Source organism: Peromyscus eremicus, chromosome 4 (genome assembly GCF_949786415.1).
Source record: "Peromyscus eremicus chromosome 4, PerEre_H2_v1, whole genome shotgun sequence".
NCBI lineage: Eukaryota > Metazoa > Chordata > Mammalia > Rodentia > Cricetidae > Peromyscus > Peromyscus eremicus.
In genome coordinates this window covers 56,522,244-56,666,422 of record NC_081419.1, presented here as the reverse complement: position 1 = coordinate 56,666,422, position 144,179 = coordinate 56,522,244, and positions in this window count along the sequence as shown.

Genomic DNA, 144,179 nt, shown 5'->3' with positions numbered 1-144,179 from the left:
GCTTCACCTTGCTTGCTGATACTTTCTGAATTCCTATATGTAAGAATTTCTCTCTCTTACACCACTTCTCTTACCTATCTTTTGGGTGATAATGCATGCTCTACTAAGTTCAATTTCGCTCAGTTTGCTTCCTATCCCTAATCAATTTGTTTAACTTTCTCACCTGCTGTGGACTCATTCTGTGTTCATTTTTATTCCTATGTGTTTACACATCTTGAGTGAAAGGTTTGGAGCTGAAAAAGATATGAAAACATTTTTTTTCACCATGTTAAACCATGGGCTTATCTTCATATCACTGAACTTTATTTATTGCCATTGGATTGTATACTAATGCAGCTTTTTAGTATATTTAATACATATTGGTAAATACTTATTGTATTTACCACTGCCAGAGCTACATGATTTAGGAGCTCTGAATAAAATAGACGCCATCCTGTTTTTCATACATTTATGGTTTTTTTAATTCATGATTTTAAGATTAGATTTTATTGTGAAGTTCAGGCTGGCTTCAAACTCATGCTTCTCTTTCCTCAGCCCCCACAACTGCTAGAACTACACGCAGGTTACACGATCAAATTACAAAATGTACCTTAGGCAAATAATCTTGCAATGAAAAAAAAAAGAAAGAAAAAGGAAAAAGAAGGCTAAAACAAAAATGAACTGGTAGCTATAGCTCACTTAAATAAAATCTGAAACATGAAAATAAATAAGTCAGCAGATAGATAGGAATTGTCCTATTTATAGACAATAAATGTGTAATAGAAAGCAGTCAGTTCAGGGAGAAGCAAATGCCACCAGTACGGCTTACAGGAGGGATGACAGCACACTGAGAACTGAAAGAATGCCTTTACCATTTTAACATCAAGTTACCAATCTGGAGATGCAGTACTTGCCCAGCATGTGTGAGACACTGATACCCAGGCCCCAGGGGAAAACCTTCCACTGCTATTCTGCTAAATGACCATAGTATTAAACTGACACCTAATGACATTGTTAAACCCCTAGATTATTGCATCTCTCATGGGAGGCTTTTTCTGCAGTAGATAGCCTTTAGCACAGAGACCCCCAACTGGTCAAAATACAGAGCAAAGTGACTATTGTGTGCTCAGCCTGAAATGCAGCAACTGTATCACAACCCGTCTTCTGAGTCTCAAGGCTCAGTTCGGATAAGAGGCTGGGGTGGTGGATAACTATAAGGAAACAGGGTCTGCAAGGCCCCAAAGGACAGAGGCACACACGAACTCACACCAGCTGTAACAGTATGCACAGGACCCAATATAATCCCACCACAGAGAGAGGTGGACATGGAGTTCCACCCATAGCTCGCGAGTTTTTGGCAACTGATAGTTGCTGGGAGAAAAGTTTCTTTAAGAGTGTGGCTCCTGATAGTTGCTGGGAGAGAAAGTTTCTTTAAGAGTGTGGCTCCTGATAGGTTGACCTCCATGAAAAGACCACACATCCAAGAGTACATGGTCAGCACAAATTGGAATTGATGGGTTAAAGAAGAATTGAGACCCAAAGATGGGTGGGTAGGGAAGGGGGAATTGATCGGGAAGGAGCTGGAGGAGGGAATGAATATAATCAAAAGACCATTAATGAACCTCTCAAAGGGCCAATAAACATGAGGAAAAGTAAAGTTGGATAATTAGGGATAAGATCGTGAAAGATCTTAGACACCTGTTAGAAATGTGGTTTGATGGGTTGTGGAAGATTTTAAGCAAACTTACAAAAACAATTCCACGTACAATGTAGAGACTGGATTATAAAAGGGCAAGCTACAGAGCAGGGAAAGAAGGCACCTCAGGTGTCCAGGTAGAAGAAAATAGTAACAAGGGTCAGCTCAACTGAGTAAACAAGAAAGCTAAAAGAAAAAAAAAAGCTTAGATTATTTGAAGTGATTGCTGCATTGGTTATGGCTGCCTCAGAGGCAGGCGGTGAGGGCTTCCTTAGGCTTCAGATTTGCATAAGCTCATCGATACTAGGGCTCTTTAGATAATTATATTTGGCACATGAGATATCAGATCTGTAATTGAATATTGTCTGAAATTCTGAAAAGAGTTCTGGGTTAGAGATTTGCATTCCCAGGCTGTATGGATGCTAAAAAGCCAGAGGCATGGATTCAGTCACCTTCAAAGAAAAGGAGAGAAAATGCCTTTATATTTACAGGAAGTAAAGGACTCATCTGCAAAATATTTATAATTCAATAGATAAATTATCTCATAGAGATGAAGCCATCTTTAAGCTCACACTTAAGATTGGTGTATATAAATGCATCATATATATGTATATGTATATTATTGAATTGAATCACATAGCTCATTCTGAAACTCTTTAAATTTTCTGTATTTTTTTAATCTAAAGAATAATTGTTACCAACATTCTTCATCAAAATTTATAACTGCACACTGATGTATTTTCATAAGTCTCCTAATATATCATTTGTAAGAAAGGATAATTTTTCTTGATGCTGTAGTATTTTATTACTATCTCTGTTATGATAACCCTGTCTTCTTTTTATTTTTCATAATTTTTATTCAGATATTATTTCTCCTAAACTTAAGTTTCTTGGCATTAAGAACTAAATATTTGTTTAAATATACCTTGAATTCCACACAATATCTTCCTAGGAAAATGATTGATATGTAGTAGGTAGTCAATGCATCTTTACTTTAAAAATGCATGAATGCACTGTCATGCTCAGACATCATATCCTCTAACCTATGTGTGAACCCTCAGGTCCTTGGCATATTATCCTAGAAGCAGCCGCACACTGACTTTGAGAAACATCACACATGAGAATCTAGGTGGTCACTCTGCATTACCTTTACAATGTTTACCCAGAAGGAAGCAGACATGTGTGCTTGTAGTTCTACAAACTAATAAGACACAAGCCAACAGCATAGTTTTAATTTCCCTAAGTTATCAAAAAAATCAGAAAGGGAAGAAACACTTAGGTCCATTATTTATGTTTGCAGTCTCCAGACAGACTGGGTTTATGTATTTATTATTATTATTTTAAAGACTGTTTTTGAGGATGTTAGGAGAGGAGGGTTTCATAGTTTCCTAGAGAGATTATATAATGCAAGCTATCTTTACAATCTGCATATTCTTTATGATGAAACTGGTATTTTTGTATAACCATCACAAAATCCATAGTGAATATTCAAAACCACTCGTCAGCACCTTCTAGACAGCACTCAATTATTTGAAAATGATTACTTTGCTGTTCCTAATTAATGTATGTGGAGATGACATAACTGAATCTTCTATTTATTTGCACCTTGTTTTCCACCTCAATATTTAGTAAGTCCACTATTGACCACTTCCAGTTTTTATGTATTCTTCTCAATTTGCATTAGCAGTATTTTATTACATTATATTAAATAACTAACTCCAGTATTGTTTCAGAGCTTTTTTTCCCCCCCCGCACTTTCTAAGAGCATTAAATAAGTAGTGTAATTAATATGCAAGCTTAACTAAATTTTTCTTTTGCTAAAATGACTTTTGATTTTTTTCTTGCCTCTCTATCTTAAACCAAAGCATTAGCTTGAAGAAGATTGAAATATTTGTACTGAATAGAAATTCAAATTAAAATAATCCTCAAACAGTAATCCATAATGGAGGTTAATTAAAACTGTATGATTTTCCCTTAGCTATCAACAACTAGTTTTGGCATAGATTATTGGATTTATAATTAAATGTAATTTGGCTTAATTAGTTGGCTATAGCTCTTAATTATGGCATACCTTTTCCCATTATGGCCACTGTAACAGTAGCTTAGGATAAATATCCATGATCCCTTCACTAGTGGGACTGACTCCCTCCCTTGGGTTATTTGTGTGATAATGAGGATGAGATCTGAAGAGCGTGACAGACAGGCTAGGCATGAAATACTGGGTTGGCACAGTCCTCCTCACAGCTCTTTAAAAATGGCAGCTAATTCCACCCCAAAAGGAAGTTTTATAGGGATTATTATTGTCTTAGTGTGGTTTGCTATTGGGAGAAGCAAAAGGAAGACATAGTGAATATTTGAAGAACCAAGAAGCCAAGTGTTTCCATGGAATTTCTCCCATATTAATATAAGGATTTTGTGAATTTGCTTTACCAAATAAATTAAGTCACACGTGTAGTTTGAATCCCTTTGAAAATTCCACAGTGCTGGTTTAGGCCTAACCTCAAAATCTATTCTTGAAAGGATTATTATGTAATAATGTCATACATCTTGAAGCTAAAAGAAAGCAATTTATGCAATGTTTCCTATGAATAAAGTTGAAGCAAAGCCAATTTTCAAACAAAAAAATGTCAAATAAGCTTGATAAAAATGGTTCTTTGTAACTGAATATCAGCACATGTTGGATCAAATTGGGAAAAATATAGATTCCATATGTTAAAAAAATGTTTGGTAGAGAAAATAAAAATGCACACATAGATTGTATTATAGAAACTTGGTATTACTTCTTAGTCCATATTATCCTGGTCCATTTCTTAATAGCCAATTACAGGTTACTCAAGGGACATAGATCATGCAAATCAGCTCATATTTCACCAAGTGACCATTCCTCATATGTTTAGAGGTATTATCTTCATCACAGTATGGCACATGAATCAAACTCATCTCCATTGTAATTGCTATAAATCAAGTATCCATTTGCCATTATTTATTACCAACTATAAAGAGTTTTAACAATATTTAGAGGGCAGTGCAATAAAGGCAATTATTTATTGAGTCTGCTTACAGGTCACTCAAGGTTTTTAACAAAGCCAATCTCATTTCTTAATCTTTTAATATTCATAAGATAACATTACTTTCAAATGGTGCAATATGATTGATAAATATTTTCTTGCCAAGAATGTAAAAGCATTGTAATGATTTTTTTTGTAAAAACAATGGTCACATTCTGTGGGGACAAATAGCAAAGTAAGGTCCTGAAACCCTGTGTTCTGGAGCTAATCTTGTTTCTCACTGTTTTCAGGTTCTTGATCACACCACTTAAAACTCAGCCCTAAGCTGGAAATTACCAAGGACTGACCAGAGACCTTCAGCAAGGGAAGATGGGCATCACTATTTGAATACAAGGCTATTTTTGTTTCTTCACCCACAGTAACAATGACATCATGAGGTTTGCAGGCAAATGGATAGATCTAGAAAAAAATCATCCTGAGTGAGGTAACCCAGACTCAGAAAGACAAACATGGTATGTACTCACTCATAGGAGGATACTAGATGTAAAACAAAGGATGACTAGACTGCTACTCACAACTCCAGGGAGGCTATCTAGAAAACAGGACCCTAAGAAAGACACAGGTATTACCCAATGACAGAGAAATGGATGAGATCTACATGAGCAAACTGGACGTGAGGCGGGGGGCTGGGGGGTAATGAAGGGCAATGATCGAGGAAAAGAGAGCTTAGTGGGGGCGGGAGATTCCAGCTGGATCAAGAACAGAGAGGGAGAACAAGGAAAAAGAGACCATGATAAATGAAGACCCCATGGGAATAGGAAGAAGCAAAGTGCTAGAGAGGTTCCTAGAAATCCACAAAGATACCTCCACAATAGACTACTGGCAATGGTCGAGAGAAAACCCGAACTGACCTACTCTGGTGATAGGATGGCCAAACACCCTAACTGTCGTGCTAGAAATCTCATCCAATGACTGATGGAAGTAGATGCAGAGATCCACAGCCAGGTCCCAGGTGGAGCTCCAGGAATCCAATCGGCGAGAAAGAGGAGGGATTGTATGAGCGAGAATTGTTGAGACCAAGATTGGAAAAAGCACAGGTACAAATAGCCAAACTACTGGAAACACATGAACTATGAACGAATAGCTGAGGAGCCCCCAACTGGATCAGGCCCTCTGGATAATTGAGACAGCTGATTAACTTGAACTGTTTGGGAGGCACCCAGGCAGTGGGATCAGGACCTGTCCTTAGTGCATGAGCTGGCTATTCAGAACCTGGGGCCTATGCAGGGACACTTTGCTCAGCCTAGGTGAAGGGAGGAGGGGACTGGACCTGCCTGGACAGAATCTACTAGGTTGAGCTGAATCCCCAGGGGAGTCCTTGCCCTGGAGGAGATGGAAATGGGGGGTGAACTGGGGGGTGGAGGGGGGGCAGGAGGAAGGAGGACAGGGGAATCCGTCACTGATATATAAAATTAAATCAAATTATAAAATTAAAAAAAAAAGAAATGGCGTGGAGCTTCAGGGCACACACTTCAAACAAAAAAATACCAAATCTGGAGGTTACATTCTGTTTTCAGCAATTTACTAGAAGGGTGAGCTCTGGTTAATGAGGCAATTTCGGAAAGTATCCATTTTTGGTTTTTTTTGTTGTTGTTGTTTTTTCCCACATGAGACTAGGCAAAGCTTTCTCTACTTATTCAAAGAGGCTACAAGGATGTGTGAAAACCACTTGTAAGATTTAAGGTCTTCGAATTCTAGCTGGAAATGAACCTTCCTGGGAAAAAGGTGGAAATTATTTGTTTTTATAACACTCTTTATAAAATTATTCTTTACAAGTACCAAAGAAATGCATTACTTTACACCATCTAGAAGAATAATAGAAAATCAGATCTCGGATTCTTATATCAACAGTACGTATTGTTAAATTTTCTCTATCACGTTCCCAGACTTTTCGTGGGAACTTCCAGCAATGGGCAACTCACTACTCCTGAGAGCCCATATTAAATCACACTCCATTTCAGTGCTGGAATATGTTTTATTGGTGCCAATGACATCTGAAGACATGCCCAACTTCTCTGTAAATCCTTCCTCTTTCTCAGGAAATAGTTCTAATTCTCTCAGCAATTCTTTACAAAGTAGGGTTTCAAGTTATTGGTATTTCTGAGTCAAGATTATATAAACATAATTTCAGCTTGTTTAAACTGAATTCTGAATATGTGTTGCACACCAGAGACACGGGAGGTACCAGAGGCACCAATGGAAGGGAAGGGCTCTCGAGCAACCTTTTGGACAGCTAAGTCAGCTTTATATTCATGGCTGGTCTCAGCATAATGCCGACAGCTAAGATGCACACTCCATGCCAAGTCCTGGCTAGGAGCTGGGAGTTCAGCAATGAGCCAGGCAGGAATGACTTCTTTTCTTTTCATGGTGCGTGTGTATGTGTGTTTGTGTGTGTGTGTGTGTATGTGTTTGTGTGTGTGTGTGTGTGTGTGTGTGTGTGCACACGCATGCACACACTAATAGTCATTCATAAAGATGTTTGTGAGGTATGTCTACAGTCTAAATTTTTGTGTCTACCCAAAATCTATATACTGCAACCTACCAGACTGATAGTGTTAAGAGATTAGGCACTTGGAAGGTGACGGTGAGGGCCAAGTGTCACGAGCCAGGTTGGTGGCTTTGTAGTTTGGATCTGGAACGTCTCCCATGGGACCTGATGGTAAAGGCTTGGTCCGTAGCTTGGTCCTATTTGGAGGGAGAGAAACTCTAAGCGGTGGGGCCGATTGTAACTATAGACCAGCAAGAGCATGTCAGGAAGGGGACCAGCTCTATTGCTCCTCTTTTCTACTTTGTGGCTGAGCAAGGAGGAGTCTTGTTATACTCTGTGCTCCCAGCCATGGTGTCATACTTTACCACAGGCCTAAAAGCAGTCGGGACACCCACTCATCAACTGGAACCTCCAACACTGTGAGCCAAAACAAGCCTTTTCTCTTTGTAATTTGATTATTTCAGGTATTTTATTGTGATCACTAATGAGAAATGTTCATTTTTAGGTTTTCTTTCTTTTTAATCTCTGAAGGAAGACAAGACCTAATACATAAACACATTCCTCTATCATCAATTTATCATATGTAAATACATATAAGAATTCCTAATTGAGAGGCTGAGGAGATGACTCAGTGGGCAGAGCGTTTGCTGAGCATCTATCATAAAGGCCTCAGATCTTCAGCACCTATGTCAAAACCAAGTGTAGTGAGTGCTACATGCCTGTGACTACAAGGCTAGGGACCAGAGACACAAGGGTCACTGGGACTTGCTGGGTAGCTAGTTCTGAACAGCAAGCTTCAGGTTCTGTGAGAAATAATAAGACAGAGAAATAACTAAAGAAACTGTCTTGATGTCAGCCTCTGTGTGTTCCTTCATGGGTGAATGCACCTGTACACACACACACACACATACACACACACCACACACCATACATACCACACACACATATATACACCACATACATCCTACACACCACACACCATACACACACACACACACACACACACCACACCATACACACCACACACACATACACACACACACCATACACACCACACACACACACATACACACACACACCACATACACCCTACACACCACACACACATACACACCACACACACACCACGCACACACCACACATGCATACACACACCACACACATGCACACCACAAACACACACATACACCACACACACACCACACCACAAGGATTCTTAATTGCTTCTGGCACTGTCACAAAGAAAGAATTTTGCAAAATCTCATTTTTCACTTTCTGTTTTTACCAAATGTGAGTTGTCCTTCCAAGTGTGTGACTATTGACTGTCTCAACTGTTATGCATAAGAAAGACATTTCTTCTTGGCTTAAAATAAAACAAATGTTGATTAACCAATATGCCAATGTACTAATTCTGTTGACCAGCATTGGAGTCTTGACCTGCTCTGTTTCCACCCTGGGCTAGTTCACCTCTCCTCCGGCAACCTCTCCTGGGAGCTCATCATGTGGATGCCTGATGGAGTGCAGAGACCCGAATGGCACAGCACACTGTGTACATCCCAGAACTCCTGGACTGAGGGGATCCTCCTGCCTCAGCCTCCTGAGCAACTGGACTACAGTGCTCCAGCACACCTGATCAACGGGCTATTTCTAAAACAGAGCTGTACACATTAAAGATATTCAGGAGATACAATCTTTACCAAAAATAGAGAAATATATATGATTTGATAACCTATAGCACCACTCAAGTTTCCAGTGAAATATAATTGAAATTATTCACAGATCCACTAGCTGCACATTTATAAATATGTGATAAATACCATCACCAAAGACAGTTGATACCTAATTACTTGGCTATAAAAATATGACATTCTTGTGTATAATACAACAGTCACACAATATTAATAAAATATTATTGTTGGTCTATAACAACATTTTCTCAGGCATTATAAATGATTATAAAGATTTACAGTTACTGATATTAGAGACCATTTTTTAAATGGGATGCAAGAAAGTGTACAAAACAGGTGTTAAAATTTATAAAATACATGTTAGATATACCTACATGATATATCACATAGAAAATGATAAGTGTCGACATCAAAAGGTTAACTTTTTATGTGAAGGTATCATGAGAGATTAACTTTTTCATTCCATTTTTTTGCTATCACAAAGATCATACTATAAAGAGAACTAAGGCACATCTTATAAAGGATTTTTAATGCCACGTGAAGGAACTAAGGTTTTATCCCTAGAGGTAATGGGAAAATAATATAGGTTCTTAAAATAAGAAAGCAAAATAATTGAATACATAGTTAGAAGATGCTGTCTTGGAAGTTGACACCAAAGTTCCTCTTACGTAACAATTTTTTCTTTTTGTATAATTGAAGATTTTGATTATTTGTTTATTTGGGTTTTTCAAGATAGGGTTTCTCTGTGTAATAGGCCTGGCTGTCTTGGAATTCCCTCTGTAGACCAGGCTGGTCTCAAACTCACAGAAATCCGCCTGTGTCTGGGATTAAAAGTGAGTGCCACTACTACCTGGCTTTAAAGTGGTCTTGAGGATAAGAAAAGAAGGACTAAGAAAAACAGAAGCAAAACCACTTTGTATATGAAATTATCCAAAGTGCAAAGGCAAAGGAGATGTTAAATGAAGGACACAAAGTAACATGGGCAGGGGTGGGTAGGGGCGTGGGTAGTGGTGGGACTGGGGACCATGGCAGAAGATGAGAACTGCATACCCAATTGTGGTGGTATTTTACTTGTACTGAAATGTAATTTTAATTGTATGTTAATAAATAAAGTTGCCCAGAGGTCAGAGCTATTAGAGCCATAGCAAGAGCGTGGCGGTGGTGGCGCACGCCTTTAATCCCAGCACTTGGTAGACAGAGCTAGGTAGATCTCTGTGTGTAAAAGGATACAGCCAGCATTGGAGACACACGCCTTTAATCTCAATCCCAACCATAGAAGACCTGGAAGTCTCTAGACAGGCAGTGTCGAGGCAGTCATGTGTTTGGGTTTACAACCAATGAGAAGGCAGAACAGAAAGACTATAAAGACAAACACACAGGAAGTAGCTCCTTTTCGGAGAGTTCTCTTGGCTGAAGCAGGAAGGGTAAGGCTCTTAGTTCTGACCTCTTGGCTTTCTTCTCTGAATTGGCTCTGTGTTTCTTATTTAATAAGACGGTTGGTTACATCTACACCCAATGCCTGGGGAAAGCTCCCAGGGTGGGGTGACTATGTGATATTAAGTACTGAGTGTGTCTGTTGCAGTCTGTGAACCCACAGAGCTGTAACACACACCTGACCCTCATCCTATACCTTCACAACCTGCCCCCACTCCCCGGTCATTCCAGTCAGTCTGGGGTCTCTAAAGAATTAGATTTTGGAACTGTAAATGGAGGTAGATCTGACTCAGACAGACCAAACCATTGGTCTGTTTATCTTTACTTATATAGGATTACATCAAATTACTTAGTACAATTTTCTGCATTAACTCTTAATAGTTTTTAGCAACTATCCCCAATTATTTACTCACTGGTAATGATATGCCAGGAAGAACTCCAATGGTTTTATATGTGTTTATTTAATCCCTGTGATGACCTATGAATCTTCAAAGCATTTTGTCCACAAGTTCAGTGCTTCTGGTGAGGATACTAAGGTACATCAAGGGCTGGATAACTTGCTTGATGTCATGTATCTTGAAATTGAGGGATCTGGGACTTGAACCAGGCATTCCAGATCCAGATTATGTGCCCCGCCTGCCCTTTGTGCCATTTTGCTCAGGAGTGACAAGGTTGGGAGAACTGAACAAGATGGACACCAGGGGGACACCCATCCAGCTTCAATTCTTTGTCTCTTATTTCCTTTGAGTTCTATTTTTATAAAGCTTGTCCATAAAGTGACCAAAAGCTATCCTGTCAAAGATCGTAAGGACAGATAACAGTATTCATATTTTCTGCTCTTGACCTAGCATTAAAAGCATGACATAAAATAAGGAAATGAGGTTAGATGTATCTCACTGTTAGGAGGAAATTCTACTTTTTTTTTTTTTTTTTAAAAAAAACTATGAGACCATGATTGGAAAAGACACAGGGACAAATAGTCAAACTAGTGGAAATACATGAACTATGAACCAATAGCTGAGGAGCCCCCATGGAACTGGATCAGGCCCTATGGATAAGTGAGACAGTTGATTAGCTTGAACTATTTAGGAGGCCCCCAGGCAGTGGGACCGGGACCTGTCCTTAGTGCATAAGCTGGCTTTTTGGAACCTAGGGCCTTTGCTGAGATATTTTGCTCAGCCTTGGTGTAGGGAGGAGGGGACTGGACCTGCCTCAACTGAATCTACTAGGCTGAGCTGAATCCCCAGAGGAGATCTTGCCTTCGAGGAGGTGGGAATGGGGTATGGATTGTGGGGGAAGGTTAGGGATGGGAGGAGGAAGGACAGGGGAATCCGTGGCTGATATGTAAAATTAAATTAATTATAAAATAAAATAATAAAAACTATGTCAGGAGTTTGCTAACAATGAAGACCAAGCTCATTAAGTTTTAATTTGTACATTTGTCAAAAATAGAATAACATACCTTATTTCATTTGTTATTTATAGGCAAAGTAGCCAAAGAAATAATCTTGTGAATGAGGAAACTGATTCCTGAATAAATCAATGCCTTGATTAAGATCATGTGTCTAAAGAAGCAAGGGCTGGCTAAAAGCCAAGACACTTGTCTGTAGTCAGATCATAAGCATTGAGGTTAACATTTAAAAAATACTTTTCATGGTTTGATGGTTATACATATAGAGAAACAAAGACAAAATAAGCATTCAAATAATGTTTTGCTATAGATAAGTAGTGCATGTGTGTACGAAGATCATCAGGTGGGCACATTTTCTAAATATTCTTCCATTGTAATATACAGCAAAGTTAAATATTTTTAGATTGTTTCATCTGAGTATGTCAATGCCACTCATGCAGAAGTCAGAGGACAACTTGGGAGTTGGTTCTCTCCTCCCGTGTGGATCCTGGTGGTTGAACTCAGGTTGTCAAGCTTGGTGGCAAGTGCCCTCACTGAGTCACCTCACTGTCTCACCCCAACATTATTTCCATATGTAAAAGTAATAAATCTTAAATCAGAAGGCAAACTAAAACAATGGGATTGAAAAACCAAAGGCCTTGGCAACTCGTAATTATACATTTTACTGATGGTAATCTTATGCCCGACCCTCAGCTCTTCAGTTCAGCTGGAATCTGAAAATATTTAAAATACTTAAGTATGGTTAAAGCCACACACAAATTGCTGAAGCAAATAGACTTTCCACATCTGCAGGATTGCTTAATAGCTGACAAATAGTTCTATTAGGCCCTATCTTAATTGGTACTTGAACTTTTTGCCTTGAGCTGATTTGGCTCCTATAATCCTTCCTGTCTTATCAGCTGCCATGGCTGACTCCTTTAAAACGGACTACACTATACAGCAGACATGTTTCACATGCTTATATTTCACCTTCTTGGACACTTCCCCTCCAAATGATTGAGGGTTCAAACTGCATCATTTGTTATGGATCCTTTTCTCTGAAACCTCCACGTAGGGAAATGCTCAATTTCTTCAGTCCTAAAGTCCATTTAATTTTATAAAGCCCTACCCTTGTGTTGTACAACCATCCATACACCCAGAGTGTGATAATGAGATGTGAAGTCATATGTAAAGTTGTTATCAGAGTCTATTTGGGCAGTTATTTAGAGAGAAGTCTTTCCTGTGCTCTCAGAAAGTAAACATTCATTTGTCTAGGTTGCAAGACAGCTGGTGTAAAAGAAAGAGAAAAGTAAGAGATTTCTGTCCCCTTGACTTCTCAATCATTTTCAGCTTCGTAAAGGGCTTAAATTTATGAACAGCAGTGCTACAGAGCAGCTGGCCTTTAACTACCCCAGGATCATTCCATCCCAGCACATCTTCTGGCAGCTGGAAACCCCACTGCTCAGGGCCACTGGCCATGCTTTTCCTTCCTCTGATTTTCTTCATCTTGGTCCTTGTTATCTGTTATACACTATGTACTTAGCTGACTCCACGGCCATTCAAAAGGCTCTTGATCCTCAACCTCAAGCTGGGGGAAGTGATAAAAAGACCCTGCACTTGTCTCCATTTGCTGTAAAGAAATCTTCTTTGGTGACGGACGATAGCTACACTTATCTGTGAGTATAAGGATAAGATTTAAAATGTAGTAAGGAGTTATGCTGATCTAATAAAGTGGAGGTAGCAGATTCCATTCTAAGGTCTGCGACATCACTAGCAATGGGAAGCTGGCTAAGTTTCTGGTTTCAGGCATGATTTCCCTCCTATTGCGTGGGTCTTACGTCCAATTAGAGAGCTGAAAACCACAAATGGTCATGATGTATAAATCAAAGGATGGTGGGGAGCACAGCCCCAATGGATATGTACATATCAAAACCGTGGCATGTATGGCTCAGGGAACAGAGGAGGGGACAAAAACATCTAGGAGTCGGAACAACAGGAAGTCCACTGTGACGCAGTTTCTCCAAGGAATGGCTTCATAAACAACATTGAAGCAATGCCAATATCAGTGGACATGCTAACATGACGGAGGGAAGTTTCTCATGGTCCCACAAGAACTATGGTAAACTAATGAGTGTGGGTAGAGGGAGAATTAACCTCTTTCAGAGATGAATTCCCCATATTGGTTATCCAATACACAGTGGTCAGCCCTGAAACCATAAACAAACAAACAACAAAAAATGGAGTCAGCAGGTTGTATTTCTATATTTGTGCATATAGACACACATATATACATACACACATATATGTATTTATTTTGTGTGTATATATATATGTATACATAGAGAGAGACACATACATATTTGTGTGTGTATGTGTGTGTGCGTGTGTGTGTGTGTGTGTGTGTGTGTGTGTGTGTGTGTAACAATAACAGAGAAACAGAGGTTATCAGCTTGAGAATTGGGGGACATGGAAGGGATGGAAGGAGGAAAGGGAAGGGGGAAAGTGATGTGACGTCATATTATTTTAACTTAAAGTGTATTAAAAACAAAAGTTTAAAAAAAAGGCTCCAATCTTAAGCTGGATGCCCAAGAAACACTAGGTTTCTGGGTGGTGACTTTGGGAATCACTCCCTTTCCCAGGGAGCAGAAGTCCCGGCTGGAGAGAGGATGCTGAGAGAGAAACACTGTGCACCACCTTTCAGTTTTCAAGTTGTTGAAACTAAAATTTCCCCGTGAGTCCCATGCTGGGTTGGAGAAAACCCAACGCCTGCTGCCAGCTAGACAACCTTGCCTCATTTGCTTATCTCAGGTCAATTTACATATGCATATTTATTGGGTTTTGTTTAATCTTTTACAAGACTGTCATAGGAAAAGCCAAGAGAAATCAAGTCTTTCCTTGGATTGAACAATGTCTGAGTAAATCCACTTTTTTTTAAACTAATATCTGTTTTCTAGTTTCTTATTTTTCAGTTGATTTTCAAATTTTATTTTTAAATGGGATGTGTGTGTGTGTGTGTGTGTGCGTGTGTGTGTGTGTGTGTGTGTGTGTGTGTGTGCACGCGCATGTATGTGTACAGGAATTAACCTGACATATCCTTCCTTCAAATATTCACCTTATTTTTTGAGACTTTCACTGAACCTGGAGTAGGTTGGGTAGTGTAGTTAGCTAGTCAGTGGGTCCCAAGGATCCACTTGTTTCTGCCAAGCCTGTACTGGGTTACAGTGTTTGGCTTTTACATAGATATGGGCACGGAACTCAGTCCGTCATGCTTGTGTGACAACATTTTCCTAAATGAAACACCTCCCTAGCCTATGTTTCCTAACTCCTTTTAAAACACGGGGAAACCAGGAAGTGACTTGGCAGGTCTCGGTGCCCAGGAGCAAGCCTGGAAGGGAAAAAAAATGAGCTACTAATATTCTTGTTAAACCTAATAAATTAATACCATTCTGAATTTGGAGAAATAATATTTATTTCAATTTATTAAAATCCCCAATTGAAAATGCACAAATCGCATACATGCGCACATACACATATTTATGCAAATGTATTTGTATATGTAGTATATTCCTACATATAGTTTATGGAATTCCTTTGGTTCTTAAAATAGTTTTCCTGTTACCTTAATTATGCTATTATTAAATTACATTTAAATTATGAAAACCTAATTATTCCCTTCGTCTAACTTCAAGTTCAAGAACAAAACCTAAAGTCGGATAAGCCTTACTTCTTAAATGTTCAAGATAGTAGCATGTCTCACTTTAATACTTTAATATTTAATATTTCAAGTCAAGTCAGTTGGATTTTCCCAAATAAAAGCTCCAATGCTTTATGCATTTTTATTTTTCAATTAGTAAATTCAGTACCATAAAAAGAAATGGAATGGGCTTTCATGGAATTGCAGCCCATCAAACAGCAAGACATTTGAATGAGCTAAGCAATACTGTGAAGCCTATGGCAAGGCTCCTGTATGAAGTGTATTTCTTTTTCTCAGGTCCGTTTCAGATTCTGTGCTCACTAACACTGGTAATACATGAGTTCCCCATGCAACAGTAATTTAATGGTACCTTATTCTTTGCTTGAAAAGGAAAAGAAATATTATCAGGCAGTTTCATAATAAGCTAAACCAATTACCTTCTAAATGATTTTAATGCAGGCAAAATACAAGAGTCATCATTTTAACACAGTGAGATTTATTAAGAGCACAATTCAAAGCAGTAAGCCAGGCTTATATACGACATCACTTCCCGTTGAGTTTCAATTAATGTTTTGAAAGTTTTTACTTTATATTGTAAAATTTCAAAATGTCAGAGCCTAGCAGATTTTGTGTAAGGAAACTAATAATATCTCATAAGCCATTTGGTTTAGCTGTCACATACACACATACATTCACATTCAAGGCACACCTCAAAAACGCCCTTACTGCAAGAAGCCGGCCTCCAAATGGTTTTAAAAATTGCTCCCATGTCCATGACTTAGGAAAGATGAAGAAAAGTTAGATAAATGTGAATCCACACCTGTAGATAAATCCAGAATCTCAAGTCATTATTACAGTATGCAAAACCTTGCCAGCTTGAGGCAACAGTGGCTATCCTTTTAAAAAGACAGTGGGGAATGTGAGTGAAGTACTTGCTCCCTCTGGAGTAGATCCTGCACTGCACACAGAGACCTGCAATAGAAAGCCTCCTTTGTCCCTCCTGGGCTGTGTGCTTTCGAGAACACAGTAGAGGTAGAACACAGGTTTCTTTTTCAGCCACCCTTTGCTCCTGCAGTTGAGATAGCCCTTTTTCTATCTTACTATTATTTTGGTAATAAATATTGCTTTGTCTGGACAATTTCAAACAACCAGAGAAAAATATTTTTTAAAGCAAATAAACTCTTTTTAAATTTCTTTTTTTTTCTTTCTTTCTATGCACATGTTTGCTGAATGGGGCTCCCCAAGTACTATAGACAAAATACAACATAATAGACTAGTTAAATTGTGTTAAAGAAACACACAGTGTGCTCTATATGGAGTAAGTTATGGCTGTATTGGCTCAACAGTCACTCCATAATAAGACAACAGGAAACATGGGCCTCCTTGCACTGAGGCAGAGGCAAAAGGGTCACTATTAGGGAGTTCCAGACCAATATGCAGCATGGTAAGAAGGTGGGGACTGCGGAGAAGAAAAGGGAGGTGAATGAGGAGGCGGGGAGAAGAATGAGAAGGAAAGGAAAGAATAGACAACTGCTTTTTTATGTTTGAGATTATAATTTAATTACATTTTCCCTTTCCTTTTCTCCCTCCAAACCCTGCCATACACCCCTCCCTGCTCTCCTTCAAATTCTTGGCCTCTTTTTAGCTAACTGTTACACATATTCATATATGTTCCTAAATATAACCTTTTCAGTCTTTATAATGCTACCCATATTGAAAACTGGGAATGGGAGAGGGACCTCCCCCAGGGGAGAATGTGCCAGTGGCTGTCCAGTGCCAAATGGTCATCCCTGAAAGAATTACAATTTAACACTTGAGAATGGTTGATTTGGGGTTTCAAAATCATAAGATCCTTAGAAAAAATACTCTTTTTTTTTTTGTTTTGCCTGCTGCACATGCCTACGGATGAGCATGAGTGTCATTTTTGAAATTTTCACAGTTATTAACAGATAGCTTTACACTAGTTGCAAATTACTGTTCTTAGGAAAAATTATGTATCCACAAACAGAAGCGCAGAAGCCAAGATATCCATCTTAACTGGGATATGAATTAAACACACACACGCCCACTCATTGTATGCATTTTCTCTGTACCGTCTCACTTATTCTCAAAATTATTATTATGATTATCAATAAAATCCACCTTATTCCAGAGAACTTGCAAAACCCAGTTTTTACTTATGTGAATTCCTATGTCCAGGATCCAAAATCACTGTCACCAGCTTCATTTTGCCCATGCCTCCTTCTCACTCTACTTGGAAAGGAAATTGGGACATGCACTTGTCAGATCAAAGCCGCAATGGTAAAGCTCACAGGCGAAGGACTTAGGCCTGGATTCATACCCCACTTCTGTATTTGCATAATCAGTAGGCAGAAGGTACCCTCACCTTGCCTCAGGCAAAGCCTCAACTCACGAGATTAATGAGAAAGCATTGCAAAGTACTTAGAAATAACATCCCATCACATAGAATGTCCTCAATAAATTAAGTTATTACACACATTCATTCTTTAATCATTTATTAACCTCTCACTATGAGTGACAACCTGTGTTCCCAAAAAATTTCAGAATCTAGAAGAGAAACTTGCCCATCACTGCATACCGCCAATATTGAAGGCAGAAGAGTTGCTAAGGCATCTAAAAGAAGGACCAGAGGATGCTTGATGGCTGAATGAAGGGCACTTATACAAAGCCTGGAAGAGCAGATAGATTTGGAAAGGTAAAGGCCAAATGGCTGGAAATATTTCATTTCAGTAGATGAGACCATAGGACAATCATAACATCACTGTAGAAAGCTTACGGAGTCTTCCTATTTTCTAAAGTGGAAAGAATATAATTTAAAGCAGTAAACTGGGCTTCTCTGAACAAACACAGAGAATTTTTTTTTTTAATATACAAAAGCCTAGACAACAAAAGAATACTTTCTTTTGTAAAGAGAAAAATGAGGTCGGGCATTTCAATGTACACAGTTTATCCATTGAACTTGTTACCAAGTAGTGTAGCTATGATTTCACTGCTTGAATAATGGAAGGAAGACAACCAATCGCTATTGTCTGAGAGTGGCCTGGAGGGACTGTATTAGAAGTCTGGTCTTCTGAGGAGGGGGCAGCCTGAGCTTTACCGGTCTTTGTGTCCTTCCTCTAACGATCCATCTATCTTTCTAGACTCTTCTTTGACTGGAACATGTCTTTCCATTTAGCACATTAGAGAATGACAAGGGGTGTGATGGACTTTGTTGATCCAGAAACACCTTCCTTTCAACCCAGATTCTCACTCACCAACCTGTATTTCATTCTTTCCAGATTAGAAACTGTGTGATCTTACACGTTGCCCACTCGCTTTGCTCACAGTGTGGGACTTGAGACTCAAATTTCAAAATGTCACAAGGACTATTGGATGCAACCCACTATACTGCCCCTGGACCTACTTACCTTGCAAGTTGTCTTCATGTTCCTTGTACACTTCCCTTCCAATGCATCCTAAGTGCTTAGCAAGTCAAAACTTCCAGAGAGTAAGTAGGGCTCCATATGGTCAAAGCACATGATATACTCATCTCATATAAAAGTGTAGCAATATGCCATCTTTTTGTTCAATGAGCAAATAGTAGCCATTTGGTGAAGAGAGGCAGGGAATGTAGCTAAATAAATAAATTCCTTGCCAGGGTATTTACAACCCATTTTCACAACAATAAGAACCACAAGAATTAACCAAGTGCAGTGGTAGGCACTTGTAATCTCAGCACTGTAGAGGTAGACAGGTCATCTCTGAGGCTCACTGGCCATTTAGACAAGTTCCAGGTCAGTGGGAGACCCTTTCTCAGACATTCCGAGGAAAAACACTGGGAGTTAATCTCTGTCCTCCACACCCGTACCTACCTACATCAGACACACAAACATGTGAACACACATATGCACATGAACATATACAAATACACACTGAGAGAGAGCAAGCATTCTTTAAAAGACAGACTTTCTAAAATAGAAAAAAAGAAGCATTTTCTCTGCTGTGGATTTTTTAGATAATCCCATTTTCCAGAGAATAAAGTTTATTAAATTCAGCTTGCCTTTCAAAGCTTTCTTGTATTGGGTCACTGCATTCTGCCTCTCGGCCTTGCCCTCTTACTGGCCCCTTTTTGTTGAGACTTCAACTTAAAAACAGAATACAGTGATCTCCCTTGAGCAGGTCACCTGTTTTTATGGCCAGACCCTTAAAGATTTTCCTTTAGGAATTCTCCACATTGTTGAAAACTCGCCTCAGTCCAAGTCTGTCTAGGAATTCCTTCGTTCTCTGAACTGCCACACCATTTTGGACATACCTTCAGGCAGGTGTAGCACACTCTTACTTGCATTATAATCATGTTGATAACATTCTCAAGGCCCAACATTTTTACAAAGGCACCTGCAAGTCCAGCTTTCTCTGTTCTCGCTCAACGTCTAGTACACTCTTTAAAGCAAGTGAATGAATAAATAATTAATCTGTGGAGAGTGAAAACATGACAGTGAGTGAGAGAAATGGCAACTGCCAGTAAGCCTCAATGACATTTCCAAGTAGCTTCACGTTCTTAGTGCAGACTTGAATTCTCAATTCTCTGATGATTACATGCAAAGGCAGCTGTACTGTAAAATAGAAGTTGATTAAGCAGGCAAGCTTGGGTTAAAACAGGAAATCCTGCAATGACCATTTTCAAATTAGAGAATAAGTCTTTGAATGTCTTTGAAATATAATTAAATTTTATAGCAAAAAACTAATATTTCCACGGTAAGTATTTCTAAATTTATAATGTGAAATACATCGGTTGTATGCAGTGAAGGACACGTTTTTTTAAAACAAGATGTGTAAGGACCTTTAAAAATTTTTGCAGCTTATAATGAATGCTTCTCAGCTACCCATGGAGAGATACCTGTAAATGTGTGTAGCAATTATTTAAGGCTTATTGTTAGAATTGAAAGGTTTTGTGACTTGAGTGTTGCCAGGTCCTTCAGCGATGGAAATTTCAGAGTCCTTCTAGATCCTGAATGTGCTTTAGAATTTGGAAGAAAAATCATCTAGAAAGTACCATTTATGTACTGACAGATATTCATTCTTGGTATGAGCCTATAACACACACCTACTGTTTCTAAAGTTGTTGAGGAGAAGGGACGGAAGATTTGGAATAGCTAATTTCATTCTGTTTTAACTATTTTGAGAGCTATAATAATCAGTTGAAATCAAAATAAAAGCCACCTGTAATGAATTTACCAACTCTGAATGAAAATACATCTTCTCACCCAATTTTCAAGGCTGATTTGCATGCATGCTCTCTGCAAAGATGAAATTCTATTGGCTCACATACTGAATGAACACTGTTCTGTCTTGAACTCCTCTTCTGGGCTCACATTCATTGCAGGTCTCCTCTGAGCTGTACTGCACCTACAAGTCATAGATGCTACTAAAATAGGAATAAAGGGATTGAAAAGATGAATCAGTTGTTAAACAGAAGGACCTGAGTCAAAGCCATAGAGCATAGATGTAATGGTTAATTTAAATGTCAACCTGACACTATTTACAATCACCTGGGAAGAAAGTGACAGTGAGGGGCTGTCTAGATAAGGTTAGCCTATGGACACGTTTGTGAGGGATTATCTTGATTGTGCTAAACGGTGTGGGATAATGTAGCCCTTTTTGGGTCACACCCTTCCACGGGTTTAGTTCCCTGGACCGTATACAGAGAGTGTAACAAGTGAGATGAGCACTAGCACAGGGCCATGCCTGCATTCATGCCACACTGCTCTAGAGTATGGATGTGAGTAGCTTCCTCGAGTTCCCGCCTTAATTCCCCCAAAGATGAGCTGTATCCTGGAATTATAAGCCAAACAAAACCTTTCCCCCCGTAAGTTGTTTTTGTCAGGGTAATTTTTACCAGAGCTACCAAAGTGAATCTGGAATAAAACTCTGGGCATCACTCTAATTCCAGGGAGGGTGAGGTGGGAGGAAGAGATAGGCAGATCACTGAGGTTCGTTGGCCAATTGGCCCAGGCTGCTTGGTGAAGTTCCAGGACAGCAAGAGGCTCTGTCTCAGACAATAAAGGGGAGGTTTTAGAGGAGGACACCACAGATTGTCCATTGACCTCTGATTCATACTCATACATGTGCATGCATCTGCCCAAACATATATATGCATATATACTCTCACAAAAGGAAATGTGAATTAAGCTATACTGTGTTAAATGTACACTTGTGTTTTGAAATTTAGTATATGAACAAAATTACCCCATTAATGATTTTCATATGGACTGCATGTTAAAGTGATAATAATTTATTTTAAATAAAAATAAAACAAAAATGAATTTTAGATATTTCTTTTAACATTTTACAATGTGGATTCCAGAAAATATAAAGCATATATATATATATATATATATATGCTTTATATATATATATATATATATATATATATATATATATATATGGTTGATATTTGTGGCTCATGTTATGTCTCTAATGGACAGTAGTGCTGTGTGTTAACTCACATGCAGCCTTAGGGAGCCCCATTGGCAGAAAGCATTTGTTTATTTACTTTCTCCATACACTTTATTCATTGCTAGACCTACACCACTGGAAAACTGCTGTGGGATGGTCTTTCTGTATGCTGTGAATATGTGTTGTTACCATTGGTTAATAAAGAAGCTGTTATGGCCCATGCAAGAAAAAATAGAGCTAGGTGAAGAATCCAAGCAGAGAGACGAGGAGAAGGCAGAGTCAGAGAGATGCTGAGTGCTGCCGGGGGAGCAAGATGTAATGGAACACAGTTAATGCTGCGAAGCCACATGGCAATAAATAGATAAATAGAAATGGGTTGAATTAAGTTGTAAGACCTAGTTAATGATAAACCTGAGCCATAGACCAAACAGTTTGTAATTAATATAAGCCTTGATGTGTTTGTTTGGGACTGAACGGCTGCAGGACCAGGCAGGACACAGGAAAACTTCCAGTTACAGAAAGCATGAAATAAACTTTGATGGAATATATCCATGCCGCTTTCAGATTCTGAACTCTGGAATTGAGCTGCTTAGATTTCTGTCCCGGTTCTGTTATTTATTAGCCTCAGAGCTATGACAATGTGCTGATTACCTCACAGAAGAGTTGCGAAGATTAAATTAACTCTTTAAAAAATCTATTCATTTTATTTGTATGAGTATTTTGCCTCCAGGCATGTCTGCACACCATATGCATGTAGTGACTGTGAGGCCAAAAGAGGGCATTGGAGCCTCTAGAATTGGAGTTACAGATGGTTGTGCCTTCTAGGTGCTGGGAATTGAATGTGGGTCCTTTGACAGAGCAGTCAGTGATCTCAGTCACTAAGCCATCTTCCAGTCCTCTAAATGAATTCTTGTGACTAATATGGTTAAAGCCATCCATGACACTTAGTAAGTGCTCAATAAATAATTGCCATGGATAAGTATTGTGATTCCAGTCTATAGAAAAGAAAGCAAGGCACAAGAAGGCTAATCATCTGATTACTGAGACATTAAAATAATGGAACTGTGGTTCAGCTCTTGAACTCTTGAGGCCCCATTTTCTGTCATCTCACACTAAAATAAATCAAAACCTAATGTCAATAAAAACCTGAATTTCAAGTAACTTTGATGATATTAAAAGTAGATATGTGAATTACAGCTAGCACCCCGAATTGTATCAGAATTTGGGTCTAAACTGGATAATAAAATAATACACAAATAATTAAAACTATATTGCAATACAAAAACATCTATTCTTAATATTTATTTTGTCTGTTAGCAAGAAACAATTCCGTTTCATATCTTAATGTATTTAATTCTTAGACCAATTCTAATATTAGACATTATCTAATATGGTCTTGTTTCCCACATGAAGCAGTGGAGTGGGGTCAGAGGCATGTAGCTAAGTGAGGAGAGAGCTAGAATTCCCACTCAGCTAGTGTGGCCTCAGGCCACATTCTCCAGCTTTCTGTGGACCACCTCCTCCCTTCTCATTTCATGCCTCTGAGACAGTAAGAGATGGCTGAGCACTCAGTCTTATAGTTGGTATGATTAACTCAAGGCTAGGAACTGACTTCTGATATTTATCAGTAACAATTTTTCAAGAAAAATTTTTTTTTTTTCTGGCACAAAAAGTGGAATAGACCATCTCAAAGTAAATTTTCCTTCCAGGAGACCTCTTACTAATCCATATGAACTCTGCATAGGCCATTAAACCCTCTGCTGTCTTGGGGATTGTGTCCCCTTAATTGGACTTAATGTAAGAATAAATTACCCTGTGTGTCATACCACATCAGGCCCAGTTGAGCTCAGTATGTGACTATTAGCTTGTCTTTTCAGAAGCCAGCACAATAGATCCTCTGCCGATGACACTTCCAACGTTTAAATAAAACCAGACCGAGTGTGTGATTGAAGAAGCCATCATCTTTCATTAGAATGACAGAATAAATTTTCAGCACCAGGCTACTAACATGTTTGAATGGTTCAATTCATTTTCTAACAGGTCACAGCCAATATCCACTACAGAGCAATCTTGTTGGAAACATCCTCTTAAACAATGTACTTCGTCTCCATGATAAAGAGATATGTTTTCCCCTGACAAGAAATAAAGGGAGGGAGAAAAGAGAAAACATATCCTACACCTATTAAATGTTTACATTGTAGGAGTTGGCCTGTGACAGTCTTCCCTTGTTGGTGAGAAGGGGAAGTCAGGGATAAGAAAGCACAGATCATTACTAGGAAGCGCGGGCTGCAGGTGGCAGAAGCCATTGAAACTGGGATCCACCAGCAGCCACACACGTCCTGCCATAGAGAAAGACATCAAGTCAAAGCCTGGAAAACCGTCTGTTCTAGCTCTGTCACTGCCTCTGCATTTGTGCATCTCACAGTCCTGTGCCTGAGACTGGCCAGAGGATGAGAAAAGTCAAATAGATAAGCAGATCAATTTGAACCTGCACAAAGGCATCTTAAATCGCTACACCAGACAGAGAATCAGAGGAACTGAAACATCTAGAATCATATTAGAGCATGGAAGCCTCAAGGAGATACCTTCCTAGAACTTGGATGTAAGGCATGTGACACTAACTGATAAAGGGGTGAACTCTGTGCATGGTTACAGCTGCTTAACAGGGGTACTTCACTGAGACATCGCATGTGACTTTTTGACCAAAAGGCTTGGGTACACTTGGAAGTGTGGAATATGGAAATGGTAGAGAGATGCATAAAGTATTTCAAGATCTAGATGAATGTTCTGATTTATTTGAGGGAAATATGGTTATAATGAGACTGCATAGTCAGCCTGGAAAATAGTGGGGAAAAAGAGGATCTGATAGATCTGTGTTGTTTCTGACTCTGCATCTGGCAGGGTGGGAACAAGCACATTGTCAATGAAGACAGACTGATATATCCCAGGGCTTGAAGTGCTTGAGTAAGCACTGAGTGTTATAGGGATATACCGTTCATTTGCCTTCTAATACACTGAGTAGACAACCCATGGTCCCCAGGAAGAGAACACCATGAGATGCACAGGATGCTGGACATCTACCCTTGGTTTGCCTATGGTTACAGGTCTTTGTTGGTGGTGGTAGAAATAAGTAAATCTGCTTTCTGATGGGAGTCCCATTAAAAAACAAACAATCAAACAAACAAACAAAACAAAACAAAAAAACGGGCCTCAGGAAGTCTGTGCATCTATTGACCAATTCAAGTATTCCAGGCCACCTCATAATTGCATTTCTCATCCTAAGTTAATTAATATATACTGTGATTGAACTGTAGCCATTGCAGAGGGCTTTATTAATGTGAATCCCTGGGAAATGGGTCTTTATGAAGGGACAGGCGAGATGTGATTTAAAAACTAAATCCCGTCAAGGATTACGGGCTTTGGATTCATTCTTCCTGTTAAAATGGGAACAGTGGTCCAAGTTTCATCTGCTTTAATAGCAGTAGACCCTCATTAACCCCTCTAAGTTTTTCTTCTTAGGTCCCATGGTTTAGAATTACATTTTTAGGGCAAGAGAGACAACTCAGCCATTAAGAGTGCATACACACTCTTTTTCCAGACCTGAGTTCAGGTTCCAGTATCTCCATCCAATGGCTCACAACCACCTGTAACTCTAGTTCCAACAGTATCTTCTGGCCCCTTCAGCACCTGCACACGTGTGGCTGGCACTCAGCCATACATACATACATACATACATACATACATACATACATACACACAAATGAATAACAATTTTAAAAATAAATAACTGTGAAAGAGACATACGTAATCTATTTGGAATTTCTGATGGAACTTAAATTTCAAGACAATATTACTAAGTGAGATCGTTTAGGAAGCAATTAAATACCAAGCCCAGGCTATCTTGAATGTGATTGGTGGCTTCTAAAAAGAGGTCTTGCTAGGCTCTTATGCACCTTTCCTTCCCTTCAATCATGTCCTTCCCACTGGAGCACAAAGGTGCTATTTTGGAAGCCAAGAGAAACCCTTGCTAAACAATGAAGTTGCTGGTAGCTGGATCGTGTACTTCCTCACCACTAGAACTCTATGGAAATTAATTTCTGCTCTTTATAAATCATGTAGCTCTGGTATACAGTTATAGCAGTGGGGACGAGGCTATGACATTTAGAACTAAGACATAGTTATATATCCTGAAAACCCATCCTGTTGTCACTTACCACTCAAGCTAGTGACTTTTGCTCCCAGCAGTAGATTTCTTTAGGTTCCTATCTGATTTTTAACCAGCACTTGCAGGTTTCTGCACAGGTTTTCCTATATCAAACTAGCAAAGATTTGAGGCCAGATCCACTTTATTGAAGAATGGGATTATAAGAAACAATAACCCCAATAAAATAGGGGAAAAATAAACACACTTTAGAAACTGGACCAAGGTTTCTGTTATGTTTGTTGAAGTCCTAACTCTCAGGACCTCAGAATGTAGCCTTTTGGAAACAGGATTTCTATAAATGCAGCCAGACTTAGGACAGACCTCAAATCTATTCAGAGAGAAATTGTTATGAAAATCAGAAATTTGAATAGAAGCAAATGTAGGATGATTGTCATATGCAGTTCCTTAGAACCACACTGTCCTAGAGAACCATGAGAATTCAGGGGAGACCCTGAACATATCCAGCTCTTGTGCTGTAAATGGGAACATGACCTGCTTGTACTCTGGCCTTAGTCTTCTGGCCCCAGAGCTGGGAAACAATGCATTTCTTCTAATTAAATCAGCATTTTCAAGGACCCTTTAACAGCAAGCCTAACAAGCAATAAAAGTCTCATGGCTCCTTCAGTCTTCAGAGTTGAAGGAGATATAGCCTAACATGGAAAATGAGCCTTCAGATCCCCACTTGGATGCCTGGGGTCTTGACGCAAAGAACTTCAGAAAAAATAATCAGTGTAATGCAGAGTTGGGATTTATTAGGAGAAAGATAAAGTGCAGGTAGAAGAGAGATGAGGCATGCCTAAGTATCCTAGGGATAGTTAAGTACATATGACTTTGTGACTTTTATATAGTTGAAATTATATAATGTATAACCCAGTTCAAATCTTAAGCAAAATTTTAAAATTAAGTAGAATTTAGAAGATAAAATATGGGCCAGGCACAGTGGCACACTTCTTTAATGTCAGCATTTGAGAGACAGAGACAGATGGCTCGCTGTGAGTTTGAGGCCAGCCTGGTCTACAGAGTGTGACCCTGTATCAAAACAGTGACAACAAGAACAAAATAGAGCCACCTCAGTTACTTATCTTATGTTAACAAATTTCCCCTTGTAAGTAAAATTTTAAGGTAGGTTATGAGGGATCTTCTTCAAGTTCACAATAAGAGTGAAATGCTAATAAAATTAAATTCAAATCTTTCAGCATTGCTTAGGAGCTGTGTCAAACTTATGCTTGAGATATCTCTAGGAAACAGGATTGCCTTCAAGAAAGCAATCTTCATATTGGTTTCTGTCACTTGTGTCAGAATTCTTGACTCTCAGCCAGCAAGAAATGCAAACCAAATCCCAGGGGATAAGGAATGTCTCTGTAATCATTGCTTCCTTTTTAACCTGTCTCAATATCATGGGGTCTGTTCATTCAACCTTAGCATCCGGCACACTTACACATGAAAGATGAGACCAACTGTACAGAAACATGCAACTTATCCTACTGGAAAGATAGTCTAGGTCCTATGACAAACCTCCTTGAATAATCAATATCAGATTAAAAGAATTAAAATAGTCTTATGTTTTAGCAATTTAAGATCTGTTTCACAGTAAAGATCAAAATGAGTTTTGCTGGAATACAAGTCTGATCACAATAAGAAAAGTCATTTCAAATGTCTTATGTATGCATCTTCTTTAAATGTTGAACTCTGCTGTCATTTCAGAAAAGAATTTTAAATAGTAGTTTACATTCTGTCTATAATTTAGATTTTAAGACTATTATTTTAAGGTGCCTTAAATCTTATGTTGGGAGCTGCGCAGCCTAATCTCAGATCAGCATATGACTATCTGTCCAACGAATTTCTGTGGGACCAGGCACCTGTGGAAATGGACTCTCACTTGGCAAGGACCAGTAGTCTATGGGACAGCAAAGGAATTTGCAAAATTTGTGCAGCTTGCAGGCTCTTTTCTCTCTCATTATATTGGTAATTCTTTGGGCGGTTTTTAGTTTTACTTTGTCATTCACACATGCAACAGATGTAATTTCCCCTAGAAATTCTGTTTCTTTCACAATATTTTCCTCTAAGATTCAACAGGGGGCTAATATTTTCAAATTTCTTATTTGGAATTACTAACTACAACTCCTAATCTTGGGATCTTTTTTGACTCAATAGAGATAGTTAGGTACATATAAGAAAACAACACTTGGAACATCTATCATGTCTCACAGTTCTGGAAAAGAGAGTAGGGCATGTATACACATAGGCATCAGGAATACACATAGTGCCAACTGTTGAGAGTAAGTTCCCTGGGCACCAATTATATAGCATAAATGATAAGATCTAGTATATTCTGATGGAAATAATGCAATGTAAAATATGGGATGGATAGATTCATTTTTACCATACATAGAAGCTTATATTGGTGAAAGAAGTATGGTATAGTGAGATGGGAAAAGAGTGCTTTGTCAAAGTCTGCTTTTCCCAGAGAGATTGAGACATGGATTCCTCTTGTAGAAAAGGGAATTATATAAAAATATATCTTGAAGACATGAAAGAATTGTCTGAATTTGAATATTGTTGTCCTTAAAGCACTGTGCCCATGTTTATTACTTTTTAACTTTGTAACCTCAAGTAGCTGCCAGCTGACATAAATGCTGTGAGAGCAGGATGTGTCTAACTCGATATTTAGTTCAGCCTGCAAAAATGCTGAACTCTATGTCTAGAATAAGATTATGCAGGGGTGGGAAGATGTATTTGGGGAAGCATAAAGAGGAACAATGCAGGTTTTCATAATGATCACGACGTAATCCTTAAGTTGTGATGTATTTCTTAAAGTCAAAAATAGAAGCCAATAATAAAGCTTTTTCATATAACCCTGGTAAGAAAAACTCTGTTTAAGGATAAATAAAGACAGCTTGAACTATAAAGGGACATTTGAGTGCAATCCACTTGGTGGTCAGAAATTTTCCTTGTGCCAACCCCACTTCCCATCTCAGGACCTGAACTCAAACTGAGGCTGGACCCCAGCAGTCTTACTTAGAAACTATGATATTAATGATTTCAGTATGGACAAGGCATGGATTCTTAGGTAAATATCACTTTTTGAGGGCCTTTTGCTGTCATTTTCCACAGGTCATTTTCATACATGTGAATGGCTTTATATAGTAAGGTTTGCCTGAGATTACCTCCCTGTGGTTGGAATACTTGGTGCATGTACAAGAAACGCTAGAATGAAGACAGTCTGAAAATCTCCCCCTACAATGCAAAAATAGACGTGTTGTAAGAGTTGGTGAAGATTGGTGCTGTGACTTGAGTTACACACCCCCTAAAGGCAGGCCGAAGCCCTAACTCTTGGTTATTGAAGTACGCACTAGGTCAAAATTCTCATTTTGAGGGAGGCCCAATGGACTAGGCTCAGCCATCCATCCCAACAAAACCAATCACAGACATAAGTAGCAGAGGAGATAGTAAAGGAGCTTTATTAACTGTGATCACACTGGAAAGGACAGAGGTCTAATGACCTCAACTGTGTCTTGAAATGGTTTACAGCAGTCTCAGTAGTATATAGGAAAAAGAAATAAAGGGAAGGATTGGACATTTCCATGGTAACAGCCCAGGTAGTCTTGGCCTGGCTGGGCCCTTGTCTCAGAATCTTCTTTGCTTCGTTGATGCCGAGAAAATTTTTGTTGTTTAGGAAGTAGTTTGGGTTCTTTGTCTTAAGATGCTGCACTGGGATTCAAAGTAACCGTAGTGGAGAGGTATAGAATTTACAAGGAGAAACAAGAGCAGAATAGACCTGAAACAAGATGGAGTTTGTCAAGCCAGTCATTTGTCTGTCTTTCACTATTCATAAATGTGGCTTTCTTTGGAAATGGCTCTTTGCAGCTATAAACACTTTAAGAAAAGGTCACGCTGGGGTGGGATGAATTCTTCCAAATGACTGATGCCTTCAGAAGAAACTTGCAGTTAGGTAGACCCAGAGGAGGGCATCCTTATGAAGCCCAGTTTGGGGTCCTACCATGCCAGGAGCTGTAGAGCTGGGAAAGCCTCCTTCTCTAGAGGCTGTATGCCACAAAGTCCTGCCAGCACTGGAGTTCACCCTCCAGACTATGAGACAGTATTTGTCCCTCGTTTAGAACTCTCCAGTTTGTGACACTTTATTACAACATCTCTAGGAAACCAGAGCTTTCTGTGGTAGATTGGCCACGCAGATGTACCAGACAGTTAATCTATACTAATTCAGGTGTTGCCGACGTATAAATATGGTAAACTCTAAGTAAAGGAGAGGAGATTACTTTCAGTGATAGATGTGAGGAACCTCAACCAACAGTCCGTTGCCTTAAGAACAAAAACCAAAGTTTCCTGGAGAACTTCAAAGTCAAATTCAACATCACCTCTGGCCCAAGCTTGCAGACTGCCAACTTATCTTAGAGATTTAAACTCAGCAGAGAGGCATGAGACAATTCTTTTATGTTCTCCATCTCTCTTGCTTTCCACATATATCATGTTCCATATATATATATATATATATATATATGGAATTTTTTTTTACTGTTTTTCTGGAGATCCATGATTGATACAACATTCTTTTTTGTTCCTTGAATGTGACAACTTTGACAGTGTTTTACTATTTTGGTATGCTTGGCACTATTTTCCATAAAGTCAGGGAAGAACTGATGCCCACAACATCTTACTCCTTTCCCTTTGAGGCTAGCAAACAAACTTTAAGATGGCCCCATGATTATTGCCTCCTGCAATTCTTGTCCTTATGTAACTCTCTCCTCCTGAGTGTGGGCAAGACCTGACACTTGTAACCCACACATGATGGAATGGGCACCACTATATGAGCATACAAGCACATAAAATTGGAACACCAGTCTTACTGAGAGAAGTATTTTCTTGCTGGCTTTCAGGAAACAAATGGCCATGTTGGGAAGACCCATCAGCCAATGAGTAAAGGACAGCATTTGACTGACAGCCACAAAAACTGGTTTCTTCCAGCTGATAGTCCTCAAAGAACTGAATCCTGCTGACGACCACATTAGCATGGAAGTGGAAAAATCTCTCGCAGTCAACCCCAAGGTGAAGCAACAGTTCCCGTACATTTTGACAGCACCCTTTCAGAATTAGACTCACATTGTTTAGGCTACTCTCCATTCTCTTTAGAACCTTAGCAACTCAATGTGCTTCAATAAGTTATTGTTCCCATTATCCTGAGAGCTCTCATTTGATGCTTCCCATGCTGACGTGCTAAATGGGAAAAATTAAACCAGGGGTCATCCAAGTCCTGGCCAAAGGGACTCTTTGTTCTGTTTTTTTGTATTTCTCTGGTCTCACAAAAACTGTGTACAAACTTGTCAAGAGAGTTTAGCCAGCCTTGATACAAGAGTGAGCATGTGAGTGGGGATGTGAACAGGTATACATCTGTCTTCTGTACCTTGTGACACCCTGATCATATACACCAGCCCTTCCATTCACCAGCAAATATTCCTCTGTCCTGTTCAGAGCAATGTGGCAGTCACAGGCATCAGAAGCAATAATTTCATACAAGGAAATAGAGGGTTATTAAGCTATTAGCACTCAAGAAAATTTGCCCTCTCAGCCTCCAGCTTCCTGACTGACATTGATTTGATTGGGAAACTGCAGTGATGTGGCTATTTCTCCTCCATTTAAAATAATTAGAATTAGTGAAGGAACGTCTTATTGCCATCCCTATGGCTAGTTCTTATAATTATCATAACTTCTGGGAAGGGATAGAGAGGAAGCCCAGGTTGACCTTTATGGGCTGGAGGAGAGTTGCAATCAACCACAGGAGAACAGAATATCCCTTTCAGTAAGTTTTTCTCATTTATTTTCCCATAAATTGTGATCTTATTCATTGGCTTGGCATTGATCGCTAATTACAGTGTTGAGAAAATGTGAGGTTCTAAAGCTAGGAGCCTGATCAGGAGCAATCACAGCAGCACTACCCAGCAACTGAACTACTCAGCCCTGATCTCGGGAACAGCCTGAAAGCTGGGTGTGCTAACCATGCAACTGAAATTTCAATTCTACCAGATGCAGTACACAGTAGCAGTGGATTTCAACAAGGTTCCAGAGGAAATGGGGGAATCCACCCTCTGTCTGTGACCACCTGTGGCCCTTCTGAAGCACAGGATACTAGAAAAAAAATCTCTAGTACAAGAAAATCATTCTCAAATTAGGAACGAAAATGATATACAAAGTTAAATTGTGATAATATTTGAAAACAAAATGTGGGCATAAATAGTTTTAGCAAACACTGATTAAAACTAAAATGAATATATGAAACACAATCAGGCTTCATGTCAATGTTAGGTCAGGTGATTTCAGAGCATCTCTGAGGTGTGAGGGTAAGAAAAAAAAACATTGATTATAGTGACATTTGTGTTCTGTGTCTGAGTGTAGAGATGATGTATAGTTTCTAGTCTTCTTTCAGATATGTTTATTTCAAAACTTTTAAAATTAACAAGTATTCCTAGAGTAATATTAAAGTTATTGAAAAGTCAACTTTAAAACAATATGGAGAGAGGGTCCCCATTTCCTTTGGTTATCTACATATAATATGTAATATATCACATTATATTACATATATTATATTGTATTATATATTTTTTATATTATACGTGTTACATATGTGTCAACTCAATTGTGGTTAATACCTTTCAGAGGTAAGATTATGATTATTTTGCTTCTAAGTATTTTTAAACTTTATGATGAAATAATAATAATTGCATTTTAAGTGTTCACATACTTGAAAATGCCAGGACTCGTAGTCTAACCTTTTGTTCCTCAACATTCTCTCTCTTAAAAGTCACATTTATAGTGACCTTCCAGGGGCACTGTGATATGTTATCACTGAAGACTAAACAGGGCCTTTGAACCTCCAAGTATAGTCGGAGTACTTTGACGTTAAACCCAACTTTGGTCTGAGGGAAGCATGGGCCGAAACTTTGGTCCTGGAGACCTTCACAGGCATTCTTCTTTAAAACATTTCTGGAACAGGGAACGAGGAATCTTCCTGGAGTCTAGCGAAGCAGGTGAGAACACAGGTTCTGCTTTGAACATTTAGTTCCAGATTTTACTAAACGCTAGTCTCAAATGACTGACAAAATTCCCTTCTTCCCAGGGGGATGGGAAAATTACAGCCCTTAACTCAGGCTGTTATGAGGAAAATCCAGTTGCTGAATACGTGAGGTGCTTAAAAAAGTATTTGGTGAGCATTACACATGATATTAATGATTATTTTTAGCAAGCAGCTCCAATGCTTTTTAATAGCTTATGTTTTGGAACTCCATTCTAAACTGTTCCAAGGAGAGCCATGAAAACTCTAGAACAAAGAGAATCCAGCTTCTGCCACAATCGCTCATGTCTTTTGTTTCTGTGTCCTCGGATGTAAAATAAGATTGTGATAATTTGCTCAGAGATAAATGTGTATAGGAAACAAATGTGAAAGTTTTACATTTTGTGTAAAGCTGCACTACAGTGTACACATGAGAGTATCAGATTGATGTTCTAATGGAATTGAGATGTTGGGGGCTGGGGTTTGGAGGGTCTGGCTGTCACCAAAGCATCACAGGGGGAAATGCAAAAGGAAGGATCAGAGTCACATATGCAGGAGGGAGGAGTGGGCCCCTCTGTGAGTGCAATTCACAAATAGTTGTGCTCATAACACATAAAGACACTCCCTGGGACCTTGGTGCATGCCGGGCTATAAAGCCTTCCATTTCTTAAATCACATACACCTGCCAATTGGGACAGGCTCATTTTCCCTGTCAGCAAACTGGAGTGAAAGCTTTGTTGATCACCATCCTGGCAGCTAGAAAATGGATCTCACCATCAATTTATTCTGGAAGCAAGAAGCTCTTTGCCTCTGGGAGAGATTATAAGATGGAGTCATTTTACTCCTGACACCTTCAGAATCAGTTACGCCTTGTGGGATGAGTCAAGAGCCACACTCTGTGCCTTTGGCAAGAAAATGTTTTCTACAAGCTACTGGCTAACACCTCACAGAGGAGTTTTATTTAAGGTCCCTGTGGGACTAGAAACCAAAACCCAATAAATTGACACTTTCTAGAGAACACAAAATATCTCAAGGCTGAAGCTGGCAGGCTCCTTTTCTTTTCCTACATGTTATAAATCACTATTGTTTTAAATGGATGATTGAATTCTGACGATAATGCATGGTAAGTTTGACATTTTTCTCCCCTCTCAATTTCTGAAAGAGATATGTAAACTAATTCATCTTTCACTTTACTTAGATGGCACACTGTTCTCTATTCTATTAGAAAAACCACGTGGGCTGCCTTTCTATGATAATTTTTAAGAGTCATCTGTGCCTAACATTTAAGGAATTTTATATGAAGTATAACTGAGCTTGCTTCAGAAGAGCAGAGGTCAATCCAATTGCACAAAATTACTGTTTCCAGAAACCAGTTTACATTCAAGCTTCCCTTGGGCATATGTCTAGGGAGCTGTAGAAGCTGTACTGGGGGACTAGAGAGCTCTGCTAAGTTCTGACATCAAGCCACAGAAGGCACTGATGCTTTGGGAAGACCCTTATGTCTACCTTATCATAAAGTCCCCCATTCTCAGAAGACAGCCAGAAGCCTTTCTGCTGGCTTCCTCTTCCCAAGCCTTGTGGCTCTGTGAAAGTAAATTTACCAGTCTGGCTAGAGAGAGGAGGGTCAGTGGATTACTTAGGAAGTCCAGATGAAAAGCTTCAGGGAATGACATGTTATCAGACACATGTGAGATCACACAGAGCCAGCTACCAAATATGTTGCTGTTTATCTTTGTTTTATACCATATAGAAGTTGAGTCTTTGAAATTTGTTTTCCTAAAAAAAATTCAGTTAACTCTCATGATATGACATTGTTCAATTGTAACTAAAGAAACTTATTGAGAGACAGCTCTCAATTTTCCTCCTGCCTCCCCACACCTTCATATTTCCAAAGTAACTCATCCCCTATGCCCTAGAAAAGATAATACCAGCACTTAAAAGCAAAGCAAATGAATATGCAGCTTTCATTGGCCATAGGCAGCATGAAGGGCCCTTAAGAAAATTTCAGTGGCCAGGTGTAATGGTGGCACATATCTTTAATACCAGCACTTGGGAGGCAAAGGCAGGCAGATCTCTGTAAACTTGAGTCCAGCTTGTCTACTCAGTGAGTTTCATGCCAGTCAGAGCTACATAGTGAGACCTTGTCAGGAAACAAAAACAAAACCTCAGTGGCAATATCTTTTATGTATAAACAATATTATACACACTTTAAACTGTTGAATATTATGTCTACCCATAGATACCCAGAAAAAAAAATGAATTTGAGCAAAAATAGTACATGTGGTGGTTTGAAAGAAAAGAGCCCCCAAAGGGACTGGCACTATTTGGAGGTGTGGCTTTGTTGAAGTAGGTGTGACCTTGTTGGAGGAAGTATGTCACTGTAGAGGCAGGCTTTCAGATCTCTTTTCCTCAAGCTTCGCTCAGTGTAATATACAGACTACTTCTTGTTGCATGCAAGATGTAGGACTCTCAGCTACTTCTCCAGCATCATGTCTGCCTGCATGCTGCCGTGTCCCACCATAATGATAATTGACTGAATCTCTGAACTGTAAGTGAGTCACCCCAATTAGATGTTTTCCTTTGTAAGAGTTGCTATGGTCATGGTGTCTCTTCACAGCAATAGAAATGCTAACTAAAACACATCTTGGATATCTTGGATGGACTCAACTTTTTAATTTATCTGTTTAAATTTGTAGTGTGGCTACAAGAAGTTACCTTATCAATGCTTCATTTTTCTCATCTGTGAAATGAGACTGATAAACATACCTATTTCTTGTATGTTTTGTGAGGATTCAGTGATATAAAAACACTTAGTACTAACCTAGATTGGAGATAGCATTCCACTGAAATTATTATCATGATGAAAACAATTTCAAAACAAATGCCAATGGGATTCAACAAAACTGAATTATCCTGTTGGCATCTTCCAGTGTTTCACCTAGATGTCCTGGAGGTAAAACAAAGGGGATTTGAAGAAAAAAGATCCAAGGCATTTAGAGAAGTGCTGTAGAATGAAGCAGATGTGGCTGGGACAATGTTCCATGAGTATAAGGAAATGATGAGAAGGGTTTTGCCTTGATTCTATTAAAAGTTTTCCAGCTACATCATGGCCCAAGGCATAGATCAGCATTGTTCACCCAGGGCCGCTAAACCACAGGCAACACAGAAGACTGATGTATTTGGAAGAGACAACAAAAGGACCTGATGATTATGGCAAACCCCGTGGCATTTCCAAATCCATCCCAAGCATTATCTAACTCTCCATCGAGGGTCAGAGTGACCTGGTGAGAAGAGAATGTATAAGTCAAGTCTAGGTGTAGCCTGGTGATCCTCTCTGCTAAGAATCATCATCCTTCAACATTGTGGTCCACCTTCAACCCCTAGAAGGAGTGGAGCCATAACCTTGGCCTCATATTTCCAAAAAGCAAAGTTGATTGAATATCTGAAGAGTATCAGTTTCATACACAAGGGCAGCAATACAGACTATAAATGCAAATGATCCCTCTAGAAGAAATACTCTTAATAAATATAAAATTCTCAAAGGTTTAAGATAAGATAATTGGAATAGGATTCAGGAGCAAACATTTGCAAATATGAACACATGGGCATACTTGGTCTCAAATATTCATCCTTTGAAATAAATTATAAGTGTGTTGTATAAGTAAATATAAGGGCTCTCGAGAATGGAACAACATTGCACTGGAAATAAAGAGCAGATCCCCCAAAGTATGCTTGGGAAGAAGAAAAGAAAGAGTGAAAAGGAGATATTTGGAGCAACAGAAATTTATAAATATCTTTAAAAGAAAGCATGCTTGTAAAACAACTCATATTAAAAAAGAGACTCAGAAATATATCCAAAAAATTTTACAGTTAAAAAATACTATTTTTTGTCTTTTAAATGTGCTGGTTAACCCTTTTCCATTCAAATATATGTAAATTTGTCCAAATGTAATAATTTTCCTCTTTCTTTAATGATTTTATGAAGTCTTTATATTTTTATTTAAGTGCCAAGGGAGAGAAGCAATCAATAGTCCCACCCAACTGTAAAGCCTATGACTCACAATGGTGACTAGCCTGGCAAGATGTCTCCAAGGGTACAACAGTGACACTTTTCCCTTGGGAATAAATAAAACCTGTTGAATTGGACCAAAGTCATGCTCAACAAGAGGGAAATCCTGCCTGGCATTGTAAACCTAGTCAATCACCTATGGCTAGTGACGTTATAGATCTCAGAAGAAACCTACTACTGACACTTTCCTAAATCAGTATAATCCACAACTGCATTCTAAATAGTGATCTTTAGTCCCACAGGTAAGTGTAGCATTCACCCCTCATCAAAGACACTTTTTGACACAGGGAGACTTACAGAAATCCAAAACTGGTCAAAATGCAAATGTAGAGAAAAAATGACCATGGGTTACTTAGTCCCAGTTGATATATCTACAATGCAAGCCCCATAGCTATGGGCTCAGGGAACATCATGGAAGAAGGGATAGAAAGAACATGAAAGCTAGAGATCCAGGGTGCTTGCTACTGTATAGTGTCTTCTAGACATGAGAGAAAAGCTGCACCCATGAAATCTCAACAATGTAGTTGCCTAAGCAATGACTGACTAATGACAACACCAGTTAACATGCCAAAGTAGGAGGGGGAAATTTCAAGGTCTCACCTCAGAATTAAGAGCTATAGGCAACCAATGTGCGTGGGGCCTACCCATTTCTCTGTGGGAGGCCCTCTCCCACTTCTTCCCCAGGGTACTCTTGAGGAAATAGAAGTGAGAAATATTTAAATAAAAGGATAGAGGGGACAGAGACAGATAGAAACACAGGGTATCCTCGGGAGGGCCTGGATCATTATCCACCAGCCCCTTCTGTCTCTTTTAAAGGGCTTTTTACAGGAATGCCAAGGGGTGGAGCAAAAGACCTCCCTCCACCAAAGCCAAGTGCAGACCCTTTCCAATCACCTGGTAACCATACATGTGGTGAAGCAATCCTCTAATGAAGCCCTGCTGGGTAAAGCAAGCTCAGATCTCACTAGGAAATCTTTGTGGGCCTCCACAATTCCCCCTTCTTAATATACTAAAGGCCCCCCCCCCAGGCCCTTCAGATAGACTATGCCTATCTTATGTCATCCTTCTTGGTTAATTTTACATACATACATACATACATACATACATACATACATACATTCAGGAAGCTATCAAGAAGAAAGTTGCCTGTCTTCGGCTACCAGCCTCTGGCAAGAGTGGGTACAGAGCCTAACTCAGCTCTGACTCATGTCCCTATGAAGAGCTTGCAAACTCCCACAAGTGATCTCCATCACTGCCACACTTCTCAGTAAAGGAGTGAGGATAATAAAGATTGAATACCCTTTTTGGAATGGGTCTAAGGTGACTATAGCAGTCTTAGCTGCACCAAGCTTTTTCTGAATCAAAACTCTCTCCTAACAGATGTTCAATAAAATTTTCAAGAGGCTATTTTGATTCCCAGAAAACAGTCATTTCAAAACACTTCAAAGTATCCACTCAAGTAAACAAAAATCCATTCTAATTATAAAGACAATTTTAGCTGTTTAAGTAGCTCATATATACACGTGTTCCTACCACAGCAGTAGAATTTTTGCACGAACTAACTTGATTGTTGGAGGCCTACCCCTTTGTGGGAGGCCTATTCCTTTCTAAACAGAAACAAAAGGAGTGGAAACTTCTAGGAAGAAGACAGAAAAGGTTCCCTAATTATGACATCATTGCTTAAGGTTTCCAGGAGCTACTGAAACCATAAAATTATATTTTAAGCCATCATAAAAAGTGTTCAAATATATCTGAAGGCAAAAGAGTAATAAAAACTTCAAGATGCTTCTAATGTGATTGATTTGGTTTATCCTGTAAAAATTAATGTTACCTAATTTGTCCAGACTAGATAGATATTGATGGAGTAATAAAAACATTTCTAGTACATATTTATACTTTTTACAAACTTATATTCAACATTTACACTTTTTACATATTTACAAATAGCATGAATATCACTATACATATTTATACTTTTACAAACTTATATTCAAAAGGAAACTCCATCAAACTATTTTACAAACTTTAGCACACATCTAGTAAAGATCTCTTAACATCACTATACATATTTACAACTAACATGAATATCACTATACTTATTTATACTTTTTACAAACTTATATTCAGAAGGAAACTCTATAGAACTATTTTACAAACTTATCTAGGAGAGCCTTTTAAAAGAAGTAACTTACATTCAAAAGCAAACACTATAAGACTATTTTACAAACTTTAGCAAACCTCTAGAAGAAATCTCTTAACTGAACTATAATATTTTCTTTCAACAAGACAGAGGGTTTGCAAATCATTTCTAAAGCTCAGAGTTCATAGTCAGTTTTGACATCATTCTGAAAGTTTTCTTGAAAGTTTCAAGTTAGAGCCTAATTCATCGGTGTCTCTAAGCTTTATTTGGTGACTGAGGGTAAAATTCCCTCTTCTTAATTTTTTAAAGTTGCTTTTCAGGGTTACCATGAACATTTGAAAGGGGCTTATGGACAAATGGTATTAGCATTTTAATTTCCTCCTGACAGGCAAGCTATTCACCAGTTTCTAGTTCTCAGGAGGTAAGGCTAAGCTTTCTAACATCCCTTGGGGGAGAAAGCAGTTTTTGGGGGGCAGTGCAGTACTGGCAGAATTTCTCTTGGGCATTTTTCTGCTCTGTTATAGGGAACATTTGAAAGTTTTTGTCCCAGTCTGTCTGCCTTTTCTCAAGGCCTGCTTGCCTATGCCACCTTGCTTTTATGAACTACATTTCCCAAGCTGCCTTTGGGGTCCAGGAGAAAAGTCAGCTGCAACCAATGCTAGCCACACACTCCTGGTTCCATTTACATGGTCTGTGTTTGTACTGAAATCAAAATTTTGCCTTTTTTGCCATGGGAGATTTCTGTTCTCCCTGAGCTGGCATTGACAAGTATATTTCCTTTTTATTTTTCCTGCCTCTCAGAGCTTAAATCTAAGTTATCCACAGGCCAAAATCTTCCACAGGAGTCTTTTTCTGGCCATTTTCCTCAAGGTGTTTTTTCACAACTTCCATTCTTCCCCAGGAGTTTGCATTCATAGTCCCATAATTGGAATATCAAGGACATAGTTCCTCTGTTTTGTTGCTTATCTTATCCTAACCTTTTTCTATAGTATATTCCACCTTATATTTTTTCTTTAATTTTTATAGATAGAAATTAAGAGAGAGAAAAAGAAAGAAACCTAGATAGAGAGATACTCACTGCCACCTAATTTTTCACTTCAGCATTTCTTTCAGCCACCTTACTTTATACTCCTGAAAATAGAATACCTTGGTCTTCATTATACTACAGAACAGGACATGCCCAATTGCTTCCTATGAGGCCTCAACCCCCCCTTTCACCAAGTCCCTGTTCCCTGTTCCTGGTGCCATCTGTGGGGAGGCCTACACATTTCTATGTGGTTGGCCCTCTCCAGTTTTTTCTCCAGGGTACTCTTGAGAAGGGAGGAATAGTAGAAGGATAGAGGGGATAGAAATACAGGATAGCCTCGGAAGGGAGGGCCTAGATCATTATCCACTGACTCCTTCTATCTCTTCTAAAGAGATTTTTATAGAAACACCAAGGGGTGGAGCAGAAGACCTCCCCCTAGCACAGCCAAGTGCAGACCCTTTCCAATCACCTGGTAACCATACATGTGGTGAAGCAATTCTCTAATGCAGCCTTGCCGGGTAAGGCAAGCTCAGATCTCACTAGGAAACCTTTGTGGGCCTCCATATCAATGACCAATGAGAGAGGGAGAATCTGTTTTCTCTAGAGATGAACTCTTGATAGGTTATTCAACCTCAACTAGTCATCCCTAAATATATGTATAAATGAGCAGTACTAAATGGATTCAGATTCTAACACATCTGGTTTATAACACATATATATGTTATAAACCAAGGTTAAATATACAAGGCTATATGCCTCCTATGCCTGGCACTGAGGTTTTGTCAGGTAGTCTACATGATCTAAGTCCATTTAAAGCACATGATTCCCTATGGCTTTTCCAGATATCTTTAGTATCAATGTGGGGTATGTGTGTGTGTGTGTGTGTGTGTGTGTGTGTGTGTACAATAATAACTAAAGAAAAAGAGGCCTGAGTTTGAAAGTGAGTATAGGAGACACATAGGAGGAGTTAGAGAGGAGAGAGGGAGGGTTTGTGATGTGGGATATCTTTCTGTATGCTGTGAATATCTGTTGCTCCCTCTGGTTAACAAATAAAGCTGTTTTGGCCTATGGCAAGGCAGGTTAAGGGCCAGACAGGAATTCCAAGCAGAGATACAGGGAGATAAGGGTGGAGTGAGGCGCAGATGCCATCTAGCTGCCCAAGGAACAAGATGTCAGCAGACTGATAATGCCATGTCAACGTGGCAAAATATAAATTAATAGAAATGGGTTAATTTACATTGTAAGAACTAGTTAGTAAAAAGCCTGAGCCATTGGCCAAACATTTATAATTAATATTAAGTCTCTGAATGGTTATTCGAGAACTGGCAAGCAGCAGAGAAACTTCCAATTACAGGGTTGCAATGGTGTAAATACAGTACTCAAACATGAAGTTTTCAAAAAGTTAAATTAAATTAAAAAAGATAAAGGTACAGAAAAAGTTGAAAATACAAGTAATATTTAGTGATGTTGATGTAAATAATATTGTTCTTGATGCCTTGAAGTAATATACCTCTTTGTTTTGTAAGTGCTGAAAGAACTATGTGTGTAGTTCACAAAGTGCTTGATATGCACATTACATTGTGAAAATTTTTCATATGTTATTCATTGGCTCAATGCCATGAGAACTGGAAGAGATCCTATCTCATTGTCAGTATTAAAAAAATTTATGGCCACCTCCTCTTAATCAAAAGGAAAGGTGGGTCCTTAGAACTAGACCAATGACAGAATTTATATACTATATGAGACTACAATGGATGTTAGAAATGAAGGGACTAAATTAATTCAGGGTGGAAATAGTTTTAGTTTGTGTTTTAGTGGCAAATGTTTTTGTTGCTCCCACATGCTTCCTATACAGTAGCTATCTACCTTGAATGTTCACTACCAATACCAATTCTGTGTCCTCTTCCAGGCCAAGCCTAATTTTTTGGTGACTTCAAGTTTATACTCCATTTATGTGACTGGTCTGAAGTAGTGTTATAGAAGATTGGTAATTAAATTATCCCTTCTGGAGACCCTTTATTCATTAATCCTCCATCTATAGCTTAAATACATTTTAACATATGAATTTGTACATTTTCTATTCTTCATCCTATTGCTAGAAGAACTAGAGTTCAAAAAACATCTATGTCATGGCACCTTTAATAAAGTAACACAGATCTATAAAAAAAAAAAACAATCACATGTCTTCACTGCTGAAAACTGGCCCCTTTAGTGATGTTCTGAGATCTCTCTCCTCTGCTTAAAATGAGTTCAATATTGTGATTTCAGTGCCCTGAGTAGCCACAGAGACACACAATTGGAGCCTTTTGTACAATTATGAAAAGCAAACACTATTCTTTGGTTGATTCAGTTGACCTTTTCATGAACAACCATCAATAATGTATGAACTGAATGAGTCATAATTTATACTTTTCTTTTAAAAGAAAATCCCTCCAAGACAATCTTAAAATAAATAACATGAACACTTATTTTACTATTTTAACAAAAGATTCGGTCATATCAGAAAATTTCCATGAGTTTAGAATGTTCTACACCTACTCAAACTAGAATTAGGAGAGGAATCCATAGCAGTCTGATAACTGGGCTACAGATGATCCAATGGTAAGGCTAAATAAAAGAGCCATAGAGTTTATGCAATAGTTGATATTGTTGAAGGAGGGTTCTTTTTTTCATTAGACAAAAATATACAAGATAATCTTAACAGTAAATGAGAAGTTGGTGTCCTGGATACTCAAGAGAATATTGAAAAATTCTTCCCTAGGGGAAGATAATAGAATGCTCTTAATATACTCTGATCAACAAATATAATCTTTCTATTCTCAGGCAATTCATCTAGTTCTGAAAAATGTAAGCCATTACTAATCTATCATCTGCTGTCCTGTGGATTTTGCTGAATAATAAAACATATGATGTCACAGGCCACAGATGTTTAGATTGACTTTTATTAAAGCTTAAATATATTTGTTGCATTTCTTCTCATTTTTCTCTACCACTTTCATAATTAACAATTTTCACCAGCCTCAGGCTGGGTTTCACTTGATTCGCCATTAAAAGATTAAATGCTTAATTTGAACTGTATAAATCTCTAAGCAAAGAAGTCACCAGAGAGAGAGAGAGAGATAGCATTAGAGAAAGTGTTCAGTATCACACTACTTCATCCCTGCAGGGATGCTTGTTTTCCATCAGAAATACTATTCATGAGTCTGTAATAATACAGAGAGACAGACAGACAGACAGACTAACAGAGACACAGAGACAGACTGAGAGATATAAAGTGAGACACAAAGAGATAGAGAGAAACAGAGACAGAGGAGAGTGGGATTAAATGAACTTACTTATAATGGGGTAACAGTGCCACTACTAGACACAGCAAGCTAACAAGTAAAAAGGATAACCCAATGCCAGGAATGGGTTCCTTCTTTTGAAGTTGTTGGCCAGCAAGGTCCCATAGAACCTGAAACATTACAGGATATTGACATGGCTCTTGGTTACACTCAAGTACTTGATGATATGACCCTTTTGCTGAAGACACCACATATTTTGGTGATTAGACATGGAGAAATAGGAATGTACTCACCAAACTTATAAATTATATAATTACATTGTAATCTCAAAAAAACTTCCAAGGAAATTTCTCACAGTAATTGAAAAATGAGTCATATTAATATGGAAACACAAAATACCTGAGAAGGTTAAATAATAGTAAACAATGAAATAACTACTGGAGGCACTGACATCCTAAATCTTAAGTCATGTTGCAATGTGGCACTGACATAGAAACAGGCACATTAACCAAGGGATTAGAATCAAGGACCCATATGTAAGTTCACATTCTTACAGCCACCTGATTTTTGACACTCATTGAAAAAAGACATCATTTAACCCCAGTATATTATATTAATAAGATTGTATTACTAGAGAGGAAAAAAATGCCTATGGTTAAGCACAAAGTATTTTAACATATAGCTTTGTGCTATTCCTTAAGTGACAAGAATTGTGACTAGTCTGAGACCTCACAGTTTTTGCAAGCAAGTTATTATGCCAAGTTTTGAAGATCCTGCTCGAAGATATGAAACTACCCTATGAGAGACAAGGATTCCATTGCTCACAGTATTATAGAAATGATGAACAATAACATATTGTTATCAACTTTTCTCACTTGCAAGTCTCATGATAAGTGACAGAAGAATATAGGTAGATGACACACATACAGTGGCTTTGTCCTATTACTGGAGGAACTATATACTGAAGAAACTTAAATCCTTTATAGTTCTGACTATTGCCCAAGAAGCTGTTATGGTATTAGTGAAGTAGAAGACATATCTCTATACCCAACCTCTTCACTGGAAGTAAACAGCTTATCTATCTTCCAAGGCTGTTTACTTAAAAAATATTTTAGAAAAATAGTATCTAACCAAGACAGGCAGTGTTTCTACTTGGGGGATGTACAGATTTGAAAGAAATCAATGAACATGTTTCTCAAGAGGGAACAGCAACCCTAAATTAAAAGTGAGTACTGCTGAATATAGTGTCAGTAAATCTCATGCAATAGAGTGTGAGGAGAAAAGGAGAGGCCAGCCATGTAGCTGTTACTTTGAGGCCTGCTAGACTTATTTCAACAGTGGTCAAACAGCCTTGTTCAAAAGAGTTGAAGAGAGAATTGAGAATGTGGAAATATAGACAAGGAGTGTAGGAATAAACACAGACAATGAGAACATGAAGTAACTGTAAGCAGATATGGTATCTTGGTGAAGTTTTAAGTGTGTGTGTGTGTGTGTGTGTGTGTGTGTGTGTGTGTGTGTGTGATTATGCATGGCATATACATGAGATCAAAGAACAACATGTGGGATTTGCTTTTCCCCTTTTTCACGGGATAGAGCCCAAGCAGTCAGGCTTGGCAGCATGTTCCCTCAGTCACCAGCCCAGTAGCTCTGGTAGAGTCATTCTTCACTCAGAGTATGGAGACAGAATTATTGTCTATCATTGAGACAGAGATAGAGACAAGTGTTAGGAACTACAGGAAGAGAGCAAACTGATCCAAAATAGTTATTCCAGAGAGGAAGAAAGGCAATTTATTAGAGAGATATAAAGCATATATTTTATCAGTGAATGATAAAATTAAAATTCATAGATGTAGGTACAGATTGAAGGATTATCTGGATTTACACAGAAAGCTGATTTTTTTTTTACCAGATTCTGGGCTGGTTATGGAAGGTAGGGATGCAAAGGTGTATGGCAATGACAGTTAGGGAATGAAAGAACTGGATGCTCTCATGTGATCAGAGTTGTTGGAATGCAGCTGCTGTCGCAAGAGTTGGATACTGGAGACTAGAGTAGGGGAATATTGGGAAGCTGAGATTGTTTTCAAGGAAATGTAGCTGGGGAGGAAAGAGCTTTGGGGAGAGTCATGTCAGGAAATGGGTGCTGGATATTTTGCAGGTCACTGTAGTGGATAATAAATCAATCGATGGAGAATACAATGAGTAGAGTGTTCCAGTGAAATCAGCTATGGGACCCAAATAGGAGGCAACAGATGGGAAGTCAGTCAACAGCCACAAAAAAGGTGGGGGAAAGCTGAATGAAAAATACATCCCAGTGGACAGCGGGCATTGCTGCAGATGACATAGTTGAGAAATAAGAAGGAAAGAAAAAGAGGACAGCTGTTTTATGTAACGAAAAGAATTCTGACACCTAGAAATAGGGGTTTAAGCTTAAATACATACATTTGTATCACTCAAAGAAAATAGGACGTTAAAGTGTGTGTGTGTGTGTGTGTGTGTGTGTGTGTGTGTGTGTGTGTGTGTGTGTGTGTTTACAAATTACATATCCTGTTAGACAGCTTCTAAAGCACTAAAAGGGAAATGATTGTCTCAGGGTAGAATTATAACATAATTATTTCATTTAACCCTCCAAGGAATGACTTCTCTGATAAAGAATAAATGATGAAGAGTAAAGTGTTTGATTGATTAATGTTCTTCCATATAGGAACAACATCTAATATGAAATTGGCAAAATATCTAGAAATGAATTGAAGGCGTTTAATCGATTTTATGTAACTATTATTTAGTCTAAGCTTCATTGTTTCTGCATTTGTATTTAAAGTGGAAATAAATATAATGAACAGTCATATAGGTTGGGTAGCATTTAAATGGTAAATCATCTAATTAACTAATCACTTGAAAGCATAAAGGGAAAATGTGGATGTGTTGTTTCCTTGTCACATTTCAGGAACACATTTTTAGCTGGCTGCACCTAAAAAGAAATAATAACATGAGATCATGAAAGCATTTCATAGTAATGAGCAGGCTCTGCTTCTGTTGATAGCATATACAAAAATACTGACAATAGTTTTGAAAAAAACATGAATAAATATTTTTAGAATAACTGGCAGAGGTATGAAACACTGGTGTGAGATAAATCAATTCTAATACCATCTCCTAGGAAGAAGATAGATTTTAAAACGCTATAATGGAAGGGATATGCTTCTCAGAATTGCACAGTTCTAAGTAGCTCTCTTTGTAACAAATTCTGGATTCAGCCACGAAGATTCACAGGCTGAACCTACCTACTGATTAATGATTTATCTGTCATGTATCAACCACTATTGTGTTCCTACTCAAGCAGTCATTGGACACGGATATGAGTTGGAATGTAATTCTTTTCTGTAATCTTTATACTAGACATAATCTCTCCAATGATCAAAATTAACAGAAAAAAAAAGAAGAACAAGTGTTGTTGGTTGTTTTTGCTCTTTTGGTTCTTTTGGGAGGCCCACCACCCAGCTCCCAAATAAATCACACAGAGGCTTATTATTACTTATGAATGCCCAGCCTTAGCTTGACTTATTTCTAGCCAGCTTTCCTTAACTTAAATTATCCCATCTATCTTTTGCCTCTGGGCTTTTTCTTTTCTTTGCTTCTGTATATCTTATTTTCACTCTTACTTTGTGGCTGGCTGGGTGGCTGGCCCCTAGCATCCTCCCCTCCTTGTTCTCTTGCTCTTCCTTCTTCCTCCCAGATTTCTCCTCCCATTTATTCTCTCTGGCTGTCAGCCCCATCTATCCTTTCTCCTGCCTCGCTATTGGCTGTTCAGCTCTTTACTAGGCCATCAGGCGTTTAAGACAGGCACAGTAACACAGCTTCACAGAGTCAAATAAATGAAACATAAAGGAATGCGACACATCTTTGCATCATTAAACAAATGTTCCACAGTATAAACAAAAGTAACACACCTTAAAATAATATTCTCTAACAATCAAGTCCTTAACACTTTATGGTATATAACATTAGAATAGTTTCATCATGGTGGGAGTGGGGAAGGAAAAATGAAAATTGTTAAAGTAGGAGAGGGCCAAAGGTAGAACACACCAAGTCTATACCTTTTTGTCAGAGAAGGTGAATCGAGCTCCATCAGTTAGGCTCACAACATGGGAAATTATTTTTCTCTCTGTTACTTGATTTGTCGAACATAGAAGAGGCCATCATGATATGGAAAATGTTTCTGACATGACAGAAAGGGAAAAAATAGGCAACAAGAGGATACAATGATGACTGAAAAGCCTTCAAGGATTTTTAATGGCTGATAAAGGTGGTGTGCCCCATCACTGACTTCCTGACTTCAGACCCTGCATTCTCCCCATGGCTCCCTACATGCCCCCACACTGCCCTCCAGGTGTATTTCTGAGTGGAAGCCTAGACCTAGCACTGGCCTTTGTCAGGAATTTCTTTCCCCATGAATCCACAGAGATGACTCTTCATCCCTTGCGCTTCAGTCTCTAGGAGACCCAGCCAGTATGTGTCTTGTGTAAAATGTGATGTTCTTTCCAGGAGACCTAGCCTGTTTGTGTCCTATGTAAAATGGGATGTCCTTTTTGCCTTAACACCTGTCCTGTTTGCCTTAACACCCCAGAGTCTAATATTTGTGAAAGTATGGGTTTTTCATTCTGATATATCCTAAGGTTATAAGTAATGTTGGCATTTGATAAATATTTATTGAATAAGTGAAAAATAGTATGTTTAATATAGTTTCAGAAATAGACACATATTGATTGCTAAGGACTCAAAGAGAATATGAAAAAATTTAAAAGTTAGAATGGTTGAAGTGATAGAATTGTGAAGAAATGCCACTTTTTAATTTTGGTGCTTAGATATCATTGCTAAAATGTGTGTACTATAAAAAAGAAAAACAATGAAAATATCTGTACAAAGAGATTCCCTTTTCCTTCATGCCAAGCAAGAATAGTATAAATGGATATGGTTTTCAAATTGGCACCATATATTCTAATATGCAATAAAGAGCTAGTCCCATGAACTAGTCAATAGTAAATGTATCTACCTTCATTGAGCAGATTGTATCTTATATCAACAAAAAGAGGAAGCTCAGAGAGCCCCAGGCCTGAGATCACACATCTTCCCTTAGAAATGCCCTGTAACTAGATTCATAAAATGATTGTAACTGAAAATATATATTGCTTCTATAAAGCTCCATATAACATTGTGCTTTATATAAAAAATGTTCCTCTATTTCAATAAGAAGTGTTTCCAAAGATATCTGTATTTCAATTAAAGCTGAATGGTGAATAAGTCACAGGGCAACTCATTAAAATTATGCTAAGTATAGCCTTAGCGCTTAAAGGATAAGCTCACATTTCTCACTTCTTTTTAATTCACAGTAATGAGAGTTATAGTGCATTGAGTATGGGTTATTGTGCAAGGTGATTGATTTGTCAACGTAACTCATGGGAAAGTGCAGGTTCCCTGCCATCAGTCCCATTCTTTTTAACTCCTCAGTCATTTTCATATGGCACAAGGTTAATTTTCAAAAGCATTGTACAGAAAATGTTTTACCTGCTGTCATTTTTAAATTACGATTTTTCTAACAAAGATGAAGAACAAAAATATGACTCACCTAACTATGAAGTTTTAAAAATAATTTTAAAAACATAATGGTGTCATTTATGTTCATCATTTTACTTGTTTATAGTTTTATTTATGAAAAGAAGGAAAATACAGAGTATAAGAAAAGGTGAAATAAATAAGTCGTTTAAGGTAGTATGTTCTGTCAAGTTAAAAGTTGAGAGGGGAAAATCATTATGTCACATATCATACATAAAAATATCCATTTTACTTTCAAAGGTTACATTGTTTAAAAAACATGAAAAGTTGGTACATTAGGTTAGTAGACTTCAAGCAGTGTCATTGACACAGCCAACACTGAGTAGATACAGGGAAGGGGACATATTTGTTTTTCATTTGATTCTCTCCTCCATAACATCTGGAGAAGAGGCCGGCCCTCCCCTAATAGCCAAGGCTGGCCTCCATTTGAGAGCCTCTTGCTTCAGCCTCTCCACTGCTGGGGTTACAGCTATGTGCCACCATGCCAGCAAGAATTACATTATTTTAAGGTCATATTCCCTAAGGTATGGTTAATATAAAGCATCATTCACATTTTTAGTTTTATTAAATGTATATCTGTGTGTAAGTATCTGCATGAGCATGCACGTCTGTAAATAGGGAGACCAGAGACTCCTTCAGAGCTCTCAGAGCTGGAGTTAAGGATGATTGCAGCATGCCCAGGTTGTCCTGCAGGTGCTGGATTCTGACAACTGGTCCTTATCATTGCGTAGTGGGCTCCCTTACCTGCTGTCATCACCCCTTCAAACTGTCACCCACCCTTTTAGTTATACAGATCTATGACTCTAGACAAATGGATGCAATTGCTAAATCCCTTCAAAAGTCAAGATATGTGTCTCACTCTTGTCATTTAAGTTTCTCTCTAAGCATAACATTCCACAGAGCTTCATGAGATACGTAGTTTAGTTCCATTCAGCTCAAGACATTTTATAATATGATTTGCTTCTGGCTTTAAGTGTGACTTTGAAGAATGCTGTCTAATATCCAACTATAAAGATATTTTCCGAATGTCTTTCTATTATTAATTTCTAGTTTGCTTATGCTATAGTGTGTTCAAGAGAACACATTGTATGACTTCAGTTATTTTAAATTTGTTAATGTTTGCCTTTTGGGAACAATCCATCAATACTTGAAAAAAGTTGTATAAATATTATCATTAAGTGTCTAAAATTGCTTATTAGGTGAAGCTGGTCAAGTGTATTCTTCAAATTTATTTTTTATCCGTTTATTTGAGGTGGGTCTACATTACTGAGAGAAGAGAACTGAAGTGGACAAAATTAATTGTGAATTTTTCTATTTCTCCTTTGACTTCTATCAAGCTCTGCTTCCAGTTGTTGAAGTGTCACTTTTCAATGCACACACACTGAGGAATCATTTGTTTACTCGGTAATTGCACTCTCATTATGCAATGTCCCTCTTTCTCTGTAGCAGTCATTGGCTGGATGTCTATTTTATCTGATATTGATCTAGTCATTCCAGCATTATTTTTTCAAGTTAAATTTTAGTAAATTTCTGTATTTGTATGTGTACTTGTTGTTCGCATTTTTTGTTTTGTTTTTTATTGCTTGTTTTTTCAAGACAGGGTTTCTCTATGTAACAGCCTTGGTTGTCCTAGAACTCACTCTGTAGACCAGGCTGGCCTCGAACTCACAAAAATCTGCCTACTTCCGCCTGCCTGAATTAAAGGAATATGCCACCACCTTGGATTTGTGTTTCTTTATTGTATATATGTGGGCGCACACATGTGAGCAAGTGCCATGACATGCATGTGGAGACCAGGGGATAGCCTCCTGCAGTTTTCTCCTTCTATCATGTGGAGGCCAGGGATAGCTTCCTGTAGCGCTCTCCTTCCATCATGTGGTTGTGGCGAAAGAACTCAGATGGTCAGCCTTGAAACAGCGCATTTACCTGATGAGACATTTTACTAGGTCATCATTCTTTTTGTTTTTTTTTTTGTTTTGTTTTGTTTGTTTTTTTTGTTTTTCGAGACAGGGTTTCTCTGTGTAGCTTTGCGCCTTTCCTGGGACTCACTTGGTAGCCCAGGCTGGCCTCGAACTCACAGAGATCCGCCTGGCTCTGCCTCCCGAGTGCTGGGATTAAAGGCGTGCGCCACCACCGCCCGGCTAGGTCATCATTCTTTTAATTACTGTCAGCAATAGCATATCTTTTCCCATCCTTTTATTTTTAATCTATATTTGTCTTTATATTTAAAGTGGTTTTACCTAGACACAGTAAAGTTGCATTTAATTCAATCTGGCAATCTCTGTCTTTTAATTAGTGCATTAAAACATTGTATAAAATATAAATATTTATACAGTTAAATTAAAATCTACCATCTTGCTATTTGTTTTCCATCTGTTCTTTGTTCGTTTTCTCCTTTTGACTAATTATAATTGAGTAGTCTATGCAACTATATTTCATCACCGTGATTGTATATTATATACATCTCTTTCAAAAATGTATGAGTTGCCACAAGGCTTTCTGTGCACATAATTATAGTGTACTTTAAATATACTACCTTACCTCATGCAGACTGCAAGCCTTCTTCTGCCTTCTTTCTCACCAATTGTTTTGCTTTTGTGATCATTCTATGTTTACATTTGATGTAAGCCCTTAGCACAATGTCACCAGGTTTTTGTTAGACATTCAATTATCTCCTTACATAGTTAACTAAGGGAAATACCTTTTACATTTATTTTTGTTTTAATTATTTGGAGAGGTCTTTATTTGTCTGAATCCAAAATTTTCTCTCATCAGTTTTTTTATTTAAATCACTGATTGTTGTTTGTAGATCTGAAATAATGTTCATTTATATAAGTACAATATACTCAGTCTCAAAAACCCTATTCCATCATTTTTGAAAACTATGTCTAGTATATTTCTGTTTAGTTCTTTGCTATTTCTATTTCTATTTTTGTCTCTGATAAATTCTTGATCTATTCATGCCTATTCACTATGATTTCTATTAGAAATTATATTTGATGATTATGAGCGTTTAAAGTTCCCTTTCTGATATTTTCAATGTCTGGGTCATTTCCAATACTGGTTCTGCTGACCTCCTTGACTATTAAGAGTGACTTCCTTTTTGTAGTTATGCCATGTGAATGAATGACATATATATATATATATATATATATATATATATATATATATATATATATATATATATATATATATATGTAAATGCTATTCTGGCCTTCAGAAAAAGTTTATAAAGAGATATGTTCTGGCTCTTTGTTCCCCCAGATCTATTCCTCCAATCTTATGTCCAGTTCTGCAGCAGTACACCTATGGCAGCCTTCCCTGCACCCCTTCCCCAACTCCCTCTTCTGTGGATCCCACAGATCTTCTCCATTCTAATGTCCCTCCCACCACTGCTTTGTCCCAGACCCTAACCCCAGCAGACATCCTCTGCTAACCCAAAGACTCTTCCCAGGGCAACAAATAAACTGAAGACTGACACACAGTGCTCCTACTATTCCTAATATCCACTCTCCCCAGTCTCACCCCCAGCTCTATAACAGGAAACCTGTAGTCTCCCTTTCCTCTTGGATCCCATTTTCAAAGGATCACAAAGGTCTCCTCCAGCCTTCCTCTACCAGCTCATACCGGGCATTCACTGGGAACACAGTAGCTAAGCAGAACAGGGAAACAGCAGACATTCCCTGGGAACACACTAGCTGAGCAGGCCAGAAAAATAGGCACAGCCATCAAATTCTCCAAAAACCCAGAAGGAAACAAACCAAGGAATAAAACACTGACCCAACAAAGACAAACACAGAAATTAGCACCTAGATCTATAATCAACCCAAACATGGATGTGTAGATGCCAGCATGAAAATGTATTCAATAACAGCCAGGGTACTATGACTCCTTTGGAGCCCAGCTATCTTACCACAGCATGATCTGAATATTCCAACACAGCTGAAGCACAAGAAAAAGACCTTAAACCCACCTATATGAAGATGATAGAGGTCCTTAGAGAGGAAATGAATAAATCCCTTAAAGAAATCCAAGAAAACAAACAATTTGAAGGAAATAAACAAATCCTATAAAGAAAGCAAAAGAAAACAGAAACAAATAGTTGAAGAAAATGAATAAAACTGTTCAACACATGAAAATGAAAACAGATGCAAAAAAGCAATACTGAGAATTCTGAAAATGGAAAATCTAGGTAAATGAACAGGAACTACAGAGGCAATCTTCACCAACAGAGTACAAGAGATGGAAGAGAAAATCGAATATATACAATAGAAGAAATGGATACATTGGTCAAACAAAATGTTAAATCTAAAATACTCCTGACACAAAACATCCAGGAAATCTGTAACAATATGAAAAGACCAAACCTAAGAATAATAGGAATAGAGGAAAGAGAAGAATCCTGGCTCAAAGGCCTAGACAATATTTTCAACAAAATCATATAATATTTTCCTAACCTAAATAAGAGGATGCCTATAAAGATACAAGAAACATACAGAGCACCACATGGATTGGCCCAGAAAGTAAAGTCCCCTTGCAACATAATAATCAGAACACAAAACATACAGAACAAAGAAAGAATATTAAAACTGCAAGGGAAAAAGATCAAGTAACATATAAAGGCAAACATATTAGAATTATACTTGACTTCTGAATGGAGACTCTAAAAGCCAGAAGGGCCTGGATAGATGTGCTGCAGACTCCAAGAGACCACAGATGCCAACCCAGACTACTATAACCATAAAAACTTTCCATCACCATAGATGGAGAAAATAAGATATTCACTGATAAAGCCAAATTTAAATAATATCTATCTATAAATCTAGCCCTACAGAAGGTGCTAGAAAGACAACTCCAAACTATGAAGGTTAACTACACACACAAAAACACAAGAAACAAATAATCTCACACTAGTAAAATTAAAAGAAGCAAAGTGCATACACACACACACACACACTACCACCACCAACAAAAAAATTAATAGGAATCAACATTCATTGGCCATTGATATCTCTCAATATCAATGGTCTCAATTTCCCAATAAAAAGATGACTAACAGAATAGATCCAAAAATAATTTCCATCTATCTTCTGCATCCAAGACAAATATCTCAACATCAAGGATAAACATTACCTCAGGGTAAAGGGTTAGAAAAAGATATTCGAAGGAAACGGACCTAAGAAGCAAGCTGGAGTAGACATTTTAACAGAATAGACTTCAAACCTAACTAATCAAAAGAGATAGGGAAGAACACACATAATCAACAAAGGAAAAATCCACCATGATGACACTTCAATTTTTAACATCTATGCCCCAAACACAACGACTCCCAAATTTGTAAAAGAAACATTAGTATGGTTTAAATCACATATTGACCTTCACACACTGATAGTGGGAGTCTTCAATACACCACCTGAGCAATGGACAGACCATACAGACAAAAACTAAACTGAGAAATGCTGAAGCTAATAGGTGTTATAAACCAAAGGGACCTAACAGATATTTTTAGAACATTTCACCCAAACACAAAATAATATACTTTCTTCCCTGACCTTCATGGAACTTACTCCAAAATTGACAACATACTTGGAAACAAAGCAAGTCTCAAGAGATACAAGAAAATTGAAATAACCCCCTGCATCCTATCTGATCACCATGGATTAAAGCTGGATATCAACAGCAAAAGAAACAACAGAAATCTTATAAACTTATGAAAACTGAATAAAAAATGGTTCAAGACATAAAGAAAAAGAACAGTTAAAGGCTTTCTAGAATTCAGTGAAAATGAATACACAGCATGGCCAAACTTATGGGATCTGATGAAAGAAGGGCTACGAGGAAAGCTCACAGCACTAAGTGCCTACATAAAATATTTGGAGCAACCCTATACTAGTAACTTAACAGCACACCTGAAAGCTTTAGGACAAACAGAAATAAGCACACTCAAGAGGAATAGATGGCAAAAATAACTGAAGTCTGAAATCAATAAAATAGAAACAGACAACAATAAAAGAATCAATGAAAGAATGATTTGATTCTTTGAGAAAATCAGCAAGATAGACAAACCATTATTCAAACTAGTTAAAAGGTGAAGAGAGAATATCCAAATTAAGAAAATCAGAAATGAAAAGGTGGACATAACAATACACACCTAGGAAATCCAGAGAATCGTAAGGACATACTTTAAAATTGGAAAATCTAAAATAAATTGATAGTTTTCTTGATAGGCACCACTTACCAAAGTTAAATCAAGATCATATTAACAATTTAAATAGACCTTTAATCTCTAGAAAGTAGAAGTAGTCATTAAAATCTTCCAACCAAAAAAAGCCCAGAGTCAGATGGTGCTAGCACAGATTTCTACCAGAATTTCAAAGAAGAGTTACTACCCATATACCTCAAATTATTCCACAAAATAGAAAGAACATTGCCCAATTCATTTTATTAGGCCACAGTTACCCTGATACCCAAACCACATAAAGACTCAAAAAATAACGAGAATTATAGATCAGTTTCCTTTTATGAACATAGATGCAAAAATACTCAATAAAGTACTTGCAAACCAAAGCCAAGAACATATCAAAAAGATCATCCAGCATAATCAAGTAGGCTTTATCCCAGAGATGTAGGGATGGCTCAACATACAAACATCAGTCAATCTTATCCACTATATAAACGAACTGAGAGAAAAAAACATGATAATTTCATTTGATGCTGAAAAAAACCTTTGACAAAATCCAATATCCCTTCATGGAGAATATTAGGGATACAAGGGACATAAGTAAACATAATAAAGACAATTTAAAATAAGCTAATGCCAAAATCAAACTAAATGGTGAGAAACTCAAAGCAATTCTGCTAAAATCAGAAACAAGACAAGGTTGCTCATTCTCTCCATATCTACTCAATATAGTACTTGTGGTTTAAGCTAGAGAAATAAGACAACTGAGGGAGAACAAGGGGATACAAGTTGGAAAGAAATAATTCAAAGTATCATTATTTGCAGATGATATGATGGTATATATAAATGACCCCAAAATTTCCTACCAGGAACTCCTACAGCTGATCAAGACTTTTAGCAAGATAGCTGGATATAAAAATTAACTCACAAAAATTGGTCGCCCTCCTATATACAAATGAAAACCAGACTGAGAAAGAAACCAGGGAAACAACATCTTTCACAATACTTATAAATAATAAAAAATATCTTGGGGTAACTCTAAACAAGCAAGTGTAAGACGTGAATGATAAAAAAAATCTTCAAGTCTTTGAAGAAAGAAATTTAAGATATCAGAAGATAGATCTCCTGGGCTCATGGATTGATATGACAAACACAGGGAAAATGGCCGTCTTAATAAATTCATTCTACAGATTCAATGAAATCGCCATCAAAATTCCAACACAGATATTTACAGACTTTAAAAGGACAGATAATTCTCAACTTCATACGGAAAAACAAAAACAGACAAAAACAAACAAAGAAACAGAAATAAAACCAAAACAAAAACAGGACAGTTAAAATAATCCTGAACAATAAAAGAACTGCTGGAAGTCTTACCATCACCAAGTTCAAGTTTTACTACAAGTTTTACTACAAGTACAAGTTTTACTATAGTAATAAAACCCACATGATAATGGCATATAAATAGGCATGTAGATCAAAAGAATTGAGTTTAAGACCCAGACATAGATCTACACACTAATGGACACCTGATTTTTTTTATAAAGAAGTCAGAAATATATGCTGGAAAAAAAGAAAACATCTTCAACAAATGGTATTGGTCAAACTAGATTTCTGTATATAGAAGAATACAAATAGATCCATACTTACCACCCTGCATAAAACTCAAGTCCAAGTTGATCAAAGACCTCAACTAAAACCATATATATCCAACCTGATAAAACAGAAAATGAAGAATAGCTTTGAATGCATTGTCAAAGGAGATGATGTTCTGAGCAGAACACTGGTAACACAGATAAAAAATTAATAAATGGAACCTCATGAAACTAAAAAGCTTCTGTAAGGCAAAGGACACAGTCAGTCAGACAAAGCAGCAGCCTACAGAATTGTGAAAGATGTTTATCAACTCTACATTCCATAGAGGATTAACATCCAAACTACATAAAGAACTTAAGAAACTAAATATCAAGAAACCAAATATTCCAATTAAAAAATTTGGCATAGATCTAAACAGAATTCTCAATAGAGGAACCTCAAGTGGATGAAAAACACTTAAAGAAATATTCAACATCCTTAGCCATTAGGGAAATGCAAATCAAAACTACTTTGAAATTCCATCTTACCCTTGTCAGAATGGCTAAGATAAAAAACACAAGTGATAATTCATTCTGGTGAGGATGTGGAGCAAGGGGAACATTCCTCCATTGCTGGTGGGAGTACAAACTTACACAGACACTATGGAAAGAGGTATGTCAGTTCCTCAGAAAGCTGGGAATTGATCAACCTCAAGACCCAGCTATACCACTCTTGAGCATATACCAAAGGATGCTCTCTCCTAACAAAGGACACTTGTTCAACCATGTTCATTATGGCTTTAATCATAATATCCAGAAATTGACAACAACCTAGATATCCCTCAGCAAAAGAATAGATTAAAAAAATGTGGTATGTTTACACAATGGAGTATTAGTCAGCTGTTAAAAGAAATAACATTATGAAATTTGCAGGCTAATGGATGGAACTAGAAAAAAAATCATCCTGAGTGAGGTAATCCAGACCCAGAAAGACAAATATGGAATGTATCTGCTAATGCCTTAAGTTAATGTTAAGTAAATGATAACTAAGCTACCATCTGTAAACCCAGAGAGGTTAGGTAAAGGGGGGGGCCTAGGGGGCACTCATGGATCTCTCTGGGAAGAGGAAATAGAATAGATGGCAGACTGGGGGCAGATGGGAATGGAAACAGGGGAATCAAGTGTTGAGAGAGATGGGGTAAAGGGATGGAATGAGGGGAGAGATGGCTGGAACTGGGGGGCACTTGAGTGGTGTGGAAACTTCATACAGTAGAAACTTCCTGGAATGTATGAAGGCAATCCTAATGAGGACTTCTAGTAGTGGGGGATACAGTCTCAGCTGTTCATTTCTTGTCATTGGGCTTCCAATGCCAGACTGGGTAGTATTCAGTTGAGTTGCTGGCCAAGGGAGTCCCATGGAAAATTCCAACAACCCAGGCTGTTGCTAAGGCAAAGGATTGTTCTCTGCAAAATGACTGCAGGGTCCCAATGTTGAGGACAATACCCACACAACTCATTGAACTTGGAGAGATCAAGCTGGTGCCTGCATGAAGTCTTCACACCTACATTGTGGTCTCTTCAGTGCAGAAGGATACTTTGAAGGCTACCAAACAAGAGGCATGGACACCAACCCAGGCACAAAACCTTTAACCTAAAATCTGTCTTGCTTGCAGAGTATGCTGGGACAATAGTTTCACAGAACTTGTGGGAGTAGACAACTAGTGTCTGATTTGGTCTAAGGCTCATTCTATGAGATGGAACCCATGTCTGACACTGCTTGGGTGAGCAAGAACCAGAGACTGGATAGCCCAGAGAAACTTCCTCCCACAGCAGATGGGAACAGATGCAGAGACCCATGGCCAGACATTGTGCAGAGTGAGAATCTAAATAAGTGGTCTCCATCAGATCCCTCCCCTCAGATTTCAGGGAATTCCCAAGAAAGAGGAGGCAGAGGGATTGTGGGAGCCAGAGGGGATGGAAGACACCAGGATAGCAAGGCCTTCTGAATCAACTAATCAAGGTGCATATGAACTCACTGTCTTAGGATTTCTATTGCTGTGAAGAGACACCATGACCATGGCAACTAATTGAGTGGCTTATTCTTCAGAGGTTTAGTCCACTATCATCATGGTGGGACATGGCCACACACAGGCAGACATGGAACAGAAGAAGGAGCTGAGAATTCTACATCTTGGCCCAAAGGCACAGGAAGTGAAGTGTGACCCTGAGCATGGCTTGAGCATACGTGAGATTTTATATGACACTGCCCCTACAGTGACATGCTTCCTCCAACAAGGCCATATCTAGTCCACCAAAGCCAAACTTTCTAATAGTGCCACTCCCTATGAGCCTATGGGGGCCAAGTACATCCAAACTACCACTACCATGCTTGAAATGTCAAGCATGGGGCCTAATGGGTTTCACCAGGTTCTCTGTGTATAGATTGAGGCTTTTAGCTTGGTGTTTTTAAGGGACTCCTGACTGTGAGAATGAGTGGGTCTCTGACTCTTGTGCCTGCACCGGGACTCTTCCTCCCATTGGGTTTCCATGTCCAACTTTGATAAGATAGTTTTAGCTTCATCTTATTATATTTTATTTTGTCATGTTTGGTTTATACCTTAGAGGTCTATTTTTTCTAATGAGAGACAGAAAAGGAGCAGATTGGATTGAGGGAGGAGCTTGGAGGAATAGAGGGAGGAGAAACCATAAGCAGATGAGAGTATTGCATGAGAGTAGAATCTATGTTCAATAAAAGGAAAACATTTACATAAAAAGAAAACAAAAAAATTCTGTAGAATACCACATTTTATTTTACTTTCTTCCTGCCCTGGCATCAGATATCTCAGAAGCATCTATTGGAATTCCATAGGAAAAAAACAAAAATTAAACTAATGCAACTTTAGCAATTTCTTTAAAACTTTACTAATATTTTAAATCAGTTTTTTCCATTTTCTGAATTGTCTCATCTTCTTGAATATCCTTTTTTTTAAAAAGGCTATTTGCTTGCCCTGTGATCCTGAATCTTTGATCCTAAAATGGTGTATTTTTTTCTGCTATTTGTGTTGTGGTTGTTACAGTTAAAACAAGCCTCTATTGAATTTCTAATATTCCAAACATAGAGAGTAGAACATGACTCTGAGAACTGAAAGTGGTTCTACTGATGATTACACTGAAAAGCTGGTGTGAGGAAGCCCTATCCAGGCAACCTGGGAAGCAAGGACATCCCTTCTTCATGGGTTTCTTTTTCTGTGCCTCTTGGCTCTCATTTAACTTTTATTTTTTAATACTGCCCTTGTTCTTCTGGCAAAAATCCCAATTTTAATCATTTTAGAATTTTATTTTTTATCAAAACAGTAATTGTACACAGTTAATGAAGTGTAGCATGACATTCCCATACACATATACAATGTGTAGTGATCAAATAAAGGTAATTAGTATATTTGACTCCTTAAACATTATTTCTTTATGACAAAAACATTCAAAATAATTTCATTGAGACATTATTTAAAGTGCAATAAGCCAGGCATGGAAAGACAAATACCATCTGTTCTTGCTCATATGTGGAAATTTAAAAATACTGATCTCCAAGGACCTCAACATAAATCCAGCTACTCTGAACCTGCTAGAAAGAGAAAGTAGGAAGTAGTCTTGAACGTATTGGCATAGGAGACCACTTCCTAAATAGAACACCAGTAGCACAGACACTGAGAGAAACAATCAATCAATGGGACCTCTTGAAACTGAGAAGCTTTTGTAGAGCAAAGGATATGGTCAACAAGGCAAAGCGACAGCCTACAGAATGGGAAAAGATCTTCACCAACCCCACATCTGACAGAGGACTGATATCCAGAATATAGAAGGAACTCAAGAAATTAGACATCAAAATGCCCAACAGTCCAATTAAGAAATGGGCTATAGAACTAAACAGAGAATTCTCAACAGAGGAAACTCAAATGGCTGAAAGACATTTAAGGAATTGCTCAACATCCCTAATCATCAGGGAAATGCAAATCAAAACAACTCTGAGATACCACCTTACACCTGTCAGCATGGCTAAGATCAAAAACACTGAAGACACCTTATGCTGGAGAGGATGTGGAGCTATGGGAACTCTCCTCCACTGCTGGTGGGAATGAAAGCTTGTACAACCACTTTGGAAATCAATACAGTGCTTTCTTAGAAAATTGGGAATCCATCTCCCCCAAGATCCAGCTATACCACTCTTGGGCATATACCCAAGGAATGCTCAATCATACCACAAGAGCACTTGTTCAGCTATGTTCATATCAGCATTGTTTGTAATAGCCAGAACATGGAAACAACCTAGATGCCCTTCAACTGAAGAATGGATAAACAAAATGTGGTACATATACACAATGGAATACTACTCAGCAGAGAAAAACAATGACATCATGAGGTTTGCAGACAAATGGATGGATCTAGAAAAAATCATCCTGAGTGAGGTAACCCAGACTCAGAAAGACAAACATGGTATGTACTCACTCATAACAGGATACTAGATGTGGAACAAGGATGACTGGACTGCTACTCACATCACCAGGGAGGCTACCTGGAAAACAGGACCCCAAGAAAGACACGGGGATCGCCCAATGACAGAGAAATGGAATGAGATCTACATGAACAGCCTGGACATGAGTGGGGATAGTGAAGGGCGAGGGTGGAGGGAAAGAGAGCTTGGGGGAGCAGGAGATCCCAGCTGGATCAACAACAGAGAGGGAGAACAAGGAATAGGAGACCATGGTAAATGAAGACCACATGAGAATAGGAAGAAGCAAAGTGCTAGAGAGGCCCACAGAAATCCACAAAGATATCCCCACAACAGACTGCTGGCAATGGTAGAGAGACAGCCCGAACTGACCTACTCTGGAGATGGGATGGCCAAACACCCTAATTGTCGTGCTAGAAACCTCATCCAACTACTGAGGGATCTGGATGCAGAGATCCATGACTAGGCCCCGGGTGGATCTCTGGGAGTCCAATTAGCAAGAATGAGGAGGGTTTATATGAGCGATAATTGTTGAGACCAAGGTTGGATAAAGCACAGGGACAAATAGCCAAACAAACGGAAACACATGAACTATGAACCAATGGCTGAGGGGTCACCAACTGGATCAGGCCCTCTGAGTGGGTGAGACAGTTGATTGGCCTGATCTGTTTGGGAGGCATCCAGGCAGTGAGACCGGGTCCTGTGCTCATTGCATGAGTAGGCTGTTTGAAACCTGGGGACTATGCAGGGTCGCTTGGCTCAGCCTGGGAGGAGGGGACTGGACCTACCTGGACTGAGTCTACCAGGTTGATCTCAGTCTGCGGGGAAGGCTTTGCCCTGGAGGAGATGGGAATGGGGGGCGGGCTGGGGGGGGGAAGGTGAGGGGGGCGGGAGGGGGGAGAACAAGGGAATCCGTGGCTGATATGTAGAACTGAATTGTATTGCAAAATAAAAATTTTAAAAAAAAGGAAAAAAAATTTAAAAAAAATTTAAAAAAAAAATACTGATCTCAGACAGGAATGGTATTGCATACCTGGATTCCAGCATGTTAGAAACCAGAGCAGAAGCATTGTGAGTTTGAGATAGGTTACTATAAATAAGTAACAAATAAATAAAATAAGAAAAAAATGGTTTCATGGAAACACTGACCAGAATTTCAATTATTACTGTAAAACCACAGAGCAAGGAAGGGATATATGGAAGCATTTAGAGGGACAAAAGGGAAGAATGTAATTACATTATAATCTCAAAAAAAATATGAAAAAAAGTTCTACTGTCGAAAGAACCAATGTAACATATTATATATTTCTATACATTTCTTACAAACACTCACTTGAATAGATGGGTCTAATCTGATTTAGCAAACCTGGTCTATAATTTTTGTCTCAGTATTTATAAGTGATACCAATGAATTTTTCCTTCCTCTTCATAATTATGGTTTACTATGGTTATAAAAATCCAATGAAAGCATTAGGGCACTGGAGAGATGGCTCAGGAGTCAAGAGCATTTGCTGCTCTTCCCAAGGACTAGAATTTAGTTCCCAGCACCCATGTCAGACAGCTCACAACTGCCTCTAACTCAGGCTCCAGGTTATCTGACACTGGCTTTGGCCTAGACTGACTATAGGGAATTGTAGGGTGGAATCTAGAACAGCCCACAAACTGTTTTCATATACAAACTTTGCCTGTAATTGATTTTGTTTTCCAGTGGTTGAGTAGAGTATTTGCTATGGTGATCACTTGGGCCAGAAAGCCTAGGTGTTTACTATATTGCTCTCTACAGAAAGCTACCTGGTCCCTGATCTAGAAAGACCAGAATTTGTAACAGTTGTGCACTCTGAGATCTAGAAAGGCAAAGAATGGACCTACCATAGCAAGAGATGTTTAGAAACTGTGCCTGTTGACACAGGCCTATAATTTCAGCCCTTCATGAGGGTGAGGAACTCAGAGCACAAGTTCAAGGCCCATGATCCTAGCCAAAAAAAAAAAAAATGATTGAGGCTCTGGTTCAGGAGCAGAATGGTTATCCAGCACGTGCAAGTCCCTAGGTTTTATCCCCAGCACCAAAACATGCTAAAACTTTAGCCTAAAACATAACACAAAGTAAGTTATTCTTAGATTTTTTTTTCTTCCTGTGAAACTTTCCCCTTTCATTAGCCAAATTGCTTATGTTTTTCCCCCACTACCTCTGGCACCACGATTTCAGAAATCATTCATGTTATCCTTAAAATGTGGCTTCACGTTTAACAAAGCTCTGGTGATACTTTCCTTGCATGTCTACTTTAAAATACAGATGTCTTCTATAGCTCAATCAAAATATACAATTTTGAAATAACGTCACAGACTTTTCCATGTATGTGTTAGAAGCAAGCATTTAATCAGGGTCTTTATTTCTGCCTTAGAACTTCTCATGCTGACATGTTTCCACTGGCTTTTCAGACATCAGGAAGAACTAACTGCCCTTTGAACTTCGATATATCAAGATCCAACAAAAACATCAACAGACCTAGGTTACAAATAATTGCCTTGAACAGGCATACATTAATACCATTTTCCAAGATGGATCAGAAATACCTACCATAATCGCATTTTACTTTCATCAGTGGAAAAGAAGTCAGGGTTTTAGTGAAAGTGAATTTTCAAGCATTTCTATAATTATATCCCTGTTAGTTCAGCCCTTTGAGCAACAATGTATGAGAAAAAGTTTGTCCTGTGACAGCTTCTGAGTGGAAGCCTATTTCTTCCTTGATAACTTATATACATATGCATAAATGTGGTGATATATTGTGTACCCTAATAAAATTCGCTGAAAGAATGTGGTGATATATTGTATATCCTAATAAAATTTGCCTGAAGATCAGAGAACAGAATGAGCCACTAGATTAAACACAGATGCCAGGCAGTGGTGGCATACACCTTTAATCCCAGCACTTGAGATCTCATGCCTTTGCTTGGGAAGTCACACACTCCTGTAATCCCAGCACTAAGCAGGCAGTGATATGGTGGGTGGAGAAAGGTATATAAGGAGTGAGGAGACAGGAACTAAAGCTTTTCAGGCTGAGGAGTCCTAGAAGTAAGAGGTGTATTGTTCCTTTGTCTCTCTGATCTTTCAGCAAATTTTATTAGGGTACACAGTATATCACCACACATAACTATTCCCAATATGGATATACTTTATATGCATATATACTTTTATGACTTTAAATTATAGACAGTATTAAAAAATCATAGTTTAGTGCTTTAAATGTAGACCAAATAAAGCCAATTGGAAATTTAAGAATCATCATACCACTTTTCATTTGCATTTAACTTCAATTAGCAATGCCCACCTCTGTCATTACAAATATGGGCTCTCTTGAGTTTCCTTTATTCATTCTTCTATAAGCACATTGAACCACCTGTTTTTATCATTTTATAAAACAGGATGTTTGATAGGACCTCAAGGAATTGTATTCTATCTTATATGTATATTTACATATGTATGTGTATATATACACACACACACATAAACATATAAAAAATCTGACAGTGATCCTCACAGGAGTCACAGACTATATAACCTTAGTAACAGGCATTAGAAACCTCCATGTAAATTGTTGGCCAGTATAGTCCAACTGGAACTCAAAACAACACATGCTACTGTTGTTCCCCATGGTTGCCTCTCAAAGGTGGAAGGTAAACTCCTATTGTTGAAGACACTATGTACTTCAGACACAGGGCTCAGAAGATTCAAGCTAGTTTGAGACTGAAAGTCTCCTTTCTGTGGTCTAGCTTTCACAGTACTAGAAAATCTTACATAAGCTGCCAAGCGAGGAAAGCAATCAAAAGATCTTACCCAGCTATGATGCTTATGGACTACAATGACAAGATATCCCAGAAGGTACAATAGTGGCAATCATAGCTTGATGGTAACCAACAACTGTCTAATTGGACTTAAAAGCACACTCAATGTAAGGGAAGTCATATTTGGTACTAAAAACCCAGTTAACTACCTGGGTTTAGTGAGGCCGTAGACTGTAGAAGAGAACCTACTACGGTCACTTCACTAGATCAGCATAATTCCTAACAGCATGCTGAAACCTCCTTAAACCCACAGACAAGTGTAGCTCTCATCTTTCATCAAAGAAGATTCTGTTTACAGGAAATAAAGGCCATTACAAAAGTCTGCAACTGCTCATAAATCAGAGATTGGTGAATCGTGGGTAGAGTAACTCCAATGGATATACATCTGTAACACAACTCCCACAACTAAGGCTCGGGGAACATTGTAGAGTAGAGGTGGAAAGATCGTAAGCACCAGAGGAGCAGAAAGTCTGCCATGAGGTTATGCCTCTTAAAAATGACAAAAAAAGCTACACCCACGAACCCCAACAATATGGCTGCCTAAACAAGACCTGAACATTGACAGTATCGATAGACACGCTAGTGTAGATGTAGAAAATATCACAGACTCCCATCCTAAAACAAAGAACTACAGACAAGTACTAACTGTGAGAGGGAAGATTAGCATCTCCTGAGGAGGAGCCCTCTAACTGGTTTCCCAATAAAAAGTGGTTAACCTTCAACAGGGGACATTGGAGGGATTAAGGAAGAGGATGTGGGAAGTGTTGGAAGGAGAAAAATGAAGGGGAGAAGTGATTTAATTGTATTTTAACTAAAACACATTTAATACAGATATTTAGTGTGTGTGTGTGTGTGTGTGTGTGTGTGTGTGTATGTGTGTGTATGTGTGTGTGTGTGTGTGTGTGTGTGTGTGTGTGTGTGCTTGTGTACCAGGCTGGGTGCATGCCACCATATACACATAGAGGACAGAGGACAATTTTAAGTATCCATGTTACCCTTCCATTTTAACTTTTATTGTACAAATAGTAAACTCAGGCCACCAGTTTTGTGCAGCAATCCATTTTGGCCTCTGAGCTGCCCCATCCCCAACCTAGTTTCTCTTCTTGCATATAACCACCATAGGCTTGAACAATAGAGGTGACAGCAGTAATGTCCTTTTCATTTCTGTCTCCAGATTGCACATGTAAGTGTGCTAGTTTATGATGCTGTTTCATAGAGCTGTTACTTATACTTAAATCAATATTGGACTTCAAAAACCTGAGACAGAAAGCTAGAAATTTCAGGTTGTTAAATCAAGAACAAGATCATGGAATGCTAAAATGCAAGGATGTATTTGAAGAAGAAAAACAAAACAAAACAAACAAAAACCCAACTCATTGAATAAAAACTACTGCTTCTTATTATTGCCTTAGATAAGAATAGATTTGTTTGAGGGCTGGAGAGATGGCTCAGGAGTTGGGAGCACTGGCTGCTCTTCTAGAGGATCTGGGTTCAGTTCCCAGTACCCATATGGAGGCTTGCACCTCTCTGTAAGGGCACTTGTATGGCCAGTGAGAGTATCACCACAGGTTGCTCAGCTAGGGAACTAGGAAGGTATGGGGAATGGGACAGTGGTGGAGGCTTTCGAACTGAAGTCTCTCACAGTGATTAGCATATTAATGTCCCTTTCCTTGGATGTGTTCCTCGAGTACTTAGCACAAATTTCTCAGTTTTTTGGAATTTAATTCTTAATTTTTCTAATTTTCACTAGAAATTTTATATCATACTTTGTATTTCACTACTCAATTGGAAGGGGCAAACTAGACATGAATGCTCCAATTTGTGTTACTCAAAATCAACAATCACCCATAAATTAAGTATTTTCTTCTCATGATCTTCTTATCCTAAATAAAAGACTGATTGTTTAAAATTCAGAATCAGTCTGTTTCTTCTAATTATGTTATGACAAAGCTGTGAATGTGAATCTTTTTCAAGTTTTTAAAGTTCTCAAATATTATTTCCGTAGCATCAGAACTTATATAAAGTCCAGTCATTTCTAAAAATATTTGGCTCTATTGACCTAATATCATCTTGCCTTGCTCCATTACAATACCATTGAAAACTAATGCAGGTTTTGTTATCTGTTGACTTTTGTTTTGTGTTTTTGTCTGAAGCCAGTGTTTCTGCAATGCTGTTGAGTCTTTATGTACAGTAAAACGATAATACAAAGCAATCTAAAACATATAAAACACGTTTTCAAGGGCATCTCCTTCCAACTGTAGCTGAACAGATGTTGAATACATTCTATGTTAAGCATTGTCAATGTGATATCTTCAAATAATCAGGCTTTAAATTTTTCCATTTAACTTGTGGAAAGTAATTGTTCTGTGATGAAAATTTTCATTTAAGATCGTACTCTGGTTTATGAGTTTCACTTAATTTTCCACATCTCTTAATTTTCTTTCTGTGAATTTCCAAATAAAGCCAAAAGACTCCAAAATGAGCTTTACTGCCCATTCCTTGTTAAAATCAATTATGTTCAGAGTACCTAGAACGACATAACAAAACCATTTTTGGTCGTAAGTACGAATACAACAGAAGCCTGTGGAAGGGATGGATGCATGCCTTGAGTAACTCTTACAGTTGAGAAAGATTTACAATCTAAACTTAGAAAAAACTATTTTTGAACTCTTCTTGAAAGGTAGAATTTGCATATAAAAATAAAATTGGTATTTTTCCAAGGAACTTAAGCTTCCCTTAAAGGGACTCTTCCACAATCTACTGCAAAGATATATGTTCTACTTCCCGGATGATGGATGTGTGAATAACAGCTTGATCCAGCTTCATTTACCATGTGTATAGGTCTTTCTTCTTTCTTTTCCTCTCCATCTCTTCTCTCCTCTCCTCTCCCTTCCTCTTGTCCCTGCCTTTCTCCCTGTTCTCTTGCATATTGATATAAACTGGAAGAGTAAACAGCATTTCCCAAGACACTAAATAGCATAAATAAACACACTGAATTGGATTATTTGGGTTATATTTCTTTCTTACAATACTCTGGGGAAAACTGAGATGTTATGTTTTGTCAAGGTCACTGTGGATTCTTGTTAGAATGCAGATATCCAATTCCTACACCTTTGAGATTTGGAGGGAAGCAATCCTTGCTTTGTGTTTTTTGAAACCCTCATGGAGCAACTTCATTGACATGTGTCTTATTGCTTTCTTGTGAGAAAAGCTGAATTCCTTGATACGACAAAAACTGGTCAGTTTTTAACTCCCGCCTCTTCTCACGTGTGATGTTTTTCATGTGGTGTTTTGACTAAGGGGTGAATTTTACTAAGGATAGTAAAGCAAATTTTACTTCTGCAGTTGTAGACAGGAAAACCAAACTCAGCTTTAGTAAATAAATTTCTTCACCCCCCCACCTATCTGAAGAGTCAGCAGGACTCTTAGTCCCCTAACTCAGTGACTCTACAGTCTTTTCTCTAGTTCCAGGATCTGCCATTGCTTTTGTTTCTAATCTGTGATCATCAGTTTTGGTTGTCAACTTGGTTTGATTGAGAACAATTAAAATATTGGTCAAGTATAACTATAGGCTTGTCTGTGAAGGTGTTTCCAGAAATGATTGTTACGTGGGTTAGTAAAATGAGGAAGAAATACTCACCCTGAATGTGAGCAGCAGTGTCTAACAGACTGGGGATCTGGACAGAAGGAAAATCAGAAGATTTAGTTTAGCTCTCTCACGCAGACTCCATTGCTTTGCGGTGGTCATATTTGTGTAACTGCCATGGCTTACAGACATTCAGATTTTGAATGTAGATTTGCACCAGTCATCTCCATGGAGTCTCCAGGCCTTCAGGCTCACATTGGAGCTTCACCACTGGTCCCTCTTATCTTAAGGCTTCCAGCATCTTGAGCTGAGTAGTTACTGGTTTCTCCAGTTTCCAGCATGCAGATGACCATATTGGAAGCATGCGGCCTCAGATCATATGAGCCAATCTCAATCCCTTCATTATATATATATATATATATATATATATATATATATATATATATATAAAATGATATATATATATATCAGTATTTTTTCACTCTTAGGCCATCATAGTATAGTAGCTTATTTATTGTCTTCAACAATTAGCCTCCAATCTTCTCCCAAAGTGCTGAGGAGTGAAATTCAGGAGAGAAGATGTGATCTCTACATTCTTCTGCTTTGGTTGATTCTATCTAATATATTTACTAATTTTAAGATAAAATGCAAATAGCTGAACTCTTAGTGATGTTACATGTCACATGCCTATTGCTCTAATTCCACTGGCCTTTGTCCAGGTTGAAATGTGTCCATGTCTCTGGAAGAGACTCATTCCTCCATAACACACATTCTGGCTTCTTCTCCTTCTCCTTTCTATGAAGTCCTAAATGCTTACCCAAGAAGGTTTGACCAACGTCTTCTTATCCCCAGTAGATGTACCTTGCCCTCTAAATACAAAGAAAATTTCTGTATAAAGGAGAAAAATATGAACTGGAGAAACTCAAACCTTCACATGACACTACTCAGAGCAGCAATGAAATACTGTTACCTTTAGAATGTAATTAGACAGAATGGCAAAGTGTGCCCTGGGAGCCTCAAGATTACAAATTATTCTTTCTATTCTGCTGTTACATATATTCTAAGTTTTGTGGCCTAGGCATTCAGTAATTTTATGATGGAAAGAGTAGCTCTTATAACTTCTTGGTGAATGACTAACAGTGCCAGAATCTGCCATTTCCATGTCATCTCTTCCAAGGCTGCAAGGGCTTCATGCATATTCATTCATGTAATCTGACATCCTCCTCAGCTATATTGGGGACTGACTTTTTCTCACTTCACAGGCATGAAGAGTAAGTTGCCTTTCATGTCTCAGGGAGTCAGTGACAGAGTAGTCTTCCAAAGGTTTATTTTTAATTATCTCTTTAGCAGCAATAACTGGAAATGTTTTTATACTCTTAATCAATTACTAAGTTCTCACTATTTACTAGGCACCTAAGTGGCACAGGGCTTTCTGCAAGGTCATTCAGAGCTAAAGAGGTACTTTTAACAGGTAGACACAGTCCCTGCCAATTTCTCTAATCCCCATATCATTCTACTTGCTTCCTGCAATGTTGCTTCCTACAGGATGGCAGAACCCTTTTTTATTCATCATTATTGACACATAATTGTGCAGACTATCTGAATTCACCCTGATGTTTCCATACATGCATATATCATGTACTGATCATGTCCATCCACCTTTCTTCTAACCTCGTCTCCATTCCCTTCTCATACCCCTATCTGACTCCTCCCATTCCTTTACAACCCCTCTAAAGAATATTTCTATTTCCAAACAGAATACTTCTCTAGTGTCACTAGATAGAGTATTTCATTTCAAACCACATAAACATTGGTGGCTCAAACGAATAGAATCAAAGTATATTGGAAACATCTTGCACAGCTCTCTGCATTCATAGAAAGTCTGGAGGATCAAACTCTGCAAAAAGAACATGACCAGAATCAAACTACAAGCATAATCTATTCAGAGGACCAACTACTGAGCCTTCTTCCTGTCTTCCTTCCACACCTGCTTCCTGTCATGATGAGAGAACCAAGTTTTCAATGTACAAACACCCCTGGCACTGTAGTTTCTCAGATGTTGTGGGAAGTTGGTGAGCCAAATTCACACTTCACTACCTATTGAAAGGGGAACCAAGGATCCTTCTGGAACAAGAAATGCACTTCAGAGCTACGCAGAAATTAAAAGACAAAAAAGAAAAAATTGTCATGCAAAATATGATGCTGAACCAAAGAAGGTAGATTTGCAGGAAGTGCTATTGAGTGCCGGGGAAATGCTGCCATCAGTTAGGTATAAGATCTTTTCTTTGGGCTAATCATCAGCTTAGAGAAGAGATGATGGAGATGCTTATAAAAGTGTCTCAAAACATTGATGGACTAACAAAACTAAAAGGAAGAGAAGGAAGGAGAAATAGGAGAAAGTGCAAATTGTTTATTACACAGCTACTATAATAATGCTGTAGACTTAGACGGCTTAGAAACAGAAATTTACTTCACATGGTTCTGAACTCGGAATTTTAAGGGTAAAGTGCTGACAGAGTCATTGCTTAGTGACAGCTTAATTTATGGTTCATATCTGCCCATACTTTCACTGTCTCCTGTCGTATAGGAAAGACAAGGGACCTCCCTAGATTCTCTTTCAGATCACTGATCCCACTATGACAGCTCAGTCTCCATGACCCAACAACTCCCAATGGCTCTGCCTTCTAACAGCAGCACATTGAGAGGTGGTTTTGGAGGAAAACTAGTAGTCAGTCTTCAATACTGAGAGACAAGGAAAAGACTAAGGGAAGTAAAGAGAAATGAGATGTAGAAAGGGGAGGAGAATGTCAAAAGGGTTTGTGTGAAGATAAATGGCTAAGGAAGCTTCAGTGGCCGTGAGATGCAGATGGTCATGGTGTATCACTAAGAAGAACATTAATGCTTGCTATATGGCAATTCCTAAACATCATGGAAATATTTAGATTGATAAATAATAGCAGTTCTATTTATGTTGTAGCAGCATGGGCAGAGTGTGAAGATTTTGTAGACAAAAGACAAATATTGTACATTGGGCCCTATTCATCTTTGAACAAGATGATTTTAGAAAGGATGATTTTATAAATTATCTGTGAGTTTTATAACAATAACTATGGGAAACTCCATGAAATTTCTCTGTGTAGTAGGCCCATCTTTTCATGGCGAGTTTAGTCCAAAACTGCCAGTGGGTGACTGAAACCACCTGTGGTACCAAGTACTATATGTCCTCTTTTTTATTTCTATACATACTTACCTATAAGAAAGTGTAATTTATAAAGTAAGCATAGTACGATATTAACATTGCCTAAAAATATAGGTATAGAAATATTCTGAATATTCTGTAATAAGAATCATAAGAATGTGCTCAATCTCTTGCCAAGTTGTGTTAAACACTTCAGAAAACTCAGCATATAGATTTTTTTCATTCCTAATTGAGAACTTTACCCTTTTTTCATTACAGGAAACATTATATGTCTTCATTTTAGATATTTGAATTTCTGGATATTTTCACCTCTTGTGCATTAGACACATTATTGAACACAATATGTTTTACTTGTACATAAGCATTGTGATATCATATCATTCAGGCTAGCTCCCAGTTGATTTACAGGAGGGTAGCACATACAGCATGGATGCACCAGAAAAAGAATAATTATCAGAGCATGAGGTTTCATCCTACTACTCAAACATAACAGAATTTAAAAACCATGAAGTGTTTACTTCTAAAACCTTCCAATTAGGATTTTCCATCTCAATTGGCCATGGGACCACAGGAAGAAAAACTGAAGAAAAGGGGCACTACTGTACTCAAGGACTGAAAATTTGTTCCAGTGTGCAGGTTATTATTTTTCTAATTTGTCTATATCTCTTTCACTTATACCTGGTGACATATAATTCATTTCTTTATGAATAATTGATATGATGTTTATATTTGTGATTTTAAAATACCCTCTCTAAAGCATCTGCAGCTGATGCTACAACTTAAACTACTCTTGGTTTTTGTTGTATTTTTTTTAGGTTTTGTTTTGTTTTGTTTTTTTAAGCCTGGAGTATAGATAGCCTGGAATAAAATAAATTAGGAAGGCATTAATCTGAATGAAATATAAATAACTCATATTTACTGGTTAAAATTGAAACAGAATTATTTCTTGAGTCTTCTTGTCTCACTAGAGTTTTGAAATGCGTATCTTTTAAAGAGATATTAGATAAGATACTCCTCAACTTATAGATGGATGTATATCCAGGTAAACTTTGTCTATAACCCAGAAGCTATCTCCAACTGACAACAGGCTGCAAAGGAAATTTTTTTTAATGGAGTCTCACTTGGTATATGAACCCATTTAAGGGCACACCCCATGCCCAGAGGCAGATGGCAAACACAAAACAAACTCAATAGTATTTTTGGAACTCTGTCTCTTATTGCTTTGTTTGGATATTTTTTTTTTATCTCACTGGTGTTTTGCTTGTATAGTATACTATAGTTTAAGAATTTGTATTCTTATGGATTTGGTGTGTGTGTGTGTGTGTGTTTGTGTGTGTGTGTGTGTGTATATGTGTGTGTTCCTTGTGCATATTTTTAAATTCTGGTTTATTTGTTTGTTTTTATTTGCCATTTGTTTTCTAGAGGAAGAGAAAGAAAGCATGGGGTTGTATGGGATGGAAGGCGGAGAGAAACTGGGAAGAGTTGGGAAAGGGAAAACCATGATCAGAATAAACTGTATGAAAAATTATTTTCAATTAAAAAGAAAATGTATTTTTAAATGGTATTTAATCTACACCTACTGGACTTCACAGCTGAGCAAGAGCGCAATGTGGAGCACAATCTGTTTCCCTTTATGATCACTGGCTGACTGGAAGCTACACCCCACTCCTGCTGCCCAGAACCATGAGATAGTGACCTCTACTATACAGCTTGCCTGGAAACAAATCACACTTCAAAACTCAAGGTGTGGTTTCTACCAGACATATAGGGTTTTTACCATAGTAAGGCTGAAAAAATTCTAAATCAAACAATCATAAATTAAGAACCATTTGAATTTTGCTTAACAAATGGAAGGCAAGTACATTAACACAGGCAGTGGTCTGTTGCATCAGTTAGTGATCTTCAAGAGAAGTTCTGTAATACGAAGAGATTCATTGCCAGAAAGTAGCTTGTAATGTTGGGAGCTTTTATGCTATAATGAAGTAACCTCTCAGGCTCATCTGCTGGGAGAGTGGTTACCAGCTGGTGGACTTTGGGAGGTGATACCTCTGACCTATAGATTCATTCCTTGCTAGATTTCAAAGATGATGGCATTTAAGGAAGGTGATGAACAGCAGGAGGCAAAGCTTCATGGAGGAAGTTAAGTCACTGGGGTGTGCTCTGTATTATCTCCCCTTTTCCCTTTCATGTCCATGGTGAGGAGAAGAATCTCCTGTGTCACTCATCCTTCCTGTTGTGATGTCTTGCCTAAGTATATGGAATCAAGTGGACTAGACCCTCTGAAGCCCTGAGCCTCAATAAATAATTTCTCCTTTAAATAGTTTGTGCCTGGCATTCTGTCACAGCAACAGTAAAGTAACTAGCAAGTATAAAATCCAGAGGCCTGTGGGAAGTAGTGGACACTGAGGTTCTTCTCAGAGAAACCCGTTTTTGCGCTTACCCTTTCAACTTATTGAATGAGATCCACCTATATTTTTTTAAGATAATCTTTATTTAAAGTCAACTGATTGAAGTTTCAAGGACCTTCCCAGAGTTATCTTCTAGTTATCATCAATAACTAGATTAGTTTTTGACAGAATAATTAAACAATCTGACACAGAAAATGCACCATTGAAGGTGTTTAATGAAGGGGGGGGGGAGCTTTCACAGAGCTGGAGTATAATCAACAAGACACAGGACCCAGCAGGTAAGAAATGAACACTACAGTTAAGTTTGAGAAAAGCAGGCTACTATGTTAGGACTGTTTTAAGGAGAAAGGTGGAGAGAAAGAAAGGGGGAAGCAGAATTGTCTTTGAGAAGCAATCCTTGTTGAGGAATTAATAACAACAAAAGCAGTTAACTCCTCATTTTAGATTTTGTGCTAAGCACACATTTATCTGATCTCCCAGTAGCCACAAGGGGTAGTGTAATCAGGGCCCCTTCATAGCTAAGTAAATTCAAACTTAGAGATCCTCTCTCCAGTAAATTATCATTTATTAAATACCTAATAATAAGCTGCACATATTCCCGAGTCTCTATATTATATAAGCTTTCTCATATATATTTACATTTATTTTATGTATGAAAGTCAGAGAAAGTTTAGGTAGCAAATTCTGAATTTAGTAACAAATAATGTGTGATTCAAACAGGTTATTTTTTCTATTCAAAGCCCATATTTTTGACACTGTATAGTATCAATAATCATTTTTTTCTCCTAAGAAAGTTATTGGCATACAACAAAAAGTTAATACAAAATGTTGATGGAGGAGAAGATGGAATATGGAATGAAAAAGAAAAATTTCTAACTGGCTAGACTAGAGAAAAGGTAGGTTGCTGCATGCGGATTCAGGATTCATAAAAAGTCGCCACAAAAAAGCATACAGGGAGCATTACAGGAGGCATTGTAGCATGAAGGTAAGCTATGTAATATCTGTGCTAAAGTTTATATCCTGTATCTAAGTACTTCACTGCACATATGGGAAAATATTGCTTGAATGAACAATAGGTCATCTATCCATACTATTGCTCTGTAAAGGGAACTCAAATAGGAAAGATCAAGTACAAGAGGAATAAGTACAATAGAAAGGCTCACATAAGAGCATCTTAACTATATATCACAGTACAAGTACATGAAATGTAGCCTAGGAATCACTATTAACCATGAAGTGCTCCCCTGGGTGGCTGAGGGAAAGAGATCATCCCCGTTAGTACTGAGAGGTAAGCCCAAGGCCTCATGAATGCTGTATTTGGTGGACAGACACAATGAGAGGTCAAAGAGGACTCATCTCACTCCTGATTCTTTGGCTTGGTCCCAGCTCCACAGGTTTTAGCCTCAGCGGCTACAACTGCTTAAACCCTCAAGTCACAACAAATACAGCTTGTCCACTTGACCTCCATTCTTGTCTCTTGGGCCTATCTGGAAGAAAGTGTAGCAATGGGGTTGGAGATTTAGGGACTGTGATTTTTGGTTCATCTTGACCGGATTAGAATGGCCCAAGACACTGTCCAGGTACTGCTGGATGATCCTGTGCAGCAAAACACTGGAGGAGGAAGAAGGAGAAAAAGAAGAGAAGGGAAAGGAACAAGGGGAGGAAGAAGTGGGAAGAAGAAACAATGAGGCATCCTCTTCATCCTGGAGGTGGTGCTGGAGACCTGGGTTCTGGCAGCCACTTGGAAGCTTTTGTAAGTCATTACTAAGTTCCTCCTTTCTGTAGCTTCTTCCAATGCTGCAGCACTCCAAAACCCTTATTATTTTCCAACTGTAGTCTCAAAGGAAAGAATACAATTCACTGGAATATCCTGGATAAGAGGAAGGGATCGAAGCAACATGGAAGATCCATTCTGCAGACAGCCAACACCCACTTGAGGAAGTTTAAGGGTGAGATCTCTGCAACTCCAGGAAGTTCTATGCATCCTCCTTTCCCCCAAGGAGGACTGGCTTTGTAGTGACAGTTTAAGTGCCTTCTGGCAATCCTCAGAAGGATATCTTTTCTGGTTCCTGGATACAGTCAAGTAGTGAAATCAGTACCTTTGTGAGTGAGTGGGCCAGGGGATTCTTTTATCATTTTGTCACACTCACAGGGCACTTTCATACTCTCTGCAGCTGCTGAGTTGGTGTGTGAATATTCCAGATGTGAGCTGCCAGTCAGGAGCAATGACTTTAATTTTTAAACAGTTCTGGGCATCAAATCCAGAGTCTTGAGCGTGTAGGCAAGTCCTGTACCCTTGAGCCACAAACCAGCCCTAGCAGGAAGTGGAATCCAAGCTAGAGGATGCTGGGCACTGAAGTACAAGGTCTCAATCAGATGTGATGATGCATGATGATAATCCCAGTACTCATGAGGCAGAGGCAGGAGGATTGTCAAAATTCCAAAGCCAGCCTGGCCTGTGTAGTGAGTTCCAGGTCAGTCAAAGCTATATAGTAATATTTTATCAAAAAATTAAATTAAAAAACAAGAAATGAAGAAAAGACAGAAAAAAAGGAAGAAGGAAACACACACAGTTTGCCCTTTTAAAAAAAGTATAGTTGCTACAATCTAAGTTTTCCTACATCTCTAAACTTCGTTTTTGTTTTGTCTTTATTTATTTATTTTTATTAAGAAACTTTTTTATTCATTTTACCTACCAATCAAAGATCCCCCTCTTCCCTCCTCCCACCCCTCCAGCCTCGCCCCCCATATCCCACCCCCCATTCACTCCTACAAGAAGGTAAGGCCTCCCATGGGGAGTCAGCAGAGCCTGATACATTTAGTAGAGGCAAGTCCAAGCTAGAACAGGGATGGAGTGGGAGAGCAATGAAAGAGATACCATGATAGAGGGAGACATCAAAGGGATAGGGGGAAATCAGGTGCTAGGGACACGTTCCCAGGAATCCACAAGAATGACCCCAGCTTAGACTACTAGCACTAGTGGAGAGGATGCCTGAACTGGCTTACCCCATAATCAGGTGAATACCCTAACTGTCATCATAGAGCCTTTCTCCAGTAAATGATGGAAGCTGATGCAGAGATCCACAGCCACACACCAGACAGAGCTCCAGGAGTCCAGTTGAAGAGAGAGAAGAGGGATTCTATGAGCAAGGGGCATCAAGATCATGATGGGGAAACCTACAGAGACAACCAAACCAAACTAGTGGGACCTCATGAAATTCATACCAACACCTGTGGAGCCTGCATGGGACTGGACTAGGCTCTCTAAATTTTGTATGGGCTTTGCTAGCTTTCCTTAGAAAAATTTAATTGCCTTCAATAATGTGATATCAAAGCTGTGCCCTCTCCTGTTTTTCTTAGGAAAGTGGATTATCTTGACTTTGCTCCACATAATTAAATAATAAACATTCTGTGTTATGAAAAGACAAAAAAACAAAAACAAAGAACGCAAAACCAAAAAACAGCAGTAGCAACAACAAAACAATGAAACACTGTCGTTTGTGACCCCCCCCCCACACTCCCCATAGACCAGAACAAATATGAGTTTATGGCCCTGCTACCTTTTTACCTGGGTTGGGCCAGTGTAAGTCCATTTATTCAGCAAAATTGATCCCTTGCAACTTCTAAGAATAAAGTGTTTAATATGGAAATTACTGGGGTGAGGTATGGACCAAGCTGGCTAGTCTGTAGACAGTGGCTAGAGGAGTGATCACAGGTAAGAGCAGTGTGGAGCATGGAGAGGCTGGGAAAGCTGAGCTTGTGGTGAAAGCTCAGATTATGTCATGTCTGGCCAGTGGGCACCCGAGTGGGAATGGTAGAGTTCATTCCCTGGGGCTGCCCTATTTGGCAACTACCCCCAAATCATGGCTTTCTCTTTACTTTCCTCGTCTCCTGCAACAGCTGCCTGGGTTTTGCTATATATTCCTTAAGGGAAGAGGAAGTGTGAGATAAAAACTGAGTACCAAGAATTCCCTATGTGGTGGGACACACCTATGGATGTGTTCTTGTAATTAAAGAAACAATGAGCCTGAATGTATGCCTCAGTGGCCTGACTGCTCAGAGCTGATGTAAAGCCATGTGAAATAATAGCACCGTGATCCCTGTCAACACTGTGAGATCCTTTGTCTATTTAGATCCTAGTGTTTGTTTGTGTGTGTGTGTGTGTGTGTGTGTGTGTGTAATTTTTTATTTTTATTTATTTTGTGCTTATCACCATAGAATGAGAAAAAAGCAGGATCCCAGCCTGTCTGGCCTCCTCTAGTGTCAGGACAACACTAAGTCTTGGTCACATTGTCCTCTGTGTGGGTGGCCAGCTAGAATCCCAGGATCCCCTTTCTGCTCCTCTCCTTCTGTACATTGATATAAAGAGACAAGGCTTCCCTTCCCCACTGCTATGAACCAACACTGAAAACCAGGGCCATTAACTCATCTATGAAACTAGTGCCCGAAAGTAAATCATTTTAAAATAGCACTATAAATTCAGAGTATGGTCCCTTACACATATGAAAAATTAAGACCTTTTAAAATGAGGCAGTATTTACTTTTCAAGTGAAGCAGCTTGTACATCATTATTATTTAATATTTAATGAAGGCGAACAGTTTGTTAGGCATTGTATATCATCCTACACAAACAGTGTGTGTGTGTGTGTGTGTGTGTGTGTGTGTGTGTGTGTGTAATCCTATAATGATAGGGTCATGTGGCATCTGGATGAATGAACCACCTCCCACAAAGGGCAGGGGAGACTTCTCCATCATAATGGGTTTACATATTTCGTTTTCATATTCTTGATGAATTACCGTTTATATCACACTTCACGGCTCATGTGGGACTTGCTGAAAATTATGACCACTTGAAAGAGAGTTAAGCTCGTATTATTCACTGGTCATTCGCCCTAAGATGAGACCGCTTTTGCTTTTGTCATCTCCTTCCTGTGTGAAATACTCCGTTCCTTTCAGGTTTTTAAGTTGTCCACACTAAAAGAACTAGTACAAAGAGGAGCACTCCTCGGTTCCTTTCTCTTGTGATAAACACCACAACAAAGCGACTGTGTTAGGAAAGGGTTTATTTCATCTTACAGACTCTGAAGGGAAGTCAAGAGGCAATGGGGAAACACTGGCTTGCTCCTATGGCTTGCTCAGCCTGCTTTGTTATACAACCCAGGACCACCAGCCCAGGGATGGCACCACTCACAGTGAGCTGGGCCCTCCCCCATCAATCATTCATCAAGAAAATACCCTCCACAGACTTGCCTTCAGGTAATCTGATGGAGGCACCTTCTCAGTTGGGGCTCCCTCTTCCTAGATGACTCCAGTTTGTGTCAAGTTGACCAGGAACAAAACAAAACCACCAACAAAAACAAAACCAAAACCAGCACAGAGTAGTAACTACATGTTTTAACGAAGAAAATCATTCTACGTTGAAAAGATTTTGCAAGCATGAAAGGACCTAGTCAGCTATGTGCTGAGAGCCATATTTGTTACAGTTTTAGATCTGCCAATCTGAGTTTATGGCACCCTGAAAGTACCCTGTTAAATATAGTGGGCATAGCCAGGCAGTGGTGGCACATGCCTTTAATCCCAGCATTCAGCAGGCAGAGGCAAGGAGATCTCTGAGTCCCAGGCTAGCCTGGTCTACAGAGCAAGTTCTAGGACAGCATTATTACACAGAGAAACCCTGTCATGAAAAGCCAATATATGTACATATACATATATATGGCATAGTTCTGACTAGTGAAAATCAGCTATTTACATAGAGATAATACTTGGAAAGAAAAGATTAAAAAGTTGTAGCACATGCACACCAGAAAGCTCTTAGCAAATGAAACGGTCCCTCTAACAGCTGTTCTGTGCCGTTGTATGTGATTAGTTTTAGGGGAAAACAAAAATAAAAACAAACAAAAAAAACCCCACAACAGTCACAAGGTTTCAGCTCATTAGTTTGGATACCTGACTTTGAGAAGTGCTTATACTGGAGGCTAATCTGCAATGAGGATTGCCGGATTTCTATAATTTAAGGTACAGATGAGATGAATGTCTTCAGGCTCAGGTACTTGGGATTATTATTATTATTTTTTTTATGGGATAACCATTCCCGGTGTACTAATTGATCCTCAGACAGTTCCAGCAACTTCTGCAGATGGGGCTTGACATAATCAAAAAGAACCATGGTGCCAAGAGGAAATAAACAAGAGCTAATGGAACTTCTGTTGAACACAGAGGGAATATTTCCGATGTTTGGCTAAGGGTTCAATTTCACACTCGAGAACGTTCTATTCTGTCCTCTTTTCCCTGGTCTGTGCCACTCACACTTCAAGAAGGGATGAAGAGGAACAAACAGGCAAACAAACAAACCCATGTCATGCTGGCAGACACCAGCTGGCAGAAAGCACGAACAAGGTTTTTATAGAAGCATGAGCCATCAGAGCACCTGAGGACACCTAATTTCACTCTTCTATGTTTACTGCAAGACCCAAAGTCAGACATTTGTCACTGGGGGACTGTTTCTTGAACTGAGTGTTTTAATTCCATAAGCAGATACCGTGGCTTTAGGGAACCAATGGGCTTCTCAGGATGCTACCATCACTGGGCTTAGCAGATCTAGACGTCGAGTTTGATTGTTTAAGCAGGCCCCTTCTGACCTCAGCAAAGAACTTCAGGAATTTTTTTCCTTTCTTTCACAAAATCTGTGCAAGATTAGTGATTGCAAAGCACTTTTTAAAAAGCAGTTGCTCAATTACCCCCTCCCTACCTCTTTCAAGACAGCTATTACTTCCCAGATCTTTTCAGGCATTGTGCTGTTTGAGTTATCCTTCAGGTGTCTGAAACACATAACAGCCGTTTCTTAGGAAGCATTCCTGAGGTGTGTATTTCATGAATCAGGATGAATTTCAAGCATCTTTTGGTTGTCTTGAATCAACCCCAATGAGTGACAGTTTGACTCAGTTACCCAGATCACAATTTTTTCTCTTCCCAAACACCGTGCACACTGATTGATTTTGCTAACCATCCTAAAAGTCACTATACTTTTTATGTTGTTATAGGTGACCTACTAGCTTTTCACAGATGATTAAAAGGCTCCTTTTTTAAATAAAATATTTAAACATACAAAAAAGGTCTGGTTATATCTTTTTAAAAACTATTTTAACTAAAATAGAGTTGCATCATTTCCCTCCTCCCTGCCCTTCTTCCAGCCCCTCCCAGCTATCTTCTCCCAAACTCTTCCATCGCTCCTCTACTCTCAAGGTGACAGGCTCTTTTTAGGTGGTCTTTTCCTTTATGAGGGAAGTAAAATGTGACTATGACACTCAAGCCAGAGGAGAGGAGCCAATACTGACTTGTGCACACACCAAGGCTTCGCTGATTTATTATCAGTTCACTCGGAACCGTAGGCGTAGGGCAAGGAAACAGCAGCCTGGACTAAGTAAGAAAGGTGCCGCACGCACGGCTCTTGCATTCTGAAGGACTTGACTCCCCAGTTTGCATAGTTTGTCGATTTCAAGCATTGTTTACTCAGACATTGATAGTATTTTCTGCCCTAAAATTTTCTCCTGACGGCCTCCAGCCCCGAAACTATATAAAAGTCCTTTCCATTTGAGTTTCTGTCAAAATGTCCCCCTCCCTTGTCTAAGCATTTATGAACAACAAATAGTCAACCTTGTATGAACATGAACAGCAGCAGTTTCTTTGCAGTCTTTGGACTAGGGCTTCAACATGAGTTCTCTTAAGTTTTCCCTGCATATTTAGAGACCTATGTTCTCCTTAAGTTTACAAAATTTGGGTGTCTTTCTTGAACCAAAAGAATATACGTGGAAACAAATTGATTCTTCCACACCTTTATTCAATTTTTTTTTTTACAAAAGGATATCTTAAAACTGGGTTGAAAATTTGAATGTCGATTCTTTTTTTTCCCTGACACATTAAGTGATTAAGACAAGGCAGAAGCTGAGGCTGTGAGTATTTTCAATCTTGAAGAGTAGTCCCTGGGCTTCTCTCTATTGCCTTCAACCACAAGTCCTGAACTCACAGTATGTTCTACTCTGTGTTGGGAATGATATCCTCTGGAAATTTGAACCTCTTTTTATGCTTTGGTTTCAGAAGGGAAAAGTAAAAATAAGCCAAATGAAAAGGCTCAAACTTCAAGTTTTCTTTGGGTAACATTGTCATTCTGTATTTATAAACATGATCTTGGATGTGGTTTCACCTCTCTTCTTACTAACATTCCTTTCAATGTGTTTAGGTGTTGGGCCGTTAGGACAACGGCATTGCTGCCTGTCTTGTTTCTATTCCAGCCCTCCCTTTCCTTCCTATTTGACAATAGTGACAGACCCCACAGGTGTAGTAATTTTGTTCCTAACTCCATTTGCTTCAAGTTAAGACTCTTAATAGATTGTTCGGGGGAAAAAATCTCCCTTTTTTTCTACTTTATTCTTGTCTTGGGAGGAGACTGTATGCTTCTACTATGAACATCCTGTCAAACTTAACAGTGAATCTTGAAGGAATTTGGGGGTTCTATGGTTTGAAAAAAAAATTCTTTATTTCAATGGAAATGAAATTTTTTTCTCTCCTCCTCCTTCTTCGTGTGTGTGTGTGTGTGTGTGTGTGTGTGTGTGTTAGTAGATTTGAGAAAGTGAAATTATACAGACATTTTCCCAAATTATAATTGGCCACTTTTATTGTAAGATTATATACTTTTCTGTTATTTATCACTTAATGTCGAGAATGCCTACTTTAGACCATCAATTTTCAAACATCTCCCTTTCGTTCTGTAGTACAGCCAATACAAAAATATCTAGAGGGGAAGAAGACAGCATGTTTAAGTGGACAGGGGATTTATAGGCAGAAATCTAAGGGGATCTTGACAACGTGTGATCAGGAATGTACTCTATATAATCTTAAAATATTTTTCTTATGCCAAGAAATAGATCTGGGGAGGTGGCTCAGTCAATAAGGTGGTTGCCATGCAAGCAGGAGGATCTGACTTCAGATCCCCAACACCCATATACAAAGCTGGTTTACATACACCTGTAAACCTAGCTCCAAGGAGACAGTGATAGGAGAATCCTTACAGATCTCTGGCCCAGCTAGTCTTGTGGAATCAGTGAACTCCAGGTTCAGTTAGGGACCCTGTCTCAAAAAGTAAGGTAAATAGCAATATAGAGACACCCAGCATAAACCTCTGGCCTCCATACAACCATGCACACACATACACATGTACCCACTAGCACACATGCACATATATGGACACATACATATGCACACTGCCAAAGAAATAAATGTAGATCCATTTATCTATCTTTTTATTGTCTATCTATCATTAATCACCTATCTATCTATTATCTATCTATCTATTATCTGTCTGTCTATCATCTGTCATCTATCATCTATCAATCAATCCTTCTATCATTTATCTATATATCCTTCTAGCATCTATTAATTATCTATCATCTATCTACTATTTATCATCTATCATCGATCAAGTTTATCTATTTATCTATCTATCTATCTATCTATCTATCTATCTATCTATCTATCTATCTATCATCTGTCTTTATCTATATCAACCTTCAGAAAAACAGACATTTTGGGTCCACTTTCATCATAACAAACTAAGAAACTGAAACAGTGCCCTGAGTATGATAGTCCATATTAAACTATCTATAAGTTTCAAGCACAATATTTTGAAGTACTTTTGAGTAATAAGTTTTTTGGAGGTACTTCAGTGCAAAGTGATTCTTCCCATTGTCTCTTCCTGATTATTTTCCAAAGCAACTTGAAAGTGATCTAATCAGCTTGCTACTGTGATTGCCTCTTGCTGCCACTTAGTGCAGCTGTTGAGGCTGATTCTCATGCAGCTCTGTAGACATTGTACATACTGCAGGGACCCTCTTGTTGACTCGGATTCTTCAAGGGGTTCAGAGTTGCACTTTCTCTTCCTGTCACTGGGTCTGCATTGAAGATCACTTAGTCTATCTGGGCGTCTGTGGTTCCTTTATTCCCAGAAACTCTTTGTAGGCTATTCATGTAAACAGTTCTATTCTCCATTGACTAGTGATAAACTTTGTGCATGCTTCTCAGGAAGTTAGAAATTTAATAAAGCCGTAAACATTATCTGTGTATCTTTCCCCTACATACATAAAATCAGAGAGCCAGCTCCTGTGGTACCTGGGAGTAGGGACATTCATGGAACAACAGAAAGGTCAATGTGACATGTCCTCAGTGATGGGCATTAGGGTAGGTTTGGGATAGCATGAGTGACAGGAAAAAGGACCTGTAGGCTTATAGGTGTTGAGTAAGGAGCCTCTGCTGGCTCACTTGGTTGCTCTCTGAGACTCAGACAAAGATATACATACACAGCCATTAAATACCTGGTTTGGTTACTTGGTTTTGCCTTCCACCTCAGAATGGCACATCAATATATAGCATAGAGTCTATCAACCATATAGATCAGTCCCAGGTTTTCCTATTGCTATAAGGAGTCTGATTTTACTCTAAGTCAATTGGGAAGCTATTGGAAGCTGTTGAGTAAATCAGTATCAGAGCCTGATTTGATTTACCTTTTAAAGAATTATTTGCGTTTTTTTCTGTGGAGAACAAGGAACAGTGGTAGCAGCAAGAAGGCCAGTCAAGATGGCTGGAGAGATGGCTCAGTGGTTAAGAGCAAAGGCTATTCTTCCAGAGGATCTGAGTTTGGTTCCCAGCACCCACAGCAGGTAGCACACAACTACCTATCACCCCAGTTCCAGGGGATCCAGTGCCCTCCTCCAGGCATCTGCAGGCACATTGTGTACAAACACAGAGATAATTTTTATAAATCATTAAAAAATAAGAAGAATTGGAAGAAGAGTGCATGTGTCCGATAAAATTGTTTTTATTAGGACATTAATAATCAAGGCACAAAAACATACTTTAGGCCCAGGCACTATTTTAAAGATAGATTTTAGAGGATTATAAGGAAAAGCACCAAAAAAATGACTAAAATGACTGTATTGGTTTGAGTGACAAGTCCCACATAGACTCAGCTATTTTAGGACTTGATCCCCAGGTGGAGACAATGTCTGGGAAATTTAGGAGGTGTGGCCTTGCTTAAGGAAGTAGGTAACTGGGGTTGGTCCTTGAGATTAATTTACATACTCTGAAACAAGCACAGGCTTTGAGATCAAAACCCTCCACCACTTCCAGTTTGCTCTCTCTGTTTGGTCCTTACAGTAAAGGACATGAGCTCTCAGCTTCCTGTTCCATCTCTCAAGTCTGCTGCTTGCTGCTATGCCTTACTTCCAGTATGGACTCATCTCTGTGGAGCTGTAAGCCAAAATAAACTCTTCTATAAGTTTCTTTGGTCATGGTATTTTATCAAAGCAAGAGAAAAGTGACTGATACAAATGATAAAATTCTTAATAATCTTCACAGAATCAGTCATTAAACAGATACATTTGGAAAGACAAGATTGTCCACTCTATTATAGAACCCTCTTTTTTCATTTGTTGGTTGAGAATAATAATAGTATTGTACCTAATTATTGTACTGTGTCAATATGAGAGTCATATGAAATACTGTGTGTCAAAATATTTCCAAAGGCAAATATGATATAATGATAATTATTATCTGAAGGCTGACTTCTGGGCATGTTTAATAGTACCTGGAAAACCCTTCCTGCATTCTTGCTTTATTGCCTATTATGTGTCAAAGGACCCTAATAAACAAGGTAGACACCTGTCTATTTGAGCCTTGATTTTTTAAGCATTAAAGAGTCCTTACAGCACTTAGATGCAGTTGTGTATAATAGCTTTTTTTGTGATTAGCAGTTAACAGCTCAGTGGGGACTGATAACAGTATAGAAAAGTGACAATGTGTGAATAATGCTCAATTTATGCTTCAGGAAAAGATGTTTGGAGGGCTGATATCCAAAAGAGAAGATTTCGTAGTCTGTGTTTTTGTACTTCACAATTTTCTCCATAATCTATATATTTCTCATGCCCCATGTCACATAGGTATATTTTCAGTAAGAAGAAAATTACAATTTTACATTTCCTAGTTTTTAGGTAGAGGTCCCAGAGAACCAGTGATAGTGACTAGAATAAGGGGTAATTTATTTTGCATAGATTAAAGAAAATTAAGAGCTAGGGGTGTCTCAATAATTACAATGCTTGCTGCATATGCATGAGGACCTAATTCTGGTCTCCAGGACCCATGTAAAAGCCAGCTGTGGCCACACACATCTGTAACCCCAGCACTGAGGACATAGAAATAAGAGGATACTAAGGGCTTCCTGGTCAACCAGTCTAACCAAATGGTAGTCTCCAGTCCCAGTGAGGAACACCGACTCAAACATAAGGTGAAGAATAATAGAAGGTGACATCTGATATCGACCTTTGACTTCCACATGTACACATATGGATTCACACACATATATACATATATCACATCACACACAAAAAAAATGGGAAGAAATAAAGAAAACTGTAACTTTTATGAGAAAACATAGACCATCATTACTGTATCAAACTGCATGAAGAGACAGCTTATATGAGCAGTGACTTACCTCACCTTGTGGTTTCAGCCCACAGTCAGCTGGCTCATTCTTCTTAAGCCAGAGGCAAAGCATTAAAGTGGAAGGGCATGATGGAGAAAACTTGCTCACATCCTGGTGGCCAGGAAGCAGAATGATAGATTTAGGAGTCCCTGATAAGATGAAGCTCCCAGAACACACCCCAGAAATATACTACCTACAACTAGAACTCATCCATGAAAGTTTACACTAACTCCCAATAATAGCACCAAACTAGTACAATTAAATCACTGGATTAATCTGTCAGTTAGGTAAGAGTCCTGGTGACCCAGTCATGTCAATAGTTGGACTCATCACCAGAGGATCAGTCCTTCAATACATGAGTCTTCTGTGGAGCATACCTCAGATCTAAGTGACGGGCAATATCCCCAAAACTGTACCCAAGTTCTACAGTCTCGGAGGCTGCCAGCCTAGAATTAGCATATATGGTACAAACATAATCCACTTCCATAAATTTAAGATCTTTTTTTCTCTTTGTATAATTTCTTTCAGCTCTTTCTAATGTGTTAGGACACTTCCTATATACTATTTGCTGACAATACAGAAAATGCCAATAATTTGATGTTTTCTATAATCTTTGTTTAAATCATAAAGAAAAAATGACCTCATTCCTGAAGGTCATATGTTCAATATACGGTATTCATGTCCTCTTACTAATTCATGAAATTGATAGTAACAGTAGTATTTATTTAACATTACTTATGTGCCCTTGTTGGACCACTGTGACCTCGCTGCCCAACTGTATATAGAATTAATGCTCTTATCTAGCATCATGTGTGGGTGAGGCATGGTTTTGTGTGTGCAGATGCGTAATCCATGTGAGCAGGTGCTGTGGAGGCCAGGTCAACTCAGGTTGCTTGGTTACATAATCAGCCCCTTTATCAATGTTGGCTATTACTAGACCATTTCATAGATGAGAAGACTGAGAATTATCAGTTGTCAACTCTGTGGAGATCAGTTGTAAGGTAGAGAGATGTCTTTATGAGAGTGGTATAAGAGACAGGTAGATGGAGGAAGGCTGAGAATCAGAGAAATTATAGAAAGCCACTGAATAGTAAAATAGTTTTTAATCAAGACAATTTTTACCACATATATTATGAACTACTTTGTGACACTACATTCAGTGGAATTTCTTTTGAAAATAACCCTTATTAGTGTGATAGCTGTAATTTAATAATTTTCAAAATGCCATTATGAATGATTTCATTAGCATTGAAAAAAGTCAATTATATGTAGTTCTACAATAACATACTCTACATTTTTAGTGTCAGCAGTAACAAGGTCTACTCCCTGAAAAATTACTCACTCTTAGCATTGACAACTCAGCATATTTAGTTCTTAGTAAAGATAAAGGATTTAATGCATTTGGGGAAGGTTTATCATGTGCATTCTGTGTGTCACACTCTGATCTAGATGCTCTGGGTACACTGGAAAGTAAAAAGCTAGAATCTGCCTCAACTGCAGAATGCTAAACTATACAAAGAAAAAAATGATTTCTGAGTAGTATTACAGAAAATGAAGAAAATCTCACAGTGCTCCCTCCAAATATTATCATGATTAATTAGTCCCCAAGACCTCAATTCTGAGCCATTCTTATTTTTGAAAATTGTTATAAAAGAAGAGGTTGATAGACTTCCTTACCGGGGTAGCTTGGGGATTGAGAATAATAATATCATATGACTTAACCAAATACCTATTTTAGGCTCACTGAATAATTTGAGGAAGTTCCCAGGAAACTTTAGGGAAGTTCTCAAAAGTTTTGATAGGCCTGTGGTGGTTAAACTACCATGCCTGTGCAAAGCCATGAGTGACATAAGGTGTCCATGAATGCTCCTGAGTCTTTGGCTCTTTCTCGTTATCACCTCTGGCTTCTCTACTTGCTAGAGTAGAGAAAAACATTCAATAAAGATATGGCCATCTAACAAAGGAATCCAGACTGAACTATTGCCAGTGATAGTGCACATTGAACATCTTCCAAATACATAACGTTTAGTCACAGAATTTTCACATCTGTAAAACGTGGAGAATTTAAAATGCTTAGCTGGCTTTTGGGTAACTGACAATTCCTGATGGACAGCCATGAGGAAAAGTGTTTCTGATGTTCTTGAAAATAATAATTATGCCGGGCGGTGGTGGCGCACGCCTTTAATCCCAGCACTCGGGAGGCAGAGCCAGGTGAATCTCTGTGAGTTCGAGGCCAGCCTGGGCTACCAAGTGAGTTCCAGGAAAAGGCGCAAAGCTGCACAGAGAAACCCTGTCTCGAAAAAAAAAAAAAAGAAAATAATAATTATAATGAAAGACACATTTAGTAGGCATGTAGAATGTGCTTTAATTTCTTTGAGTTAAAAATCTCATCACTGTAATAAAAACCCAGCTTTCTCATGAACGGAGAAGCCAGTTAGAAGAACTTTGGTCGTCAGTTCTGCAAGATATTATATTCAGTAATTAATTTTATAAAGCTAGTTCACACATACAAAATAGTCCATTTGCATAAAAAATTGCTGCTTAAATGACAAATCAATTATTGCACACAAAGTCAATTATTATACACTTGTTTAAAGCTGAATATCATAATTAAAATTTGAGTAATTTGCTGTTTTTCCTAATGCAACACAGTACAGTAATTAGTATTCTAGCACTATGAGATTAAGCATCTCTATAAAGCCATTAAATAAAAATCCCCAACTCTAATGCACAGCAAAGCCTGATAATTGTAAGGTTTCAAAGAAAGGTGCTGTTTTTTTTCTTAATAGGGCTGATCACTGAGACTCTAGCTTCCTCCTTGCTACACCTCAAAGGAAGGTAAACATGACAATTGGGCAGTGCTCCATATTTCCCTGAAACAAGCATGGGGTGAGGCACTGAGAGCTTAAACTTGGGAAATAAGCATCTTTCTGATCAAATGAAAGTCACCCCTACCTTATAAAGAAATTGCAATTCTTGAAGCAAACATCAAAAAGGAGCTTAGTGCTGAGTTTTCTAATTAGGCATGTAACTCCCAGTGGAGATGAGCATTTAGTCAGTGTATTTTAATCCCACTGAAATGCTCTGTGAGTGAAAAACACTCACAATGGCAGCCAATTCATCATAGGTGAACTGAAGTCTGTGAGCAACTTACAAACCAGCTTCACTCAGAAGCGAACACAGGCCCACACAGAATGTGGATTAGAGAAGCTCTAGGTATTCAGTTCCATCCAAATCTGACCTTTTTTGGGATATTCTAACGACTTCTTGACTTCATAAGGATAAGGCCCCAATTCACTGAATGACCAATTCAACAAAACTGTACCATGTTCAAAGTCATTCTTCTGTGCAAATCCTTGAGTGGCTGTCATCTCGTGCACAGTAAGTACTTATGTCTGCCATTGTCCTGATCCAGCAGGAATAAGGGTCCAATGTGAAAGGTGTTGAGTGGGAGGTCAAGGAATAAGAAGTAGAGACAATGAGAAATAAAGACAAAAGCAATAGCTGGGACCATGAAGTCTGATACAAGCTGATGACTTCTGCCAAGCAAGTTTGTAAAGAAGTATAGCATCTTATATACTATTTTCAGAGAGAAGAACACTCAAGGTCAGAAAGAGCATAGTCAGACAATGTTGGCAAATAGAGCATGGGATAAGCTGCTTAAGAACTGATAACCACAGCCCAGCGGGAAGAGTCAGGTCCCCAGAAACCTCAACCTTCAGTCCTCTAAGGCACTGGCTCCAGCCCTAGACTGATCATGCCAATTCCACTTAGATAAGGACACAGAACTAAAGCTCCATTTGTCCTTTCATTGGGGCCTCTGAGAAAGCTTGCATCAATCTGGCTCTTCACATGCCATGACCCAGCACACCCTGACCAATGCAGCATCTCCTTCCCTGTGTCTGTCTCCTACCATCTTATCCCCTCCATGTCAGCCTGCCTGGCCTCCTTTCTCCTGACTCTGGACTTGCTCCCCTATGCTTTGCTCAGTCTGGACAGTGTTTCCCATGCTCCCTGCATGATTGGTCCACTCCTTCATATCCTTTTGGTCTCAGCTCAAGAGATACTTTACACCTACGGTGTTTCCTTATACACTATCTTAGAACTCCCTACCCTACTTTTTTTCCTCCTGAAATGTCATTTAATCATTGTTCATTTTAATACTTCCATTTTCCAGCAAGAATATAAATTCCACTAGGGCAGGAATTGTTTTGTTCACTGCCATACCTCAAGCATCCAGGTCACTAGTGAGTATTTTGTAGGAATTCAGTTAAATGCTATTGGATGAATTGATCACTGGATGTATTCATAATATACTCCAACCCTGTACCACCTTCAGTTTATCTATCAAGACTATGTTAATAGTGATGATGAATGAATAACTTTATAATGGCCACTAGTCATCACTTATTTAACAAAGTAGTATTTATTATTCACAATATGTCAAGACTTTTACAAGTACTACAGATATAGCAATGAACAAAACAAATTTATGTCATTGAGTGTGTATTTTATTGGTGATTACCAACAACAAAGATTATATAATATAATGCCCAACAGTGGTGAGACCTATATTGACAAATGAAACAAGGTCAGAGGCTGTATAGACTTCCAGATGCTGCTCTGAGAGAGCTGGTGAGGGAAATCCTGTCAGAGCAGTACCCTGAGTGAGGCATGTGGATGAGCCAAAATGAGTCCACAGAAGAGCTGTCAGAAGCATACCACAGGACGAGCCCGCTGTTACAGGTATCATATTGGAGAAAAGGAGATGAGGTCAGGCAGCCCTAAGGGACTGGGGAGGCAGTGTGGTAGCCAAGAAAGCTGAAGAAATATCTAGGGCCTATTTTCCTAGGGTCCCATTAGCATGGGACTCTCGATGTGACTGGAAGCTCCTGGAGAGTTGCCAGCAGGACAATGACTTTAGCTGACTTAGATTTTACGTGACAGATTCCTGGAGGCTGTTATGTTGAAAACAGATTGGGAGGGAGTGAGTGTGGAATCTGGAAATGTAGACTTGCAGGGGATGATTGTCTTTGCAGTGGTGGTACAATACTAAGGTCTCCTTGGTAATTGGGAGCTGAAATAAAAGGGCTGGGTACTCATTACTCAGGTGTATATAAAAAGCAAAGCATGGTGACTAGGTTTGGCAAAAATCATTGTCATGCTTATTTAAGATGTTTAGAAGAGAAGTCCAGAATTCAACATGGCCAGGACATCATCTTTCTAATATTGGAAAAAGAAAAACAAATACGATAAGAAATACAGTATTTTTCAATCTTTCAACTGTAAAGAAAGAAAAATAGAATCAGCAGAAATAACACGTGAAATTAACCACCCAGGTCCACCCATCCTCTTGGGAAATCTGTTGCCAGATTGGCCCCATTAGTCAGTTGTGGTCACATTAAATAAGGCATTATGGAGGAAGTCACCCGTAACCCCAAAGGAGCAGTCACAGCATTGGCCACAGCAGAAAAATAAGTTTTGCTTTCTCTGTCCTAACTTGAAGTTTCCTTGTTTCTAATACCCACTGTTGTATAAGTGTCTCTGTTTGCTTTTAAGTAAAGAGAATACTTCATGCTAATCTACCTTGAAGTCACTAATTACTTTAATTCACTAAAAATCTGTTAATTTATTCTTGTCACCAGACTACCTGTGCCATACTCATATTGACTGTGACAGAGATACACTAGTGAGTAAAGGTACTTCAGTGTCCCATGGACCCATCAGATTTTGAATACCAAAGGGTTGCTATTTATACTTTTGAACAATTTATGATTTAAGCCTCTGCCTAGAAGGGGACCAATGCCACACCCCATTCTAAGCTTTCCTGATTATTTCTGGAAGGGTCCATTATGTTCAGGTGGCTAGAATGCTTATCTGGTAACAGGGTCTCTCTTTAAAACTATTCCCTGTTTGCGCTGGGTGATGGTGGTGCACGCCTTCAATCCCAGCACTCCGGAGGCAGAGGCAGAGGTAGGTGGATCTCTGGGAGTTTGAGGCCAGCCTGGTCTACAGAGCTAGTTCCAGGACAGCTAGGACTGTTGCACAGAGAACCCCTGTCTTGAAAAACCAAAAACCAAACCAAACCAAAACAAACAACAACAATAACAACAACAACAAAACTATTCCCTATTTGCATGGGGTGTGAGGGAATAAAAAAACAAGGATCAGCTCAGGCTCTGAATTCAAAATGCCCAGATTTGAATTCAAGTTTTTCTACTTATTAGCTATAAAACATTGGGTGAGTTATTTAGTCTCTGTATGCCTCAGTTTCTTGATATATAAAACAGGAACAATCATTTCTTCTTTCCCTCATAGTAATTACTGCCTCAATGCAGTCATGCAGAATTAGGATCTATAAAGTATTTATAATTGTGTGTACATCTGATAGATGGCTATCAAGAGTTATTGGCATGATTACTGTGACTCAGGGATGGAACTATTTCCTGCTAACCATGGCTTCTGATAAAACCACTTTGGAAATAGGCAAAATCTCCTATTCCCAGGTCTTCTCAAAGCTTTCTTGCTTTGGTCCTTAGTTCTGGACAGAAGCAGAAAAATTAACTGTCTTTGAACTCTATTAGGTCCCAAACAGAGTTGAGATCCATTATCACGACAAATTTGTAGCAAGTGTAGAATGGTTTTATTAGTTTCTGATCCTGCACCGATGACTGTTCAAACCCATACTTTGCACCTGCTTGGAGAAAAGACTTCAGATCATCTTCTTCCAGCTAGAGTCTACTTCCAAGAAAACTATATTACTTCTTTTAATTACCTAGTAATCCCTTCCCCTCCCTCCACCAAATATCAGAACATACAAGAATAGATAAGAGTATATTTCTACAGCTAGTATCTTCATATGGTTGATCAGTGAACTACTTGATAGTTTTATCTACTGATGTGGGTCATTTCTAGATGGCTTACAATATCTTGTTTTAAAGGTATAATGTATTAATTAAACACATCAATACATATATTTTAAATGTTTTTCTTTATTTTTTATTTATGTGTATGGTGGTTTTGTCAGCATGTATGTCTGTGTACCAGGTGCATGCAAGGCCTTCCAAGGCCAGAATAGATGGTATCAGATCCCCTGGAACTGGAGATACAAACAGTTGAGATCCACCGTTCAGATTCTGGGACTCAAATCCAGGTCCTCTTAAAGACCAACCTGTATTCTTCACCACTGAGCCATCTTTGCAACCCAATGTAGATTTTAAAACACAAAAATCAAGTCTGTATGGCTAATATTCAATGAAATGAATCCAAGGTGGTTGTAACTATCTGGCATCTTTCCTCCACTTAATCATTCAAGGACTAGTTTAGATTCTTTACCTTTGGATGATCTGGACCCTAATGCCATCTAGAGCCTTTCTAGAGAAAAAAAGAGGAGCCTGTTTCCTTTAGTACAGTCTTTTCCACTCACAGTCCATTGTGAGCTGGTCCTATGATCATATATTATCTACAAGGGTTGTCAAAGGTATTTCCTAACCAAAAATGACACCTTCTAGCTATATCTTTAACTGACAAAAGGAAGGAGTGTACTTTAGTGGGCAGTTAGCCATCTCTGCACATAGAGAAAACAATTCACATTTCTCTACATCATTCAAAATGCATAAATGTTTAATTCAACTTTAGAACTGGCTTAGTCCAGCACAAACTTAAAGCCTACTGGTAAATTATTATCAGACAAAATGAAATATTTTTAAAAGGTATAGTTTAATAAGCATTTTTATTTCTACTGCAGATTCTTTACAGGAAGTTACAGTTTTAAAAAGAGACAGTATTTACTGACAAAGAACATTAGATACATTCTTATTCTAATAATCATGTCTGGCAAAATTTAACCTTGACTGAAATAGCACAGACACATAAAAATGGTAACTGAATTCCCTCCTTCAACTTAAAAAAAAAAGCTTTTCTACCATCCAAATGATGACCAACATTAAGTCTCTCATAAATCCAGAGATGGTTGTAAATAACTGACTTCATGGCATTCATTAGCAATATTTGAAAGGCTATTTTTATCTTTAATAAGCTAATTCAATTCATGCTCAGGAGCTGTTGAAATAACTTGATTTTAATGTGCTAAACAAATACCCCCAACTCAGCAGCATCGTTCTCTACATTACTAATGCATTACACATAAGCTTTCCTAATATTGGTGCCACTGTGCAAACAGTACTGTCACTTGGAGCCACGTTTACCTTTTGTAAACAAATGATTCAATTAATAAGCCTCATTGGGGAATAGTACTTTTGACTTAAAGGTTGCCTTTCTACGAGTGCGTTATAAAAGAGTCTTCACACGCCAGGAGCTTATGACCTATGTGCGTTTTAGGATTCGCTAATGAACTGCCCAGCTGCTGAGCTGGGTAAATAGAAAAGGCCATTTCTCTTTGCTCTTTTCACACCTTTTAATTGGAAGAAGTATGTTTTGGTCTGATTCATGCCACTTTTATGTGCTAAGACTTGTGTGCATAAAAATTCGATTGAAATTCTACAGGCAGCAGGGGTCATATTTTTTAACACGGGCAGCAGTGTTGCTCTGATTCTACAGAACAAGGATTAATAGATCCTGAGTGACATGATGGATTGGTTGGAGAATTACATTCCAACCTAAGTGAGTTTTAACTCCCATAATGTGTCTGTCCACGTTTCTAAAGCAATTATTTTCCAAGTAGAATGCACAAGGTGGCCCAAGGGGGTCAAGAGAGATTGTATTAGTCAGGATTCCTTCCAGTTGCAAGTGATAGAAGCACCTCAAAATGGATTAGGCAAACCTGGAATGTTCAATGCATATCTGTGAAAGGTCTATGATTAGGGTGATTTCAGCCAAGGCTGGTATGTCATTGGGTATCTCATAGATAGTTAGATAATAGATAGATAGATAGATAGATAGATAGATAGATAGATAGATAGATAGATAGATAGATAGATATAGATGGATGGATGGATGGATGGATGGATGGATGGATGGATGGATGGATGGACGGATGGGCAGATAGAGAGACAGATGATAAATGGATGGATAGATAGGTAGATAGATAGATAGACACACACACACACACACACACACACACACACACGAATGCACTCTATTAGAAAAAAAAAGATCCATTTATTCTGACAAGGACTGTTAGGAAGATATAAAAGCAGCAAGGGAGTTGAGCTTATATAGTAGGCCAGGAGCAGCAGCAGAGCTGATAGATGCCATCTGTCTGATTAATAAGTGAGAGGTGAAAAAGACTGGGTCTTCAAAGGAGAAAGTAGGGTGTTATTTTCAGAAAAGAAAAGAGAAGTTGTGTTGAATGCACTGAATCGATGGCAATTCAGAGATATAACCCCAAATCATGGGGAAGATATTCCACTCAGCAGTATGATTCTGATGATGTCCCCAAGATTTGTTCTATGAAAAGCAACCCCTTTTACTTGGGACACATCTGTTTGGGAATCTGAATGTTTAATGTTGTCTCATCTTTTCTGATTCCATCAACTCAATCCTTTGGTAATTGTCTTTTCCATAGGTTGAAAACAGCTCCATTCTCTCCTGAAAATAACTAAGGAAGTATTGGTAATATACTCTCAGCATTCATTAAGAATTGTTTCTGGAGAGATGGCTCAGTGGTTAAGAGCACTGGCTGCTCTTGTAGAGGACCCAAGTTCAATTCCCAGTACCCACATGGAAGCTAACAACTGCCTGTAACTCCAGCTCCAAAGGTTCTGATGCCCTCCTTTGGCCCCAAAAGCACTGTATGCATGCAGTACACAGACATAGACACAGGCAAAAACCCCATATGCATAAAATAAAAGTAAATCTTATCTAAAAAGAAAAAAAAAAGAATGGTTCTTGGGGCTGTTGAGTCGTTTATTATTAACGGAACTTGCCACCAAGCCTGACAACCTGAGTTCAATCTCCGGGACATGGCGAAAGAAGAAAACTGACTTTTGCAAGTTATCCTCTGACCTCCATAGATGTACCCTCATACATAATTAATTTAATGTAGGAAAAAATAAGAAATTGTTCTTACAAGCCTAGGCAGTTCAGTTACAGAAATTAGATGTTTTCTTGTAGATATTTGAAATTATACAGAAAATATTATTTTCATAATGAGGAGAATTCATAGGTTTTCTTAGAGTCGTGTAACAGGCTTTCTTTTGGGCCATCAACCAGCTCCCAAATCATGACATGGAGACTTATTATTAGTTATGAATGCTCAGCCTTATCGTATGCTTTTTTTTTTGCTAGCTCTTATAACTTATATTAACCTGTTTCTCTTCATTTACATTTTGCCTCAGGGCTTTTAACCTTTCTTTCATTCTGTATGTCTTGCTTCCCTGCTTACTCTGTCTGTCAGGTTGGCTGGCCCCAGGTGACTCCTTTTTTTTCTCCCTCATTCTCTCCTCTTCTCTACTCCTTTTTTTGAGCCTAGATTCTTCTTCCTATTTATTCTCTCTGCCTACCAGCCTTGTCTATACCTCTACTGCCTAGTTATTGGCCATTCAACTTTTTATTAGGACAATCAGGTGCCTTAGGCAGACAAGGTGAAACAGCAATATATCTTTACATAATTAAACAAATACAGCATAAACAAACGTAACACACCTTTACAAAGTTTAAGTAATATTCCACAACAGGTATCTAGATTGGTAGACAGCAAACAGTCATAACTTCTGATGCTCATACCCTTTCTTGTGAAAATGCTGTTTTCAGTGACTTATAGCCTTTCTGGGGAACAATTATAAAATGATTCGCCAGCATCTGAGTTCAAGAGATCCCAGGCCACTGACTCTTTTGTTTAGTTTTTTTTTTTCAAATTGTGAGCAGACAAACATAACAAGACAAACATGGTCTATAAAAAGAAAGAAAGGAAAAAAACATTTAATTTAAAATATCAACATAAATCAGATTATGATATCCAAGAAATACATGATGCTTATAAAAACTAATTCAAATAAAATACTGAATTTAAAATATCAATATAAATCAAATTCAATGATATTCAGAATATATATGATGCATATAAAAGCTAATTATATAATGAAATGAAATTCTCATAAATATCTAGGAATGTTTGGGATTTTTTTCTAGAGATCAGATCTACCTTAGTTAATATTATTTTTAAATCAATTTATGTTCTTTCTCATATTAATTTTCAGTGTCTTTAAATAAAAGATATGGCATATTGTTACCTACAGGCACACTAAAATTTCATTCTTTTCATAGCTCTGTCATTCTGTGTGCTTGTAATGTTAAACCAGATGATCATGTCAACTAATATCCCAGAGGCTAGGATGTAGCACAAATCTTAAAAGTTTTTATTAATAAAAACAAACCCAGAGCCAGGTATTGAGGTGAACGCTGAATGATCAAAGAAACAGAACAAGCCACGGCCACCTCACCTTGCCAATTCCTCAGCTGATTCTGTTTCCTCAGACTGGAAGCCTCTGAGTCTTCATCCAAAATGAATCTCAGCTAAACTGCTGCTCAAAAGCCTAATAGCTTAACCAGACTAGTTCCTGGTCCTCACACCTTATATACCTTTCTGCTTCCTGCCATCACTTCCTGAAATTAAAGGCATGAGTCACCATGCCTGGCTGTTTCCAGTGTGGCTTTGAACTCACAGAGATCCAGACGGATCTCTGCCTCTGGAATGCTAGGATTAAAGGCGTGTGCTACCACTGCCTAACCTCTATGTTTAATATTATGGCTGTTCTGTTCTCTGAACCCAGATAAGCTTTTTGGGGTGCATAATATATCAACCACACTAGGAGGTGGGCCTAGTGTACAGGGGCCTAGCTCCATGTCGTAGAATCATGACAGGACTTAACACCCAAAGTAAGGCTTGCAAGCATAGAGCTAGCTTAGCAATGAATGAGTATAATTGGAGCTTCTCACACTCACCTTTCTCAACAAAGCATTTAGCAACCCTGGACTTCACCTGCATCAAGTGTATGCACACCCTTCTCCAAACAAAGCAATCAGGTCACTTCAACCTGTGGCCACCGAACAACCTTGAGTAACTTTCCCTTTGTGACGACATATATCCTAGAATATATCCAGAAAGAATAAAATAAGCTAATGCAGACTGGACAGGGTTTTGGTGTATGTGCAATAAGGCAAACTATGACCTCAGAATGAACTTTTAGGGGAAATTCCCTATTTATGACCTTACATCTATTCATGACTGAGCATGGACATGAAATAAAATCAGGTGCATCATGAGAAAGGATATACACAAAGAAGAAAGGCTTATGTGTCCCAAGTCTATCACCTGAAACAGAAAAACTCCCATATCTCATCCTTAGCAATTGAGTCCTCCTTCGGGAACCTATACAAGGAGGCAACAAGCAATGGGTCACTGCTCTTGACCACTCTAACTCAGGAGGCCCTGGCTGCTCTATAGAACATCTCACCTTGGCTTTTGAAAAAAACCTCTTGCTGCTCCATCATTTGTGTGCTCTTCCAATTCTTTGAACAAGATAACTCAGCAACACCTGGTCCACACTGAGACCACATTAATAAAAGCAAACAGAGGCACACAGAAAGAACAAGGCTGCAGTTCCTGCCTTGCCTTGACTCTTAGCAGAATGAAGACATGAGAAACCCAGTGCAGACAGCCGACCAGGTAGATGCTGGAGATGGGCTTAGAGAAGCAAGCACTGCCTAGGCTGCCATAACAAAGCAACATAAACTCAGCCTTATTATTTCACCCCAGAGGTTCATTTCCCTTGTTTCTGGATGTTTGAAGTATTAGAGCAAGATATTAAAGTTGTTTTCTTTAATTAAAGTGGAAAAAAATTTATGTATGCCTTTCTCCTAGCTCATGGTGGCTAGCTGATGTTCATGGGACATTATTGTCTGAAGAAGCACACTGATAATCTCCACCTTGACCTTCATGTAGTGTCACTGTGTGAGAATGCCTGCCTTTCCACCCAAATCTCTTTAATGAGGGCTTCATTCATAGGACAGTAAGAGCTCCCTCCCACTCTGGCAAGGTCTGCTCCTTACCTCCACTGCTTCTACAGAAACCTCCTCTCCAAATGCATTCATAATCAGAGACGCTAGGAGCCAGGACTTCAGAAGATGAAGTTTTAAGAAGCCTACATACAGTTCCTATAGGACATTTCCACTGAACAATCTGTATTGAGATACATAACAGTAATAAAGTCAGTGTTACCAGATCAGATTAAATGGGTTTGGCAGAGCAGAAGTAGCCATGAAATTAGGAACTACATGAATTAGGAAGAATTGGAAGTTAAAAGGAGAGGGATTTTCACCTATAGATAATGGTGTTATGAATCTATTAAAACCACAACCTCTTCTGCACACTTTCCCGTGGAAGCTACCAGTGAATCAGGCTTTTCTCCCAGCCCCTGGCTCTGTGGGGTTGGATAAGAAAGCCTGGTGAATGAAAAATGGCTTTCTGAGCCTGATTCTTTTTGTCTACTTAATAAATGGATTAGATCAGAACAGTCCACGTTCCCCCAGTGCTAGATCGTCTCCTCTCAGATTTCAACAGAAAGAAAATGAATTTAAGATGCTACCCTTTCTCCTTTTAAGGAGACTGGCATGTTAGAAAAGCTGACACTTCCTACAGCCAACAACCCTTAATCTTGTTTGAACCAGAGTTTTCCAAACTTATTTTACCACATTTCACATTCTTTTTTCACTAACTCCCATTCTTCATGCTGTGTAGCTAATGCTGTGAGAGACATACATCGGGAAACAGCATGGCAAAGCCTATTCCAGATATTTTTTAATTCCAAGAAGAGAGAAGTAGGATGCAGAAGGAGAACCAACAACCAAATAACTGAGTTTCATTTCTTACATTTTAAAGTCACAGAGTCTGATCTGTACTCCACATTCCTGACAAATAAAACTTATGTGGAAGATTCATGGCACACTTAAGCAAGGCTTAGCATCTATATGGGGAAATTTATTTAAAATATTACATATCCAGGATTTATTTTGTTAGGGTTTCACAGAGTCCAGGCTAGCCTCAAATTTACTACATGGTGGAGAAAACTGGACTTCTGCTCTTCCTGCTTCTCCCTCCCAGAGGGCTGGGATTAAAGGTAGGCACCACCACAACTGATGTATGCAGGTCTGGAGACTGAGCCCAGGGCTTCGTGGAAGCTGGACAAGCACTCTACCACCTGAGCTGTATCCTCAGCCCTAAAAATGATTTATTATTCATGGCTGAGAATACAAAAACGAAAGCAACAGAGCGCTTTCCACCTGATGTTAAACAAGCATGTGATGACTCTGATTAATTGTAGAACAAGGTCTACTCCACATATAGCATGGACAGTGCTGACAGTACAGAGCACAGGAGAAAGTACTTGGGTCTCAACCCTATATGTTGACTCCTTATCGTAGATATCTGAGGTCAGTGCTGTTATTCTGGTTTTACATTTGGTATTCAAAGTTGTCACAGTACTGAGGAAGAGAATCTAGACATCTATATCCCTCATGTCCATATCCCCATTACCATGTAGTTCTGTAGAAATCCCTCAGAGAAGGGGATATCATCAAGCAATTAAGCAGAATGAAGGAAGAGTGACTTGACCAAAAAGTCTTGTCCTAGAAATGTCAAGGAAGCTTCACCTCAACAATACGGCTGCCTAAACAAGATCTGAACAAGGAGAACGCCAATAGATAAGTTAACAGGGAAAGGGAAACCTCACCGGACCCCACCCCTAGAAAAGGAGCTGTAGGCAATTAAGGAATGCTGAGAATGGGAGAAATAGTCTCCCCCAGGGAAAGGCACTAGCTACCCAGTACCAAGTGTTCAGCCCTGAAATAACCATACGCATACAAAAACCACAAACAAACTGAGTGGGTTCTCTCTCTCTCTCTCTCTCTCTCTCTCTCTCCCTTTGATAATTACAAAGAAAAAGAGGTCATGAATTTGAGAGGAAACAAGAGGAGGGATATACAGGAAGGGCAAGAGGAAAGGGAAGGGGGAAATGTAATCTTATTTTTAATAAAAAGAATGTCTTGACCTAGCACATTATACTTCATATCATAACTTTTAGTATGAATTATTGTCACTGTTGATATAAGTACTGTTACTTCCAAACTGGAGTGACATACAAATGACAGAAGTACATTTCCAAGACCCAGATTTCACTGAAAAATAGAAAGTGAAAAACTATCACTGAATTCTTCGGTCTATAGGGAGATTTGCAGGCACATAACTAATGATGAGAGAAAACAAAAGGCTAATTAACATTAAAAACTCAGTACCCTTGAGACTGGACCAGACATGATTAATCAATGGTTGTATCTGATATTCAAGGCTCCTGCTAGGTCTCTGGTATACACTGGTTATTGGGAAGCTTCTCAATGTCACTAGTCAATCATAATCGGTATAAAATGAGACAGTCGGAGATTGCTAAGGAAATCCTGAAGCAGTCAGTAGCCAAGCTGGTTATCTACCACTGCTTTGTGGCAAATACATAAGAAACACAGTAGCAGGATCCAAGGCAGCTGAAGAGCAGGTTGAAGGAGGAAGTGTTCAAAAGACACTGAAGCCCATTTTGAGCAGCATAGCAGAGCTGGGAAGGAGCTGGAAGTCTCACTGGCAGACAGAGCAATATGGCATGAAGCATCCCAGATGGGTTGACTTATTGCGTAAAGGTGTCAAACAGACTGTGAGGAAGTGAAACAGATTCTCCCATGGTGGCTGCAGATGCAAATGAAAGGGCAATCATTGTGTCTGCAATGTGGAGAACACCACTTTGCATTTTTCTCAGCATCAGTAACACCCATACATCTAGACTGGGAACAAGCACAGGGTAGACTTTAAGTTAAAAAAAAAAAAAGACTCATCAGAAAAATCCTTCAAGAACTCTGAGCATTCAATCCTTCTGGTTTTCTATGGGATTCCTTGCTCAGTGCCGTTCTGTTCCAACACACAGTTAAGCTTCAGCACACTGGATAGTAACTTTCTTTTCCATAACTAATGGCTATTTTTCTCCCAACCAGGATAACACAAGTGGGATAACATTGGAAGGGTGGGCGGTGAAAGTCTCTCAAAATATTGCTATGTCAGTGTTAAAAATATAATAGAAACTAGAGCTTTTGGGTAGAGAAGATAAAGCCGTTTATCAAACTGAACTGATCAAAATAGGGTAAGAAAGGATCTCAGATATTTAAAAGTTTATCCTACAAAACAAAGCAAAAGCAATTCAGAAGAGCAGATCAGAAACCAATGGAAAGGAACCACAGAGATATAGATTTTAGTTCAGTACAATGGAGGCCTTTCCAAAGATATTTCAGACTTACAGAGTAGACTACATGGAGGTAGCCATTTAGCTGGCACTGGTCAGCAACCATTTGCTTGGGATGATATGGGATATAGAATAGCTTCATTTCATAATCAGAGGGCTGATTACTTTTATTTCCCATTTGTTTGGCTCTTATTTCTTCTACTGGCTACAAACTCCTTGAAGACAAGAATGAGATGTTCTACCTATTCCTGTCTCTAGAGAATCTAACAGGAAATATTGAAAACAACAGGCTCTCAAAATCTATGATTAAACTGATTTCACAGCTCAGCTGATTATCAGACTATTGTGGTATAAAAGTGCAACCATATCAACTCACATTGATTCAGTTCCTTCAATCCAGAAGTGATAGGTTGCACAGATTTATTAAAAATCTGTATTTTACTTTCAAATTCATGGCCTCTTTTTTTTTAATTGTTGTTACATACAAGATGGGTACATGAGATAGTTTGTAGAAAGGAAAGAGAAGGGGAGAAATAATCATAACTTCAAAAAACAAAATTAAAAACTTATTTTTGAGTCAGCTATATACTTCATGACTCTCTAAGACAATACAATTCTTTGTTAGCTATCATTTAATATTAGATCATATCACTCATGCCCAAAGGACCAAGGTCATTTGTCTAGTGACATCTTCCACTTTCCAAGCTTAAATACTCTTATCAGTCGACTATAATTATTTGCAGGAAAAAGTATCTTTTAACCATTTAGGAGTTTTAACAACAGCCAAAACAAAATTAAATAGCATCAGTCTATCCTTCCTAAGCTCCAGCTCTTCCATGTAGCCTCTTCAACACGTACAAATGTATGAAATTATTAAGAGACTTCAGTCCCATCCTTTCAAAACTTAATCTCTGTTTGAATGATATACTCAAACTATCGTGTCGACCTTCAAATCTTTGCACTTGAGACTGTCTTTTAAAATGTGCCAGTGACATGCCTATCTTAACAGACATTTCATTAAGGTCACTGCTACATTTGCCATAATAAATAGAGGGGAATTAAGAGCTCCCTGGCAGGGTGGTAGTACAACACTGAAGAGCTAGAATTATGTGCTTCATGAGATGACAGTGCTTCACTGGTGACAGTTGGCAAACTGCTTAAAACGCAGCTGCCTTGAAAAATATCCTTGGGTACACGTGTTTCCAGGAACATTTTTCCTCCTTCAGCATATTTTATTTTGACAAAATACAGCCATAAATTGGAGTTATCTTTTTAAGATTCACACTCAGACTCCATCATTTAACTATCCTCTAATGAGGTCTCGCGGATCTGCAGCATAGCTGCTGTAAAGATCTCCAAAATGCAGTAGTCAAGCGTTGATTGAACATGAGTTGTTCGCCTGACTCAAGGGAGTAATAGAGTGCTGTTTACTTTAAACAAACAAACAAGAGGAACAATAAATATTCAAATAATGAGGAAATATGCTCTATGAATTGTGTGAAGGTATACTTAGAGGTATTTAAGACATCCTTTGTGTAAAATCTAGCATCAATCTATTTCCAAGTGTGGAGAGTGAGCCTGGAGAATCCAATGTAGCTGCAAGCAGTTTACATTTGTATCTTACCAATGTTCAATTTAAGAAAAGATTGAAGGACATCAGGCTGCTTTAAAAACAATTTGTGCAAAATAAATTTGGTACTTGCCAACCGTTTCTCAGAGAAAACAGCTTTCAAGCAGAGCCTAGAAGTCGTATGGCATGGTTTACCAGCACTCAGGCAAAATGATTATCAGGCGTAAAATTAGTTCAAGAAAATAGATATGCCACAGTACTTAATGTTCAAAATGGGAGCTGTACCTGCCTTCGAAATCTATTTAGATTTTGTTAACTGAGAACAGGTGGGAAGAAAAGTATGTTTCTTGTTGTAATTTAACAAGTTGTTTTCTGTAGGAGTTTTGTAATTGCATCCTACAAAATAATAAATTAAAGAATAACAGCCACTACCTGTGAATTAAGCGTGTCCATTCCCTTTATAATGTGAGCCACAGAGAATTAAGAAGGACAGGAAAGCCTGGGTCGGGGGAAGGGTCTAAATGGAGTTGATGGAGTTAACCATAATTCTAGAATGCAAGTTTAAAGGGAGTAGAACTTCAAAGCCAAATCAGTGATGGAGAATTTAAAGAATGCTTTTGTGGAGGGCATGGAGCTAAAGAAAGACCCCTGAAGAACACAGAGTTCAATGAATGTGGGGACGTAAAGAATAATTCATTGACCACAAAACCACAGTTCAGAGAAGTCTGTGGAGCCAGAACACTAGAGGACATTTCTGCACTCCTCCTATTTGTGCCCTTGCACAAGTCACTTACTTTCCTTGTGCCTCAGTTCCCAGATCTTCTGTACTGCAGCATCTGGATGCTATAGTTTGGATCTGAAGTTCCTCTCAAGATCCTATGTTCTAAGGCTCTGTTTCCAGCATGTGGAGCTAATGGAGAAGTGGTAGAACCTTTAGAAGGTAGCCCCTAGTAAAGGGAACTTAGGTGGCAGGGTAACATCCATGAAAGGTGTCTTAGTCAGGGTTTATATTGCTGTGATGAAACACCATGACCAAAAGCAAGCTGCGGAGAAATAGTTTATTTGGCTTACACTACCACAGCACTGTTCATCATCTGAGGAATTGAGGACAGGAACTCAAGCTGAGCAGAAACCTGGAAGCAGGCTCTGATACAGAGGCTATGGAGGAGTGCTGCTTTCTGGCTTACTCTCCATGGCTTGCACAGCCTGCCTTCTTATAAAACTCAGGACAACCAGCCCAGCGATGGCATTACCCACAATGGGCTGCGCCCTCCCCCACTGATCATTAATTAAGAAAATGTCCTACAGCAGGATCTTATGGAGGCATTTTTCTCAATTAAGGCTCCCTCCTCTCTGATGACTTTAGCTTGTGTCAAGTTGACATAAAACCAGCCAGTATAGAGGGTATACAAGTATCCCAGCCCCTTTGCTTCCTTCTTCACTCCCATCATGATGTTCTGCCTGAGCACCATCCAGCCCAGCAGGACCTCATGACTGTGGACTGGAATCCTCAAAATTCTGAGCAAAATGATTCTTTCCTTTTCCCTTTAAGTTGTGTATTTCAGGTACTTGTCTCAGTGACAAAAATGCTACCACATGGACCTAATGAGCTACCTGCCTCTAAGGGTTGGCTCAGGGATTAAGTTAGTCAACACAAGCAAAACTTTGGAGTCATATTTAGCATGCAATTAATACTAAAGGTAGCGATTATTAATATTGGCATTTTAATCGGCTTTTTCATACGCATCATCTGGGTTGAAGTATTTCTTTCTCTAAGTTTTCTTGGGGGTGGGGAGTAGAAGTAATGGACATGGCGATTTTATGTGAGGCACATGTCTGGTTTTCTTAGAACGGCTTTGCTATTATGTAGTTCGTTGTCAAGGGGAGATACAGCTGGACCTCACACATTTCCTCTCTTGCCTTGGTTCCTGCCATCGATGATTGACTTGCTTTGCCCCAGATCTTCATGCTTGATGAAAGTTCTGTTGGGTAGCCTTCTTGGGAATCCTCCTATCTGTCTGGCAGAATCTGGATGAAGAGGAAATTTACAAAGACGAACAAAGGAGGCTGGGATATTGTTGTATAGCAAATTTCCCTGAAGCTGTGAAGAATCAGTAGGTTCTAAAGACTCAGGGAATTCTGAGGGGAGGTGTGGTGGTTAGAATAGGAATGGCCCCCATAGGCTCATCTATTTGAATGCTTGGTCATTAAGGAGTGGCACTACTTGACAGGAATTAGGAGGTGTGGCCTTGTTGAAGTAGGTGTGGCCTTGTTGGAGGAAGTGCATCACTGGGAGTGGGCTTGGAGTTTCAAAAGCTCAAGCCAGGCACAGCATCTCTCTCTTCATGCTCCCTGTGTTTCCAGATGTAGAACTTCCTGTTGCTTCTCCAGCACTGTATCTGCCTGCATGCTGCCATTCTCCCTTCCATAATGACAATGGACTACACCTTTGAAACTATAAGCAAGTCCCAATTAAATGCTTTCCTTTGTAAGAGTTGCCCTGGTCATGGTGTCTCTTCACAGCAATAGAACATTAACCAAGATAGGAGGCTTGTTAAGACTGGAAGTTCTAGAAAGAGGTACTGTCAAACCCAGGGAGTAAATAACTCAGAAGTCTTAGGAAGTCCCGGAAACTGACCAGATGCTCAAGGCTTCTTACTCCCCAACATTGCATAAGCAGTCAGGACTGCTAAGAAGACAGAGAACAACAGAGCTGCCTGAAAAAGTATCAGACTGACTGAGCTGTGCGGAAGATATATCTGGCACGCCTGCAAGTGAGTTCCAGGCTCCCGGGTTTTGTGAGTCATCACCCATGCCAGGGTACTTTCAGTGTTACAGCTGCTTTCCAGTTATCCCTGCTCCTGTAGCTAACCACTTACTCACACTCCTGCTAGTAACCCCAATAAAAACTCACTGGTTCACCAAGTTGGACTTTGACAGTACCCTTAACTTTGCTCTGGTTTCCTATCTGAGAGGAGTCAGTATTTGTTCCTATCTCTCATGTCCCACGATAGCTGCTTCTCATTTCTTTTCCGAATTCTGCCGTCTCTTTCCAGTTCATGTCAAGGTTACGGATGGATGAGTAGATCTTAAAATTGCCAGTCCAAGTATATATCCAACAATGGGATGAAAAAACCATGCTTTCTTGAAGATGTCCTGAAGCCAATGACTCTCTTGCATGCTATTTGCATATTTGGGGATTACATCCCTTCCCTCCTTCCCTTCTCCCAGCCATCAATAACCCCTCTATACACACACTTGAAAGAGGCCTCAAAGGGTAAGGGTTAAGAAAGAGTAATGACGGGAAAGTAGGTGATTGCCTTTGTGGCCTCTTAGCAGGCATTTTAGTGAGTATCTGCTTGGTGGACTTCTGATCTGAGGCCTTACCTGCAAGTCCAGAAAAATAAGAATAAAATATTCCTGAACATCCCATAACATATAAACGGCACCTAGTGAATTAGATACCTCCTGTTAATGTTCAAAAATTATACTAACTTTTCAGATTCCATTCCAAATTAGAAAATGTTGGGCCCAGTGGTGGTGGCTCACACCTTTAATCCCAGCATTCGGGAGGCAGAGGCAGGTGGATCTCTGTGAGTTCAAGACCAGCCTGGGCTACAGTGTGAGTTCCAGGACAGACACCACCAAAACTACACGGAGAAATCCTGTCTTGAAAAACCAAAAAAAAAAACAAACAAACAAACAAAAAAAGAAAAGAAAATGTTAACCTACTTCCTTGTAGTTGTAAATTTAATATGCCATATTTAAATTCTCATGGTACTTTAATTCATAACACTTGATATATAATTGTTGTATATTCCAATATTTAATAATACTTATACAATTATAATTGCAAAATTAAATATTATATTATATTATACATAATTATTTGCCTTCACAATTTTTATATTTAAAAAATTTAGACTTATTTGTCTTATGTATATGAGTTATGTGCATATGTGTGTGCACTATGTGCATACTTGGTGCCTGAGGGGATCAGAAAAAGGCGTCTTGTATTCCCTGAAACTGGAGTTACAGATGATTGTGAGCTATCATGTAGGTCCTGGGAACTGAACTTGAGTCCTCTGCAAGAGCAACAAGAGCTTTTAAACGTAGAGCCATCTGTCCAGCCCTGATTTTTATCATTTTAAATGATGTTTGTTAAAACTATACTTTACGTAGGAATAGTCTTCATATTCCACCAAAGAGCTCAGAATGAAGTGATTCTTAACTATGGAGAGGTGAAGGAGCTTTGTGCAAAGTGAACAGAATTTTACATTTATCATAATACAGCACATAAACAGGGATAAACTTCCAACAAATGGCATAGAAATATTGACACAAGCTTGAATGGTAGAATCCTTTACAAACATATGTATTATCCTCCTTGTATAAATACGGCACATGGAAATAATTCAACCAATACAGAATAACATTTAGACCCTTGCTCTAATGCTGTATTAATGAATGGCTGCAACCTGAAGCCATTGGTCCAATAGGAAGAAAAGAGCTCCAATTTTCATACATTAATTCTCATGTAAGCATAAAAAAGGATAGCACTACAAGACATAAAATGTAGACAACATGAAAAAATACTTGTTAAAGTCATAATTTAAAGAAAGAATACAAAACTTAAATAAAGATGATTGAAATAAATAAAAAACCATAAGCAAATGAATAAAATTTGGAAGGTAGATGAACGCAGTGGACTAAAGCTGTGGTGTTATATTTATATATTTTTGTAGTTTAGTTTGAAACAAATGCAAATTTAAAACAAAGACTTGTGAATTTTGAAAATGACGTACAACACTACTGGAAAACGTTTTCCTGAGTATCAGCAAGCGGAGGATGCCCAGCTCTGTCACTAGCTGAAGAGTTTCCGTGTTTTTGCCAAGTGAATTATTACATTCCCCAGATCAGAGTCCTCTGTCATAAAGACTGTCACTCCTTTTTGGATATTATTGTCATTTTTTACCTCAAATCTCTATTTACCTGTCTATCTAAAGCAAACTGTCAAGTGACCTTGAAGAGTCATCAGTGAGAAGGTAGCTAAGGAGAATTCTGCCAATCCATATTAGATACTAATGGCTGCCATGGTAGCAATTTGAATCTTTTTTCTTCTCTATGTTTTACCCTTGGTGCTTTTTTTCACTCTTCTAAAACTGACTTTCCCAGACGACTAAAATTAATAAACCTGAGACCAAGGCTATTAGATATCTGGTCATCTGTTGAATAAATTAAAACTACAAAGCAGGTTAAACACCATTTTCTCAGAAGCCACTCACCTCCTCTGCTATCCCATGAAGTCGTTTTTAAAAGCACACATATCTGTTTCATTTTCTCTAAAGTCACCTTCGTCAGAATAGGAGTACCTAGCGGAACTCTCCCCTGGTAACTTAGTCTAAAATGCTGGTCTATAGAAAACAAAATATCACATATTTCCAAACTCTCAGCCCTCCGTGCATTTACTGATCTGTACTGATGACTTCCAGTTCAAACCTTCCGTACCATATTGTGATTCTGGTATTTTTGAGAATGCTCCTTTGGAACACAGTGACAATGTTTCTCAAATCAGTGATCAACTAAGATAAATACCTGGAGGTCTAATCCTTATCTGTATCTTCCTCCTTGACATAGATAAACCACCTACCACAGCAACCAAATTTCAATATGTTTTCCTTTTTAAATATCTTCAAGTGTTTTTCTGTTACATAAAAAAAAATCAGAAAATTACTTTTTGTAATTACACAAAATTATCTCAGTTCTGTTCTTCTTAACTACACTAAGCCCTCTAGTTCTCATATCATTGTTTGGGGGCCAGTTTATCATGATAGCAGAGTTACGTTTGTAAAAATAAAGCTCACACGGGGATCTAATGTAATTACAACTTTACCTTCAATTAACCTTCTCCTCAATGGCTAAATTAACACAAATTAGACAGGATGTTATTCCTCGCCACACAACCTTACTGTTAAAACAGTGGTTATCTCATGAACACAGTATCCCCATTAGGAAGAAGAAAATCGTTTTGAATGCACAGCTACACATGGCTCTCATTTATCTTTTGTCTTTATTATGCAGTGGTATTCCTGGAAATCAGTAGATACATAACGTCAGTTGATTCTCCTTCTTTCCCCCCCTCATAAACTGAAATGTAGCACAGCCAAAACAGGATTAGTTCTTTCACTTTACATTCATTAGTCATGCAGGAAGCTAACCATCTGACTGTAAGTGGAAGCTTGCTCCAGCTTCAGTAGGGCACTGTTTACTTTCTTCTCATCCTTATAAATAGAAGGCACAGTTGGTGGAGGAAAACGTGATCGACAAACCTTGAGATGGTCACACTTTAAACAAAATATTTTGCTTTCTCAGAGCAGCAATGCTCAACCTTTTTATAAGAGGACATTACTATACCCTTCATAAGAGGCCCACTGAGTTGACAGAGGGGACGGTTGGTTCACAAGTGAAGTGTGGAAAGTAAGAAATTTTACATCTCATTACCATGCTGACTGGCCACAGTCTTCTCTCCATACCCCACTGCTATCTAAAGAAGTCGGTGATGTGGGTCTGACTGCTCCAGCCTTGATTACATTTTTCCCTAGAGCAAAGTTTGAAACTCTGGAATTGTGTCAGCAACAAAGATTGGAGACGACTGTCTGGTCTCTCTGTGGACCTGATAGCAACCCGTGGGAAAAGATCTGCAAAAGTGTTAAACCATTACTTCTAAGTCATAGTCTTAGGCCCATCAAGATTTAAACCCTAGGGAGCTGGAAAATTCTATTTCCAAAATTAATGTAATAGATGAAAGAAATCAATAGAATTTAAGCTTATGTTTTTCCTATAGAAAATGATATAACAATGTTATTTTTTGACAATAATGGTCAATTGACGATCAAAAATGATTTTCTATTCTAAGACACGTAATCATCAACATTTATGTTGATTCTCTCAAGTCCACTACACAGAAGAAACAGAGATAAGAATAAACCTATGGAATCCCAGAAATGTTGCTATCAACAGTCCTAAAATAGAGGGAGTTTTGGAAAGTAGAAAAGAATCAGGACACTTAGTCCTTGTCTTAGTTTGGGTTTCTATTGCTGTGAAGAGACACCATGACCACAGCAACTCTTATAAATGAAAACATTTGATTGTGGTGGATTGCTTACAGTTCAGAGGTTCAGTCAATTATCGTCATAGCACGGAGCATGGCAGCATGCAGGCAGAGATGGTACTGGAGCTGAGACTGCTACATCTTGCAGGCAACAGGATATCAACTGTCACACTGAGGGAAACTTGAAAAAATGAGACCTCAAAGCCTACCTCCACAGAGACACACTTCCTCCAACAAGGCCACAACTCCTAACAGTACCACTCCCTTTGGGGGTCATTTTCTTTCAAACCACTACAGTCATGAAAGCAAAACATGTTAAAGGGAAGAAATGATATCACTAGAAAAAAATTCATTATAACAAAGGAGTAACGCCATGATCAGGAGTGATGGATATTGAGGCAGACCACTGGTGTGCCCTCTGCTAGCAGCTAGTGCCCACGGTGGTTTATCTAAGGAGCAAGGAAGATCTTCCTAGCATTCCCGATCTCAGTTTCATGATACCATGCTCTCACCAAGAGAAAATAATCACTAGAGCTCTTCGAATAATATAAGGTGGAAGGAAGCTCTTAGAATTAACATAATGGCTCACCCCTGCAACACCAACATCCAGGAAGCAAAAGTTAGAGGACCACAAGTTCAAAGCCAGTCTGGGATACATAGCAAGTACCTGACCAGCTTGTACTAACTAGTAAGACTTCACTTACATAGACAATGACTGAGGATATATCTCAGCACTTGCGTGATGACCTGGTGTTCACAAACCCAGAACAACAATCACAATAAAAGGATAGAAGGAAGGAGAAAAGCAGACATTTCCCAGGATGGGCAATGGGCTACCTAAAAGGCAAGCTCTCTAGTCATGCAGGGACCAACAGTACTTTTTAAATCCACAGACTAAATCTAGTATTGCCTAAGACTTTTATTGCAAGAGAATAAAGATTTTAATTTACATAGGAAGATTGTATTGTGAATAAAAATATACTAAAGATTGCCAACCATTTGAGGAAATCATCCTCATATATCACTTTCCAATAAAAATGTTGATACAAAAAGTTAGAAAAGGACTTAACTAGAAATGTGACCATTCTCAGAGGAGTGAAAAGGGATGGCTATAAAACTAAAACATGCAACTATAGGGGGAAAAAAGGAGTAATTATGTCTTTGAAGTTAAAAAAATAAAATCCAATAGCAAAGTTGAATTATAGGGAAGTTTCTTTGTTTTTCTATCTACTCTTTTACATCAGCTAAAGTTTGGCCCCTTGGCCAGCTCCAAGCTCTATCATATAACCAAGAGAACCAAGTGAAGCTGTCTAATATCTTTAATTCTTTTAATAATACCAGAAATGGAGAGTGATCTTTATTGGCAGCTTCTGTGTGACCCACTTTCATGACCAAGTCCTTCAGGACCCAGAACTACCCATGGTGACAAGAATCACTCTCCCTAACTACTTGAAAATGAAGAGAAATGAAGTGAATTCACCATAGACAAACAGTTGCTAGGAAAAGTAGGAATGCACAGAGTGAGCCAGTCAGCTACACAAATTAAAGGGAAAAATAAGAATCCCCCAATACCAAGTGGGCAGCCCTGAACTCACATACATACAAGTAGCACTCAGTGGGCTGACCAGGTTGTATTTACATATTTAGTAGTGTTCACATGTGGTGTGTGTGTGTGTGTGTGTGTGTGTGTGTGTGTGTGTGTGTATAAAACAATAACAATTAAAGAAAAAGAGACAACAATTTGGAGAGGAAGCAAGTCAGGGTGGAACACAAGAAGAACTGGAGGGAGAAAATTATATGATTATATCACTAATACAATTTTAAAAGTTCAAAAATCTATGGAAAGTATGTGTGTGTGAATGAGAACTGCTGAGTGCCAAATAAAGTTAGAGAACTTCCAATAATAATAATACAGATTCTCATTAATTAATCTAACATCTTAAATTTGCTATTTTGCTTTTGATGTCCAAGGTCCTGGTTCTCGAAACTTTATCAAATTAAAAGATAATTTTGATACTAATTTACAGTACTAAAACTTGTATTATATAAATATTTAAAGTCTGTAACAAAGAACAATGCTAATGTCAGCACAAAAGAAAATCATGTTTTCAAAACCACAAATCTTAGCTGCCAAATATGCCAACAGCCACTGACTGTTTCTTCTTGGAAGTCTTGAAAATCAGGATTCCCCCAGTTCAAAGTCGGGGAAATTGCTGTGTGATTTCCTAAATCTGGCCAAGGTTGATTTCATTTTATAAGCAACGATCCTGAGGATGGACCTAAACCGCATCCTGACCGGCAATCATACTCACAGAAGACAAAGGAGATGATCTGATATTTAATAGACAGTTTTGGCATTACGTGATTTCTTGATGAGGTAAGGCCATTTCATAGATGGCTGAGCATCCTTTGGAAGGTCAATGACTGGAGGTGAACAGCTTAGTACATTCTCCCAATCATAAGCAGAGAGGGGCTGGGCGAGTTACACCGGTTCTGCTCCCCGCCCCCTCAACGCTAAGGCCCGGCTGGCACAGTCGCTCTGTAAGGAAGAATACTATGCTGACACAGCCGCACGTACTTAGAACACAACAGATTTTCTTCCTACAGGATAGTTTTTGGAAATAATTGATTAAAGCTGAGTGCAAATTTCCTTTGTGATAGAAATGGGAAAAAGCTTAATTTGATCCTTCAGAAACAACAACAACCAAATAGGTATTTTCTAAGTCAAGCTTCTCTGCTCAGTTTTATGTACATATTTGAACAAAGTATTCTAAAATATTATTTCAATTTTGTAATGTTTTGGTAAAGTTTCCCAAGAATTTCGAAAATGGTTTGATTTTGTCTAATCCTTAGGACTGGATCAAACCAGCTTTCAAGTATTTAGAGATTTCTGGGATATATTGCCATTTGACACAGGGCAAAAAATGCATGCACTATAATGAAATTCATTTCTGGGAAAAAAAATATCCATCAGTAATTAAAACAAGGTTTAGTGATTATTACCTAAGATAAGAAGGACACACGACATCACTGCTCAGTGTCTGTGAATACTAGCTGTGCTGGAAAATTAACTGTCTTTTGTAATGTATACTAATCTAGGCTTAAATTAATCACTGTTAGCAAAGGCATTCAAAAGACTGTTGTTTTCTCAGTTCCTAGTTGCTGTAGAACGTTCTAGAATCTAGATGCACAGGAATGCCTGAAACTCAGTAACTATACTTTATTTTCAATTGTAAATCTGTATCTTCATCCAGTGTCTTATATATATTATTTTATGATACTGGAATGATTTCAATGACCTCTCTTTGACAGTGCAGAAGATAAGGTACAGGTATAAAATACAGGATGTAAGATAAGACATAAAAGAATAGATATTTAGAAATTCAATGTTGCTAGAAAAATCAAAGTTTAGATTTTGCATTAAAGTGTAATTTAGATAGGTTAAGTCTAAACATATAACTTACTGACAAATGTATGCACCAACGTACCCTAAACATCCACCCCCACACAGAACATGCCCGTGCTTCCAGATGTTTCCACCAGGCCCTCCTCCATCTTGCTTCTATCTCATTTCTGTCACATTCGTCTCTTTTTTGCCCTTCCCAATGTCACTCTCTCTCAATAATTTGGCTGTAAGGTGGATCTCTCAGTTGGGCAGTATACATTCTCTATGACTGTTCTCCATTTTCTTTTTAAGAAATGACACATTTCATTTTTACTCATAACACATTGGCTAGAATTAACCATGTGGACCCTTCACTGAAAATAAATATTATTCACCCATGTCCCCTAAAAACTCAGAGAATTGGACTTTCTACTCACTAGACATTGTTATCATAGATTAATAATATCTCATTTGGATTTTATGTAACAGATTGAAAAACTGACAAAAATAGCTTTCTTCCTGAACTAAAAGCTTCTCCTGAATGCACACAAATCTATATATAATCACTTCATTATGTATGAAATAATAATAAAGAAAAGGAACAGAGATTGGAGGAAAGGAAAGAAGAGGGAATGTGATATAATTATATTTCAATTAAAAACATATTTTTTAGAAAAGAATATTATTAAACTTTTTCTAGAACTTTCCATATACTTATTGTAGTGATTTTAAAAATACTAAGAGTTTCATCATCTATTTTACCTCTCACTCTGACTCTGTTACCTATTTCTTCTATTTTTATTTATTTATTTATGTATGTGTGTATGTACGTATGTACCACTGAATATATGTGGGTCCTGGAGATTGAACTCAGGGGCTCAGGCTTGGTAGCATGTTCCTTTACCTGCTGAGCCATGTTGCTGGTCCTCTATTGCCTATATCATCCCTGAGTAATAGGTCACATTTTCTTCTACGTGCAACTGAAATGAATTATTTTTACTTCCAGAAATCTACCTCCCGTCTGCTCCCTGTAGTGAATCTAACCTATTAGACATCGTTTTCTAGATTTTTGTTGTTTTACTTAGATACTGTTCACCACCAACTTTAATAGATTCAATGACAGAAATAAAAACTCCCTTTATCAAAATGTGGGGTCCAAGTGCCAGGAGCATTTGGCCCAGGATTCTGGTCCCCTTCTCAGCCGTTAATGGGTTCTGTGGATTTGCTCCTCAGCAGGAAGTTTTTCTTCCGCTCTCTGGCCAGTAGCTGATAGTTATTCCTGGTGCTCAGCATACATGTTGGAGAGCTTGCTGGGATTTTTCTGAACTCTCGTACCTCAGTGAGTCTGATATGTCCATCTTTCTCATGGGCACTTACCAAAGACCTTTGCAAAAGAGTTATGGGTGGAGTCTCTCTTGTTCATGACTTCCGTGTCCTCTAAATGACACTGTGTACCTATCCCAGCCTTCAGTAATTCATCATGAAACTGCTCTTACCTTTCTCATACATATGGCAGCTTGGTGTTTTTTCCCCGTTGCCCTGCCAAGAATGGGTGTGGCCATGAGTCTCCTTGTTCCTAGAAGGGACTCATCACTTTATAAATTTCACCCTACAGGTTTTCTTTAAAATCTCATTTCTCTGATGGTCTTCTTTTAAATTTGGTCTTTTTCTGGGGGACTATCTCCTAATTCCCAATGGATCTGATGACCTGGGACAGATGTGTGAAGTCAGCTCAATGAAGAAGCTATGACCATCTGTTTCAAACAAGTGGCCTGGGATAGCCTGAGCCGTTTTTATTTATACAGTTTTAATAATTTGCATGAACAGTTTTACAATCAGATTTGTTTCCTTAAGTTTCTAACAATGGTTACAATAATTGCCAGTTTGTTCCTTTACTTTATTCCCCTTCTGTCCCCCAACTTTCCCAATGGTAACCATTATCCACTTTATTCATAGCTGTAATGTCAGGAACGTAAGCAGTGTTGCAAGTGACAAAGGAAGTTTTCTAACTAGGCACACCTACAGGTAGAACAGTGTGCCCAGTTGGCAGCATTGGCAGTTACAGCATCATGCAAAGGGAAAGAGAGTTTGGCCTCTAATGGTTAATGTTTACCTCTAGTCAAATCTAAGTTCTCACAATTAACTCATCAGCCACGGCTGAATCAATTCACTCTTCATTTTGTACTGCTCTATCTCCTATAGGGGATATACCAGGTTTTCTCCTATCAACCTGTATACTACATAGCTTAAAAGCTTACTCTTAATAATTGACACTGCTTATCTCCTGTTCTCATGTCTCCTTCCCCTCAACTTCCCACAGTATTGGCACAGCTATTAGAAGTAAGGGCTTGTGGATTTCTATGATTCTGCTTCATTCCCTGTTCCTAGACTGTTCCCATTAACTCCTGATATCATCTATTCATTTACATTTCTCCTAGACTCTTGTGGTTAAAAATCATTCTCTCCAGAATAGTCACGCTAATATTTAATGTCCTGAACTACTGGGACTCTTTCAGGCTAGTCACAAGGTGTGTTGGAAAGGCAACATCCTGTTCTTAACAATCATGAATTCATGGTCACACTTGAAACATCAAAGGCATTAGGAGCTGAATTAAGTCCATTGTAGATTTTTAACACCATCCCCTCTGGCTCACCCAGAGGAGAGTCATTGGGGGCAAGTTTTCCTAATGCAATAGCCATTCCATCCATAGCTCTGAGAAAGTGAAACTAGAGGCAGCCAGCGATGTGGTTTGTATAAGGAGAGCAAAGAGAGCAGGTAACACATATGTTCCTGGGGTCATGCCCAGCATTATACAGCAAACTATCCTTTGGCCTTGCCAAAAATGGGTCAGATTCTCAATGGCCTTGCCACAAGGAGAACTTGTTTGTGCTATTCTCAGGCCTTGTTCCCTGAAGGAGTCACATGGTCCCAGCAGTCTTTGTAGGGAATCTAACTTCTAAGCATTATTGTAAAAGAACAGCTGTCTTGAGACTTTCTGTTTCCTGAGCATAAGATGATTTCAAACTTTAAACTAAAATACAAATGACATTACATTTATGCCATGTGATGGAAAAGACTGTGTTTTTCTCAAGTGCCCAGTGCATACTTTAAGTATTTAATGACTATTGTTATACCTGTAGTTAAATACAGTGGTGTTTTACATGGTGTCTTAATGGATTCCCTGAATGTTTGTTTTTGGAAAAAAAACCTGATCAACTTGACTCCATTGTAGTCATTGTAGGAAAAATAAAGATGCTACATTTCAACTAAAAATCACATTATAACATCGGATGCAATTTTGTATTATATCACTTCCTCTTATTACCTCTTATTACCCGAAAACTTCTCTATAACCAAGTCAAGAGACTGGGGCTAGGAAGGCAGCTCAGTGGTTAAGTGTTAGCGATGCTCTTGCAGAGGACATGGACATGGTTCTAAGAACATACATTGGTGGCTCACAACCACCAGTTCTAAGGAAGCCAACAGCATCTTCTTTGACATAATATCATGGGATTGTATTTTTAAAATATTTTTAAATACTTAGCTGTATGAGACCAATTCATCTCACATGCCTTTACGGAAATGGATCAGCTATGTATGCCTGTTATTACAGGCTATAACTGGAACTATATTTGTCTAATGACAAATATAATTGTCTATGACAAGTTCTATTCAAGCAGATGTCATGATTCTTTGAACACTATTACAGCCACTGTGTGTGTGTTATCGATGCTATCCAACTAATGCTTCGTACATTTTGTATTTTCAGTCATTCATTGAAAATACATGTCCTATCACTGTGATGAGTAACAAAAACTCTGTCGTGGGCATAAGTGAAGAACCAAAGCACCCCCATTTCAAGCAAGCCCCTCACCCCAGCTTGAAACAGGCCTGAGTTTCAAAATTCTCAGAGCTGCTGGCAGGTCAAAGGACAAAGTCAGGATGTTTGAAGGACTATCTGGTAGCAATTGATTAACCACAGAATGCCCCAATGCCGGAGGTAGTCTATAAAGTTTAACAAACAACCGGTAAAAACTACAAAGTAAGATAACCCAGAAATTCTGAAAAGCCCCTAAAACTTGAGCCAATCAGAATTGTACCCATACTCGCACCCCTAAATGATGCAGCCTTGTGGTTTTGGCCTTACAAAACTGAGCTTGCAGAGGGGCGGGCACCTCCTCTAGCCTCCACTGTGTTGGGGTGCTCGACCGAGGTCCCTGCCGTGGCTTGAATTGAAATAAACCTTGGCTATTTGTCTCTGTGCTTTATCCGACCTTGGTCTCAACAATTCTTTCTCATATAAACCCTCCTCATTCTCGCTAATTGGACTCCCAGAGATCCACCTGGGGCCTAGTCATGGATCTCTGCATCCAGATCCCTCAGTAGTTGGATGAGGTTTCTAGCACAACAATTAGGGTGTTTGGCCATCCCATCACCAGAGTAGGTCAATTCGGACTGTCTCTCGACCATTGCCAGCAGTCTGTTGTGGGGGTATCTTTGTGGATTTCTGTGGGCCTCTCTAGCACTTTGTTTCTTCCTATTCTCATGTGGTCTTCATTTACCATGGTCCAAGGTCGGATAAAGCACAGAGACAAAAAGCCAAACAAACGGAAACACATGAAATATGAACCAATGGCTGAGGGGTCACCAACTGGATCAGGCCCTCTGAGTGGGTGAGACAGTTGATTGGCCTGATCTGTTTGGGAGGCATCCAGGCAGTGGCACTGGGTCCTGTGCTCATTGCATGAGTCGGCTGTTTGAAACCTGGGGCCTATGCAGGGTCGCTTGGCTCGGCCTGGGAGGAGGGGACTGGACCTACCTTGACTGAGTCCACCAGGTTGATCTCAGTTTGTGGGGAAGGCTTTGCCCTGGAGGAGATTGGAATGGGGGGCGGGCTGGGGGGAAAGTGAGGGGGGCGGGAGGGGGGAGAACAAGGGAATCTGTGCCTGTATGTAGAACTTAATTGTATTGCAAAATAAAAATTTAAAAAAAAAAAAAGAAATAAACCTTGCTTTTGCATTTCGGTGAGTTCGTGCGTGTCTCTGGTGGTCTCTTCGGGGGCCTCGTGCCCAGGGCACAACATAAGTAGGAATCTTTTAGTCTAATTGGAAAAAGCAATAGACTGCAGTGTGGTGAGGAAAACAGGAAAAACATATATTACTCAATGGAGAAGAAGCACACTTTCATTCAGGATAGAATCTGTAAAAGATTTCTTACAAAAGGGGAAACATGAGCCAGACTTTCAAAGACAGATGAGCTTTTTCAAGTAGATCAATAAGAAGTAGTAACAAAAAAATTTAAATAAATAGCACAGTGTCTGGAGAAGCACATTGGACAAGATAATAAAAGCAATACAATCCATATCACCAAATATAAAATAAATCACTTCTTAGAATATATGGAAGCTTTTGCTCCACAAAGACTGAGTTATCATGCCCAAACTTCCATCAGCTTCTCCTAGGTACTTCTATCACTGGGTCCTAGTGTAGGCTCCCGTGACAGGTCCAGATCTAGAAGAGTCTCCTGTTTCAACCAAATGCCATACTTGAACAACATTTCGCCATAGTTTCCAGGAGTAGAATGAGTAATCGTTATCCCCTGTCTTGGGAGGAATAGGGGGAAATCCTAAACCTAATTTGTTCTACATAATTCTTCCTACTTAAACTTCCATCCTAGAGCATAATTTCTTTTTCTGAGAGTTGAACCTAGGACTTCTTGAATATTAGGCAAGTGCTCTACCACTGAGCAATATTCTCAGACCTCTAAAAATAATCCTTACCATGCTGATTAAGAATATGCACTGGTTCTCTGTTACATAGGTATTATTGCCATGGGTATATGAATATGCTCACTTCAAAATTATCAGCATAATGAGGCAAAAAAGGTTAAGTAACCACACACTCGAGGAAGAATACAAGAAAAAAATTACTACATCATGCAAAGGAGAGAGTCATGGGTCACCTATTGTGTGGTCTAAGCTTCCTCAGATTGAAACTGATGATACATTAGAAGATAGATAGATAGATAGATAGATAGATAGATAGATAGATAGATAGATAGATAGATGTATATGCTTGTGCATGCATACATACACATACTCAGAAATTAATTTATAGAAGAATCATGTCATGTTGAACTATGACTTACTCCAGGTTCTGAATTAAGAAAACACATTTTAAAAATACTATATTTAGGAATGTATATTAGGAAAGGTGAAGTCTGTCCCCTTGTGACAGATGGCAGGTTACAATATTACTCAGGTAACAACTCCAGTAGCCACCCTAGGGCCCTGCTGTCCAGGAGTTCATTCAGGATTCAGACTTTTCATTTCTCTTCCCTCCCCATGGCTGTGGTTTTTACATTCATGACACTGTGATTATACTCTAGCAAGGATGGAGGAATGAAAACCAGGAAGGGTAGTGCCTATATTAGGGAATGAAGACATTCTATTTTGTTTTAGTGACAACAATTTTCATCAGAGAATATCATGATCCCAAATAAAAATTGCCTTTCATTTTATTGAAGTAGATAGAAAAAGTTACTTTCTACTACTTTCATGTAGACAATAGACATGTGTTATGGTTTAAAAACTACACCTTCGAATCTTGGGCATTCAAGTTCAATGGCCACAGTGACAGTTTTAAGAGACAAGACCTTTAAAAATAGTGAAGTCATGAGGCCTTGTCCCTTTATAACTAGAATTAAGTATCCTATAAAAGGGCTTGCAGGAGGACGTTCATCTCTTTGGAATCCTCTGCTTCAGAGGATGTAGCACCAAGATACCATCTTCAAAAGAGAGAACAGCCCTCAGGGCAGCTGACCATCTGGCCCTTCGATACTGGACTTCTCAGACACTGGAACTGTAGGAAATAAAGTTCTCGTATTTATTAACTGGCAAGTATTGATGTTTTATTATAGCAGTACAAAGAGACCCAGACAGCATGCCTGACAGAGTCATCAGGTTATAGAGCTTTAATAGAATTTGAAACTGGCTAGAGTAAACTATAATTTTTCAGATAGAAAGATTACAGTGATTTGCTGCAAGTTATATCTCAAATACATAATAATGACACAAGGTAAAGTTAACAAAAACAGAACTTAGTTACCTTTCTAGGGGCACACCTATCACTTCATTACAGCATGAACCATCTAAAAATGTATTATGCTTGTACAAAAAACCTTGTCTCAGACTCGGTGTCCTTCTCAGCTCATAGTCCTCAGTGCAAACAACCATTGTCACACTGGGCACTCTTCTGTAATTACCTGAGTTAGTGTCTACTCATCCTCCAAAGTAGGAACACCCCAGGAGCAGCACCATGACTTACTCATCTGTATATCCCTTTCTTATCCCCCCACCCCTTCTCTCAGGGATGCTGAGCACACTGTAGGTGGCTAACAGATGATCATGGAATCAGTTATCCTCATATAAAAGTTTAAAGTCTCAGGATGCATCCCAATGGAAGGATTTGATATATTCTTAGGATGTTGATTTTGACTCCGGTAGTCCCCAAACCATTGGTTAAAATCATTACTTTATGCTTATAGATATGATAACTGGTGAAAAGCATCATTTGATTCCATTCCTATATTTGTATATTCTACTTAATCAACAGATTTAACTAAGGACCCAGTGGAGACTCTGACTAAGATGACAGGCCCCACAGCCTTACAAACAAGCACCATAAGCTAGGGACCAAGTGCTTAAAAAGAGGAACCTGTGAGGAAACTTCACATTCAGACAATAACAACACTCAACCCTAAACTGTTCTGTGCTACTTTAATACCAACCCTCTGATAAATTGGCAGAATTGAGTCATTATTAACTGAAAACTCAAACTTTCTACATGTGTAATATTGAACATAGATGACAAAAAATGAAAGTTAAGCATATGGTTGAGATTGAACTTGAGTTTTTCTACTTTTAAAAACATATTTTTAAAAATGTTTATATAATATATTTTGATCACATTACTTTCCTCTTTCCAAATTCCAAGATCCTTCTCCACGCTCTATCAAATCTTTTTCTCTCTTAAAAACAAATATCAAATCTATCAAATCTTTTTCTCTCTTAAAAACAAATAACACAAAAGAAAAACAAACAAAACACACACACACACACACACACACACACACACACACACACACACACACACTCACACACACACCCCCAAAAAAAAGAAAAGAAAAGAAAAACCCATGCAGTCAGATTATGTTGACCAGCTCTTCCAGAGCATGTGGCCTGCTTAGGGTGTGGTTGATATACCCAATACCACCACACTGAGAAAAACAGCACCTCTCTCCCTCCCAGTAATCACTTGCAAATAGATTCTTGGTTACAGATGGGACTTTGCACCCACTTCCCCTTCTTTGCATTGGGATTTTGTCTGGTTTGGATTTGTGCACGCCCTGCGCATACTGTCCCACGCATCTTTGAGGTCAGATGTGCATCAACTCTGTTGTATCTGTGCTGTGTCATGGAGTGGGCCTTAAGTACAACTAAATGTTGGTTCATTACTACCACAAATAATGTTTGTGTCACTGTTGCATGAGTGGATACAGCTTCCAGGGAGGTTGCTATTGTAGCTTGCACAATTCACAGCTGAGTGAGATTGATGATTACAGTTTTTCCACTTCTAGAGGTGAACACTTACAATACATCTTAAGTACTCTTCAAAGGCAGCTTACATAGTCTACTACCTGTAACTTGGAAAACAGGGGTTAAAATGAAGTTAGACAGAGAGTTAGAAAGCATTAGTTTTGCTACTATATAAACACAGGCATTTGGTTTAATTTTCTGACTTTTGTAAGTTGTTATCTCTGTGATAATATAACAGGTTCAGCACTATTTTCTCTGAATTTTTTTTCATTTGAAAAGGAGAATGCACATTTTGTGTGATGAAATAAATTAGAACAGATTAGGATATGACACACAGTCCTTGTCTCTAAGACCTAAATGAATTCAGAGAAGCACATTAAAAGCTAGATGCTGGACATAGAACAATCAAGTACAGCATGCACCCTGAACTCATCTGTTTCTCATATATATATAACCACATGTATCAAGTTTCATGTATTATAGCAATCTTCGTGGTTTTTGTTACAATTTGTTGTATGATTACTTCCTCTGGACATAAATTCTACTCAGTATAAGCTTTTTCTTCTTCTTTTTTTTATTAAAATAAGGTTTTATTTTTAATTTAACTTTCAGTAATAAATTGCACTGTTAATGGTGTGCTTTTACAGAACCTAAATTAAGATTTCACAGTATTAAGATCATGACGACTGTACTGTGTTCATTAACATCACTAAAAAAAAAACAAGACCCAGACATCACAACTAAAGCAGAATTCTATTCCTTGTAATACTTTTATTAACTGAAGTTATGCGGATCAATAGCTATGAATTGTCTTAGGATAAAATTCAAATATCTGTGCTCTTAAAAATCAACAAAACTAAAAAAAACCAAAAAACAACAACAAAAAAATCAACAAAACTGTGACTATAAAATGTGATTGTTAATATTCTAATAACTGAAAAAAATAATAAAACTTCATGGAGAGAAGTATTCTTAAAGGATGAGAATAACAGCTCCTCTTTTTAAATGAGATTACTCTATTCATTCTGAGGGTGACCCTAGTGAATACTCAGCCATGGAGGACACAGAGCCCAAACTGTCCATCTTCTGCAACAAGACAAGACTTCCAGTGATGGCACTGGGACACCAACCCAGCCACAAAACCCACGACCCACGATCTGTTCTGCCTGCATGAGGCTCTGAGGCAATGGTAACAAATCAAGCAAGACTTTGGTTGATGGGTGATGTCGTTCTGTAGGCTGTGAATATCTGTTGCTCTGATTGGCTGATAAATAAAGCTGTTTGGCCAATGGTGAGGCAGAATAAGGTTAGGCAGGACATTCCAACTAGAGAGAGAGGAAAGAAAAAAAGAGAGCAGAGGAGACGCTGCCAGCCATATTAGCAGAAGCAAGATGTAAAGTACCGGTAACCCACAAGCCACGTGGCAAAGTATAGATTTATAGAAATGGGTTAATTTAAGATGTAAGAGCTGGCTAGTGAGAAGCCTGAGCCATTAGGCCATATCATCTGTAAATAATATAAGCCTCTGTGTGCTTATTTGGGATCAAGGGTCATGGGAATTGGGCAGGACCAGAAAAATTTCAGGTACATTGGGTCCCTAGGACTGGCCTGGCCCCAGTTAAAGTGTAAGTCTTCTGCCAAATTGTCAGCCATAACATGGAGCCCAGGAGAAGGGGTCCCATATAAGTATATTAAAGAAAATTATTTATGTTTTTGTCTTCAGTTTAGAACAACTTGTACAAACAGGAAAACTGGAAGTTGTTTGAGTATTTTAAGGTAGTTCAGAAATTCAAACAGGATCTGATAGAATTTTTACATGAAGTTATACTCTCAATATACTTAAAGAGATGGTAACTGGACTTCTGTTTAAAAATATATGTTCTCATTTTCACACTTGGACATATTGGATCCTTACTACTCTTATAAAGTAAATAATAAATTCTTTTGTTTTTGAAATATGGGGGAAAAACAGGCTCAAAAAATATGCAGCCTGCCCCAATTCTTAGATCAAAGAACTTGAGGTTAGACCTTGAAATTGCAGAAGTCTACTTCTAAATTCTGGCCACCATTTACTTCCCCTCTCTCTTCATCAGCAGTAGAGCCTCTTGGGCAATGGTGGATGGAATCAATGCACCTTGTTAGAGCAAAGTTCATGTTCTATAGATTCATTTTTTTAAAAATTATTTTTACTCTAGTTTGGTTACTAAACAACTACCTGGAGACAGGTAATCATTTGAAACATAAATCATTTATTAAAAGTATGAAGTGACTGAAGAGTAATTAGTTCTACTGCATAATTGCCTTGCTATGCTTCATGTAATGATCATTACGACTTTACATTTGTAATTGTCTAATATCTACTCACCTATTGCTATGGGACAAAGAGACCTGTTTCTGTGATATGTGTGCCCTGTAATCCTGTCTTTATATTGCTCTGTGAAAGCTGATTAGAAGCAAAACCCATTAAGGGCTATACTAAAAGAACCGAGGGAAAATAATGAATAAAAAAAAAAAACTGTCACAGGGAGTTAAATGGAAAATAAATCCTCTCATATCTGTTACTCTCTTTTTAATGCATGTGCTTCCTTTGCATGAAAGTGTTAGAGGTCAGTTAAAAATGTGAAGCAAAAGCCCCATGGCTACAGATGAGTGATAGAGTGTTTGCCTAGCTATGTGCTGGGGGAGGAGGAGGCTGGGTTTGAACACATTCAACAAAAATAACAAAAAATAAATAAAACCGTGCCACAAAAAAGTCCTATTGGAAACAACAGAACAGAACTCTCTTTTTTTTTTTTTGGTGCAACAACCTAGCCTTCAGATAAAAGGATTGTGTCTACTGCCACTTTTGTGTTTGTTTAATGCTTTATAGTTGAAAAGCAAATTTCCATATATATTCTATTTGATCTTTCTCTATTCTAGTATGCACATCCTATTATATCTATATCTTCAGGGTTACCATATTTTTTTCTGGTCATTGTCTCTTATAGAAGGTAATTTCAGGAGTTATTCATGAGCCATTGCACTGAGATCTTCATCAGTATTTGGGTGGTGAATATATAGAGATTTTTAGCTAGCAAGAAGTTTGTAGCTAAGCAGTAAGATAAATGTCCTGATCACTGTGCAATAAATTTCATGAAAAAACATGTCATAAATCATCTAGAAATTTCATGTTCTCCTAGATCATAGACTTAAGAGTGTCAGAAACACAGCGATGGGTTGTCATCCTCGGTATTCAAAGGTGACTCTTGTTACCAATACACTCATGTCTATTTAAGCCTGCACTTGACCAATGTTTGAAGATCTCAGCACATTCTGTACAAACCAAGTGCCCTAGCTGCTAATTGCTGTCGTTAAAGAGCTGTGTTTTAGGTTACGGATTTGATTTAAACGTTTGACCTCTGCATGCTGGGCTACCCAGTCTGCTACCACCTCTGCCGTCTTAAAGCTCAACTATTCTGCTTAAAGCCAAGTAACTCCGTGGTGTTGCTTTGGCTCTCCCCAGGAATTTGTATTTCTTACAGGTCTGTCTAATTTTATAATTTTCCTCTGCCTATATCTAACCTAGGTCCATATGTTTATTATCCCCAGTCAAGAAAGAGATAGAGTTTGCTATTAGTTTCCTTCTATCACAACACATGGGACTCCCCTTACTATTGCTCCAATCAAATTCAGCTTTGAAGAAAGTTCTGTAAATATTATTTCAATTCTTTTGTAAACACAAGTCACCCTAACCCTAGAGTTTTAGTATTTAGCATAGTATTTCTAATTCTGAACTGAAATTTTCTTAAACATATAGTAGATATTTTACAAGAAAGGGAAATTCATATGGAGGCTGTCATTATAAAAAGCAAAGGTTGAACAATGAGTTCTGAAGTATGTATTTGTCTGACATTTTATCGAGAGCAGAGTCTGACTTTGAAATTCTAAGAATAAATTTCTCTACTCTCATCTTCTGACACACATTCTAGAAAGATTAAGAGTGGGAACTTTGACACTGTAATTTAAAGCCACAAAGCAATATTTGAGTAATGAAAAATGGTACCAAACTCAGTGCCCAAAAAACCCAAACAATTTAGCTGCTTCGTTTCATTTAATAACCAAGAGCAATCTGAAGAAGAAGCTAGTGTCTTGGAAAAGTAAATATTGGGAATGGAGACATCTTTGGGGAGAACAATATAATTTTTGAAATGTCTCCTTTATAATGACTAAAGAAAAAGGTGCAAAATTCTTTTCCTCTTCTCTATCATTTTGTCTGTGTTTTGAAATGAAATCTTTCTACTTTTATTGTACTGAGAACATCTACTAGATATGTTATTAAAATGCAAGTCTGAAGATTAAAATAGGTCCAAAGAACCACTTTGATTTTATCATTTTATATCTCAGAAGTGACAACTTACAGAACACCTTTGCTAAACTTAATAACAGGCTGCAGAAATGCCAGGCATGTCTACATCCATCTTGTGACACAGTGTGAAATCCAGAGAGAGCTGCACCAGCATGCACACCATCCTATGTGCTTTTCATACAATGTAATAGTGCCTGGTGGAGAGGTGAGGTTTGTCTCCTTTCTCTCTTTCTCTAGTATTTTCTCTTTGTCTTGAGTCTATGTGGAGAATTCACACAGAATCCACACCACATGAGGGGGAACTGACTCTGCCATCTAATAATTGCAGGTATGAGGTGGAATTCAGATGCTTCCAGCCTTTAGTCTTTGCAACTGCTGCTCCATACATTATGGATACAAAAGCTAAAATGTTGTTTTTGTATGCTTTCTATATTGCTTACCTATGTGACCAAGAAGTGTAATAAAAGCTTATTTTTCCAAAATAGGTTTTTCATAATTCTTATACAGTCATGGTAATCAAGGCATCATCAAATTAGAAATACGGGACCCAATGTTTCTGTTTTCTACTCTTCATCTCTGTCATCATTGCATTTTTTTATTGTTTAAAGAAATGATGAGGACCAGTGAGATAGCTCAGCAAGTAAAAGGTGTTTGTTGTCATCTAATGCCCCATGTTCAATCTCCAGGTGACACACAATAGAACAAGAGAACAACTCTGGCAGATTGTCCTCTAATCACTAAGGTGTGCACCTCCTATGCACAAACAAATAAATAACTGTAATTTAATGACTGAATAAAAACAATGAAGTAGTTTGCCTTATTTGCCTCAGCCTTTGTATGCCTAGGTAGGTTCAAATCCACAACCAGAAGTATCTCATGGCATACCGTATTTCAACACTAGCTCAGTTATTTAGAAGCCCCATGTGAAAAACTCAACTTATGACCATATTTATGGTAGCTTCCAAATATATAGACACTAAAGTTGTTCCAGTATACATTTATAAAGTGTATGTAGACTAAAATGGAGAAGAAACAAAGAGGTGATTGGTGCCTGGTAATTTTTGAACCAATATTGTAAGTTTCTTAGAAATGTATGACCACTTTATCATACTTTACCATATAACACATGACCATGAAGTTCAAGGCATAGCTACAAAATGGTGGTAGACAGGATTCAAGCACACGTCTTCATCATAACAAATTTGTGTCATTCACTTCTTGCCTTATTCTATTAGGATGACTATGATAAGGATTTCAGTAGTAATTAAGTGTCAGTCTAAAGACTGGCTGACATAATAACATAACCTCTGAAAACTGCCTGACACAAAGTAAGCATGTAAGTATTACATGTTGTTACCATCCCATTTTGTTCTATTTTCACTTAGAACTAGAAACTACAAAAATTAGTATGACAAAATTTTCACCTTCAATAAATTTACTCTATATGGTTGAATATTGAGTATAGTGTAAAATAAAATTTAATAAATGACTCAGTAAATTATTCATTTGACATATTTAAAATGTTTCATAGATACAATGGGATTGTTGATCTGCATTGCCTGGGCTTTCATAAACAATACAATTAAAAAAACTCAAACAGTTCTCAGAATTTGTTGGCTGTTTATGCTTAACTCCAACTGCCAAGGAAAACCAGTTGTGGTCATGTGTTACTCCATTTGGGGGCTTCAGACTCAAAATAGCTATCACAGTCTAACTGAGGTAGCTGAGGTAACATTCTAGCTGTGGTAACATCCATAGTTAAAGCGTGAGAATCAAAAGCAGTTTTGTGATCACCTATCTTTATCCACATTTAGAACAGAGGGTTTTTGTAGGGAGCTGGGTTTTCTGTCATTTCCTCCCCAAGTGGGAGGCTTCAGAACACATGTGTGTTTCTCCTTTCATTCTTAGGAAACTGACATTTTTCTCAGGCACCCCTCGGAGGAGATGATGTTGTGGTTTGTGTTAGACATAGGGAAACATGATAGTTTGATGGTCTGAGGAATCATGATTTACAACACAGGGCTGACTATGTGCTCTGGAAATGGAATAGAGGAGATGTATCTGGTTTCTTCAGGGAATGGTGGTGAGGGTTCTTGTGGACTAAAAAGGCTCTCTTAAGGAGAATATGGATGTCTCTTGTAAGACAAGAGTCCTTGATGAAAAGAGCTGGAATTGTCTGTTAGAGGGAGCAGCTGTGGGGACTTTAAAAAGAGTAATCTGTGGGGTTCTCTGTGATCTTTATGTCCTCCAACAGGATGACATCCTAGAAAGGTAAGAAGGCAGTTCAGTTCAGCACAACACAGTAGCTAGTGTTGGTTCAAATTTCCGGAACTGTATCCTGAGGGGTTTGTTTTAGGCAAGTTTAAGCACAGCACACTTTGGTGATAACTTTTTTGATGATAATTAACTCGATTCCATGTGTTTTGTTGTCAAAGCATATGTAAAGCTCCTTGAGGAACAAAGTAAGCTAAATACAGGTCGGGCATGATTGCACCAAAAAGCCTTTGTGAGGTCCATAAAGATGGGATCTATAGATGAATGTGAAAATCAAATTTACGGTAAGGGTCTGGGAGAGGACCTGGTGCTGGAAAAGTCTCCAGCCACATAGATAGTGCAAAGGGAACCAAACTAGTGAACACATCTGCCCCTTCTAGGCAGATAACAGATATTTCATTCCTTCCCTTGGTGGTGGAACAACCATGTGTGGTTAACACACCAAGTTCTTCAAGTTCAGTGGTTCTCAACCTGTGAGATGTGGTACCCCAAAGATCATCAGAAAACACAGATATGTTAATCAACATTCACATGATGACTAACAACAGTAGCAAAATTACAGTTATGAAGTAGCAATGAAAATAATTTTTAGGTTGGAGACCACAACATGAGGAACTGTGTTACAGGGTTGCAGCATTAGGAAGGTTGAGAAACTCTACACCTAGTGTACCTCTTTGTTTTCTACAAAGATCAAAAAAATCAATAATTCATCTTGAAAGGTTTATTCAAATAATTGTTTTTGCCACTCTTAGTTTGATCTGCCTCCAGTTAATTTGCCAAATGTGGAAGCCTCAGAAACTTTTTAAAAGGTACTGAAATGTTTAGATTGGGAGAAAAGATACCATAACACTTGACTCCTCACTTCCTACTTAGCAAGACAGTTTGGGTAGATCTGAAAGAGATAAAATTAACTTAAAAATAAAAATGTATTGTTAATCCTTACATTTCATGGGGAAGAAACCAAACTGTGATCAGTCTCTCAAAAATGGCTGGGGTGCTTTTCATATATGCATGCAGCAGGAAAGATCATGGTTTGCCCAAGGTTCTGTCAAGAGGCAGGATTGGTACTAACCTCATACAACAAAATGGAACAAGGAAAAGAAACAGAGTGGTTGTGGGCTGCACCCCAGGCCCTTCGTGTTCATGGAGATGCCTACACAAACATCACAACCTTCCCACGACTTGCTCTCTTTCCCCAGGTGATACAAGACCAACATTTCTAGTATCTCAAGTTTTTTTTCTCTTGTCCTGTAACTTGAAGCTTTAAAAAGCAATAAAGGTGTGGATCAGATAGATCAGATGGAACCTAAAGGTATTTTAGTTTATAAAATATTGAATCAGTTTTCTTTTATTTACTTTCTGGGTGAGATGAGTTAGCAAATGCTTGCAGAATTCTTTCTACCTAGACAGAATGTAATCTTCTGTGCTAAATGTGCCCATGTATTCCTGAATTAATTATTCCCATACTGCTCTTTTAATGCTTATTCTTAAAATAAATGTCATTAACTAAATGATCCCAGTGAAACGTATTTGTTACCAGAATAATGACTTAGTAAAACATTTATGTTAGGGCTATCTGTGCTTCTGCTGACTCTGGCTTTACAGGCTGGAAGTTGTTTGTCCTAGGTAAAGACTTCTGTATTGTTTGTTTGCCTTAGGAGAAAATATGGTAGAACTATGGAATGCTGATTTCTGTGAGAGCTACTTTGAAAGCAGTCATTTGAAAGCAGACCAAGTTCTCTGCCTATGCTGAGCAACAGACAGTATGGCCAAGCAGAGTGCATGAGAAACCTTGTCTATCTGAACCAGTCATTGAATTGTGTACAGAGCTGCCCGGGCATCTAGACATGAAGTATCAGCTGAGTCATGTTTGCAGTATGATGTTTCTATAATGCATTTTCTGACAATATCAGTTTTTGATTGATCACTTGTTAATGTATGAACATTACATTTTTATGGAGGTGATTTAAGGCTTTAAATTTGGGATAAAAGGGAAGTATTTCATTTTTCTATGACATGTATACTACTTCAACTTTAATTCTGAAAAACAGTATTTTACTGTTCTTTGCATTTTCTGGTTGTGTAGCAAGAGTTTAACTGACTGGCCCACAGTCAGGACAAATCTCTCTCACCCGCCAGTCCCACAGATGCTCAGACCCAACCAAGTAAACACACAGAGAATTATATTGCTTACAAACTGTATGGCCATGGCAGGCTTCTTTCTAACTGTTCTTATATCTTAAATTAACCCATTTCTATTAATCTGTAAGTTGCCACGTGCCTTGTGGCTTACCAGTACCTTACATCTCACTTGTCATGGCGGCAGCTGGCAGTGTCTCTCTGCCTCAGCCTTCTACCTTCCAGAATTCTCTTCTCTGCTTATCCCACCTATACTTCCTACCTGGCTACTGGCCAATCAACATTTTATTTATACAGAGCAATATCCACAGCACTTTTTCTTTTTTTTTTTTTTTTTCAAAAAGGAAGGTTTTAACTCTCACATAGTAAAATTATAGCCGCAACATGCGGGTTTGAGCTACTATGGCAGGTTCCTGGCGTGTGCTTTTGACCTGCAGTATGGTGGGAATGAGGTGTCCATAAGTAGCACATTACACTGCTGTGTGGTGGATTTAGTCTTTGCTAGTACAACAACAACAACAACAACAACAACAACAACAAAAAGAGGTTTCTGGGCTACACGCTGCTTTGACAGAACTGCTTCTGATCGTGATGGCACACATGGCTCCAGACCCAGAGCTGGTGGTAAACTGTACCACCGCCATGTTGGGAAGCTGAGGTGGGCGGAGCCACCAGCCACAGTGCAGTTTCAGTCTTAGAAATGCTGCAGTTTAAAGCAATATGTTCACGATAAGACAGATTGAAATGGAACAAGACTTCAAATGCTTTACAATGTGTGTAAAATGTCCGTAGGCTTGGAAGAGAGAGAAAAAGGAATATATATAGTTATATAAAGAAATAGGTAGTTTTTAAAAATAAAGTCTTTAAAGAGAAAGTAAAAGTAATATAAAAAATAAACCATGTAAAGATGGCTATCACACAGAGAATCTGGATTACGTTGTCTTTGATATTCATAACTGAAGAAAAACATTTGATTATAAAAGCTGTTGTGTTAAGCCAATATGTATACTTTAAAGGTACCTTGACTACAAAATTTGGATGTAAGGATATGTTGCTTTGGAAAGGAGGCTCTGCTTTTGTTTCCACAGAAAGCAAGAGGCTATGGATTTGTTCCATATTAAGATACATTAGGTTTGACCAGCCAAGACCCCCGAAAGGTCTCCGATGACACCATGGCCCAGATGATTCAACATCCAGAACGGTTTCAAGGCAACTGGCTCAGACAATACAGCCTCATGGACTATTCCATAATCCTAAAATTTTCTTTGTGTCCCCATAAGATACAGCACCCCCCACCAGCAGGAAGTAGTGAGAGAAGCTATGCCCAAATTCCCAAATATACCAAGCTGACTTTGGAGATGGAATTGGCTCACTCCTTCTCTAAACCCAAACACATTGCTAAAAAAAAAAAAAAGGTTGAGATATTCTTTTGTCCCATATCAGAAAAGCCCTCTGGTATGGGACAGAGAAAAACCAATATTTTTATTTAAATCAGGTTGATTATGAATGCAATCTCTTTCTAAAGAAGAAAAGGGGATATGATATAGATATGATAGAATGAAAGGGTAGATTAATGAACCTACTTTTAAAGAGTAACAACTTGTTTAGAAATGGTTTACATTGCTATGGATTTTGGTTTATTGATACAAGTTTAAACTTAATTTTGTTATACTGTATATATATTTCTATTCTCATTTGAGATATTATGTTTATGTAATTCATTTAAATTGTAATGAATAATTAAGAAGTACAGATTAATAATTAGTCTTCTATGATAGTCAAACTTATAGTCATGCTGTTTTCTAGGTATACATAGATATAATTCAATTAGGTAGGTAATCTTCAAATACTTCAAAGACCTACAGAATATGGCATTTAAAATGTTTTAAAAATTTAGACTTTCTGGACAATGAGACATGTCTGCTCTTGGCAGTACTGATTTACTTCAGAGAGGAGGATGGATACTGAAGACACTCCATATGGAGTTTATCTTCACCTTGGCAAAAATAGCCATTTGGGCAAGAAACTGTTCTTGCCTGGACTGCTTGATCGACTGGACATGCAGGACCCATAGGAAGGTGACCACTGAACTTTGCTTGGCGAAATGGTCCTTCAGGTTCCTGCTTCGCAGAGGAAACTGGCAGACATTCTACAGAACACAGAGAGAAATGACTGAGAGACTCTAGGCCTGTGGGCTGAAGACAGATGCCCCAACTTTACAAAGCAACATTAGGTGACTATCCAGGCTGTCAGCTGTCTCTGTCTACCCTGCAAGACTCCCCAAAGTTGTTTGCATCCTTTTCCCATTTCTCAGGTAATAGTATATCCTTCTGGGGTCTTTGATGTAGTTGAAGACTAGAGTTATAATTTTCTTTAGTTATGATAAAAGATAAGTTAGATATGAAACCTTAGACTTACAAATGTAAGATAGATGGGATATCTTCTTTAATCTTGCCAAATACAAATAGACTAGATATTATAAATAGACTAGATATTGTAACTGTAATTCATGCTTGATAATTGTTTTGTTATATGTAATTTTATTATGTGAAAGTTAAAACCTTCCTTTTTGAAAAAAAAGAAAAGGGGAAGTGCTGTGGATATCGCTCTGTATAAGTAAAATGCTGATTGGCCAGTAGCCAGGCAGGAAGTATAGGCAGGACAAGCAGAGAAGAAAATTCTGGGAAGTGGAAGGCTGAGATAGGGAGACGCTGCCAGCCACAGCCATGAAAAGTGAGATGTAAGGTACTGGTAAGCCATGAGCCACGTGGCAACTTATAGACTCATAGATATTGGTTATTTTAAGATAGAAGAACTAGATAACAAGAAGCCTGCCATGGCCATACAGTTTGTAAGCAATATAATTCTCTGTGTGTTTACTTGGTTGGGTCTGAGCATCTGTGGGACTGGTGGGTGAGAGAGATTTGTCCTGACTGTGGGCCAGGCAGGACTGGAAAACTCTAGCTACATGGTTGTGATAAGCATATTTAACACAAGATCTACCCTCTTAATGAAATTGCACATGTCCACTATGGTGCTGTTGGTTTAAGCATGATATTGTGCATCAGGCCATCAGAATCTGTTTAACTTGAATAACTGAAACTTTATATACATAAAGCCTTTGAACAGTGACTCCCAAATTTCTGTCATGACCTCAGCATCTGCCATTCTCTCCACATCTTCTATTTATTATTGAAAACAGGATATTACTCCTATTATCACGTTTAGTTCATTTCTCTCCTCAATACTTTGCTATTTGCTTTATAGATTCAAGTACTCTGATGTTGCATCTGCATGTATTTATAATCGTGTTGCTTCCTCAGGAATTGATTCCTTTGTCATTATTTAATGTCTGCCTTTGTCTGTTGCTGGTTTTTAACTTAAAACTATGTTATTTAATAGAAATAGATTTAATTGCATTCTCCTTTGGTTACTGTTTCCACAGAATATCTCTTTCCATCTCCATTTTCAGCCAGTGTGTGTCTAAAATAGGTTCTTATTAAAAACAACAACAACAACAACAAAAAACAAACACATACTTGGCCTATGGTAGTAGCTCTCAACGTGTGGGACATGACTCCTTTGTGGGTAGAATGACCCTTTCACAGGGATCACCTAAGATCATCAGAAAACACATATTTACATTACAATTCATAACAGTAGCAAAATTACAGTTATGAAGTAGCAACAAAAATAATTTTATGGTTGGGGGTCAACACAACATGAGGCACTGTATTACAGGGTCGCAGCATTAGGAAGGTTGAGAACCGCTGAGCTATGGTGTTTGTTTGTTTGCTTGTTTGTTTTTGAGACAGGCTCATGGTACACAACCTGGATGTTAACTCACTCTATAAGCTGGGCTGCACTCAAACTTGCACTCCTCCTGCCTCAGTGTCCTGAGTGCTGAATTAAAAGTGTAAACCACCATGCCCAGTGGGCCTAGTTTTTTCTATTTTTTGGTGGTGGAGTCATATCTATTTTACATTTTTAATTAATAGGAAAGGACTTTCACGTGACATTTTAATTAATATTAGCTTTATCTTTGTCTTATGGTTTTGTTTGCTCTTTTGCACTTTTTTAGGGCTTTGCCTTGCACTGACATACTTTGGTTCCTATATGTCCCTTTGATTATCTTCTACAGGTACCTTCTTTATGGCTTTCACAGGACTTACTTAAATAGCTTAATAGCCTATTATATACCAGTAACAACTTAATCACGTACAAAACCACATGCTTTTACTTCCTTCCTACATTTGGTTGTTAATACCACATATGGTATTTCCATATTGTGTATTGACTAAGAACATTATGTATATAGTTACTTTTAATATTTTTGCCTTTATTTTCATGTTAGAAGCAAATAATTTACTAATGAACTTCATGGCATCATGCATATGTATTGGTCTACATTCATTATGATTTCACTGTACCACTTAGTGTCCTAATTTTATTTCAGCTCAAAATCCCCCCTATATATGTGATCATTGTTTTTGTTTTGATGCCTGGATTAAGATGACTATTTCACAGGATTTTGGTAGTCTTTCATGTTTTTTTTTTTTAATATTCTTTTCCTTTTCTATCTTTTAAACCTTAGTGACACCCCAAAAAGTATATGTCTCCTAAGTTTTCTCTTCTAATTGATCAGTTCAAAGTCTGTTTTGGTGGTAATGGGGGTTGAAAGTAGGGTACTTGCTCATGCTAGATCCAAGTTCTACCACTGAGTCATGTCCCAGAACTCTTTTAATTGGATCATTTCCAATGATCTGTTTTTATATCTGTGATCCTTCTGATTTCTACTTGGCTTTGAACCACTGTTGTGCATTTTTCATTCTATTATCATATGTTTCAGCTTTGAGATTTGCATCTGGCATGTTTACTATCTTCTCTCTGTGGAAATTTCCACAAGGCACATGCTTTGCTCTCTTACCATTATTGGGGATTTTTGTAATGATTCTTTTAAATTCCCTGTCATATTGCTACATTAGTATCAGTTTATAAACATATTGTTCCTTTGATTGAGACTATTTTCTTTTATCTTCACTTTCCTTAGTACTTTATGCCACAACCTAGACAGTAGACAAAACAGCTTTTTTTTTTCCATCTTGAGGACTTGGCATGGTTCCGGAGAAGAATCACAACAGGCTGGCCAGAAATGATGAGTACCACTTAAACCTTCGTGGTAGTTTGTTCTTAGAAGATCACAGGTGTATGGAGTACGTGGCATCTCTGAAACAATAAGACTGAATGTAGGCTCTCTGGAGACCACAGAAAGTCAGATTACCAAGGCTCTGTGCAGTTTCGTGTCTCTACAAGAAAAACTGGGATCTGAAACAATTTTCCCCACTCACCCTACTGATACCTGAGTCACAGGAGCTGTGGGTAGCAGTTATACGATAGATCAAGTTGTTCTTTCTTTGATCATTGGATTCTAGAAATATGGAGTGTATGAGCCCCCAACAAAACTCTGAGACAGGCATAACAGTAATCATTCTTTTGGGCATACCCCAGAAATACTGGCACCTAGGTTGTTTTGTCCAACTCTTTCCCTCCCAGGGAAAACCTGGGAGATAAATGTTTTTGTCCATTAGTTTTGTGCTGTACTAAGTAGAGAGGCTTTACAAATTACCAGTCAACCTGTCTTCTTTCTCTCACCCTTCCCAGTCACTTTGCACTTGAGCAGAGGTAAAAATTTAATTCAGCATATGAGATGTCAGAATATTTGATGTGTAGCCCAAGTCTTTTCTTCAGGAGGAACTGGGAGTTTGTGAGTACTTTCTTTACACTGAAGTAGAATGTGAGGCTATGGTGAGTGTGTGCAAATTCATGTTTGTTTTTTAACTATCCACAAAGCATTTAGAAGATGCTGGATCCCACCCATGCTCTGAAGCAAGTTAGATAGAAGCCAGAACTCTAGATGACCCCAGGAAAGATCTGGGATACTGTATGCGAAAGTCATATCTTTCCCTCCCCAGATATGCTGGAAGTTAGGGTTTCCTTTCAATCTTTTTTTTATTAAGAGATTTTCTATTCATTTTACATGCCAACCACAGAGTCCCCTGTCCTCCCTCTTCCTGCCCCCTAGCATTCCCCCCAGCCCACCCCTCTTTCCTGCCTTCTCCAAGGCAAGGTCTCCCATGGGGAGTCAGGAGAACCTAGTACATTCAGTTGAGACAGGTCCAAGCCCCTTCTCCCTGCACCAAGGCTGCGCAAAGTGTCTCACCATAGGCACTAGGTTCCAAAAAGTCAACTCATGCACTAGGAACAGGCTCTGATCCCACTGCCTGGGAGCCCCTAAACAGTTCAAGCTAAACAACTGTCTCACTTATCCAGAGGGTCTAGTCCAGTACCATGGGGGCTCCTCAGCTATTGGTCCACAGTTCATGTGTTTCCACTAGTTTGGCTAGTTGTCTCTGTACTTTTTCCAATCATGGTCTCCATGTCTCTTGCTCATAGAATCCCTCCTCTCTCTCATCGATTGAACTCCTGGAGCTCTGCCTAGGACCTGGCTGTGGTTTTCTGCATCTGCTTCCTTCAGTCACTGGATGAGGGCTCTATGACAGTTAGGGTATACAACCATCTGATCCAGCTCAGGCACCCTCTTGACTTGCCAGTAGTCTATGGTGGAGTCATCCTTGTGGATTCCTGGGAACCTCCTTAGCACTCTGCTTCTCCCTATTCCCATGGTGTCTTCATTTATCATGAAGTTTTCAGGCAAATGGATGGAACTAGAAAATATCATCTTGAGTGAGGTAACCCAGACTCAGAAGGACAAACGTGGTATGTACTCACTCATAAGTGGATACTAGATATAAAGCAAAGGATAACCAGACTGCAACCCACAGCTCCGGGGAGGCTAGCTAGTAAGGATGACCCTAGGAAGGGTGTATGGATTGCTCAATGATGGAGAAATGGATGAGATCTACATGAGCAAGCCAGGGGTGGGGGGTAATGGAGGGCAAGGGACAGGGGATGAGAGCTTAGAGGAGCAGGAGGTTCGAGCTGGAACTGGAACAGAGTGGGAGAGCAAGGAAAGAGGTTTCTTTTAATCTTATGTGGCATGTCTGGAATGGGTTGAGATAGCACCTTCATTACCAGCTTCCATGTGTGTGATCCATCCTGGACACAGGAATTTCCAGGCAGCTTGTAAATTTCTCACACAAGGGATTTGGCAGTGTTTGGTGGAGGAAGTATATTCAGTGAGGAAGAGGGGTCCAGGGCTTCATTTTCTACTATTCTTCTGGTGTTACTTTTGCCATCATATTTTCTACACTCTTCTATGATGCTGAAATTTTCAATGAGTTTATGTGGTATGACAAATGGAAAAGGGAAATACAATAAAGATGTTCATTGCTATAATTTTGTTATTTGAAAAGTTCATCCCAAATAGAAAATACAACATTTATAAAAAGTTCATGTGTATTAGGCATGTCAGCGAACACATTTTCCTCCAGTGGTAACAAACAGTTCTTCAGTGCCATAAAGTAGAAAGGACAAATATTATGACTTTACTGGGTAGGGGAGGAAATGGGGAAGAGCATTTGAACTGACTTACATTCAAAAGCCTGCTGTCAACTCCAAACAGGTGTTCTTTTTATGGCTTACTGAATAAAAACACTTCTTATTCATCGCAAATCTACAAGTTTCATGTTTAGTCTTTAACTGGAAAATTTGCTTCCTAGCCTGGCACAGGGTGAAGAAAGCACAGAGGTGATGTTTCATAGCACTGTTTAGTGGGGTTTCTGGGAAGAGATTAATAACGGCTTAGCTCGGAGTTTTTGCCTTATGCTGGAGAACACCTTTGCATAGAAGGAATAAAATGCTCCTCTCTGTGATCAGTGGAAATAAATTAGGCACACAGTCTTGGAACATGGAAACATTTATGTCGTCCTTCTTATTTCCTCAATTTATATTCTTAAGCAATGAAATGTGATGTCTGAAGGCACAGAATATGGTCACAAAGGAACAGAAGATCTTTTGGAAATCAATGTACCAGGGCCTGGGGAGATGTCTCAGTCAGTAAAATTTCCTTCTGTGCAAATATGAGGACCTGAGTTTAGATCCTAAGTACCCACATAAAACCTGAGCCTGGTGGCACATGTCTGTGCCCCTGGTATTAGAGGTATAAAGGTGAGCAGAGACAGGCAGATATCTGGAGCTCATTAGTCAACCAAACTAGGTGAATCAGTGAACTCCAGATTCAGTGAGAGACCCTAGATTTAACTCTTGCTCTTCAGGTCCCACAAGAGAATATAAACTCATCCATGAGAATACAGCAGCCTAGATATCAGAATTCTATCAAAAAACAGATACCATGTGGTTTAAGCTTAGTGGGGGGAGCAGAAGTAGCTTGTGTGGTTCTGGGAAGCCTGCTTGGGGCCCCAGGCACTGGAAACTTGTTATACTAGAAGTAGGAAACATGAACATTGGGGGAATATCTCTTCTTGGCTACGTATTTCCTGGTTCCTTGAAAAACACCATGGGAAAGCCAGTGTCCTCTACCTCACCTGCTCCATGGCAATAATTTCTCTTCTTTGGTCCCTAGGGTCACAGTGCTCTCTAGAAGAACTTTTTAAAAAAATGAATGCTAATTGCATTTCCTCTCTTTTAAAATAAAGTGTTCTTGGCAGGTAGGTAGTATAGTCTGTATCTACCTCAGCAGTTCCCGTCCAACACAATCCGGAGGAAAAGATCAATAGGCTGTGGCATGGCTTCAAGTGAAACAGGCTGGTTACCAAAGCCTTGTAACACATTGATTTGTGAGTTATTTATTCAAGTTCACTGAAGAAGCAATTTACAAATCACCTTTCACTGACTTGATTCAGCACTCTGAAGTAAACAAATACAGTCTCTGTGCTGGGCTTTTAGTGAAATGTCAGTTTGGCCTAAATAGACGATGCTGCATTTCAGTCATAAATGCAACTCTATTTTACTACATCTGGACCCTACTTTGTCATTCTGTTGTTCATTGGATCAGTGTGAAGGTTAGAGGTGCATTAGTAGAACAAAATGAAAAGGCTTCAACAGCTTTTTGAGACAATAATACATTTCAAACAAAGCATTTTAGCTTTAATTTTTAGATCTTCAGCTTAGTTTTCTTAAATAGTTAATTGATTGAAAAGAAATGTCTAAACACAGAAGTTTTACTTACTTGTGTTCATTCTAAAATTTGACCACAGATGAAAGTATAATCTCTTATACTGGCTCTGGATTAGAAATTAGCAGATTTTCACAATAGCCTTGCCTTTATCTTCTTTATTTTTCTATATTTAAAAGTAATTAAGCCTTACATGCACTGAAACATGTCATATTCTATACAGATTTTGAAAATACATCATTTATCATATCAAAAAAGATAGAATTTATGCTCTGGTACCCAAGGATGTAACGGAGACAACTCCAGAGAAACCATATTTAAGTGATGTTCTGTTGTTAAAAGAATCACCACACAGCAAGATAGCTAGAAGAAATTCTCTTGTATTTATCAAGTAATTAACTATTTAGAAAATTAATCAACTGGAAGAATCAGAGGTTAAAGATATGAAAGGAAGTCATGGTTGGTTATACAAAAATAACAAATTGACCTAAAGGTTAATCAGTGAAAATTATTCCCAGAAAACCCCTGTTTACATGAATTTATGAAACCAGATTATACGGCACATAAATGCCTTATGAATTATTCCCACATGTTTCTTTGTATTTTTCCCATGTTGAAGCAGAGCATAATAAGAAACCCCAGAGTGCCATGTACAACTCTCAAAAGTTATTTGAAAATCAGAATGATTTCAATAATTTTGATCTCAATAATAACTGGCTTTTTTTTCTAGTTAGAATAAATCTAGCTTTTGAAAAATATTAACAGTAAGGTAGGCAGATGCAGGCTTATACAACAATACAGCAATTAAAGAGAATGGAGATACGAAGTCAAGGTCAGCTTTTACCGATTGTCCCCCCTCTGGTTTGTGGGTACAAATGTGTCCATCTTCTTTTAGACATGAAACAAAAACATGAGACGTAAATAAACAGAAAAGAATGTTAAATTGTGTTAACTCACCAGTGTCTTGGTGATGAGTAAGGGGGGAAATGTGCTTTGGTCTTGGACCACAGACCTAATGCGAATGTTGCCAACAAAAGATATTTAAAATACCCTTGCCAGCCTCCTTGTTTCAGAACATCAATGACGCATTCAGAATGCAGAGCAGGCTGTAGGAACATACTGATCAAGGAGAGCATGGGACTCAAGGAGTCAGAGAAGCACAAGCAGGCAGGCATTCATACCAAGAGAGCACAAGAAGCATTCTGAGCACAGAACAATTCTGCAAGAATCTACCAAGAATGGTTGTGTCCATGAAACTGTCCATTGTCTAGCTCCATAAACAAAGAACAGAGTAAGGACTGGGAATATCCAACCGTAGAAACCTTGAAGCAAATGTGTAAGCGTCATGGCACAAGAGAAGCATCTCATTCACTAAGAAGTGTTCTCTCCTAAACAGAACGTTTGTGAACAGATTTGATTTCTGAGCAAAGAGGAAGTGGATAGTGGACAATGATAGCCAACACCATAAATAGCTTCTTAAAATTCTAATAATAGAATTTTAATAGAATGGAGAGAGCTGGGAGATGCCCACCGTTAAGAGTGCTTGCTGCTGTGCAGAGGACCTGAGTTTGGTTCTCAGCACCCACATTGGGCAGCTTGCAACCACATTTAATTTCAGCTCCCAGGGATCTACGGTCCTCTTTAGCCTCCCTTGGCACCTACATGCACATATACATATACACATATGAACACACACACACACAGATAAAAAAAATTAAAAATCTCAACTGGCTTGAGGTCTTATTGTAATGTATTGGCTCTGATAAATGTCAAAACTCAATTTGCTGTTTTCACAAGATCCTGGACTAAAAAAAAAGTCTTCTAGGTTCTATGATAGCAACAGAGCGGAAACAAAAGACAGTGGAGGTGTTCAGTTAGACTTTTCCTGAGCATGATGGGCAACCTAATGCCTATCTCATATGAACAGGTACAATTACTGCATTTCACAAAATAAAAACGAGAAGGTAAGTTGTAAAGATTTCACGTTCATACTTTACTCTCTCCAGGAAGACTTCACATTCAAAGTTGTGTAGCTGATGTAAAGCACATAACACACACTGGAACTACAAACACAATTCTATGATATTTTTAAACAACATATCAGTTTCAAACCTCTCGAGAAAGAAGAAACAAATTCAGTGGAGTTTGATTTTATGTTATTTCCTTTTAAGGTTGTATAAAGCACCAGAGTGCTCTGCTATTCCCAAGCTATAAAAGATGAAAAGGGAGATATAGATTCTCGAATTCTTGAACAACCTGGGTCCAGGGTGAAGGCTAACCCTGAAACAACCCAAAGCTCTGTTCCTGGA